This window comes from Mixophyes fleayi, chromosome 1, assembly GCF_038048845.1.
Source record: "Mixophyes fleayi isolate aMixFle1 chromosome 1, aMixFle1.hap1, whole genome shotgun sequence".
Lineage (NCBI taxonomy): Eukaryota > Metazoa > Chordata > Amphibia > Anura > Limnodynastidae > Mixophyes > Mixophyes fleayi.
This window is the reverse complement of record NC_134402.1, coordinates 133309798-133453976: the sequence shown is the minus strand read 5'-3', so window position 1 is coordinate 133453976 and position 144179 is coordinate 133309798. Positions and strand designations below refer to the sequence as shown.

The 144179-nt window shown below is 40.0% G+C and overlaps 1 protein-coding gene across 1 annotated transcript; it reads left to right on the top strand.

Annotated features, from left to right (window-relative positions):
- Positions 1–43210: 43210 nt before the first annotated feature.
- Positions 43211–114191, top strand: ELOVL6 (ELOVL fatty acid elongase 6). Its single transcript, XM_075200631.1, has 4 exons — positions 43211–43515; positions 100365–100496; positions 108572–108723; positions 111938–114191. Exons 1-4 carry the CDS (start codon positions 43427–43429, stop codon positions 112360–112362), a joined length of 798 nt encoding a protein of 265 aa, XP_075056732.1. The 5' UTR covers positions 43211–43426; the 3' UTR covers positions 112363–114191.
- The last annotated feature ends 29988 nt before the right edge of the window (positions 114192–144179 follow it).

The following is a 144179-nucleotide window of genomic DNA, read 5'->3' as shown; positions in this document are numbered from 1 at the left end:
ACAGTAATAAAACAATACTGGGTAATACATAAAGACAGAGAGGTAAGAGGGCCCTGCTCGCAAGCTTACAATCTATGGGACAATGGCTTGATACACAAGGGTAAGTGCTACATCATATTGAATATTTGTCCAGCTAGAATGCAAAGGTTACAAAGTATTTAGTGGGCTGTATGCTTAGTCACACAACTATGTCGGTCAGAGGGTTGTTGTCTTGTGTAAGCTGTGTAGAGGGTGGTAATTGGGTAACCTAGGGAGATTAAGAGGGTGGTAGAGGAATATTATAAGCTTGCCTGAAGAGGTGGGTTTTCAGAAAATGCTTGAAGATTTGAAGACTAGAGGAAAGTCTTGTGGTGCGAGGGAGTGAATTCCATAAAGTGGGTGCAGCCCAAAATAGTCCTGCACCCGAGAATAGGAGGAAGTTATGAGAGTGGAAGAAAGACGAAGATCTTGTGCAGAACGGAGGTGTCAAGTTGGGAGATATTTTGAGACAAGTGAGGAGATGTATGTCGGTGCAATTTTGTTGATGGCCTTGTAGGTCAGTAGAATTTTATATTGGAGTTTTGCAAGGAAAATCAATCTAGCCGCTGCGTACAAAATAGATTGTATTATTAGTATTATTATTATTATTATTATTATTATTAATTTTTATTAATAGGGTGCCACTAGGTGTCCGTAGCGCCGAACAGGGACAAGCGAAATTACAATACGAGGTGAGACAGCAGAGTACAGTAAAAAATAAGTACAGTAACTCAGTGAGCTCAAAGCACAGCTAGAGGGGTGGGGGAGGGGAGACTGGAAGGTCCGCATACAACGTAGCCCAAGAGGGTGGGCACGGATGACAGGGAGACCCCCAGAGAGAAGAGGAGGGAGCGAGAGGGGACGGAGGGAAGAGGGTCCTCGAGGAGGAGGGCTAAGTAGCTGGAGAGCAGAGTTAAAAGTGGTGAAGACAGGAGGAGAGATGACCCTGCTCAAAGGAGCATACAATCTAAGGGGTGGGGTAGACAGAGAGACACGGGGGAGAGAGAGAGAGAAGGAGGAACGGAGGATAAGGATAAGGGAAGGGGAATGAAGGAGAAGAGACAGAAGAAAAGGTAGGAAGTTAAGTGGGAGACTGGAAGGCTTTAAGAAAAAGGTGGGTTTTTAAAGCCCATTTGAAACTGGACAGATTAGGGGAAGTTTTGATGGAAGGAGGGAGCTTGTTCCAGTGGAGGGGGGCTGCACGGGCGAAGTCTTGGATACGCGCGCGGGAGGAGGTGATCAGGGGGGAAGAGAGGCGACGGTCATTGGCAGATCGGAGAGCGCGGGATGGAGCATGAATAGAGAGCAGGGTGGAGATGTAGGGTGCAGTGGAGTTGGCAAGTGCCTTGTATGTAAGAGTGAGGAGCTTGAACAGGATTCTGTAGGGGAAGGGGAGCCAGTAAAGGGATTGGTAGAGGGGGGAGACAGAAGAGGAGCGGTGAGAAAGGAAGATAAGCCTAGCGGCTGCTTTAAGTACAGATCGAAGGGGAGCGAGATGAGAGTGGGGAGGCCAGTAAGCAGGTGGTTGCAGTAGTCCAAGCGGGAGATGATCAGAGAGTGAATAAGACATTTGGTGGCATCTTGGGAGAGGAAAGGCCGGATGCGAGCGATGTTACGCAGCTGGAAGCGGCAGGATTTAGCAAGAGAGAGAATGTGGGAGCCAAAGGAGAGAGAGGAGTTGAGGATGACACGGAGGCAGCGAAGTTGGGGGACAGGGGAGATAGAGGTGTTGTCGACAGTGATAGAGAGGTCAGAAGGGGGCGAGGTGTGAGGGGGAGGAAAGACTATGAGTTCAGTTTTGGCGAGGTTAAGTTTGAGGAATCGAGAGGACATCCAGGAGGAGATGGCAGAGAGGCAGGCGGACACCCTAGAGAGGAGTGAGGGAGAAAGATCAGGAGAGGAGAGGTAAAGTTGAGTGTCGTCAGCGTAGAGGTGGTAGTTGAGGCCGTAGAAGCTGATGAATTCACCCAGTGAAGAGGTTTATAGAGAGAAGAGTAAGGGTCCCAAAACAGAGCCCTGAGGAACCCCGACTGGAAGGGTGGATGGGGGGAGAGAGACAGAGGTGGTCACGGAGAAGGATTGGTCAGCAAGGTAAGAGGTGAACCAGGACAGGACTGGGCCGGAGAGGCCAAAGGACTGAAGGTTGTGGAGGAGGATGGGGTGGTCGACGGTGTCGAAGGCTGCAGAGAGATCAAGGAGGATGAGAAGGGAGAAGTGGCCCCTGGCTTTAGCAGAGAGGAGATCGTTGGTGACTTAAGCCAGGGCAGTTTCAGTGGAGTGAAGGGGGCGGAAACCAGACTGGAGAGGATCAAGGAGGGAGTGTTCAGAAAGGTAGGAGGAGAAATGGCTGCAGTCGAGCCTCTCAAGAATTTTGGAGGCAAAGGGGAGAAGAGAAATGGGGCGATAGTTAGAGGGAGAAGTGGGGTCAAGAGATTTCTTAAGAATGGGGGCTCAAGTCAAAATTGTAGGGGCTCAAGTCAGATTTTGGGAAGACCATTAAGTAGGGAATTACAATAGTAAATGAGGTAGATGATGAGTGCATGAATTAAAGTGTGAGATATTCACGTATTCTGGAAATGTTTTTTAGATGTAAGCAGCATGATGTAAATATAGAGTTGATGTGGGGAACAAAGGATAGTTGCGAGTCAAGGATCACACCTAGGCAGCAAGCTTACGGGGTGGGATTTATGGTTATGTTGTCCACAGAAATGGAAATGTCAGACAGGAAGCTTTTATTGTTGGGTGGGAATATTATTAATTCTGATTTTGAAAGATTGAGTTTGAGTTGGCAAGAGGACATCCAAGATGAAATGGCAGAAAGACCGTCAGTAACGCAAGACAACACAGATAGTGAGAGATCAGGAGAGGATAGATAAATTTGTGTATCATCTGCATAGAGATGATACTGAAATCCAAAGGAGCTCATTAGTTTTCCAAGAGAAGTGGTGTAGATAGAGAATAGCAGAGGGCTTAAGACTGAGCCTTGTGGTACTCCATCTGATAAAGGAAGCAGAGTGGAGTTTGTTCCAGATAAATTAACACTGAAAAAGTGATTAGATAGTTAGGATAAGAACCAATATATGTCTTGAAGACTTAGGGATTGTAGCATCTGTATGAGGAAAGAGTGGTCAACAGTGTTGAATGCAGAGAGATCCTGAAGAATAAGAAGAGAGTAATCACCTTTAGTTTTAGCTGTGATTAAAACTTTGACAACCTTGGTCAGTGCAGTCTCTGTGGAGTGTTGAGAGCGAAAGCCTGATTGAAGAGGATCCAATAAGTTGTTTGCAGAAAGGAAATGTGTGAGGCAAGTGTAGGCAATTTTCCCAAGAAGTTTGAAGGGTCATGGGACCTGAGAGATGGGGCGGTAATTTTAGAGAGAGTTTGAGTCACAATTTTGTTTTTTTAGAATAGGAGTAATCACTAATATTATTAATTATTCTTAATTCCCCCTTTAAATTATTGTCCCTCGTGGTCCTTAAAAGTCCTTGAAAGTCCTTGAAATGTATATGTTGTGATTGTTGTATTATTGTTAAATCAATATTTATTTTGTTTAGTGTATATGTAATATTTGTTAGCTTCCTTGGAATGCAGGTTGCAAGCAAGCTTTATTACTGGATCCGGGCAGACTAATGCCCCCAGCATTACAGGGTAGGCGAGGTCACCAGGTGGGTGCTGAGGAGACCAGGGCCTCAGCAGATGGAGCAGGTGGTGATGCGGACAGCCACATCCCAGCTAGGAGGGGTGATCAGCACCGTGGCGCGAAAGCACCTAGTGCCCCTGATGGAGCAGGCACATGGAGACCAGAGTCTTTAAAAGACTCTGGTTTCTTGAATGAGGGGGGGGGGATGCACCATCTTACCAGGGACCTGGAACAAGAGAAGAGGCGGTCCCAACAATTCAAAAAGTAAGTGCATGGTAGGTAGCTACGAGGTGTAATTTATATTAAAGAACAGGAGGAAACCAACCCAGCAAGTGAACAGCTCCCATTAAGAGACAAGGGGCGTCCACATATCCTATGACCCCTATCTGAAAAAAGGTGTTGCTGCAGGACACAGCATGGAGCCGCTGTTATTTGCAATGGAAGATGAACTTATATGAGTAAGAAGCCTCCACCCTGAGATGGAATATCAGCAAGTGTAACTATACCCTGAATGAGGGAAATGTTTACAGACTATAGTATAGTAGTAGGAGCAGAAAGCAGGGAGAAGACACTCATAAAATAGCTTATAAAGTGCCCCCATACTGAGAGGTGGGGGATGTCACTGCAAGGGCAGCATGGCTACTTACGGGGGAAAAACAGCCGGATTTACTATGGAGGGGTTTGTCAAACCGCCGGAAAAGAGAGATGCTGTTTGAGACTGTAAGATTGTAGGAGGAGAATCCCTGGATCCTGGGATGGATACAGCAGAAGTAGTCTGGTAACCTTCTACAGTGGGGAGAGAGTGAACAGTTCCAGCATGGTCATTAAGAAAGGTCCCTGAAGTATGAGTTCCTGGATATTGGGACATTATGGGCCTGATTTATTGAGGATCATAAGTGCTCAGAAACGGACTATGAACGCAAGTGCATGCAATTTATCTTCAATGCAAATGACACTTCTGACTGCCTACGATTTGAAGGGCAGAATGGGGAGTGGGGGATGGGGTGCAAGCCCATAGGCAATGTACAGTAAGGGCATGCACACATTTGGCTGATTCAAACTCTGGGCATCTCCCAGGTACGTGATTTTTAGCCGTATGACTTTCACCTGACAGGATTAATCAAGCAGCAATTGATAGTGATGACGGACACATATGCATGCTAGAAAGTGTGTTTGCAATTAAGAGAAACTAAAAAGAAAATTTAACACTGCACTAGGTAATCACATCCCAGATATGAAAGATTTATTTTATGAAATAAGGTTATCTATGGTCGGGTGGTGCACCCAGAACATATCAGTTAGCTTATACCAGAAACAAAGAGAAAGAACATATCCTCAAAACGGGGCACTCTGTGACACAGCGTGCCCCTTTTTGAGGACATATTCTTTCTCTTTATTTCCAAATAAGAGAAACTGTAAAAATGCAGTTTATGTACAGTAGGCATTAATAATATCCTGATAAATGTATTTCATGTAAACAAAAGTGGAGATTTTTTTTAAATATATTTTTATTAATGATTATACTATTAACAGGTGTTACTGCATTTAATATTTTTGATTGGACTTGATATTGCACACATGCATTGTGCATATTCTGCAGTGTGTTGTATCTGTCTGCATACGGCCAGTACTGTATAGGCAGAGTGTGCTGAAAAAGTATTCAACTAGAAACGTTTCTTGAGATCTGCTTGTACTTAAATATGGGCATACTTGCGTGCAGTTTTCGTCAAATTAAAAAAACGCAATTTGTGTCCACTTTGCGTTTCTCGATTAGGCTTTATATATACATCTGCTTGGAAAAAGCCCTATAAAGAGGGAGTATGTGCATCCATAGGGGTATATTTACTGAACTGCGGGTTTGAAAAAGTGGAAATGTTGCCTATAGCGACCAATCAGATTCTAGCTGTCATTTTGTAGAATGTACTAAATAAATGATAGCTAGATTCTGTTTGGTTGCTATAGACAACATGTCCACTTTTTCATACCCGCAGTTTAGTAAATATATCCCATAGTTTGGAAATGAAGGTCCTTAGCGTAAAGGATGGTGTGGGGAAGAGAGTCACTGATGTGGGAGACAAGGTGCAAGAACTTGTGATTTTTAGTGTCTGCGTGTGATAGTAAATGTGTCTGGATATGATGTGGAACCGCTGTACCATGCAACAATGGGTATGTAAATGTAATCTACTGTGTTGCAACTTGTAAGCTATACAATTGGTGCAGGGAGAGTAATTTGGCAAAATATTTTCTTTTTAATTGCAACAAGCTTATATACAGGAGAAAAGGAGTGTAAATAACAATGTTCACTTTTTATTATGAACAAGAGAGAACCTTGTACCGCATCTCCACCACAGAGAGGCTAGGGTGCACTGGAATGCTCCAGCCCAATGCTGATCAGAGGTAGGCCTGCCAAACTCTCTATCCCAAGCACCAGCATAGCCAGACAGTGTGGAGTAGAGGTTAGCAATGAGCGATTGGTATATGGTGGAAATAGTGTGTTTTTTGTCCTACGGAGACACAGCACAGCTCCTCAAAGCCAGACAGGCTCCTACTCGACTCCTCGGCTCTATAACAGCCTTTGACTGTAAATAATTTCTGGTCTGCACTGAGTCAGAACTCCGATCTGTTTTCTGTATTTTTTCCCTTTATTTTCTGTTATTGTATTTATTTTGTATGCCATTATGCATATGTTTTTATGGAATGTCTCAATGTTTTTATGCATTATATGCAATGCCCTGTACCTTTTTATATTGAAACTAAAATATAAAAAGTTTGTCCTGGTTACTCTAATGGATTTAACAAGAGAAATATTGCTTGGATATGCTAACCCTTTGAATGCTATGGTATGCTGTGTTAACCCATTGATTGCTTGACTTTGGTAAGCCTTTGATTGCTTAAACGTGGTAACTGTTTGAATGCTAGAGCATGGGGTATTACCCCCTTTGGCTAACAAAGAACACAGAGTGTGTCAGCATGTACATTTGTGTAGCAGAGTTTTTGGGTCCTTTTGCCGTAATACAATAGGTGGTGGAAGTGATGAGGTGTGTATGGATACTTTGGGGTTTGTTTTATCTAGATCTGTAACCTATGTGAAAGATGAGGGTAAGAATGCTAAAATCCTATTTAACCCCTTGCAGAAACATCCAAGTCACAGACCCAGTGAGTGCATTCTTAGGAATGAAGCCCTTAAGCTGAATGTAAATAAACAGAGATGCTTGTCACGAAGCTGACATGGACATTAGGGGTTAATGTTTTAGGAAGTGCCTGCTCCCGGATGTTAGGGGGAGGAGTAAAAGGAGGTTTTCATATATATCTCTGGCTAGGCAGGGCAACTTCCTCTGACATCAGGATTTCATGCTGAATGGATCGCTGTCCGGCTAAGTGAAATTATTTGGTTTTTAAAGTTGCTTTTGTGATTTCAATAACTGTGTTTTCATTGTGCCTGATTTCTTTTTGTGTTAGCAGTGGGGATATTGTTGCTTGGCATTTGGGTGATTGTGGGTATACTGTATAGCGCTGTCAAGTGTTCTTATCCTTTGCTTTTAAACTGTTGGGAAAGATGTCTCGCCCCAGGCGCAGCGTGGGTCCCCCTGCTCGTTTTAGTGACCTGACCGAGCTTCCCGCAGAGAGTAATCCCTCGTTCAGTCCCCGCGTTATGGTGGCCGCCATTTTACCTGAAGGGTCTGGAGAGCGGAGTCCGGGTCCATAGGTAGTGCTAGCGGGGGCAGAGGAGGCGGAGGGGCAGCAAGGAGAGGTTAGCCAGGGACGCCCGGATGCAGTGGACGAGTCAGCTTCCCCGGCCGCGTGTACTGTGCGCATTCGCGGCCGGGCTCCCAGTAGGTCCTTTAAGCAGAGGCATGTGGTGAAGGGTACTAGGGGGAGAGGCAAGGCTAGGAGATCCAGGATGGAAACGTCGTCCCCGGCTGGGGGCTGGGCACTGGGAGAACGCCGGCGCACCGTTAGGTCCAGGTCTGTGTCTCCAGCGGGCAAGGACAGGGAGAGGGGGTTGGGGACTGTCAGTAGGAGTAGGAGGGGGGGTACAGGGGGCCCTTCAGTGCGGCAAGTGTCTGGTGGTAGTCGGGGGGAGCGAGCCTCGGACAGGGGAAGTTCTCATTCTCCGGCTGGCACTCATACAAGGGGATTGGAGTATCAAGGGAGCGGTAGACATCGGTATGACTGGGATTTTGGGCACTACGCAGATAGCCTGGACAGTGAGTATGGGGGCGGCGGGGGCCGCCATATGAGAGATGGGGGCAGCAATTCTGTGACTTTATGAATGCCCAAGCAGGGCACGGTCGGGCTGGAGACAGGTTCCACAGGTATGATGAGCAAGGGGCAGGTCCGGGTGGGCCTTTCTGGCAGCGGCGCCCTCTACCATCGTGGGGGCTGGGTACGGGGAGGGGAGGGCCAGCGTTCCATTCTCAACTAAGTCAGGAATCATACATGCATGGTCCTTATCTTATCCCTCCTGTTAGTTTTGAAGAGCAGTTTAGGGAGGCGGGTGCATGGAGAGGCCAACATCAGAGTTGGATGGGGGGCCGTGGCAGCGGGCAGCCATGTGGTCAGCAAGGTGTTGACAGGGACTACCCGCAGGTTAGAGGAGGGTCGTATTATCATGATAGACCCGTGGTTGCAGGGGGGGCCACCGCGTAGGCCTCCCCAAGCGAGCTATGGAAACCGTCAGCAAGGGCGCGCGGGCGCGGTAAGCTATGAAGAGGTAGAGGATGATAGGCGGACTCATAGGCCAGTGGTGTCAGAGCGCAGGCATGCGGCGAACAGGGCAAGAGGAACAGGTAATGATGTTCTTTGTTCCCCAGAAAGACAGGGTGGCAGTGGAATGGAGGTTCGTGGCTTATCGGAAGGTCCGGCAGCTTCAAGGAGACGCCGGCTGTCAGCCACAAGGAGTGCAACGCCAGCAGAAATGGCACCTCGGCGAGACGAAGCGACATGTTCGGGGGTCACATAGCATGGTGAGTGCAGTAAAGTTTTGTCTTGCACGGTTTCATGTAGTACGAGTGTGTCATCGATATACAGTGGGTCCTCATCGGATCAGGAAAGTAGTGCCAAGAAATTGTTGAGGATTCTGAATGAGCATTTTAGTGGGGCAAAGAGCCAGAAGAAGCCGGCGCATGCTGCGGTTAAAGAAAGCGGGGGTAAAGGGCCAGTAGTCCATTGCTCGTATACAGCGCTGACATCGGGAATTAGGAGGAGTTCCAGAGAGAGGATCAAGAAGGGAGCGTATGTAGATATTTTCATTATAACTAAAATGGGCAAGAAAGAGCTGGAAAAGGCCAAGGAGAAAGGGGGATTAGGAGAGGAAGCCTATAAGTCATTCCCCAATTGGGTGACGGCGTTTAGCGTATTTGCTTCGGTGTATTTGGAAACTAGGCCTGAGGCGGCGGTGGATATCTGGCGATATTTACACCTAATTACGGGGATCTATAGGAGAGATGGAGGCTCCATCTGGAGGAGATATGATGAGAGCTTCAGGGAGAAAGTGAAAGGAAAGCGCATCATTCCATTTGATTGTAAGGATGTAGATACGTGGATGGAGATGATGCGTCCAAAGGAAAGTGAGGGGCAGGATTTTAGGGCGCAGAGGTTTTGCATGCAGGGGAGACGTGGTTCTCCCCCAACGCAGAACAGAAACAGGTGCTTTGCCTTTAACAGCGGCACGTGCACTAGGGGAAATGCATGCAGGTACAGGCATGCTTGTGCCAAATGCAAAGGACCACATCCGGCCCGTGATTGCACTAAAGGCGGGCCAGGGGCAGGAAAGGGCAAGGGGGAGTCAGGGCCCTCTCAGTAAAGCGTGTTCGCCGGTCCAGACAGAGCAGCTGGACAGGTGGCTTCGCTTGTTTCCGGATAGGAAGCAGGCGGAATTTTTAGGTGCAGGTTTTAAAAGAGGTTTTCCCCTTCCCATAGTAAGTAACGTTACGGCTAAGGCAAAAAAGAATTTGCGGTCAGCTTATGTTTTCCCAGATATTTTGGAGGAGAAGGTACGGAAGGAAGTAGATTTAGGCCGTATGGCTGGCCCCTTTCCATCTCCCCCATAGCGGATTTGGTAATCTCCCCAGTGGGAGTGGTACCTAAGAAGGCGGTAGGGAAATTTAGGCTTATACAGCACCTTTCCCATCCTCACGGGCAATCGGTTAACGATGCCATAGACGTGGAGGATAGCTCAGTGAGTTATCAGTCGTTTGAAGAAGCCTTAGATCTAGTCAGATCCTTTGGGTCGGGGGCTTTGTTGGCGAAACTAGATATTGAAGCTGCATTTCGCCTGCTTCCCCTAAATCCAGAATCCTTTAGATTTATGGGTTTCCGTCTGCCAGATGGGTACTATGTGGACAAATGTCTTCCAATGGGTTGCGCAGTGTCCTGTGCATTCTTTGAAGCGTTCAGCTCCTTCTTGCACTGGTGTATACAGGCAGGGACGGGTCATGTGGGGATAGCTCACTACTTGGATGATTTTTTGTTTATTGGAAAGGCGGGCTCATCAGAGTGCGCAGACATGCTGTTTGCGGCTAAAGGCTTATTTTCTGTCTTGGGGGTGCCAGTGGCACACGACAAGACAGAAGGCCCCCTACCTCGTTTGTCATTCTTGGGAATCGAGATTGACACGCTGGAAGGTTGTTGTAGGTTACCCCAGGAGAAGGTGGAGAAGCTGGTAAGATCAATCGAGCTTACGTTGGCTTCAAGGTCTGTTTCCTTACGCCAGGCACAATCATTGTTAGGTTCCTTTAATTTTTCCTGCAGAATTATTCCTATGGGAAAAGTGTTCTGTAGAAAGATGCAGCTGGCTACAGTGGGAATGTCGCGCCCACATGCGAGGGTTACACTAACTAAGGAGATTAGAGAGGATTTACGTATGTGGTTAAGGTTCTTAGAGAACTTTAACGGGATTCGTATTTGGCCGGCTGCGCCAGTCTCTAATAAGCACCTGGAGTTAGTAACAGACGCCTCTGGGTCGGTTGGTTTTGGAGCTTACTTTAAAGGTAGATGGTGTGCGGATCGGTGGCCAGAGGCATGGCGTGACAAAGGGTTGCTAGGCAACCTGCTAGTACTGGAGCTGTTTCCCATTGTAGTAGCGGTGGAATTATGGGCGTCACTGTTAAGAGGGCAGGAGGTTATATTCTGGTGCGATAATCTGGGCGTAGTGCAGTGCATTAATAAACAGAGCGCATCATCCATTCCTGCAATCGAGTTGTTGAGGCACCTGGTGCTGCGATGCCTTGAGAATGACATTACATTCAGAGCAAGACATGTGCCTGGTGCGGAGAATGAGGTAGCGGACGCGTTATCCCGAGGACAGTGGGCACGTTTTAGGGAACTGGCTCCGCAGGCAGACTTTTCGGGTACGCCATGTCCCCCTTTTGTTTGGCAGGTAGTCGAGCGGGTATTGTAAAACTGGCGGAAGCTTCCTTGGCCCCCTCCACCAGGAGAGCATATCGTGCGGTATGGCGTCAATGGGGACAGTACCTACAGTCGCGCGGTCGGTGTGACTCAGGTCAGAGCGCTGACATGCTTGATTTTATTTGGTTTAAGTATCAGCAGGGCATTTCTAAAACCTTAATGGCGGCTATGCTGGCAGGAATTTCATTTATGGCCAAACTTTATGGGTGGACTGATTTTACTAAAGGGTTCTTAGTCACTAAGGCCTTGAAAGGCTGGTCGCGGATGCATCCAGGTAAGGAGGATATGAGAAGGCCGGTTGACAAGAATGTATTGAGGAAGCTTATGTCTGCGCTGGCGGTTATTACAGAAAGTGCTTATGAGTTGTTGCTCTTTCGCTCAGCTTTTTCGCTTGCCTTCTTTGGTGCGTTTAGAGTGAGTGAGTTGGTGGCGCAGTCTAAGCATAATTTGGGGAATGCCTTGTCAGCGAAACATATGTTGTTGGATGTTAACATGCTGTCTTGTCAAATCCTCAGATCCAAAACAGATCAAGCGGGTCGTGGTCAATGGATATCCATTTCTGCACAAGGGGATTGTGATATCTGTCCCGTGGCACTGTGCAATGAGTTCCAAAGAATTAGACCACATAATTCTGAGCCCTGGCTCATCCATGCTGACAAATTCTATTTGTCGAAATTTCAGTTCACGGCCATATTTAAGAGTGCACTGAGGCACGTGGGTCTAGACCCGTCATTATTTGGCACTCACTCCTTCAGGATTGGTGCGGCTACTGTTGCTGCTGAGAGTGGTTCTTCCGTTAGCGCCATTAAAGCTTTAGGGCGTTGGAAGTCAGATGCGTACAAAAGGTATATTAGACCTAATAGGTGATTGATACGCAATAGTATTCTCCCCGTCCAGTGTTAACCTTGGGCTTCTCTGCTCGCTGTTGTTTTTATACGGGGGCATGAAGGGCTTTTGACATTTTTTCCTCCGATAAAGGCCTGATTAGTGGTGTGCCTCCGGGGTTATGGTTTTCACCTTCATCATGGTTAACACTTTTTTCCCCTTACTTAATTAATTCATAAAGTCACGTTAAAGTCACTTAAAAGTCACATAATTTTCCTATGCTTCAAGGAGTGGTGCTATAAAGGGGATTGGTGGTGCTGAGTCTATCGGCGGTTATGGTTAATTGAGTACGACCTGGTGGTGACGGATCCTATTATCTGTGTTACAGGTTGCTCTACTCAGAGGATAACCATATGGATTGTTGGGCATTCGTTTGTTTTCTGGGCGTCCAGATATAAGTTTGCCAACAACAGAGATGCCTTTGTAAGGCCAGTTGATATTCGTTGGATCGAGAAAAGAGGTATGAGATGGCAAGGTTTGATGCCACATCTGCCTGCGGAGATTGATAAAGCGGGCCCTCCAGATGTGTTGGTAATACATTTGGGGGGTAATGATGTGGGCATAGGTAAGTCTTTGGACTTAATTATTGCTATCAGAGAGGACCTGAGAAGTATTAAGAGGCTTTGGCCTTCAGTTATTATTTGCTGGTCCAATATTATACCACGAATTAACTGGCGAGCGGAGATAGCTCTTCGCAAGATGAAAAAACATGGTAGCAGAATTGAATAGAACAACAAGGAAAATAATTCTGCAATTAGGAGGGATCGTGGTAGATCACCCTCTAATAAGATCTGATTTGAGTAACCTGTATAGGAATGATGGGGTTCACCTGTCGGAGGAAGGCAATTCGATTTTTATAGAGCAGCTCTTTTGGAGAGTAGGTCAGTTAGTGGGGTCTATGGGTGGCGGGCTGGTGGTTCGTTAAATGGACTCCAGCATGGCAGGAGAACTTTTTCAATCAGCGACTAATTCATACGGTGCTACCGCTGATTGGCCGCACGTCACCGCTCTTTTCGAAGCACCCTGGCTCTTGGTACCTCTGTGCGAGGACCCCTTGACCAGCACTGTGCGTGTACGTCTTGGGGAGCCCAGAAGGGAGTGGTCACGATAACGCCAGATTTAGCACCGGCCGATCGTAAAGGACTGTGGTGCCTGGGACCAGTGGTTAGTGCCAGTGGGCCATACACTGTTCGGTTTTTCGATATTAGTTGTTAGCTGATTGAATCGCTCTCGCCGCCACCCTTTATAGGTAAATAAATAGATAAATAAATAGATAAAAAGATTATTTTATTTGCCACTACAAAGTTGTCGTGTCTTTATTATAGTTAAGTTTACAGTGCTAAGATTAACAATATTAATGTATGGTGTTAAGCTGAGGGAATCAGCAGTCTACAGTTTATTGACAAAGGCTATCATTAATGAAGTACAGACCAATCAATGTTTAAATGACGATACTTTAGCTGAAACACCATCATGAATATGAGAGATGCCTACAATCTGGACTAGTGATCACTCAGGAGAGTCATTTATCATACTGATAGTTGCAAATGGACACAAGCTAGAAATTGAAAAAAATAAGTGCAAGAAAGCTGACAATAACCTACACTTCTTGGGTATTTCTTATAAACTCAGAGCACATCATACTGTTCTAGTAACACAAGATAATGTGAACGCTCAGGGCTGGGAGATGAACAGTGTAAAGCTTGGTAATTAAACAGCTGTGTCCTCTGTGCCTTTGCAGGGAAAGCAGCATCAGTAACCTGATTGGTGTGACAGTCCATGACGTAGCCTTGCAGCTGCAGAGGATCAGGAGTAACCTCAGCACACACGTGGGGCTGCTAGCTGGACGTCATTCCATTCAAGCAGCAATTACAGATCTGTTAGATGGTGGTGGCAGGGAACAGAGTAAGCAATATCCCTCTAAACATCTATTTTATTCATTACATTATTTAATATAAGAACTGATAGCATAACAAATTACAAGAAATATTTAAAAACACTACATATTGTGTTGTGGTCTGATAATCTCTGTGATCCCTCAAAGGGGCACAAGTGGTACAATCCACTATGGCATTAAACCATACTTACCAACTGTCCCTGACTTATAGGGGCTGTCGTGAGCTTTAACAATTTGTCTCTGGAAATGTCCCTGTCTTCCAATATTAGCCATCTGTATAGCGTAATTTCCTTTCACCTGGATATGAGCCAAGCCTCGCTGGCTGCTTTTATTTTCTGTACTTTTATAAGCTAAAGATTGGCATTTAAAATGCAAAAATTAGATTAAATCTATGTTCAGTGACCATGATATGATGCAGGTTCGTAGTTGCCAACATTATCAAATACTTTTTAGAGAGACTGCCAGGTGGAGCCAGTGCATCCACATAGGTTAGATGCGATATTGTCTCAGCAGATGTCAGATCACTACAATCCCCATCATGCCATGTGATCTGAATGTGATAAATGCACTGTAATTTTAAAGCAAGGAGAACAAAAGATGATAAGTATAATACCCCATTCATACTGCACCAAAATCCCGGGTTTTTGCCGGGGCAAGCTCAAACGACCCGGGTCTTGGTGCAGTATGAATGGTACAAGTCAAAAATCCTGGGTCTAAAAACCCGGGTCTTCAACCCAGGATTTATCGAGGGGTAATTCCCGGGTCGGACCCGGGTTGCCTGCACTATGAATGGTGCAGATTGGCTGTCTGCCTGTCTCTGGAGGATGATGTCATCGGTGGGAGCCCGTGGAAGATTCGAGAAGGAGTTTAGGAGAAATGGTGTATAAACAGCAAAATGGCATAAAACAGCAAAAACACACTAGTAAACATGAACTCTGGGCTACACAAAAGTGAGTCGTCGGCCATGATGAAAAGTAATGTGGTAAACAATCACCACCCACTTTTGTATCATCTATATGCGTCAAAAAAACAGTCACCTTTCAATGACATCACCATTTTTCAGCCAATGAAGACTGCTCTGGTGATGACTCCCACAAATTGCCAGGGCACAGACTTGTGCAGTATGAATGGGGTCAACCCGGGAAATTCTGTTTCTGAATGTCATTTTATGAAGGTAATCTTTATAATAGTCATAGTTTCATATTGAAGAACTGCCTCCCAGCTCAGAAAGTGATACAGTGGATGTAAAATAGCTACACATATTATTGACAATGCAGATGTTTGTGATGTAAAGCCTTAAATCAAGATAAATCCAGATGTTTGCTCCACTTTTAATTTGACATGGCAACCAACAAAATTCAAGTGAAAAACAAAGAGACAATTTTTAGGAAAAGTGAAAATGAAAAGTCCACAGTTCCCTAATTGCATAAGTGTTCAACCCTTGCATAATGGGAATGTAGTTGTATTCAGAACTAACCAATCCCCTTCAAAACATTAAAGGAGCTGCAGGAATTGCTGTCAGAAATTGGTCACTCCCTGCATGTGACAATACTCTCCTGTATTCTGCACATTTCTGGGCAGTGGAGTAGAGTGGCAAGTCGGAAGCTATTTCTCACAAAAAGAACATCCAAGCCTGTCTAAATTCTGAAAACTATTCCATCACCCCAAACATGTGGGAAGATGTCTCATGGTCTGATAAGACCAAGGCTGAACTTTTTGGACATAATTGTAAAATATATACTTTGCCAAAAACTACACACCTCGTCACCCAAAGAACACCATACCTGGTGTGAAGCATGGTGGTGGCATCATCATCCTCTGCGGCTGCTTTTCTTCAGCTATAATAGAGTCAGGATAGAGGACAAAATGAATAGCTCCAAATATCAAGATATTTTGGTATGAAACCTGCTGGCCTCTGTCAGAAAGCAGTAGATGAAGAGGAAACTCAACTTCCCACATGACAACGATCCAAGGCACACATCCAAGTCAACCAAGGAATGGTTTCAGAAAAGAAAGATCAAAGTCTAGGAATGCCCAGAAAGAACCATGGGCAAGTGTGCAGTATAAATGGTGTCCCCATCATGAAAGTGTTGCTCCCATCATAAATAATTATTGCGTAAGGGGTAATAGCTTTTTTTAAGGAGATAACAGCCAGAATTTGTAGTCATGGTGGCACAACAAACAATTTAGTCCAGGTTGTTTTAACAGCTCTACAGCGGGAGTGGTATGAAGGAGGTTATCACAAACCTACCCCGTCTCTTGAGATTACTCGGTGGAAGCTGTATTCCTATTCTAAAAAAACAGTGTGTATGTGTGTATGTGTTTGTGTTCCAACACATAGTGACAGTGTTAAATACATTCGCTTAAGTACTACACTATATTAGCTTTCTTTTTCTTTTCATTGTTTTCTATTTCTATACTGTAAGAAAAAGAGGGTTAATTCAAAGAAAGATGAGTTTTGTTAGAGACAGACACTTATTTAATGCAAATGCACTTGTGGTTTTGGGGATCTTATACTTTGTAGGGCCTTATTCATTAAGGAAAGAAAAAAAAAAAAAAGGAGTAACTTTGCACCTTGGCAAAACCATGTTGCATTGGAGGGGGAGGTCAATTTAAAATGTGATTGAATATTTATAGTCGGGGTTTGACACGTCCTAGATCAACTGTAAGAAGACTAAGTTGTCATTACTAGCGTTATGATGGCCATCCCCATATAAAATTTATATGGTTCTATGTAGCAAACAAATGCACCATGTGCAGAGTGTATAAAACAGTACATTATTCATTTATTTACTGTCTTAATTGTTTATTGATTGTTACCTTGGCATAAGTGTGTATTACAGCTCTGTAGTTATTTATTAAAAAAAAACAAAACTGTTTTGCTTTCTGTCACACAAAGCAAGCGACGTTCAGAGCAGGCTGCACAGTCCCAGAGAAGGATATGCCAGAGAAGGAGATGCTGGCGGAGCAAGTGGAGGCAGGCCTGTAGGTAGAGTGGCCATGGGTGTGGCTTACTCACTGAGGTTAAACACAGAGGAAAGTAAACAAATGTAACATTTTATCTATTCGAAAAACCATGTTTGTTAATGTAGGCTTAACACTATAGGCCTTAGATGAGTTAATGTTGGCCAAGTGAAATGATTGTGTAGGTGATTGCAGTAACTGAACTTTACTATCTTATGTTTTCAGCTTTTTGCCCAAAAATAAAACAACTTGTATTAGCTTTCAATAAAAAGTATGGGAGTGTACTCCAATTACTTGATAAAACTTAATAAAAATAATTAATGATAAAAAAAAAAGGTATGGGAGAAATGTCCATTTTTGCAAAGTGCACTATGGTGAAATTCTGTAGAGACATGTAGAACAAATGTGTGCAAGTAGTTTAATTCATAGAGATTTTGGACAGCACAGTGGCTCAGTAGTTAGCACTTCTGAGTCACAGTACTGTGGACCATGAGTTTGATTCCTGACCATGGGCCTGATTCATTAAGGAAAATTTAGTAGAAAAATTGAGTAAGTAGTCTCCTGGAAAAAAAAACTATGTTACAATGCAAGGGGTGCAAATTAGTTTTCTATTTTGCACATAAGTTAAATACTGTTTGTTTTTCATGTAGCACACAAATATCAAAACAGTATTTAACTTATGTGATCCCTTGCATTGTAACATGGTTTTGTCCAGGAGACTTCTTACTCATTTTTTTTTACTTAACTTTCCTTAATGAATCAGGCCCCATGACATTATCTATGTGGAGTTTGTATGTTCTCACCGTGTTTGCGTGGGTTTCCTCCGGGTGCTCCGGTTTCCTTCCAAACTAAAATAAAAAACATACTAGTAGGTTATATGGCTGCTATTAAATTGACCTTAGTCTCTCTCCATCTGTGTGTATGTTAGTGAATTTAGTTTGTAAGCTCCAATGAGGCAGAGACTGATGGTAGTGAATTTTCTGTACAGCACTGCGGAATTAGTGGCGCCATATAAATAGCGGATGATGATTATAATGATAGAGTTTTCTGCATATTCTTGGCACAGCAAACAGACTTGATGCCTTCTGATTTATAAAATGAAGCTATGCATATTTGTTGCTATAAAAAATATTTTAACAAAACATTAAAGACAACTCCAATTCACATAAATAATATATGTATCATTTAAGTAGGCAATGTTTAATTAGTAAAATAATTATAACTGCGACACTAGTATTTTCCGTTGTTCTCATCCACAGATGCTGTTGAAATCCCTCCTTTAATACACAACCTAGGTAACCAAATACAATCATGCAGAATTACCTGGACAATATGGGCAGCACGGTGGCTAAGTGGTTAGCACTTCTGCTTTACAGCACTGGGGTCATGAGTTCAATTCCCGACCATGGCCTTATCTGTGAGGAGTTTGTATGTTCTAACTGTGTGGGTTTCCTCCGGGTGCTCCAGTTTCCTCCCACACTGCAAATACATACTGGTGGGTTAATTGGTTGCTAACAAATTGACCCTAGTCTGTGTGTGTCTGTCTGTCTCTGTGTGTTAGGGAATTTAGACTGTAAGCCCCAATGGGGCAGGGACTGATGTGAGTGAGTTCTCTGTACAGCGCTGCAGAATTAGTGGCGCTATATAAATAAATGGTAATATAAATATTAATAATTATTATTATTAACAGTTAAAAAAAAAAAGAAAAAAAAAGTAATGTTTGATCCATCTGTCGGAGTCCAGTGCACTTTCCTTACCTTTTCTGACATCAGTTAGGTTTTCCTTGCTTCCCAGCACCACATTCGTTACATGAAGACGGCAGTCACCATCTTGGAACAACAGGCCTGGGCACACGCGCGTATGTCTGTTCTATATGAAACCTATCCTCCTTTCTCATTGGTTCCTGCTTCCACACCGCCTTATTGCCTCTCATTATTTAAACCTGCTCTGGCTGCAATATGGGGCCAGCTTATGAAGTCTCCTGTCCTGATAAGTTGGCTGTTAGCTCCTCCAAGCGTTTTCCTGGTTACTTCTATTTGTTTCTATTGTGTTCTCGGTTATTCCACCCACACCAGTGAGTTCCAGGCTTTTATCCTACATGCAGCGTTAGTGCCTGTTTTACATCTACCTGCTGGTCATGTCCAATACTTCTGTAGAGGGATGCGACCTGCGGAGGAATAGCAGCTAAGCACATATCTCCTTGCGGGGGTCCCTGATGCCCTGGTGAATACCCACCATTTGTTAGACTCCATGCCTCCAATTCTCATACGGTCAAATCAGTCTGACTGTTTGAATCCTAGTTCCTGTGTGATCCCTGCCAACATATTATATACACACAAAATAAAAAAATTATATATATATATATATATATATATATATATATATATATATATAATTGTCGGTATATGGGGACAGGAAATATCTTTAAACATCCCCATTGAGGCAAAGAATACAGAATTAATTTTATGCTATCCTGCCCCAATATATACATAGTGTACATTATCATGTGTCCATGTGGCCTTTACTACATGGGCAAAACATCTCGGCAATTCAAGGAAAGGATGGCTCTTCACAGATCAGCTATAAGAATGGCCATAGAAAAACATGACAGTGAACAATCAGTTGCTAGACATTTTTTGAATGCTAGACACATTATGGCTATGCTCCGGTATAAAATTATAGACCATGTTCCACCATTGCTTACAGGTGGAGATTGAGATAATAAATCAATGCAATTGGAATCTTCTTGGATACATCGCTTGAATACAGTGGCTCCATATGGGCTTAATGAGAATCTCCCATTGTTTCTTGTAGACAGGGCCTGATCAACCAATAGGCTGATCAGGCTGCAGCCTGGGGCGCTGGGTCCTGGGGGGCGCAGCGCACGGCACAATCAATGTTTTTAGCTTCATTTTTATTTATTTTTTTACCCTGTGATCGGATCTCCAATCAACATTTCCCCCGAGTCATTGGGGCCGCCCTTCGTCTCAAGGGGGCGGCAATATAAATTGCCCATTGATTAAAAGCTGAGAGGGTTAATTAATTGTCTGGGGTGGTGATTAACGATGAAATGGTTGCTGTGTGTGTGTGTGTGTGTTGGGGGGGGGAATAAATTGGCCATTGATTAAAAGCTGATGGGGTTAATGAATTGGCTGGGGGGGTGATAAATGATGAAATAGCTGGTGTGTGTGTGTTGATAAAATGGCCACTAATAGCTGAGGGGGTTAATTAATTGGTTGGTGGGGTGAAAAATGATGAAATGGCTGGTGTGGGGTGGGGGGTAATAGATTGGCCACTGATAAATAGTTGAGGGGGTTAATGAATTGGCTGGAGGGTGATGAATGATGAAACGGCTGTGTGTGTGAGTAGTAATAGATTGGACACTGATTGATAGTGGAAGGGGTTAATGAATTGGCTGGGGGGGGAATGGTATGGCATGGAGGCAATGGTTGTTAAAATGGCTAGGGGGAGTCATAAATTGGCTGCTGTGGGTTGAGAAAATGACTCAGGGGGGTGAGCAAATGGGTGCGTGATGAAATGGCTGCTGGGGGCATGATCTCTGTATTGTGTGGCATTCATGAGGATGCTCTCTAAAGAGCCTAATCATTCAGGGTTTGTAATTTTTGCACATTTTCAAAATAGCACCCCAACTTTTCAGAAAACAGCTAAACGATGACAAAGCTGCAAGAACTAACAAGAAAGAACAGCAAGAACAGGTAAGAGAATCTTTCTAAATTTGTTTCCTGAAAAAGTTTTCCTTAAATTATTTGAGGGTGGGGGGCGCTATGGGTGTATTAGCCTAGGGCGGCCAGAACCCTTAATCAGGCCCTGCTTGTAGATCTGGATGCCTGCTCCCTGTGAAACATTCCGGGCTTTTTTATCTGAGCCTCGGTATTCTGCCATGGGCATGCATTCATCAGAATATATTATGTATGGTTAGTGGTTTATAGCTGCTTTATTTAGATATGATTATGCAAATAATAGATCATGTATTTTTTACAGTATCATTTTATATAGAAATCCAGCTTGCATCTGTTTTTGGTAGCATTAATGGTTAATTCATGTATTAATAACAGTAAGAGTTCTCTTCACTATATATAGTTTATATATACATGCAGTTATTGGTAAGTCCCACTGATATATTGTATAATGTGTGGCTTTGCCATTTGTATATTAACATATATGCATTTTCCTTTTCTTTTTAAATGTTTTCATTTAGTGTAGTTTTTTATGGTTATGGCACTTTAAATGGTTATCCAGCAATCAGTGGGTTAATAAATGCTGGTTAAACACTTTTGCATTTGAATATTTGTGTTTTTTTGCATGTTTTTCTGCATGTTTACAATTTGGGTTGCCATGGTGATGCATGTTAGCCACGCCCCTTATGATGATGTTGCTCTGCATTGTTTATTCATTGGCAGTTTTGATCTAGTGGGAGTGCTATTCCCTTGCAAGGCATGCTGGGAGCAAACATAGGCAGCTCATTTAACATTGCAGCAGGTGAAAATTATGTTAATTATACTGTGCACTATATGTATTCAGTATGTTTGTCAGACTCACATGATGTCCCTGAGGAAAGTATTATACTGAAATGTTGGAATGGATTAAATACACCCTTTTGATACAAACCATAATTTGTCTTAACTCCTTGAGCACCGCCTCACCTGGAATATACCGTATTTCCCCATGTATAAGACGCACCTTTTTTCCCCAAATTTTGGGTCTAATAACTGGGTGCGTCTTATACAGGGGTAGTAGCACTTACCCTGTCAGATGATTCCTCTGTCCGGTAAAATCTTCTCTCTGTCTGATCCTGATGCTGGAAACCCGATTAAGGTCCTCTCTGCGATGTCCGGATGTCCTTTCAGGACCTTGACAAGGTCTTGAAAGGCACCCTTAAGGTCCTGAAAGGATTGTCAAGGTCCTGAAAGGACATCCGGACATCGCAGAGAGGACCTTAATCGGGTCTCCAGCATCAGGATCAGACAGAGAGAAGATTTTACCGGACAGAGGAATCATCTGACAGGGTAAGTCAGAATTCACTATAGCGTTGTCTCTCCTCTGTATAAGCTACACAAATACTCTGTGAAAAAATTGAGGATAATGTTTATCCTCAATTTTTTCATATGATTTATATATATAGGTGCGTCTTATACAGTGGAGCGTTCTATACATGGGGAAATATGGTTTGTGTGTATATTTATATATGTATATGTATATATTCTTCCGAATGTCCGGAAGACTCCCGGGAGAGCTGGCAAGTCTCCAGCATCCCGCAATTGCAGGGCTAAAATGACGCGATCCGCGGTGAATCGCGTCATTTAGGCCCCGTCCCCGCGACAAACCGGCATATTTGTCGCGGGGAATAGGGCCAAAATGATGCGATTGGTCGCGTCCCGCCCCCTCCCACCCTCTAGACACACTGCTCTCCCGGATACAACTTGCCAAAAGTAGGCAAGTAGGATAGCAACCAGTTCCTGCTCTGCAGATATGGTTTTCCTTAAATGGGTGTCCTCCTTCAGGAGGAGCACCTGGAATGTGGGATCATTCATCCGCAGGAAATTCCTGAAGTCATCAAGATTGTTGTCCCATATCAACTGTAGCAGGGGCTTATGTGAAAAGGAGTCTCTCCTCAGCAGCCACTCCTTGTTAGAGATGCTCACTGATTTTGGATCTGGATTACCTTCGGGTTTTGGTTTTGCCAAAACCGCCCGTGCGTGTTTTGGTTTTGGTTTTGTTTAGCCATTTTTTTAAAAAATCCATTATTTGTGCTCAAATCACATAATTTAGGTATTATTTTGTACCTACATTATTATTAACCTCACTAACACTAAATTCCAGTGATTTCCATTTAATTTTTACCATCTCACTGGTCACAATATGCTTTTCATACACTTTCAGACAAATACTGCAGCAATCTGGCTGGATGGTAAGCGACAGAGCAATGACTCAAACACACGGCAGTTCCTAGCACATCTAGGACACATTGGCACACAGCAGTGGCAGAAAAGAAAAGTGGTGCAAGATGGAATTGTCCTTGGATCATGAAACCAGTTATGGTTGATTTGATTTATCCACCTGTTTCTTGGATAAGTGAGGTAATTCTACAGCTAATACATGGCAACGATCGCTCCACCTGTTTCTTGGATAAGTGAGGTAATTCTACAGCTAATACATGGCAACGAGCGCTGTTCCCCCCGGGATGCGTGCTTTTATCAGACACACAGCAATCCAGGGTGCCAGACAATGCACTAAAAAGAGCAATTGTAATTCCTAGCAAAAAGCAAGTTCATCAGTGACCTTCGAATCAGCCCCAATTCCCACAAAATTATAATCTAGTTAGGTACCTTTCATGTAAAGTGCAGATTATAAACACAACAAAACACGTGTGGGAGAATGTGGCCTCTAAGAGGCTGACTACTAGACACAAAGACATTGCATGGATGGCTATCCAGGGATGTCTGCCTCTCAAGACATTCATGCACTCCCGAAACCTGTGCTGATATATGTCCACTGCCCCTTCTGCATCACCAGAAGGGAAACAGCACAGCGTATTTTTTGGGACTGCCCCACTGCACAGACACTGTTGGAAAGCCTTGGAATATAAACATAAGGACAGTGTTCCCAGAACTTGCCTTTCATACCATTCAGTATTTTATGGATTATTTCCTGAGATCCACATCATTGAGGCAAACCAGGAGGCATGGAGCCTAATGAACTGCTTTAAGAACGCTATTTGGTTTGCCAGGAATCGCCTCCTCTTGAAAAGGGAGAAGATGACCATCCAGGACTGTCGCAGGCTGATCCACAGCCTACTAAGACTATAACACCATTGACAGTCCGGAGGAAGAGGAAGATTATTAATTTTCTGTCTCCCTCTTCTCCTTCTCCCCCTATGTGTCTGTTTATTCAATCTAACACTGTTGATTTTGCCTGCAAATTCAGAAGACAAGCCTGCTCGTTTTTCTATTCATCAATGACTCTTTTCAATGGAGCACTCGTCTTTGGGTGTATATTAGACCCTACATTTTGTAGTGCTAATTTAGAAAAAAAAGCCTGCAAAGACTTGTAGATTAATAAAAATGACCAAATACTTCTTCTCTTTGGGTGTATATTAGACCCTACACTTATTAGTGCAAATTCAGAAAAATACAGTGCAATCACTGCTAGGCCCTCCCTAAACAAGCTAACAATGGGCTTGTTAGAGTAATGGCAGAAATACACATCAGTGCCAGGAAAGATTAATGGTGCAAGATGGAATTGTCCTTGGGCCCTTCCACCCACCCATATGTTGGATCTTACAAAGGACATGCACACTTTAACAAACCAAGCACTTCAGCGACATGGGCTGCCACTTTTGCGGCTGAGGTGCTTGGTTTATTTGGGCCCCCACTAAACTAGCTATCAATGCCCTAAAGGCATGTTAGACCAATAGTGGTGTGAAATGAATTGTACACTGTCAAGGTGATGTCGTCATCATCTTCAGCATCATCCTCACCCTCATCAGTGCGTACGTCATCATCACAGACTATTAATTCATCTCCACTGGAATCCGCCATTAGAGAAGTGTCAGTACTTGGATGTATTTGCCGGTAAAGGCCTTCCTCGTGGTAGATGTAGTTCATTTTGATGAGCATCATCTTTTCCACTTTTTTAGGAAGTAACCTCCTACGTTGATCACTGACAAGGCTCCCAGCTCTGCTGAATACTCTTTCTGTGCACACACTGGAGGGTGGGCAGCTTAGGTATTGCAAAGCAAGTTTGTACATGGGTTTTTAAATGGCTTGTTTTGACTCCCAGAATGGAAAGGGACTGTCTGACATTTCGATTTCAATTAACTCTTGAAAATAATCCCCCACCATCCTTTGCATGTTAATAGTAGGATCGTATGGAGTTATGGCTGAGGTCACACTTTTTTTGGTAAAATCTTTCAAACCAGACCCGATGTCAAACTGTTGTGGTCTGCCACCTGCGTCATCCATGCTTCTTTTTGGAAATACAGGGCAATGACTGCTATATTAGGATTTCAGCACTCAGAAAATTCAGCTCTTTTATAAGGGTGTATATGAAACCCCAAACACTTTGTAGTGCCAATTCAGAAAAATAGAGATAAATGACTGCTATATTAGGATTGCAGCACTTTTTTTCTACTCTATCACTTTGCCTGCTCTATACTGTGACCTAACCCTTCTCTGTCCTTCTATCAAATGGTGCTAAATCGCCATGGAGGCGGGTATTTATTGATTCCAAAACTCACGAGATCCGCCGACGTCACAATGACGTTTTGCCTCGTTTTGGAATCCGAATAGGCGGGAGAGTACCAAGCTGACTCGGCTCAGTACTTTCCTTGAAACCGAACCCACCCATCTCTACTCCTTGTTCCAACAAGTCCGATTCTTTCTTCTTCTTTCCCTCACTTTCAATGTTTGCAGCACTGATTCCATGGTGAGAAGCAAAAAGGGACAAGCTTTGCATTCATTTGAAGAGATCATTATATTACAATAAATCTCTACTCCTTGTTCCAACAAGTCCGATTCTTTCTTCTTCTTTCCCTCAGGTTCAATGTTTGCAGCACTGATTCCATGGTGAGAAGCAAAAAAGGACAAGCTTTGCATTCATTTGAAGAGATCAATATATTACAATAAATCAACAAGTGTACAGTTGCTATTTTCAGTTTCTGGAAGTATGTTTGTGAGAGTTGTGTGCGTTTAGGTTCAGCCCTTTATTTTAATTGCTTTAGCATATTGCTGTAGGGATGGCAGATATCTGTACAGTGTGTACAGAGTCACGATAGTTTGATCCGATGGTTATGACAGACGAGAATCACAAATCTGAAGTATATCCTGCAAGTGTGTTCGCATTAATTCACCTTCAGGATCTCATTTAGAGTCGGACGCAATTTACACTGAAATTGTAAGTGTAAATTGCATCCCATAATTTACACAATATTTAGAGTGCCACGAATCTTTAGATCTGTGCAACTTAGAATAGTGTGCAAATTGCACAAACACAACCCTTTTATCTGCCTTATGGGCTAGCGTGAAAGTATCTTATGTACAGCACCCTGTAAAGCAGAAAATAAAAAAAAATAAAAAAATAATTTGGTCTCCCCCCCTAATGCTAGGCTCGCCCACTTCCTTTCCCGTTCCACCTCTCTAAGTGCAGAGAGGTGCAACAGGGAGATACGTCTCAGTAGGAGTGCAAAATGAAATGGATCTTTGGCCAAAAGTGCTTTTTGCGCTGAACAGAAAGACTTGCTTCCGACTATGAATCAGGCCCTCAGTCGTTAGTAAATCATTCATCGCTTCAGGAGAAATTTTCAGTAGTGTGTACCTAGCTTTACTTTTACTTGCTGAGATAATACAGCCCCTTCTCTACAGTCATGGCAAAAAAAGTTTCTTTTTATTATGTAATACAGTCATGCCCAAAAATATTGGCACCCTTGCAGTTTTTTCTAATAATAAGTTTGAAAAGAGATAAAAGAATCATTCCCCTGTTTCTGTGTCACTGTGTGTACTGCCATGAGCATGGAGAACAGAAAGAAAGCCAGATAATTGTCTGGTAAGGTCAGATAGAAGAATGTAACCAAGCATGGACAATCTCAAGGATACACATCAATTTACGGAGAAATTGATGTTCCCATTTCCACCGTACGTAATGTTATCAGAAAGTTTAAGGCACATGGCGCTGTAGCCAACCTCCCTGGACGTGGCTGCAAGAGAGAACTCGATTGACGATTGAAATTCAGGATTGGTCAAATGGTGGAGAAAGCACCTCTATCAAATTCTGACCTTCAGACACAAGGTATAAAATTTACAACTTGCTCCATCCATCGCCATTTCAATGAAAGTGGGTTATATGGTAGGAGTCCCAGGAGGACCCCACTGCAGAGAGAGAAACATGTGAAAGCCAAATGGAAGATTGCCAAAACACCTGAAGAAGCTGGGAGAATGTCCTGTGTCCAGATTAAACTAAATTAGAGATTTTTGGTAAAGCACATCATCCCTATGTTTACAGCTTTCAAAGAGAACAACACTATCCCTACAGTCAAACATTGAAGAGGTTCAGTGATGTTTTGGGGCTGCTGTGCATCTGGCACTGGGTGCCTTGATCGTGTGCATGGCATTATGCAATGTGGAGATTATTAGGCCATTTTAAAGTGCAATGTCAGAAAGCTGGCTCTTCATAAGGTCATGGGTCTTCCAGCAGGAAAATGGCCTGTGAAGATACCGGATTTTCTGGCCCAATTATACATACTTCACGCTGGCTGGCCACCCAGGGGTGCCTTACTATGCCAGGGAAGTCTACCCAGTACCTTCTAGGATTCATATTAGTAACTCAGGCAAATGCAGTTACAAAGTACAAGAGTACATTTATTGTAATAAAAACAATCACTAGAATATTATGTACACACAGTAAATAATTGCCAGGCAGGTTCACCACATCATCTGTCCCTTACCCCACTAGCTTAAGGAATTACAGTCACCTGGCTGTCCAGACTTGATGACCCATGGATCTGCCGATGTATGTCACTGGTAGAGCCACCAGCCACCCTGCAGCTTCCCGCCATCAATACCCAAAATGAACATCCCCTCCCCCTTGGTGTGGCTCCTTATATCTAGGGTCACATTTTCACAGTGTTTTCCCCTACCTGGGCAAATCCCTGGGTCTCTTCTTGTTAAACATTGGTGAGTCCTGGACTAGGGGGTTGGAGAGGGGAGTGGAGATGAGCTGTACTTCCACAGAAACTCCCCTACTAGATTGTAGACCAAATGTCTGGAGTAGACTTCTGAGAACAATGGATACTAATTAGCCTTCCCCCTCACCAGTATCTTGCAACCTGATCCCTATCCATAACCCACCTGGCTTTACTTTAAGGACAATGACTAACAGCTCCCACACAATAACAACAAGATATAATATACATATTTACAATCAGCTACAATGTCCACTTATCCACATGTAATTAGATACTGCAGTTCTACTCTGTTGAGCTGGGGAGCAAAAGCAAGAGCTATAAAAAGTACATGCTATAATCCACATTTTGCGAGAAACGAGGGACAGATTAGGGTGTTAGGGTGTTATCAAACTCGTTTCGTCACATGGCTCCACAAACACTTAAAAAATGACCCAGGAATGGTTCAAGAGAAGATGTTGGACTGTTCTGAACTACATTCCATAGAAAACCCGTGGAGAGATCTGAGAACAGCAGTTGGGAGAAGGCAGTCTTGAGCAGTTTGCACATAGAGATTAGATCAAACTGACAGTAGAGATGTACAGGAAGCTCATCCATAGCTATAGGAAGGGGTTGGCGGCAGTTATTTTGACCGAAGGCTGTCCTACCAAATATTAAGTCTAGGGTGTCAATTGATTTGTCAATATCTTGGCTGGGTAGTACCATAGCAATCAAAATGAATATCTTTCCCAAATTATTATACCACTTACAGACCTTTACCAATAGCTTTCTCACCTGTCAGTGCCATTTCTTTTTATTTTCTGATTTAAAAAGAATATTCAGTATTAAAATTCAGAACAAAAAGCAAAGGTTCTGTAATATACACAGATAGAGAATTGTTGAAATAAACAGCATACTGTTGTTTATTTCAACTTATGTTTAGAAGAAATTACGAGCTATTAGGAAAAAGTAAAAGGGTGGCAATATTTTTGACCATAGCTGTATGTGGAATATATGTACATTTTTTAATTGTAACTAATAAAAAATATACTTGAACTAAAGTTTATAATGTCCAGCTTATAAAAGTATAGTGGAATATTGAGTCCTTGAGGGCTTATTGGAGAATAGCTCAATAGCAGTCTTTGCCTGAAATTGGTATCTGTGTACAGGGCCTGATTAAGGGTTCCAGCCGCCCTAGGCCAATACACCTGGTGTGTCGTCGTCGTCCCCCCTCACCAAGTTGTGTGTATGAATCATATATATATATATATATATATATATATATAAGTACAGTATATACTGCTCTCAAACAGCTGAAGGATGCCGACCCTGCAACCTCACTGCAGCTACTCCAGCAACTCCAAGAGCCTGCCGAACGCCGTACAGACAGGGAGTCTGCTGAACATCGCGCTACTGCAGACAGGGAGACTGCCGCTGCAGAGCATCACGCCGAGCGCGGCAACCTCTTGGAGCTGGAACTATCCAGGCTCAACAGCCAGTCAGCGTACCGAGGCCCGGGTAGGAAAAAAACAAAGCATGACTTATTTCCTCTGTTGGAAAAAGACGGCGATCTTGACATGTTCCTGAGGGGATTTGAAAGGACTTGTCGACAGTTTAAACTGGACCCCAGTGAGTGGGCCAGCTATTTAACCCCTGGACGGAGAGGGAAAGCTTTGGAAGAGTTTGCAGACCTTCCCCAGGAACTGGACGGTGATTAAGTCGCAATTAAGAAAGCCTTGTTGCTTAGTTTCAACATAACGCCTGAGGCTTCCCGGCGGAAACTGCGAGACTCAAGGCGCAGTCACTCTGATACTTAAACCAGTCTGTTGGCGCAATTATCATCCATGGTGCATCAATGGATTGAGGGACTGCAGGTACTGGACCATGATAAGCTAAAGGATCTTATTCTCCAGGAGCAGTTCCTCACACTGTGCCCAGCTGAGGTGAGGGAATGGGTTGTGGATCGTTACCCTAAGACATCGCAAGAAGCTGCCTGCCTGGCTGATAAGTACACAATTACCAGGGCTCGTGTAACAAAGAAGAGTTGGGGAGCGCCAATGCAAAATACGTGGAGAGGCAATTTGGAGGATCACCAATGAGTTCCCCGTCAACCAAACCAGCTGTCGCTGCATCTTTTGGTGGGGGGGGAGGTGGTAAAATCTGTTTTGGCAACTGGCCGCAGGTGCTTTACCTGTGATTTAGTGGGGCACATCAGTGTTAATTTCCCCAGAAAGAAGAAAACAACTCCTTCTCCTGTGGGGGACCCGGCAGGAAAGCCAGTACCGGCCGTCCTGTGTGCAGAACGACCTCAAGAACGCCACAGAGACAATCTGCAAGTGGTTAAGGTAGGACACCAAGTCGCACTTGGGTTGTTAGACTCTGGCGCAGACCTGACTCTTGTACATTCAGCTCTAGTGAGCCCAGATAACATTATTCCCGGGAAGACTATTGCTGTGCGAGGAGTGGGGGGGCCTACATTCTGCAGTACTCCTAGCCAGAGTGTATCTAGATTGGGAAACTGGCAGAGGAATACGAGACGTTGGAGTACTAGATAATCTGCCTGCCAGGGTATTGTTGGGGACTGATATGGGAAGGATGCACTCTGCTTATATAAATGAAAGTGATGTCATTTCTAATGCACGGATGCAAACTAACCTTAATCTTTCCCAGGTGAACTCTGCTGACCAGCATACAATAAGTGCAAAAATATGGCAGAAGAACAAATGGTGGCAGAGATCACCTGAAAGAAGTTGGTTTTCAAGGTACTCCAGTCCAAAGTGTACAAACAAAATTTTATTACTACTTATATTAAAATCTAGTAACCAGATTTCAAAGGTCGGAAAAAATATTAAAAATAAAGAAAGCGATGAAGGTGTGAATAATAAGTGTTAGAGATATAACAATAGACCCTTTAGGGAAGCCGGTCACAATGGTATGTGTTATTAATATTCTTTATATATAGAAGTAAATATATGTCATATATATATATCGGTATAAGTTCTATGATGCAAATGTTAAGTATTAGGTCTGAACAAGACTCATTCCCAAACATTAGTTATGTCTCCTAATATCTTATATCCAATGTGTCCACTCCAGCCTATAAGAAGTATATTCAATAATAGCAATATGTTAGAACATATAGAACTATAGCTGCTGTGGATATTGATTTGATATTATTGCATTCATTTACGTAGCAACAAGTATACAGTATATATATATATATATATATATATATATATATATTATATATATTATACACAAATAAAGGATATATCTGGCGCTGATCACCACAGCGTAGCTAACTTACAATAGTAAGATAGAAAATGTATAAATATACAATATATGACACTTGAGTCCCGTATCCACAGTATATAAACAATCACTTGACTCTAGTGAGAGTGGCAGCCTCGATAGCCTGAAGCCAGATGGTTAGTCCGGACGGAATGGATTACTGTAACAGAAAAACAAGCAGGGCGCCTCTCAGTGATATATCAAGTATACAACGTGGAATAAAGCAATACCATGCGTACCGTGAAGTAAACAATGATGTGTCTTTGTAGGAGATAGTGGAGTAGTCTTTGCTGCACTTGTAGTCCTCCAGTTCTCCACCAATCAGTACCAAAATGTAGAGAAAACAACCATAGTATAACTCTGTATTATTATAGTGAGGGCAATATCCCCAAAATCCTATGGGGTGTGTGGGATTGGTATCCCAAGATTATATATTAGATGACACCCATATAAGTGCAACAAAAATCTCTAAATCAGCGTACCAGATGTCATGGAGTATCCCACTTCTGGAAAATGTTAAAACATGTGCAACACCAATGACTTCACAGTCACAACCTCATCCAGATGGCGAAAATGCATAAGATTGAAAAAAAGGAAGATATTTTGGTATGCATATAAAATTTTTTATCTTATGCTCCTGATGAAGTCTTGAGTTGTGCAAGACGAAACGCGTTGAGCTGTATCCAGTGTGTTTTCCAGTACCTCATGTGAGTGCTTTTATTAAATTTTATTAAAATTTTTATATGCATACCAAAATATCTTCCTTTTTTTCAATCTTATGCATTTTCGCCATCTGGATGAGGTTGTGACTGTGAAGTCATTGGTGTTGCACATGTTTTAACATTTTCCAGAAGTGGGATACTCCATGACATCTGGTACGCTGATTTAGAGATTTTTGTTGCACTTATATGGGTGTCATCTAATATATAATCTTGGGATACCAATCCCACACACCCCATAGGATTTTGGGGATATTGCCCTCACTATAATAATACAGAGTTATACTATGGTTGTTTTCTCTACATTTTGGTACTGATCGGTGGAGATCTGGAGGACTACAAGTGCAGCAAAGACTACTCCACTATCTCCTACAAAGACACATCATTGTTTACCTCACGGTACGCATGGTATTGCTTTATTCCACGTTGTATACTTGATATATCACTGAGAGGCGCCCTGCTTGTTTTTCTGTTACAATATATATATATATATATATATATATATATATATATATATATATATATACACAAAATTGAAAAAATATTAATTACTACATAAAACACTTCATTCTGCAAACATATTATAATGTCATTACAGTAATATTCTGCATTCAGAGACAAATTGTGTTGCTCTCTCTTACCTGATCTTGCAGCGTAGACTACCTGATGTTCTCTCTTGCTTGTTCTTGGCGCGTTGTTGTCAGTTGGCTGGCTCATGGAACCTTGAGGTCCTGAATTGAAAATGTGCAAAGATTGCATTAAAATGCAAATTGTTAAAAAACCTTGAATAATTCAAACACAAACACAACATTATGACCAAATAAAACAACCCCATAGTACAGACATATATAGACAATAAAATATATAAATATTATTTATAATCATATACTACCATCTACCAGCCCAGTCTGTCTAGTATTTAACATTCCAGTGACCGCTGAGACCACAGAAACCATCCATGTCACCGCTACACAATAGAGATCATGTGCCCCACAAGTTATTTCATCACCTCCCGCAGCCAGCCAATTTATTAACACCCCCCTAGGCATTTCATTAACCCCACCATTGCCATTTCATTACCACCCAGCCAATTCATTAACAGCCCCTAGCCAATTCATTAATCCCCCAGTCACCTCCTCCCCCTAGCCAATTCATTAACCCCGCCCCCAGTTACCTCCTCCCCCTTAGCCAATTCATTAATCCCCCCAGTCATCCCCCCTAGCAAATTCATTAACTCCCTCCCCCAGACATCCTCCCCCGAATATTTACCAAACTGCACTTACCTTGCTCTGCTTCTTTTCTCTTCAGGCTCTGGGCCTTCTGTGTTCTTGACAGGCAGCTACCAGCACATCCCACGCTGTTAGCTGCCTTATCAGTGCAGCACAGGCACAGTGATTAGTGTGGTCATGTGATCATCACACGTGACCACACACAGCTTAGCACCACAGCTCCACTGACATGTCAGCTAACAGCATCGGATGTGCTGTTAGCTGCCTGCATTCACCAGTGTATACAGGGACAGTCGGGTCTCAAGGGGGCGGCCCCAATCAATGAGGAGGCAAGCGCTGACATTTTAGGGGCGGGGTGAATTGACATTTAAATAAAAAAAAAAAAGCTTGTAAAAGATAGCCGCAGCACCCCCTAGGACCCAGCGCTCCAGGCTGCAGCCTGATCATCCTAATGGTTGATCAGGCCCTGTCTGTGTATATATCATTATTTAGACTTTCCAGCCATAATGCTGGTAGAGAATTTGACCTTCCTCCATAATATGTAAAAATACTATTCCTTCCCTGGCCTAGGTACTACTTAGTACACTCACCCCTTTTTTTTCACTATGCTGTAAAAATTTCTGATAGACACAACGGCCTGATTTATTAAGGAAAGTAAAGCAAAATAAATGAGTAAATTTGAACTTTGGCAAAACCATGTTGCATTGGAGGGGGAGGTAAATTTAAAATGTGAGGACAGATTTATAATTGGAGTAGAGCATGTCCTAGATCAACTTTTTGATGTCAGTGTTTAAATAAATCTATCAGGTATTTGCGTCCTGCATGAAAAACAGCCAGTAATTTCCTTATGTTCAAAATAATAAACTCATTTGCCAAGGTTCAAAGTTACTAATTTTTTTGCTTTACTTTCCTTAATGATTCAGGCCCAACGTGTTTTTCTGGGCCTTAAGACCATATCACACGGTTTTACACTTCTCCTTTATACATGTTTCATTGCTGTGGCGGCTCAAGTGATTATCTGGGTGGCTGGAAGCCTGGTTCGGTCCAGTTCTATATAGACAACCTCCTCTATCTTGTCTGCCTGGTCCCACCCTAACATTGCCATTGGTCCCTACATCAGACACGCTAGCTTTTTTAAAGTTTCATGTTCATGGCAGATATATTTATGTTTACCTTGTGGATGTACATTACTAAGTTTTGTTTTTCTGTTTTGAACTCTTATGCATTACAGGTCCAGCCACATCCTTTTCTTGTAGTTCAGATTGTCCCTCTAGTTCTATTGTTCCTCAAGACATGGGTGGGGGGTGCGTCTATCCCAGGCTCCACGCCCCACATGGTACCCATTGGGTTATTTCAGTCTCTTTACCTTTTATCTTCCCTTTCGTGTCATTTTTTGTCACCCCCATTCCCCTTCCTCATCAGCAGACATTCCCTGACTAATCAAAACCATCTGCCTGCCATTGTCTCATCATCATTCCAAGTCTTGTCGATGTTTCTATCAGTGGACCTTTATGTTCAAGTACCCTCGTTCCTATGATTAAACTATTTTCCTCTGTGTTCGACCTAACCTCTGTGTTCGACCTAACCCCCCATTGACGGTCCAACTTCACAAGCTGTCTACTTCCTGGATAACGTACGAGATTACATGGCTGGGGCTGGGTGGCGGCTTTTAGAATGATGCTCCTACCTAAGCTGATGTACCTGTTCAGGACTATCCCCTATATCCTCTCAAAGAAGTTCATGTCAGCTCTCCAATCGTTGATACTCCGTTACATCTGGAGGGGTCGTCCATCTAGGCTGTCCTGTGCTCGTTCCTAAACACACATCACAATGTTAATGGGAAACAGATTTTAACGTTTCCTTCTTCCCGGACCAATGGGTACTCATTAATAGTAAATTATCTACAGTTTATAAATGTGCCAATCATGAAAAAATGTTGCATTATTTGTTATATATCGAACTTATTTGATTCTGGCCCATCTCCAGAAGATTTGGCCTAACCATTCCAAATTCTGTTGGCGCAATTGTGGAGCCATGGGAGACATTTTACAAATATTCTGGACATGCCCCATTATCCAACCACTTTGGCAAGAAATTTTTGATCTTGGCCGAAAGGTCACATCTATATCTGTGACTCCAAACCCTCTCATTGCCCTCCTCCACTTCTACTCCGATCAATTACCTAAACACTATAGATATGCCTGGGGCCAAATTTTAGTTGCCGCTAGGGTGGCGATAGCGCAATTATGGAAGCCATCATCTCCACCTACCCTCCATAAAGTAATTGCAAAAATCCACTTTAACTTTCGTATGGAGATACTGGATGCCCCATATTCTATGGCTCCGTCATTGCCAATAGTCAAATGGATGTCTTGATACGTGTTCACGACTGATGGAAAGGGATCCTGGCTTATATGTCCCCTAGAGGAACCTGGCTCTCCCACCACTGGGCCGATTGATTTACCCCTGGTTTATTAGTTGCACACTTGCCGCTGTACCATTTTCAGACCCCATTCCTATTCTTACCCTTTTTGCTGTAGCCTTTTCCCCATTTTTATAAACCTCTAAAAAAAAACCTTTGATGTAAAAAAAAAATAATACTATTCATGCGCAGACTGCACTCTATAGTCACAATGCTACAGTACATACTAAGACCAAGCGATCGACTGCAAGAGCATTTCTCTTCAGAGGTAAAATAGTTCTACCTGCAGAGGTTCCTCTGATGGAACAACCAAAAACTTCTGAAGGTTTGGCGCCAAATGAGAAAAATGCTGCTTTCAGGTGGGTCTCTTTTCAGGTGACCACTTCCTGAAATTAATATTAATTTCATTGCAAAGTCTGAAGAGGTCATCAATGGATATATTTGCCTGATAGACCTTACCAAAACCTGGCTTTGAACATTATTCCAGGCAAGCTTTAACCTCAAAAACAGTTGTGTACTGACCAATAGTCATTATGTCCTGTCATAAGTGTAACAGATACCCAACCAGGCTTGTCATAGACTTTTAGAAAGTCTGCTACAAAAGTTGAGTTTTATAAAGAGGATCATTACATTTCCATAGAGTTGAGGCACAGTAGATAGTTTTGCCAGAAAGGAGAAATATGTCATTTGTTACTTTGGCACACTCTGAGAAAATTTCACAGACTGTGACTGTGAATGTGGACCACTAGCTCACCGATGGCAAAAGTCTATTGGGAGTCTGGTCTTTTGTGTCTGAAGGCAAGGCACAATCATGAAAGAAAGGGACAGGACAGGCAACATCAGTGCAAGGTATGGTCAAAAACAGACCATGTCGATAATTGAAAAGCAGATCGACTAGTGCGGAGGGTGCAGCTGGACCTATAGGTGAGCGGAGTCCCATAGTCGCCAAGCACCCTGCAATGGTGGTAGTTTCTCTCACTGTCTATTATCTATTAAAATCACATCATAAGCACAGTGAACCCGAAAAAGGTGCATGTGCAGGACCAAATTTATGCTATGAAGCCTAGCGATGGCGCCCCTGAGATGAACAATCAGTAAGCAAGCACAGGGATAGCCAGGAACAAGCCAGGTTCAGTAATGGGTAGACAATCTTATATATATAAATCATTGGTTTGTTTGTCTGTCCAGTTATGCATTCGGGCACCACTTCACCGATTGGGATGAAACCAACGTGAGGTGGTCCAGTTGGATCCTGGGGGGTTTAGGGTCCCAGTAGGACCTCTCATTGGTGTACTCCGGGCAGAACTTTGATCCTGGGAGCCTGTTCTGAGCCTTCCGCTGGATGGATTTGGACGAAAACTTCACAGACTGTTAATATTGGAACCCAGAAGACATTTCAGGGGGTAAAGGCCCCTGTCGGACCTCCAGTTGGTGTACGCTGGGCAGAACTTTGACCAGGGAGCCTGTACTGGGCCTTACACTGGATGGATTTGGATGACAATTAATATAAAAACAAAAAAACATTACTGGGCAGCCACCTCATGGGTGTGTTAGAAAAGCTGCTAATTATTTTTAAAATGTTGTTAGTGACATCCAACTCATTGATAACTTAATAACTTGAAGATTTAAACCCGGGCAATGCCGGGTACTTCAGCTAGTATACAAATATACAGCAGGACACTGATGGGCAGAACACCATTTGCTCAGACACCCCAGTGTGCACTGAGCTGTCTTTGTATTTCTATGTCTTTTTATATCTCAATGTAGTTGTAACTGATGTTATCTATATCCTGTACTGCTAAGAATATGCATATCTTACTTTTGTATAACATGTAGAAACCCAGGTGGTTAATGATGGTAAAGTGATAAAACAGCCAACTAGTGTTTCTAGTAAAAAAAAAATGCAGCATTCACCTTCACCTTCTTACCTGTGTCCTCTGTTTCCTCCGCTTCTTCTTGCAGCCTAAAGCTAGGTACACACTACAGAATTTTCCAACCAATGTGTTATCTGCAACGACTGAAAAATAAATGATCCCGATCAGCATGCCAATTCATGCGTACACACTATACATGTGTTAAAGATTTACCCTTAGATCTGTGCTCTTCAATTGTCATAACCGTCGGCTGAGAAGATCATGACTCTGTAAACTCTATGGAGATCTATGTGAGTGCATAGACACTGCAGGATTAGAAGGATGTCGTTCCATAGCTGAACAAGAATTATAGTTCTGCTGAATAATCAAAACAAATGGTGGTCGGTGCTTTGGAAGGACTACCGTTCATCGTCTAAGTGTACACACTAATGCAATATTGGGCTGAATGGTCGTTTATTGGGTGATTGGCCAGATAATTGGCTGAAAACCCTGTAGTGTGTACCCAGCGTAATAAGCAATATAAAAGGTTTTTTTTAGCCATGCTGCAAGTGGGATTGCCAGTGGCACTTGTTTTAACAAAATAAACAGTACAAGGCTTCCTTGCCATTAGTGCCCATTAAATAGTATCTAGGGAAGGAAGGAGTTGTGGAAATCTGAAACCAAGTCATCAGTTCATGCAACATGATTTGTTAAATTTTTTCGATACCGGCAGTGTCGGACTGGGGCATGAAGGGCCAACCGGGGGACTGCAACGCTAGGGGCCCACCAGAGGGGGTGTGGTCAGCCATCATAGAGCCGGGACCAGACACTAGAGGGGGAGTGGTCAGTCCACAAAGGACAGCTAGCACCTTAGTGTAGTATATAAAGAATGCAGTGTGTATACAGAATACACAGTCTTGTCCGGCCCCTTAGATTGGGCAGAACAGTCACCAAAAATCAGGATTGTCCCACTAGACCAGGCTTGGCTAACTTGTGGCACTCCAAGTGTTGTGAAACTACAAGCCCCAGCATGCTTTGCCAATATATAGCAGCTTATTGCTGGAAGGGTATGCTGGGACTTGTAGTTTCACAACACCTTGAGTACCACAGGTTAGCCAAGCCTGCACTAGACTGAGATCATTTGACAGACTGTCCTACCTGTTGTTGTCACTTTTACCACCTGGGGCTGCTGGTTTCTTAAGTTGCGGCTTGTCTGGATCCTGGAATGTTGAGGGCCCTATTTGGAAAAAATAATGGGTACATTTAGAAACGCCAACCATCCCCGCCATTAAAGCAACAGCACCCACATTTAATAATTAGGCCTTTCTCCAGCCTCAACATTAAAGTAATAGTGCTCACATTTGATAAATAAACCTATTTCCCTCCCTCCAAACAGCCCCAGCAATACATTAATAGCATTTACGTTTAATACATCCATTTCCCACGACCATTCCTAGCATTAAATAATTAATACTCACATTTAATAGATAGCCCTCCTCCCCACACTCAGCCCCACATTCAATTATAGACCCAAACCACCTCAGCATTAAAGGTCCCATCACCCCCTCCCTATAGTGTTCTCTGTGCAGCCCCCTCTCACTATAGTTTAGCATAGGCAGTCCCCCCTCACTATAGTTTAGTATAGTCAGCCCCCCTATAGTTTAGTATAGATAGGCAGCCCCCCTTGGCCGCATAGTAGTGCCCCCAAAACATTGTTATGCCACACAGTAGTGCCCCAATGTTATGCCATGCAATAGTGTCCCCAATTCATATTATGCCTGCAATAGTGCCCCCCAATTCACATATGCCATGCAATAGTGCTCTGAATTCACACATACACACACACATGTATATATATATATATATGTGTGTGTATATGTATATGTATGTATGTATATATATATATGTATATGTATATATATATATATATAACAATACCAACAATCGGTGCGCACAAGTCCAATGATATGGATAATAGATCTCAACGTGCTTTTTTGTGAACAGTCTTAGTTTCACTGTATTTCAAAACACCAGCAGAATGAAATCTGCGCGTCCTTCCCTTCTATCTCCCGATCTCCACGGGGGAATAACCAACACTCCTAAAACATCAAAAAAGAAGGGGCGCTTCCATGGTGTGTTATCCAAGTTAAAAGTTTTTATTCCAAACAATAAAATTGCACGTACCAGATGGTAAATATATTCAGGCATAGATAATACAACAGCTCAATTCTGATATCCACATACGAACGGCTCTATCTGAAGCAGCTCAAAATCAGAGAGTCTCCACAGTCACCTCTACGCATTTCATCACTCAGGACTTCATCAGGAGGCGTGGATTATTACATCACAACTCACCTATTTATAGGGAGTTGTCAATTATTTCACAGGTGAATCACGTTCCACCAATTCACTACAGCTCTCAGTACTTGCACAAATAAAAATTCAAATTCTTAAAAGCTCTTATGTACATGGTTTATATAACCCAATACATACACAATCTATAATAAAATTAATAAAAAACAGTAAATATAAAACACGGAAATGAAAAGCATATTATATTCCAACCTTTTATAAAAAGGGTGTCAATTCCCATCCTTCATTAAGTCCCCAGTGTACAAAGGTGTTAAGCGTGTAAATCCAAAAGGTTTCCCTTTGAGATAATTTTAACAATAAATCTCCTCCTCTAGCATTTATTTGAACATGTTCAATTGCTTTAAAGCGTAATGATATATATGTATATGGCGCTATATAAATAAATGGTGATGATGATAGATATATATATATATATATATATATATATATATATAGTGATAGCGCAAACAGTATAAACAAGTAGTTAAAGTCTACTTACCCATATGTTGATTGCTGCAGCCTCTCTGCTCCTTCTCCCTTCAGCGGCGGCAGGAACATTAGCTGACAGGGGGAGGGAACAGGTCACATGATCGCAGCTGCGATCGCATGTGAAAGATGACTGGCTGTCACTGACAGCCAGTCATCTGCAGCAGTGGGGACGCCGGAGAGGACTGCGGGCACCCTGGTGAGGACAACGGGCCTCCAGGCAAGCTCCGCTACGTCTAAAAGGGGGTGTTGCCGTAAGACAGCCGGGCCTAGCAGTGATTTTACCGGTAGCCCGCTGGGCCAGTCCGACTCTGGATACTGGCTTGATCAGATGGTTATGCAGGGATGAATTGAAAATTTACTTCATGGTCAAAAACCCTTTTAATGCCTGTGTGCAGTTTGATTATTGCCCATAGTGAGGATACACAAAGAAGAATGCATCACACGTGGACCACACAAAAGACACAAACACCCTCAAGCATGGAGAAAACATACACACAAACAAAATGCAGAACACAGGAGTGGATATAAACAGTAGAATAGTAACAAATAATTGATGAACAGAAGCTTGACACAAAATACATGTAAGGGAAGCTGGCAATAACATTCACACAGCTTTCTCTGTCACTGAAAACACGGTTTCCTCATAGACAGCACTTTGTGGTATTGCTCATAACTTGAGCACCTACACGACATAGTGGTGCGGCTCTCTCGGTATAGCAGTCTATGAGAAACCTAGAAGATTTTCTCATGTTAAAGTTTCCTAGCAACGATATATTAGAGATGTAGTTTGCTGCAGTAAATTAAAGTTATGAAGGAGGTGATACTGTGTGCCCCTCATCAGGACAGGGTACTTTAAGGGGTACAAGAAATAGCACCTATCTGTCTAACCATGGTGGAAACTGCTAGCGGGTGTGCAATGGGGTTTGGGTTTAACTTGGTTAAGCATATCAGGATGATGTATAGTAAGCAGGGTGGTGGAATTGGAGTTTATGGTGATGTTGAACACAGGGAGACTACTTTAGAGAGCATGGGCTGATGTCTACATTTGTGTGGTGCATCTGGTAGATAGGATTGGGGTTGTCTATGTATCAGGCTGAAATCGGTGATGTCATGTGTCAGATTGTGATGGTGAGAACAGTATGGATGGTATAGGTTTATGTGTGTGTGATTGGAGGTGTGTGAACTGGAGGAGTGTGAATTGTGATTGCTCTGATTGGGTGTAGGTGGTCTTAGGGGAAGGGGCATGACCTCTACAAAACCAACTCCTATCACTGCTTCTTTAGTATTAATCATGGTTAGCAGAAGGCATGCACTAGCCTAAACAAGAAACCTTGTTTTTAGCAGCCTGGTAATATTATAGCACTATAAATGATTTGCAACAAAGTGTAAAAGGATTTGTGCTCAGATTTTGTAGTAAAACTACATACACACTAGAGCTTGTAATTTTTTGTTTTTATTGTATGTTAAAATGCAAGTGAAAATGCATCTAAACCACATTATGTGTATTTGTGTTTCAAAGCATAGGCAAACCGAGGGGGTGGGGGGTTCCCTAGTGCCTGGAAACCCCCCTCCAAGCCTAGGGAACTGTATAATGGAGGCGGCTGGAACCTGCCCCCGCTGCACACGGCTCTGCTTGAAAAGGGAGAGCACGCAGCATTGCCCATGTATATTACGGGGATAGGAAGAGTTGGAGAGCAGCCATGCACTGTCTAAAATTATAGCCACGCCCCCATGCATGCTTGCCATGCCCACAAATCCTGTGTTTGCCCCTGCCAAGTACGTTCTAGGTGCGTTTTTTTAAACGTATGTCTGTCACAAAACTGGTTGTTACCTTATTCAAGCCAAACGCATAAATAGACAGTGCCTTGAGGCATTTAATTGTGTTTACAATGTGAGATGTATGTATGCTTAAACTGGGTTGATGCACATCAGAAAATGCACTATAAGTTAAACGCACATAAAATGCAAATATGTACAATCACATTTTCAAGTTATTTTCACATACATTTACGTATGTTTAACTGGCATTAGATACGAATCTTAAATGCAGGCTGTGTATTTAGCCTAAAACACTTGACAATTTACGTCGACCTACAGAGAAAGATAAATAACAATAAACCTTAATAAATAAAAATAGTAATTTATTTTAATATTCACTTATATTTTGTTTTGGGGAGAACTGAGATAAAAATACCAAATGGTACTTACCTTATCTTTCAACTAGCAGCTCCCCCAATGCATTTAATGGTTACACATATTAGATCCCTTTTTTCTGTTTGGGAAGGCTTAGTTTGGTTTGAGGGTGCTCCATTCAACTGTGGTCCATTGTTCATCTCACAACTCTGTGTGAGTCTGCAGGGGAGAGGGTTCAGGCAGGAAGTACAGCCACATGGACCATTACAAGACTGAACATGTGGAGATTGCAGCTTTTATCCCACTTCTTACGGGACTTACTAAAAGTAATGACAGCTTCAGTCTGCTAAAAGGAATGCCAATAGAATTCTAGGATAGCAAATTGAAATTTGATGTATATTTTTAAAAATCTTATACTTCTTAAGTATATCTTCTACACAGTTATTTCTAAGGTACTTGGTCATGTTTTACATGTGGAATGACATGGAATGACGGACGATTACTGTGGAATGACAGCTGTTTTATACACCATGTCAATGCAGAAATATCAGTAAAAAAACTTGCATTTCTCCCCAAAAAACACCCCTATTTCTCCCACATCCTCTAATCCCAAACGCTAAATCCTTTGCATATATGCTCCCCCACACCTGTACCCCACTACATTACTACATCAGTCATATACGCTCCCCCCACACCTGTAACCCATTACATTATTACTACATCAGTCATATACGCTCCCCCCACACCTGTACCCCAATACATTACTACACCAGTCATATACGCTCCCTCCACACCTGTACCCCACTACATTACTAGATCAGTACATAAGTCACAACTTCATTGTGCAGCTCCCCAGACTTCACTAAAAGAAAGGAGCAGGTCAGTGAATATTCCCCAGACTTCACTAAAAGAAAGGAGCAGGTCAGTGAATATTTTGCTATTAACTGTCAAGGCTGGTTTAAGAAAATAGAGTTTTCATTATGAAAAAAGAATATACAATAATTTTGTAATGGGGTTACTTTGAGTGAAACCAGTGTCTATATTTTTTTCAACAAAAGGTCCCAGTCTACAAGTTATATGTTGTCCTATTTTGATAAAATTACCTAATCTTAACTGAAATCAATCACTTATTGCCTAACTAACATGTGATGTTTTATGGTGAGAATTGCACATATAGATGTATGAGTGTCAGGTGATCTTGTACAGATATGAGGAGGCTTTAGGACCGCAGCGCTGCAGTGCTGTCAGGGTGGATGCAGAAGAAAGGAGGAGGAGAGCCTGTGACCCGAGAGGAGGATAGGGCAATGCTAAATCAAGGGTACAGTTAGAGGCACACAGACACCCAAGCAAGGGGATTAATAAGGAGCTGTGTGTGAGAGACACACAGATAAGGGACAGGAGGGATCGAGTCCATTCTCCTCACCAGGTATCACACAGCAGGTCGCCCCAATGAACATGTCAGTGTTGACTTTGCAAGAATATGAATTCGAGAAGCAATTTAACGAAAATGAAGCGATTCAGTGGATGCAAGAGAACTGGTAGGTGCAGGCTGATTGCCATGTATTAGTATGTTTCTTGTTTCTGGGTGCTCGGGATCGGCAGTATGTGAGCGATCTCCTGCACACATTCATTCAAATGCCTCATGTAGGAGTGAGATGCAATGATGTCCCTTCCCATGAAATGCAAATTTCACACTGTAGACCACATGTATATTCTATCTGTATTGCGTATGCTGTGGGGACAATAAAGCCTGAATTAATTCATTTGTGAATGTTAACTCTATCCATAGCAGGCCTTTCTGGCAGCTGAAGGGTGCCAGTTGCACATTGGTGTACCAGGGGCCCTGCTGTTTATACAATGAATGGAAGCACTATGTTTCTGCACTGTATGCTGTGAACATGCATCTTCTGATAGCCTTACTGCTATGTGGCCACTTGCAGCCAGCAGCCCAGTACCTAGTTTACCCGCAGGCTAGGGGACTGCTAGCAGGAGGTTCATACAGAATGAGAGGGCCTAAGCTGTAATAAGCTCATGCCATTAACCACTAAACTGCCATAACAGAAGCAAAAAAACAACAACAATTACTTAATGAACTTAGTCTTTTGTGACATATATGCACCTTCACAAACATTTGTATTATGTATGATAATGATGAATGTATAAAATTTCAGTATTTTGTGGCAACGTTTATGTCAGGTGCTGCAAATCACTATGTCCAGCGTGGCCCCCAAGTGCTGACCATGGCCGAGACCGATTCTATTAATTAGGGCTAACAAGTGTGTGGTGTGGGGGTGTGGCCTGCGTTTAATGAATAGCAGTTTTAACCTTCATGGCTAAATTATTGTAGAAATGCTCCTGTATTTTGTTGGTCCGTTGTGTGTATATTATTTTGCTGTACTCTATAGACAGCTTGTTTTTCCAGGTATGCAGAAAAAGTCATAGGGCCAGATTTACTAAGCTGCGGGTTTGAAAAAGTGGGGATGTTGCCTATAGCAACCAATCAGATTCTAGCTGTCATTTTGTAGAATGTACTAAATAAATGAAAGCTAGAATCTGATTGGTTGCTATAGGCAACATCCCCACTTTTTCAAACCCGCAGCTTAGTAAATCTAGCCCATAGAGTGTCGGTGACTGTAAGTGTAGGCAGTGATGCTTCGTATAGTCTTTGATTTGTCCTTCCTCCTGCTATTCCCAAGTCCTGTGCTGCGAGGGCTGTGCATGCAGACATGCAGCACGTGTTCATGTTCATCTAATGGTCTGTGACAAAAGAATAAGATGCTCAGCTTTCTCCAGTAGTTGCTGGCTTTTCATATTCTCACTAGGTTGAGTAATGTCATCGTAGTTCACTCATTAATTGAGCCGGTTCCACTCTGTGCCTATTCAATTGAAAGTTTTTATTTCGGGAATATTTGCATGCAGGGAACTTTTGGCAGAAACCAGCAGGCTAGAATTTACTTATCACAACAGTTTATTCATCTGCAATGCCAAAAATGATGCTGCTTAACAAGAGAATAGATTGTAGATAGGACAACCATGTTTGCATAGTATGCTGCATGGGCAGGATGTGGGTTTAAGGGACAGCAGTGGTCTGCTGATAGATTCTGTAATAATTACTGTAAAATTAATATATATGTATACAGTATACATATATATATATATATATATATATATATATATATATACACACACACACACCATCATCCTTCATTGGCATCTTCGAAAATGTGTGTGGGTGTATATATGTGTATATATATATATATGTATATATATATATATATATATATATATATATATATATATATATATATATAATATATATGTGTGTGTGTGTGTATTACAGTGGTCAAAGTTGGTTGGTGTACTGTAGTATACCATACAGACAATTCTACTGCTCTTTTAAGTAAAACTACCACATTCACTTCAATGTTCTATACCGCCACTTCTAAAATTACACTTTGACCACAGTATATCTATACCCATTTCCACATTTGTAGTTTTACTGTAGTCATTAGCATTCCTGGCGGCTTTCAGTGTTTGATATGGTGACCGAAGGCTTCTAGAAACATCTTTGTGCTAATAAACAAAATATCAGAAACTTTCAAATATATGAAGGGTTTTTACAAGGTACAGAAGGGAAACATTCTTCAAAGGAAGAGGAATATTAGAACACAAGGACCTGCGCTAAAACTGGAGGGAAGTCGGTTCAGAAGAAATTTGAGAGAAAAACTACTTCACAGAAAGGGTAGTGGATAAGTGGAATAGCCTCCCATCAGAGGTGGTAGAGGCTAATACAGTAGAGCAATTTAAACATGCTTGGGATAGACAAGGATATCCTTATAAAGAATAAAGCATCAAATAGGGTTTGAGGTTACCATAAGTTAAAAAATGGGCAGACTAGATGGGCCAAGCGGTTCTTATCTGCCATCAAATTCTATGTTTCTATGATTATTTCACTTTAGGGTACTTACTGGTTGGTAGTTTGACAGCATGTGAAGCATTATACTATGTTCAACAGCAGGTGGATGCAGCGTTGGTGCTTTAACACATGATAACAATGCCAAGTACTTTAACTATATTCATGACATTTCAAACGACTGTCCGAATGTAGCTGCAGCAAGCTGCATCCATGGTTCACCAGTATTTGATCACTATTGTGACAAGTTCTGATGTGGTCCTCTGCTTCCATTGAACACAGTGGAAGGTAACACACAGTAAGTACGTACCATACACTTATTTTTTCTAAGTTTCTCAACATGTGTCACTTATACTGACAAATGTTTTCCAAGTACTATATATTGTTTGAAAACGTATCCTTTAATGTATATACATTTCTACCAAGAAATCCCTTATGTCTTGAATGTTTAAAATATATTCATGTATTTTAGTGTTGTATTAATTACTAAAAAATGAAACTTAGAATTTCAGTTTAATGCAACAGGTGGACGCTTGAATCTGTGTGTGGTTTGTGGTTCCTATATGTAATATTGTCCCGTGGAAAACTTTAAAGCCTTTCTCTCATGATCTCTAGTTTTATTTTGGTTTTATCTCCCTTATTCAATTAGTAGAAATAACACGCAAGCCATCAAATAGTCCAACCGCCCATGTGCAAGAAATGTACAGGTAAATGTCACAATTCACCAGGGGGAAAGACTTCAAATCCATCAAGTTTATCTGCTAATTCAGTTGTTGATATACAGATTTAATTTAGTTTATTCACCTTACAGTCTGATGTTTTTATGAAATTTTAAGTTTGCAATTTTAACTGCAAACTGATGTTAGGTGGAAGAATGAAAGCCTTTTGCTTTGGGTAATGTCAGCTGAATGATTTAGAACACCACAATTTTCTGAGCAGGAAACTGCAGTGTTGTAAAGTAATGATACACTCAATCAGGAATAAACAAAAGTGAATCGGGAATACTCTACTCTGTTACACCCAAGCAATTCTTATATCAGAGTGCTGAATATAGGGGTATGACTTCAGAATTACTTTGGTGTGACGGAGGAAAAGCGATAAAGTATGGAAATAACTGTTATCAATTTCTTCATTTCTCTTGGCCTTAATTATATGATATATGGGAATATATTCATCATCATCATCCCCATTTATTTATATAGCACCACTAATTCTGCAGCGCTGTACAGAGAACTCGCTCACATCAGTCCCTGCCCCATTGGGGCTTACAGTCTAAATTCCCTAACATACACACAAACAGACAAGGGTCAATTTGTTAGAAACCAATTAACCTACTAGTATGTTTTTGGAGTGTGGGAGAAAACCAGAGCACCCGGAGGAAACCCACGCAAACACAGGGAGAACATACAAACTCCTCACAGATAAGGACATGGTCGGGAATTAAACTCATGACCCCAGTGCTGTAAGGTAGAAGTGCTAACCATTTAGCCATATATTGTATGATTCAAACATTTCCCCATATGGTCACCACAGTTTGATTCAGAGTAAACATTTATCCTGATTATAGAATACATTAGGCAAAAAATTATATTTTTGCAGATAGCTAGCTCTGATCATGAATGCAGCTCGTTCTATTCTTGCAACAACAAAAATCAGTTTGGGCACCCCAGTTAAAATTTGGATAAAAAAATCTATAGTTTTATTTTTTGTTAAAGCTGGGTTAATCATCCAGTGAATGCCACACAAAGCCCTATAATTTGGCACCATGGCATAGCCCTATAGACATTAACTGTGGAACACATATGTTCCTGCCTCAGATCTGGCAAAGAATTTCTAGAATTGGTGTCCAACAGTGAATTTGTTCAACCTTGGACTTGACTGTACTCTATGTTGACTTCCTGAGTTAGTCATCTAGTGAATGAATTTCTCTGTAGCCATTTCACTGTATATAATTCCTTTGGGTAATTACCATGTACCGTGTCTTTTGGTAAACCGTTTTTTTCAATTAAAAGGAACTAATATCCCCTGAGTGCATAGCCTGCTATACAGATTATTTATATGTAGAGATAATGAATATCTGCAGCTTTTAATCCAAGTCTCTGCAGAAGCATGTTATATGTGGACGTGCAAATAATCAAGTTTTCTCCAAATCTCTTGGATTAGGCTTCGATGCCAACATTAGGAATGATTTCCAGGGACATTATTGCAGGTAGTGAGACTGTGCAAACTAATTGGTGTGGCTTAGTAGAGAGAGAGATAGAGTGCATGGTTACCATGCTACATAGCTCTCCATGTTATTCTCAAATATTGTAAATATCAGTGCCCATCATTAATACAATATGCAATGCCCATCATTCCCCATTATAACCTATGCTTAGTTCCAGTAAATAAAACATCTGAGCCAAATAAGTCCCTTAAAACTCTGTTATGGGGTAATCCCAAATACCATCACTTAATGTGGCTTCATGATTTTATGTTCTGAGTGAAGTACGTTGAGCACTTATTTTTTGATCATTTTGTTACTTTTGCTATGTTAAGTGTTAATTGACATTGCTTGTTTTAGGTACTGCATTTACCCCTGAGCCATGCTTTTAGGGCAATTTTCTTCCTACCCATCTTGGCTGAATTGATGCCCGTGAAAGATGTTCTGCAGGTGCCTAGCTTGTTTAAGAGATATATAGAGAGACATTTATGTAAAGATTAATATATACAGGATGGCGAATGGTAGGAGGTTAGAAGACTCATTTATTTCAGGTTCAGTAAATTCAAGGATCGTTTCATGCAATCTGTTTATTTATAAGATATACTTTACACGTTTTCATATCGCAGGAATTTGATCTACGTTTCAAATGTTCTGCAGAACCTGTATCATTTATATAGCGCCACTAATTCCGCACCGTTGTACAGAGAACTCGCTCACATCAGTCCCTGCCCCATTGAAGATTACAGTCTAAATTCCCTAACACACACACACACACACACACACAGACTGAGAGAGACTAAGGGCACTTTAATAGCAGCCAATTAACCTACCAGTATGTTTTTGGAGTGTGGGAGGAAACCGGAGCACCCGGAGGAAACCCACGCAAACACGGGGAGAACATACAAACTCCTCACAGATAAGGCCATGGTTGGGAATTGAACACATGACCCCAGTGCTGTGAGGCAGAAGTGCTTAGGACCTGCCTCAAAATTGTGGCATTTGTACAGAGTGTATTAGTTTTATGAGTGACCACCTTTATAAACACCCTTTGTTTGATTACTAGCAGTAGCCACAAAAAATATATTGGTGGGACATAAGGGGGCAATTTATTTCTGAAGTTCTGTCACAGCCACATAATATGTTCGGGTACTAAAACATTTTGCGGGCAAATATCAGCTCTGTTTTAAATACCACAATACAAGAATTTGCACTCATAATTTAATTCTCCTCTATAAATTATGTGCATGCCCCTGAGTGTATATCAAACTATAGTAGCCTAAAGCAAACAAAACAAGAAACACTCACTACAGAACCTCAGCACAAAATAGGAGTAGAAAATAGAATTTTTTTGAGGCACAAACAATGAGGACAAATAGATACTATAAAACTTAGATTAAAAACAGAAAACTATGTTAACAATATATGCTGCCTCATTGTGCAAAAATGAAAAGAAATAAGGAGGAAAGTGCTGACTTACAAATAGCACAACCCAAAATATGTGAATAGAATGGATTAAAGAATGAATGAGTGATTGAATGTAGTGACAATAAGTCAAGCTATAAAGAAACAAAACAGGGTGTAGTACTATAGTGGAAGTACTCAGACGCGCCATCAGTGGATAGAAAGTATTAATGATGCCATTACAAATTCTAAATGAGCAAACGTGAATGCAGGTTGCACCAACAGGTTCTACAAAATATTAATTTTACAGAGCCTATTCAATTAGCTGTGAGGTGCCATAGTAGCACCGTGCATTGTGTTTCCCTGTGATGTTTAGCGAGCAAAGTTTTTAGTACCATAATTTACAGGTTTGTGCAGATAAACACACCGTGCAAGGCTACTACGGAACATTGTGGCTAATTGAATCAACAAATGAACACTAGTGCTAAAACTTGGCTATGCCTGAATTAGTGTACACTGTACCATTACTATGCAATACATGTGAAACTGTTGAATGTGTATTTTGTTAGGCAATTGATTGGCTCTGATGGTGGCTCTGATGGGTGTATAAATTGGCTAAAGTGTGAGTAATCCATTATTGTTTTGGTTTTATTATTTGTAAAAATTCAAAACAAGCTCCTTTAAAAAAAAAAAACAACAACCCAAAAACCCCCAGTGCAGTATCCATTGTTTTCAGCCTACTGGGTAAAACTGTTAATCCAGCAGGGACCCATCATTATAACCTAAATTGAAAGACATTTGACCATCGGTGGCGCCTATTATGACCTGTGGCGATAACTGTAATACTTGAATTCACCATCATTATCCTTAATCTGTTGTGCACATGTTTATATCAACAGTTATAACGGCAGTACCCACTATACCTGCTTTGCCAACATTAATACCAACATTAATACCAACAATGTCCTTCACTCAATTTGGCTTCAGCTCCTAGACTAGGCATTGGCTAACCTGTGGCACTCCAGGTGTTGTGAAACTACAAGTCCCAGCATACCCTTCCAGCAAGAAGCTACTGTATATTGGCAAAGCATGCTGGGGCTTGTAGTTTCACAACACCTGGAGTGTTACAGTTTAGCCAAGCCTGCCCTAGACTCTGCCACTCTCACTTTGCTGCACCATCCTGCAGAAGATGACCAGAGGTTGTTGGAAGTGTGAAAGGCTGTCACACTTCCATGCTTCAATAAGCCATTAGTTGTAGCAGCTGTGAGCTGGGGTTGACAATGGAAATAAATACTGTATAGAGGATTATAACACAAACCTGTGCATGAGAAATGCATATATAAACTCCAGAATCTGAGTTCTCAGAGTACAGTTACATGTATGCAAGAAATCCTGTGACTAATGGCAGGTATGCATTATACAAAGTACCTTAACATCCGTTCTTGTTAAAGTGAGACAGCAATCCCAAAATGTCATACAATCTAAAAGAAACGCAGAGGGTTATTAATTAAAATTGCCTTTAATACAAATTAGCACCAAACCAAACCATCAATCGGTAATTAGCTTTTATCTATCAAAAGTTAGACAATGAAAGCATCTGATTGGTTGCTATGGCTTAGTGCAAAATGTACCCCTAAATGCAATGTTTACCCACCTTTGAGCAATGTTGGTAAATAACCCTCAAGCGTTTTCCATTTGCAGTAAGAGTACTTTCTAAATAAAGATAGATAATTGGCATATTTTAAGAGAAGTGGAATGACCTATATAGGCTGCAGAAATTACATAAAAAATCATGTCCTTGTTTCCCCATTTCATAAACTAGCTATTTGAAATGTTAGTCTGAGCTGAATTAGATAACTTGTAAATTCAAACACATTGATTCAGCACACAGGTCATTCATTGCTGGTAGTCTGCATGAGGATCTATGCTTAGTGTTGTGGTAGAACCCTGCATACATGGCTTCTACATGTACAGTTACGTATGACTTGTAGTGGGTCTTTTTTTGCTATGTAGTTAGTGATTGAAGTGATATTTATACTTTTAGTTAGTGAACCACCATTTTTGGTGGTGGATTTCTCAAGGTGTCTCGGTCTGTTAAATTACAGTGGTGCTTCATTGTGCATCACTGCGATTTGTCACTGCACTGTTTTAATAAATAGACCCACTTGTGTTGATACTTATATAGTCTTATGGCCATGTAATGACTTTCTGCTTCCTCTCACGGTGTGTACAACTCGCCACTGCTGTACAACATGTATTTTTGCTCCTATACTACTAGTTCTGAATCCGCTGTAGCTCTCCATCCACATCTGCACTAAAACGACGAGTAAAGTGAGCAATATTAACATTATTCAGTTTATGATATTATCCAGATCTTCTTGGGTAACTGGCAGGAGTTCCAGATTCCGTGGACAATTTATGTTCTGAATTACTGAAGGGATATGTGTTGGTCTGGAAGGAATGGTATTTCCATTATTTAGCCCTGTAAACCTTAAAAACAAAAAGCATTAATTAAGGCATGATAAGTTCAAATTATAACCACACACTGCTGAAAGTCTAGGACATTGGGCATTGGAACCAAAACATTTAAGCAAACTGCATTTGTCTTGTTCCTACTCCCTCCCATTCACTCCGGAATGGCTGAAAAAATGTCAGCATGGATGTATCCCTAAGGTTCATATAAAACATCCAAACCTGATATCCCTATTTTTTTCCGGGTAGACCGAAAAGAGACATGAGGAAATGTGACATACAGTATAAGGGATTATATTTCCCTATAAGAAGAAGCACAACAGTGCACACTAATACCTTCACTTAACTGCAAAAGGACCGCCCAAAATGTTGTAATACAGTACTATTTCTAGTAACCGAAAGGTAAATGCCTTACTGTAAATGACTATGATTTAGCCTAACCTTTCCAGATTTTCTAAAGTAATGTTCTAAAGTGTGCATAATGCTAGACAGATTTGCATGTGTTTTTCTATATTTTTCATTTCCATTTCCATTTTGAGTTCTGGAAAGCCATGGTGCACATACAGTACTTTTTCCCTTATAGACCAATGACTCCAAATATGCAAGCATCTGTTCTGCACTTACTTGGAATAAAACTGGTTGTAATAGACATTTATATTTAGGTGTGTTAGAGCCCACCTAATCTTATAAACCTGAATGCATGAATTTGTGAAGATGGAAGATCTTTAAAGAAATGTGGTATCGGCTAAAACTTTTGTCCACAACTATCGTTCTTACCTAGAGTGCATGTGAGTTCAGTAGGGCTAACATTGCATTTTGGAGAAAATTTGCACCAAACAATAGCACCCAATCAGACACTTCCTCTAGACATATAGGACCACATTTAGAGTCGGATTAAAAGTCAGTTTAAGATGTGGAGGAGTGGGAGTGTGCCACAGCTTGGTAGGGTATTACGAGTAGCAAGCAACCCCATTTGCGTCCCACTCGTAATACCCCACCAAGCTGCGAGCAGTTTGTGCAGCTAGCTAACCGCTTGCGACACCTAATTCCTGCCGCACAGCTTTAGCCCTGTTTTGACGTGTGTTGCGTCTGCGCCTCACTGTGTCTAGGATTTACTTACATGGTCATGCCTTCACAATTCTGTGTTCTGCTCTTTCTCTCTTAGTGATCCGCAAGCTGTCGCAAGTGTTAATTGCATCCAAGATGCAGGCGGATATGGTGCTTGCTGCACATGCCTGATTTTTTTTTTGGGTCTTTGCGCCTAAAACGGACTTTGCGTCCGACTTTAAATGAGGCCCATAAAAGATAAATGCTGATTGGTTTGCTGTGTTTCACAAAGTGGGAAGAGATCTGTGTTACTTAAAAGTATGAGCTAAAAAGCTTTTAGCTGAAGAGGTTTCACAATAAAATTGACTTTATTTGCCCCAATTTTGCACCAAAATGCAATGTTTAAAAAGAGATTAATATGAGCCTGTCAGCAGCCCATAAAACTGTGCTGGTTCTTTTAAAGAGGACCATATTACAACATCAACTTTATTTTTTATAATTCTTTTATATCTTCATCCCAAAGCACAGTGACGAGGTCATCCTAATTTTTATTGTACTGACAAGCATGCTTCCTTTTCATTTGCAAACAGGTGTTAGTGGTATCAAGAAGGAAAGGGAGATGACTGATATATACATAAAATAAAATACCTGAACAGTACATGTGTTAATTCATGGTGACAGGTGCAATTTTATAGGTGTGTACAAAGGTGTGTTTTAACAGAAAAACTCCAATGGATGTGGAATAGTATACTGGAACTGTTCATTATAGTCCATATATTTGTTGGTCTGGAAAGCCCCAGATAACACTTGCAATGCACTGCAATGTATATCTATATATTGCACCATTCAAAACTTGTACATATTGTACATACAATAGGTTAATGTACTCTTTAAATACACTATTTTATATGTTTGAACTTGGTAAATGTATAACTTAAATGGCTGAACTCAGCATTAAATTTGTGTTGTGCAAAATGAATATTTTTTTAAACATGTCTGCTTGCATCTCCCAATTCAAATGAAAAACTTGTTCACATGGTTAAAGAAGTATTTGTGATTTATACCTTTTTCTTGCAAAATCTACTTTCAGATATCTACTAATACAAAGGTGGTGGTGCAGTATAGAGGGATTATATGGCAGACCTTTCTCTGATGCCAGTGTGAATATATGTTACCATACTGGTTGTTTACAAGGGGTGTGTAGTTAAAGTTTTCTTGACTAGTTAAGTCTGTGTTGGAATTTATTAGAATGGTAATAGGAATGTGAGTGGACGTTCTATTCTTCGCCTGCCTCGCCTGTCTGCATAGTGCGGGCTTGCAGCTGTAGCCGTTGTAATTGTATAACCAATGACTGTTATCTTCTGATGTCTGCTGACACACAGAACACCAATAGGATTGCAGGAAGTCTATGCTGACTGCTGGAAAATAATCCATGCAGGCAGACGTCACAGAGGACGGAGTCTGCCTGAAATCACACACTCTAGAAACTATTGAGTCATCCACCCAGAAGCCTGCTGAATGAACACATCGTTTATACAACACACTTCAATGAATATTAAAACTGAACACAAGCACCTGGCTTGTCATTTCTGTTACAGCTTTTACCCTAGTTCTGATTTTCTACAGAAATTGTCAGTATTATTTGCTTGCTAAACATAACAGATTATCAATGCTCTCAATAAACTCGCATAGGATTAGTTTTCTTAACACTAGCTATGTGGACTGACAGTCTGCTCATTAAATTGCAGACAGAACACAGGAGGGGGGGCTCACCTATTGTATAGGTTTGTGAGGTTTAGTAAAAATTATTGTAAGTTACAATTAGGAGTTTTTTAAATAACTGATCGTTGTACCTCATAGACACTCATTAACAAATACATTAAAAATCCAAATTAAGAGTGCCCCCTCACCAAGACATCCATAGTTCATTAAAATTCTGAGAAATTGCTTGTGACTCACATTATGGGGTCTAATTATTAAAATGGAGACAACAGCAGGATTCTCCGTAAAATTACAGAATTTATTTAACGGTTTATGACAGGATAAACCTGAAAACAGTCCCCATAGACCAATATGGGGACCGTGAAGTTCTGCAAATTGTTAAGCTTTGAAAAGTTCTGCTTTTCGCAGCAAGGTAATCTGTCATTTTCAATGGGATCCAGCTGAAGTCTCTCCGACATCGCAGGATCCTTCAAGTGTGGAAGTGCTATGCACATAGCAATTCATTCACCGGCTGCCTAGTAAAAACAGTTCATGCTGCAGGGGGAACTTCGCCAGGGCCCCCAGACAGCCCCGGCATGGTAAATTATAATGGTGATTCATTATGCATGGCAGAGATGTGCAGCAATGCATAATGATTGTCACTGCACTGTTTTGATAAATAGACCCCAATATACCTTGATGTAGTAGAACATGCTTAAATGCTTTACTCAGTTTCTAAGAGAGAGATCACTATTTTCATAGTTCTATTTCCTTGAGGTAGGTTCAAAGTATCAGAATTTATAGTGTGTTGCCTGAACAAGGTGTATTTTTGTCGCTTTATGCATGTAATGCTACATTGTCCTGGAAAATAATTCCTCACCTTTTTTTAATCTGCTTCCTTACTGTCGCCACATAATTTAATGTGAAATAACACCCTTCTATATTTCCAAATACAAATATTTATTTGCAGAAGAATGCCGTTTGTCTAATTAAACAGTTTGCTGCATTGGTTTGTATACTGTGTTTGCTATATTTCATGATACCATTTGCTAGACTTGAACTATTTTGACAAGTGTTCAGTATTGAATCTCTTGTCATCGTACATAACTTAGTGAAATACTTTGAAATCTTCTAGAATTCTGTGAAGCAGCCCTACCCACTTTTCACTATGTGCCTTAACCTGAATCTTGTTTGTAAGTCTGTTCCTTTATGGGGTAAATGTCACATTAATGCAACACTGATTTGGTGCTCAGGAAAGTTGCAAATTAAAGTTGCCACATTTTTTTTTAGGTTTTCTTTTTGTTTTGTTTTTTCTTACCATAAATCACTGGCGTCATAGGACCTCATTTAGAGTGGGATGCAAAGTCCGTTTTAAGCGCATCCAACAAAAAAACACTATCACGCATGTGCAGAAAGCACCATATCCGCCTACATCTTGGACGCAGTTAACGCTTGCTTGCTTGCGGCTCACTATGAGAGAATGGAAGGAACGCGGAATTGTGAAGGCGTGACCATGTATATACATCCTAGTCACAGTGAGGCGCAGACGCAACACACGTCAAAAAAGGGCTTAAGCTGTGCGGCAGGAATTAGGTGGCGCAATCGGTTAGCTAGGAACTGCTCGCAGCTCGGTAGGGTATTACGAGTGGGACGCGACTGGGGTTGCTTGCCACTCCTAATACCCTACTAAGCTGCGGCACACTCCCACTCCTACACTTCTTAGACGGACTTTGTGTCCGACTCTAAATGAAATCCATAGTGTTTAGTATTGCTGCCTCACAGCACTGATGCCATGGGATCAATTCCATTCAGGGCAATAATTATATGGAATTTGTATGTTCTCCCCATGTTTTCCTTGTCTTCCTCCAGGTGCTCCAATATAAGACAATAGCTGTGCGTTTGTGGCTTCATCACAATCTCCTCTTTTGGGCTGGGTTGTACTGTTAACACAGCATGTTAACCTTCACCTCCTCCCTCCACAAGTGTGTGCACAACTTCACCATTACTTCCTTCTTTTCAGGTGGTTCAGTGTAGTTACTCAGAAACCAAGAGGATCTAAGGTAGTCGATATTTGCATAACAAACCATAATACATATTCAGAAAGAGATATACCGACGCACCAGATAATCATATGCCCAGTCTATTATTGTAATATTTGTTATCATATGACTGGGTTGGTGCACCCTACACACGTTAGGCTAATATTCGCAAAGATAAGTAGAGGGTAGAAAACGTGTATATTAGGGGCACTCTATGATTGTTTATTTATATAAAACATACATTTTAATGATTCATTTAAAATGATAGTAGAGTCCCAAAATAGTACCTTAGTACCACTAGTAGCAAAATAAAACCAAAATAATAATCAAAATAAATTTATTAAAAAGGCAGAAACAACTGCCTGGCCTCGCTGTGTAATGTGTTTTGCAATTCCCTTAATTATATTATATCTGGGTAATATCGATCATCATGCTGTCCAGGTGTCTGGCATAATAAGCAGATTAACCAAATCAATATAGACACTATTAAAAGTGCAAGAGAGATGAGCTATATCGTTACAAACAGTTCCTATTTGCATGCATATGATGTCATAAATCTAATGCAAATGGATAATATCCTTTCAATACTTTATTGATGGGGAGAGAGACAATTTAATAAAGTTGAATACATAACGTTTGGGACAGAATCAAAACCATCATATTTTCTTTTATAAGATAATTAGGTCTAGATACTCTAATATGATAGGAGTTGGTAGCGTGATTATATTGTATCCCGTTAAACAAGACTGTAATCTCCTTTCTCGCAGAGAATACCAAAGTAGCTACTATCAAATACCACTCCCTAATGAAATTGGTCTAGTGTCCCTCTCAAGGACTACAAACAAATCCCTAACGTGCTGACTATAACCACGCTCCCCTCTAGACGAGGCTGTGGGGTTATGTGATCATGTAGTATCAGACCCCCTCTATTCTATTATGGCCCCTTGATATATTATAGCATATCTCCCTAGTTTATACACATAGCGGCAGCATGAGTCACACATGTAAGCAACACAGCGAGGCGAACGCCGACGCGCATTTCGCTTACTCGCTTTAACAAGGCAAGCCAAAGAGAGGATTTGACATTTCTTTTATAGGGCAAAAGTGTCACATGATGAATACGTCACTATAGACAGACCAATCAGGGCTCATATATATCGGAGGCCCGATTTTTCGACAGGCAGTTTCAATAACCAATTAATATTAGGCATAGAGGAACCACCCCTTGAATCTGTGTTGTCTATGGCTTATACTCGTTGTTTACACATACATAATACACAGAGCAATCAGGAATATAACTTGGGTAAAGATATCTCGGCTGTTATTATATCATCTATAGGGGAAAAGATTTTTTCTGAGATCATGATCCAGTAATAGCACATGCCAATGCTTTTGAAAGATATTCAATATATTCTTCCATTCTGGACAGAAAGTACCTATCGTTCTTGTTTTCTCTTTCAAAATAGGTTTGGATGTTGGAAAAATTAAGGAATCTCTGTCTTTATGGTTTGCTTCCTGAGAGGCCCTTTGTATACTTTTCTTACTATAGCCCCTTTGTACCAGTCTTTCTCTTAGTTCTTTAGATCTTTTTTATTCTATTAATCTGTAATATAATAGATTCATACCTAATTTCAACACTCTATATTGACATATTAGGTATGGTGACCTAATGGAATCAACTTTACTTCACTTTTATCATACATCCATTTTATGATGTATGTCTTCTTTTATTTAAATGATGCTGCTAAATGCAACATCTCTTAACACAGTTATTCACTAGCTAAATCTAAAAACTTTTTTGAGTATTCACATTTTTTCTTTATAATGTGTCACAGCTTTTTATATTATAATAGACAGATGTCAGTAATAACGAGGCATGAGATGTTATCACAGAATATATTTATTTGCAGGCAATCCTGTTATTCACTTATTGGTTTACACTTACCTTATTGGAAATGCAACATCATTACAGTTAATCTGTGTTCACTTATAATAATGAAAGTCTTATCATAGCGATAGCATTGTATATTTTTTTTCAATATAGGTATGAATCAAATAAGCCTGTAGTCTACTGTGGTTCTCCCTTCTTCCTTCTCCCGCTTTTCCCCTATAGATGATATAATAACAGCCGAGATATCTTTACCCAAGTTATATTCCTGATTGCTCTGTGTATTATGTATGTGTAAACAACGAGTATAAGCCACAGACAACACAGATTCAAGGGGTGGTTCCTCTATGCCTAATATTAATTGGTTATTGAAACTGCCTGTCGAAAAATCGGGCCTCCGATATATATGAGCCCTGATTGGTCTGTCTATAGTGACGTATTCATCATGTGACACTTTTGCCCTATAAAAGAAATGTCAAATCCTCTCTTTGGCTTGCCTTGTTAAAGCGAGTAAGCGAAACGCGCGTCGGCGTTCGCCTCGCTGTGTTGCTTACATGTGTGACTCATGCTGCCGCTATGTGTATAAACTAGGGAGATATGCTATAATATATCAAGGGGCCATAATAGAATAGAGGGGGTCTGATACTACATGATCACATAACCCCACAGCCTCGTCTAGAGGGGAGCGTGGTTATAGTCAGCACGTTAGGGATTTGTTTGTAGTCCTTGAGAGGGACACTAGACCAATTTCATTAGGGAGTGGTATTTGATAGTAGCTACTTTGGTATTCTCTGCGAGAAAGGAGATTACAGTCTTGTTTAACGGGATACAATATAATCACGCTACCAACTCCTATCATATTAGAGTATCTAGACCTAATTATCTTATAAAAGAAAATATGATGGTTTTGATTCTGTCCCAAACGTTATGTATTCCACTTTATTAAATTGTCTCTCTCCCCATCAATAAAGTATTGAAAGGATATTATCCATTTGCATTAGATTTATGACATCATATGCATGCAAATAGGAACTGTTTGTAACGATATAGCTCATCTCTCTTGCACTTTTAATAGTGTCTATATTGATTTGGTTAATCTGCTTATTATGCCAGACACCTGGACAGCATGATGATCGATATTACCCAGATATAATATAATTAAGGGAATTGCAAAACACATTACACAGCGAGGCCAGGCAGTTGTTTCTGCCTTTTTAATAAATTTATTTTGATTATTATTTTGCTTTTATTTTGCTACTAGTGGTACTAAGGTACTATTTTGGGACTCTACTATCGTTTTAAATGAATCATTAAAATGTATGTTTTATATAAATAAACAATCATAGAGTGCCCCTAATATACACGTTTTCTACCCTCTACTTATCTTTGCAAACCATAATACATAACTGACATTAGGAATAAAGATTCCTTTCCTTTGTTTGAAGTGAAAGTGGAGAAGCAGAAACTCACTATGGTGTTATACTGCAGGAGAGAGCCTGAAGCTGGCTCAGCCAGCATCCCTCTCTCTGCTCTGGGCTAGGCAGCGGTGACAGGCTCCTGAGTAATTAAGTGTATTTCTTTGCATTTAGGACACTGAGAGATCCTTTGGAAATGATTGCCCTTTATGTAAGTGATATTTATTATCCCTGTTTTAAAGTATAACTACAGAGGCTTGGTAAGTAAAAACAATTTAAAGTTGGAGAAAACGCAGGGAAGACGGCATGTGCTGGACAGTGTGGAGAATGGAAAAAGCAGAAGAGATTGTAATGCATGTAGCAGGCAGAACAGAGGATGCTGCATTAAGAAGAGATGATTTATGTGTAGTTTATGTGAGGAATACAACCATTATATTCCCTCACTAATATGTATTGGTGAATGAGAGCACCTCACCTAAATCTAATATCCCCAGTATATACTTGTCAAGGGTTTACTAAAACATTAGAGTACAATCCCCTAATGCAGAAAAACATAAATACTAACCAAATGCCATTTTAAACTAAATCTGTATCTGAAATAAAGTTGGGGGTTAGGGGCATATATAGGGCTATGGGTAGGCAATATGTGGGCTACATAGTAGTGCTATGGAAATAAAAAGGCAAGACAGTATAATTATTACAGTAATATTGGTGGATTTTGTTGCATTTTTTTAATCAGACAAACTGGTCTCTTAGCTGCACTGCAAACGCCAACCTTTCTGACTAGTCCAGACACTGTTAACTGCAGGCTTGAGCGGCCACAGGCTTTTTAATGCCAATAATGTTTTAGTGGCAGGAGCCCCAGAAGTTACATGCCATGAGGCTCCCAGAAATTTGTATGGGACCTGGGGCTGCACTCGCACACCCTTGTGAGACCAGATGTGACCAGATCAATTTTCCTTCAGTAGTTCAATAATAAGAGCAATATTACAAAAAATGATTTGGCTTCAAGCCTAGGTTTTCCTGGAGTCAAACAGCCTTAGTCCAGTATATTTATATTTTAATGATGTTATCCTGGATACAAAATAACACACAAAAATGGAATAGGTTTAAATAAAGCATACAGTACGACATACACACATATAATGGGAATCACTTGCTTATATTAAGATACATATAATCATTTTATTTCTGGTTTTCATTGCATAATGGTGGATTAGATGTGCAGAACTCTAGTTTGCCTGCGGGTCTTGCCTTTTTATTTCCATAGCACTACTATGTAGCCCACATATTGCCCACCAATAGCCCTATATATGCCCCTAACCCCCATCTTTATTTCAGATACAGATTTAGTTTAAAATGGCATTTGGTTAGTATTTATGTTTTTCTGCATTAGGGGATTGTTAATTTAAACTGAACCCTAAAGCTTTTCAATCGTTAGGACAGCTTGGATCATGCACCATTTCCCATTCGATACACAAACAGTATAGCTCTGCATTTCTATAGTAAAGTCTGCTTTCTGCCATCCGTACAGCCCAAAGTAACTAGAAAATGGTGGTTAAAAGGGTTTTTGAAGTGGGCGGTGATAAATGGAAGAAGTGGATCAAATCTGGAAGATAAGTGCCTGTTATTACTACTACTGTATAAATGAGGTTTTCTTGCTTTTGTCATGAGTCATCCATAGTAAAGATCAAAAATAAGGATTATCCTTCAGTTGTAAATTTCTTAGAACAATCTGTTTATTGATGAAGAGAATGGCTGGTGAATTGTGCTTTTAAGTGTGAACTATCTAGTATGCTGCTTTGCATGGTACAGCTTCTACTGTTTGTAAATATGACTCATTCACACAGGGTTCCTCAGCGTTTAGAACCCCCCTTTACACTTAAACACTGTGGGTCTGATTTATAGTCGGACCCAAGTCCTTCTGTTCAGCGCAAAAGCACTTTTGGCCAAAGATCTGTCTCAGTTTGTACTTCGACGGAGACAGATCTCCCCGTTGCACCTCTCTGCACTTAGAGAGGTGGAACGGGGGGGAGGTAGTGGGCGAGTCTTGCAATGTAAGGGCCTGTTCACACTTTTTACATGCTATTTTGAGTTAAAAGCAATCGCAGTTAGGTTTCAGCTGGTGCAAGAGACCTTGATGTAGTAAAAAATAATTAAATAAAAAAAAAAAAAAAAGGTATGCACCACCTCTCAAACAGCATAACCAACCCTTGTGCTGTTTGGGGGGAAGGGGGACACAATTTTTTTGTTTTGTTTTCTTTACATTTTTTTTTATTTAGTTATCTGCTTTACAGGACGCTCTGCATGAGACACTTGCACGTCGACCCTTAAGGCAGAAAAAGAGGTGTGTTTGTTCAATTTGCAAAGTATTCTAAGTCCCTAAATACTGTGTTATGGGGTGCAAATTGCACTTACGGTTTCAGTGTAAATTGCGTCCAATCCCAAATGAGGTCCTTTGTCCGTATATATGTTTCGCTCAAAACCACATTGATAAAAATGAAGTAAATCCAGTAAAGGAATTCCTAACCTCGCACAACAATACTGTTCCTGAATACCGTGCAATAGAATCCTGTAAACCCCACATGAAGGAGCAATCACTTTACTGCCTATTGTGTTCACATGGTGTTAATGCATGAATTATGGAGATGACCAAGGTGATTTTGTAGGACCAGACAATAAATTCCTGTTAAATGTACATAGAGACAAGTGATCCCTATGAAAACCTTCACTTTCCTCTTTATGCAACGTAAGCAAATGGTTTGAAAACATGAGTAAAATGAACCCTTACATTTGGATACTTGCATACAATTACTGTTTATCTTTTAATTTTTGAAGATAGGTATAGCCACTTAAAAATATATTTGCCCGATTAAAATAATTGAGTTGGGTACTACAATTTATAGAAATAACTCATGATACCTGAAATAGGACTTCTGCCTAAAATTACCCATTGAGAGCTCACAAAAACGATATTGCTGCTATTTAACACTGAAACTGGTTTTCCTTAGCAATATCTATAACATACTTGCCTACTTTGGAGATCACCCGACCGGGAAGGGAGATCTCCATGCTGCTACCTGGGGGCGTGGCAATGTGAAATGCATCATTAGGCCCCACCCCTCTGCTAAACCATACAAAATGTGTCCAATTACAGCAGGAGGCGGGGCCAGGATTATGCAATTACCCCCGTCCCACCCATTTCCCCAACGAACAGGACAGGCATGCGGGAGGCAGCTATGATCTATAGCCTTGAATGCAAACTGTGGATTGCAATTATTGTTTTCATAGCTACAGATATTGCTAAATAAGGCCAGCTATTTACAGCCTTTTATCAAATACCTGCAGCAGCAATATTGTCTATAGTTTTCAAGACATTATTTCAGACAGAAATCTAATTTCAGGTAGCATGTTTTATACCTTAGAAATGAATTAAAATGTTATGTACAAACTTGTTCCTCTAGCGCTGAGAACTGTACACATCCCCTTTTTATAGTCATGATAAAATTATATTGCAATAAAGAAAAAAAATAGACTTTATCACAGAAGTTATATGTAGTAAAACATTACTTGTAAAGCTCTGGCCAAATGAGACAAACAATTGATTTAATGCACTCTAGAAATAGACACAAGATTCCTTCTTCTGTGTTAACTTTAGTTGCTGAGAAGGTGACCGTATATTATCCCATATAGGGTTCTTAGAGAAATTCTGTTCAGGTGTCATGGTGCTAAATAGTTTCCAGTCTGCTTCAGTGCTGGAAAATAGCGTTACCTGTAATCCATTTAACATTAGTAATGGCACGAGGCAGGGTTGTCGTCTCTTCCCCTCTAATCTTTGCTTTAGATATTGAGCCCCTGACACAAAGCATCCTGTCAAATAATTATATTTTGGGTATTAAATCTGAACATAAAATGGCATTATACACAGATTATATTTTACTCACAATCACCCAGCCACAAATCTCGGACAGAAATTGAGATTTATGGTTCCCCCGGTGGGTACAAAATTAACACCCAAATGACAAAGGTTTGACTTTTATTTAACTCGCCAATCAAAACCGCTATGGATTCTCACTTTCACACAGATGACACCTTCAAAAACTGAGATATCTAGGCATATATTTAACCAAAAATTATCACTAGCTCTATCAGGCAAAGTATATTCAACTCTTATGCAATATTAAAAATGTCCTGTTATTCTGTAACCCACAATACCATTTCAAATTTGTACAACATATTACATTCACCTTTATTTGGGCCAAAAATCACCCTAGTTTACCAAAAAATTCTTCAAAGGCCCTCCAAGGGTAGCAGACTGGATGTAGCAAACTTCAATAGATACTACCAAGCGGTGTAGCTTGCCTAGGAATACAGCCTTCCCAACGAATACATGGGTCATGAATGAATCAGATACCATTAAATGCCATTACCACATTGTACTCCCTTTTCTGGCAACCCCCCCCCTGGAAAATTCTCACCCAGTAGTGCTCTCCACATCCATTTGGGACAGTGCCAACAAGGTCTACATGTTTGCTTCAGATCCCTCTCTGCTTAGTCCCAACTTCGGCAACTCTGTTTTTAATCCAGGCCTTCATTCCTCATTTTCTGCCCTATGGCTGGCAGGTGATGTCAGATTCCTTAGCCATATAACCTGTATATCCACATTTCCCCAGTTTTCAGATCTGAAATCGTCGATCAATTTATCCCATAAAAAAAATGTTTTCAATTTCTGTAGATTGGATACTTTCAAACATCTCAAGGTTCACTCCTAACAATGAGACCTTTCACCACTTTTGAAACACTCTGTGGTAGACAGGCCTCTACAAACGTTTTACTCTCTACACTTTATGCCGTGCTTTCTTTAGCTGCTCTCTGCCTGCGGCAGAACTGAAATCCCTAGCTCCTCTTGCTGCAATTGCTAAAAGGATATGTTATTTCTACCATATAGTGTATATCACTGCTATTGTACACAACTCTGCAAAATCATTCTGTAAGATCCACTCTGCCACTAAGCCAAAAAAAACACACAAAAACATTTCTGAGACATATTCTGACAGGCTCTCTTTAATGACTACTATGGCGAGTCCATTTTAACATTTAGGGCCTCATTTAGAGTCGGACGCAAAGTCCGTTTTAGGCGCATTGGCCAAAAAACCACTATCACGCATGTGCAGCAAGCACCCTATTCGCCTGCATCTTAGACGCAATTTACACTTGCGACAGCTTGTGGCTTACTACAAGGGAAAGGGCGGGACGCAAAATTGTGAAGTTGTGACCCCCGTAAATAAATCCTAGTCGCAGTAAGGCGCAGACGCAACACACGTTAAAGAAGGGATAAAAATGTGCGGCAGGAATTAGGTGGCGCAAGTAGTTGGCTAGCTGCACGAACTGCTCACAGCTCAGTAGGGCATTACGAGTGGGATGCAACTGGGGTTGCATGCTACTCGTAATACTCTACCAAGCTGCGGCACACTCCCACTCCTACACTTCTTACACGGACTTTGCGTCAGACTCTAAATGAGGTCCTTATTGTTCAATGCTGCAATTGTTATTCTGTAAAGTCTCTAGTTTTTCCATGTTTACCAGTAAACGTGAGCTATTAATCAAACCACGTAGATGCACTACATATTTTTACTAACTGGCTTGCAGTAGAATTTTGCCAGCAATAGACAGCTTTATCTACATCAGCAAAATTCAAACATGGTGTTAATCACCAGCTATCACCATCTGTTGTAAAATGAGAACACCTTTTCATTAGTTGCACAAATGCACCTTTTCAGATTGCAGTCACTGCTTTGTTCATGGGAAACGCTACTGTAAGAATGGCAGATTACGCTTAGAAATCTCAGTTATTCATTTGAGCAGTGAAAAAGTCAGTATAAACATTTCTCTGCTAAGAACATACATGCTACAATTTTATTTATTTGATACTATACATGGAATCCCTTCTTATATTCTCTTTATAGCGCTCAATGCCATTTAAAGAGCAACAAAGTATGGGGAACTGAGACTTCTCCTGCTGGCTTTTGTGTGTAGGTCAGGTTTCTGCAGACAGTGAACATAGTACATTTATTCATCATCTACATGCTCGTTTACATTATTGATTGTAACATTTTCTTTTCCAGACAAGCAGAAACAAACTACAACAACATGAATAAGACTTGGCAGGGTTTAGCTTGTCTCCCGTTACACTGCGCTGTTCTTTTTAAATGGACTGCTATCTTATAAGATTTTCAGGAAATAAATTGCCAGTGTGAATGTTCAGAAGCACATTACCTTGCAAGGAACACCTGAAATAGTTATTTACATGATGCAAAATGTATACACTCTCAATGGACGCCTACTGTGGATGAAGACTAGCTGGTAGAGAATATGCTGGAGTGGTGTATTACTGAAACCACTCGGGGTCATGATGAGTGGTACGCAAACTGCATTTTTAGCATATAATATACTTTTTTTTTTACATGTACACATGCAAGTAAACCACTAGTTTCGGAACTAATGTTTTGTGCGTTAACGCAGAAGTACAAAAGCGTATTATATGCAATTTGCGCTCAACTCAACATGAGCCCCTCAGTGTTCATCACCAGACACTTTAAAGCGAAAAAGCACAACTTGTATTCATTATAGGCATTTTCATAATTTATTATATTTTTTTATATGAAGCATGCGTAGTAGGGGTAAAAAAAAGAATAACTTTCTCTACTGATGAAGTTTTCAGCAGCATTTGCCTTGTATATGTTGTATACGTAGTGATGTCCTGGAATTATCCCTTGCTGCGGGTTTGTGTTGAACAGTGCATGCAAAATGGCAATATATATGTAACGTGTCAAATTGTCTTCTAGCACTGGGTGACTTTGTTAGTTTTGCACATTGTGCCGCTTCAAGTAAATCCATACAGTAGGTCAAATGTGTTACCCAAAGCATTTTACAGCGCCAGTAATTGCCCATTTCCCAGAGCCAGAAACGGCTGCCCTACCTGTCTGGAACTAGGAAATTATACAGTGAATTTATCCATGAATTATATCCCCATCAACTGCTCAATTGTTATTCTGCTACCTTATGTTTAAAGTGTTTCCCACACCTCTTAGATTGTAAGCTCTTCTGGGCAGGGCCATTTTTATATTTCATTACATGTCATTGTATGTCATTTGTATGTATCATTATCCCCTCAATGTATAGCAGTGTATTATGCTGGTGCTTTAAAAATAAAAGATAATAATATTGTTGAAATTCCCTACATAATACATTTTTCACTTTGAGAACATTGAACTATGCATGTCAGGTGACTAAAATGTCACGTTCTGAATAGTGGACAATTGCAAGTGATTGTCGGTTACCTCTACAGCAGACAGCAGATGTGACAAAATAAAATACATTTCAAACATGGACAGTATGATTTTTCCCCTGAATCAGCCCCAGTGCTCGACAGCCTGGGCAGGTTTCCACTATAACAGAGAAATCACAAGTACTGGGTCCACTGCTAGTGAAAAAACAGAACCAGGCTGGTCAGCACTAGGCTTTGCCACCCCAGTGTTCCCATTATAATGGACATGTTTCCCTATGACCCCTGCCCATTGTACCAAAAGAGTAAAAAATAATAACACATACGCAATTTTCAAAAAGTTTAATTGAATTAAAGACTCCCCTTGTTCGCAACTTTATTAAGTAACAAAAAATTGTCTTGTTTCTTGGATACTAGTAGTCCAAATTGGGGAAAACAAACCTCTGTGAAAAAGGACCCACGCACTCAATAAGTACAGTGGTTGCTAAATAATCAAAGTAAGTATTAACTGTGACTCCTGTCAGTATAAACAGGGTCTACCCGGGAATATCTCTCTCCGTGGGAGCTTCTGTCCCCCAGCAATATCCTGGGTTCAATCTGTATACCTGGGATATTTCCGGGGCGACAGTATGAAAGTGGTATAACAAGATTGATCCAGTGAGATACACTAGGTGGTTCAGTCGCCATCCATCCCCTAGCTATAATAACCTTAGCTAGGGAGACTAAGGTAAATATATATATATATTTGAAGAGTGTGTTACTTAAATTTTCTTTTAGTGTAGTGTCCAACAGACAGATCTTAGGGCATAACAAAGGGGTCATAGGTAGTGTGAAGGAAATGCAGTCCCATATTGGCTCCAGAAGGACTGGGCAACTGAGTATGACATTAATACTGTCTTTAATGAGTGCAGAGGATAAATGTATTTTTGTTTACACTATGTGGTCACACCCTTCTAGCATCCCACTTTTTATTTAATTCCTTTACATTCAATAAATACTTGTGTAAGGGGACACTACTTTCTAATCTTAGTCAAGTAACAGATTATGAAATGTCAGGGATAACCCTAAAATGTATACATAGTGGCATTCTGGTATGACATTTGAAAATTGTGTCAGGTTGCTATGTACACCCCTGCACAGCTAACTCAAGAGAGTTATGGAAGTTGGATGAATGGAAGAAGCAGCACAATTGCTTCCAAGAAGGTAATTTGTACTTAGGTTTTATTCACTTACATTAATACATTTGGGACAGACTGTTTCGGGTATCGTCTATTGTTCAGCTGACAGAGGATAGGGGTATTATGTATCACTATTTAAAACCTTCTTCTGTAAATGATGGTAACTTTCACAAAACAATAATTAACATAGCAGAACAAAAACATTTTGCTGTGTTTGCAGGAATTGGAATGTAGGAGCATTGTATTCTCAAATGGGCTTGTTTAAGCATTTTTCAGTACAGATTGCAGCGGTAGCTTAATTAAATGTACATCCACGAGAATTGGGTCTTATTACTCTGCAAATATTTTCATTCCCACCAGTAGGTGACCCAGAGGCTCACTATGATATTGGCGATTGATGTACATTTAAAAAGATGGAAGAAGTCAACATTTATTCAGTCATTTTTAAAGCAACAATCCAATGAAATAACGAGGTGTGTTTTTTTTTTAACATAAATGACTGGCGGGCTTTAAGAAGCAGCTTGGTAATAACCTCTTCTGATTTGTTTGTTACATCAGGCTGTTATTAAGGATTGATAATTCTTAAGAGTTTCCACAGTGTTATGGGACTACCATGGCAACCACAGTCACATGGCACATGATATATGTGTGCAGAGAGGCTTTTTTAAATGCCTCTGAGCTCTAGTTTGCATTGTGACATCCACCCCCTCTACCTTCACATGCTGAGAGCATTGAGCTTGTGACAGCTGTATTTGTTTGCTCTCCAGAGAGGTAATGAAAAGGAAATAATGATTTGTAGGCGGATAGCTAAGAAAATGCATACTTAAAAACTACTTACATTGATATTTAAAGAAAAAGAAACTATGTGGCTTTAACACAGAAGGGAATGTTTTGTTACTTGTTAAAAGTAATACAAATTGTAGCATCCTGCAAGAGCTCATTTCTTTTTAAAGGTCATACATTTGGGCTATTTATTAAAATTGATTTTATATGACATTTAGCGACTACAAAGCTATAATGTGTATATGACATGGTGAGGAAAATATTGAAGAATGCAGAAGTGAGTCAACCATATCTAGGGGTTATCAGGATGTTCTATGGATCCAGGGAAGATATGCATCTATTGGTGTTGCAAAAAATGTCGCCCAATTGTTAGGTATCGATAGTAACTTCCTATAGTCGCATTGGCTACTTGGCTCCAAGGATTTGTCCTATGTTGACACTGATTTTATCTGGAGAGACAATGCTTTGTTTTATTGTTGTATAAACCTGCCAATACAGGCTGTGATATAGCCTTACAATGTGACTTTGTCCAATTAACTTGTTCGATTATGGGCTATGTGCGTGGTGCTCAGGTGGTGAGAATGTCGACAATGTTGACGAAAACGGATTTGGGTGAAATTGTGTATGTGTGTTACAGTCCACAAAGATTTCCAAGCAAGTAGCCAACACTGCTAGATACACTTATGTCAGTGGCTCTCCTGCCTACATGTGTACTAGTTAGATACTAATAATGGCTTCATAAACTACATTTGCTTGTTTTTGAGACATCTGTTCCATTAAATTATATAGGAAGCTGGATTAAAGCTTTACGTTTTTGGATTCTTTCAGATTCTTTGCAGATATTCAGAAGTATAGAGGTCTTTATAATTGTGCCATTCATCACCCATTGCAATTTTTCCCTGACCTATTAACTTTTTTTGCTTTACATTCTGTGAAATTCTCACTCTCATCTTGAGAGATTTAAAGATATTCATTGAAGACTAACACTCCATGGCTGTTACAATTAGTATTCTTCATCTTCTATTTCTATTCTCCCCAAAAATGTCTAGTTACTCATCCAACCTCATCTTTACCTGCTTTTGGTTTTTATGTTTTTTTCTTTACCAACTCTTATTTCAGTTCTCTATCCTTAATATTCTAACTTGCAATCTCCCAATTCCCTATTCTCCAACTTTCAAAAGTGATAACTTACATGCATCATAGCATACAATCCCAGCGAGTGTGTATGTATATATATATATATATATATATATATATATATATATATACGTGCATATATATATATATATATATATATATATATGTGTGTATATATATATATATATATATATATATATATATATATATATATGGATCTTATTTATTTTTACTTTCTATCATTGTAATTTTATTTTTTTTACACTCGCCTCACGACCCAATATATTGTGTGTTGCTTTTTTTTTTTACAATATCCTGTAGCAAAGATTCTGTCCTTTTATATTCCTAAAACTTGCCCTTGGCATCTCATTCCCCCACAGCATGTTGCCTTGCTATCTCCACAGCTCATTTCTTATGTAACTTATTAACCTCTCATTTGTACCTCTGCCTTTCCTATCAAAGAAGTATCAATTACCCCATTTGAAAAAATCTCTTAGTATCTAACCTCCTCTTTCTCTCTCTGTTAGACCCCTTTCGGTCAGGTTCTCTCTTTGCACTCTACGTGAAATAGCTTTCACTAAAGTTTACAATAATTTCTTGGCAATTAAATCATTACTCCTTAATAATTGTTCTGGACCTGTCTGCCTTCAGCATAGTTGATTGTCGCCTTCTCATCCAAGCTCTGAGTTTTTGTTTTTGGTTTTTTTTTTAAGATCATAGTTCTCTCAGGGTTCTCCGTAAACCAGTCTCTCTTTTAGAGTTTGATTGGTAGTCTTTTTGGCCTGTTTTGTCCATGTAGTTTGTAAACGTATTAATATTAAGAATGAGCGGGCTAAATACAAACAGCCCCGAACAGTGCGGATCCGAGCCCGATCCGAGCACTGTTCGGGTATTCCTGGAGGACTCCAAACTCAAAACGAGGTGTTTCATCATAATCCCACCGTCGGATCTCACGAGATTCGGATTCTTTATATTCCCCGCTTGCCGCCGCCATCTTCACTCGGGCATTGATCAGGGAAGAGGGAGGGTGTGTTAGGTTAGGTGTCCTCTGTCCTGGTCATTCCAGTGGTTCTGTCCTGGTCAGTCCAGTGGTGGTGTCCTGGTCAGTCCAGTGGTGGTGTCCTGTGCTCTGTCCTGCTCAGTCCAGTGGTGCTGTCCTGTACTCTGTCCTGCTAAGTCCAGTGGTGGTGTCCTGTGTTCTGTCCTGCTCAGTCCAGTGGTGCTGTTCTGTACTCTGTCCTGCTCAGTCCAGTGGTGGTGTCCTGTGCTCTGTACTGCTCAGTCCAGTGGTGGTGTCCTGTGCTTTGTCCTGCTCAGTCCAGTGGTGCTGTCCTGTGCTCTGTCCTGCTCAGTCCAGTGGTGGTGCTGCCATTATTCCAGTGGTGCTGTCCTGTGTCCAGTACAGTGGTACTGCTATAGAAGTTCACTGATCCTGCAGTATAAATCCATTGGTACTGCAATATAATAACTACGTTCACTGATCCTGCCCAAGGACAATTCCATCTTGCACCTCTTTTTTTTTCTTTGCCAGCTCGTTTTCTGGAGGTCCAAACGAACCAATCATTTCAGCCACAGTTTTGTAGGCCCTGTCGCTGAAATGATTGGTTTGTTAAAGTGCGCATGTCCTATTTCACCAACATAAGGGTGGGTGGGAGGGCCCAAGGACAATTCCATCTTGCACCTCTTTTTTTGCCATTATGTGCTCTTTGGGGCCTAGCTTTTGAAACTGCCATCCTGTCTGCCACTGCAGTGCCACTCCTAGATGGGCCACGTGTTTGTGCCGCCCACTTGTTTAGCTTAGCTTAGTCACCCAGCTACCTCGGTGCAACCTTTTGGCCTAAAAACAATATTGTGAGGTGTTCAGAATAGACTCGAAATGAGTGAAAATGAATGTAATTGAGGTTAATAATAGCGTAGGAGTGAAAAAAAAACAAAAATCATGATTTTAGCAGTTTTTATGCTTTTTAAAAAAAAATCAGAACCCAAAACCTTGAGGAGGGTGTTTTGGCAAAACACATTAGAACCCAAAACGCGAAAAGTGGCCGGTGCACATCCCTAATTAATATCAGGGCACTAATATATATTTTTGGTTCAAACTTTGCTATATTTGTGTCAGATGTCTTCCATAACTTTTCACATTTAAGCTGCATTTCCATCCATGACAAATTTCCATGTTGCATAATTCTCTGAGCCTGTCAGTTTTGCGAAGCTTATACTGGCTCCTGTACTCTGCATTTTTATTGTGTAATAAAATAAAGGACTTTTTCGGAAAAACGGCTTCATTTTATTTTTGCTTATTTGTGTTGCTGTTTTTTTTATCTAAGCGCTTTCTTTAACGGAGGGTCCTGGGCCTATAACCTATTGGCAGAACCTATTATCAGAGCACGTGTGCTGTTATATGTAATAGGTGTCAGCGGCGTTGGTGGTAGATGTTAAACCACAATGAGCTTTTAGACTTATTGCAGAACTTGTGAATATATGTGATATATACATATATACAGTTGCTCACAGTTGATACTGATAGGCAACAGGACTGGGCAAAGGACTGGATGTGGTTGGGGAACAGGCAATGTGCATGGGGAACAGAGAGAGGTTAACACCATCAACCTTAAGGCAGATCAGAGGAGGGGTTATGATGCTAGGTGGTGGAAAGTTAATAAGCTAAGTTTTGGATATGTTGAGCTTGAAGTAGCATCTAGCCATCCAGGAGGAGATGGTAGAGAGGCAGTCGGAGACACACAGGAGAGGGTGGATGGAGATAGATCAGGGGAGGAAATGTAGGTCATCTGGATACAGGTGATATTGGAGTTCAAAGGAGCTGATGAGTTGACCAAGGTAGAAAAAAAGAGAAAAAAGTAATGGGCCAAGGACAGAGCCTTGGGGAACCCCAACAAATAGAGCGACATGAGTTGGTCACAGAGAAAGGAGGTAAACCAGGAAAGTACAGTGCAGTGAAGGCCAAGAAAGTGAAAGGAGTCAAGGAGCAAGAGCAGGGAGAAGTAGCCCTTTGACTTAGCCAAGAATAGATCATTAGTCACCTTGGTGAGGGCAGTCTCGGTGGAGTGAACAGTGATAAAGTGTGTTAAAGGGCTGTAGACTAGCTGTTCAAGAAGTTTGGAAAGTAATGAAAGTAGGGATATGGGGCAGTAGCTGTAGAGAGAGGCAGGGTGGATAGAAGGTTTATTTAACATAATTTAGTTATATAGATTTCTTGGGGAGATATATAATCCCTCTATACCTATATGTACTTTAATCTATTATTTGTCCCGCAAAGTGGTGGGGTTCTACTAAGGAACTCTTATCTTCTGGGATCCTTGGAAATCTTAACTGTTCAATAAAAGGTTATGATTGCTCTTTTTAATAACAGGACAACTCTGCATCAATAATCATGTTAAAGTGGCAAAAAGCAGGCATTCTAATGTCTGTTTTCCCTCATCAACATACATTAACACCTTGTTAACACATAAAACACAGTGATTTGGTGAAAGCCATCTTGATTAAAGTACATTCAGTTGACACTTCCCCTTCCACTCATTTTTCTTTTGCCTCTCCGTTCCTCGCCCTCTGTACTTCTCTGACTCTTGTTTCCCGGATAACCATTCTGAGCGTTCTACATTTGTATCATTGGCCCATCCATTGGAATCCACCTAAGTCCGATTTGGATTTCCACCTCCCTCAACTAATGTACAAGGCCAGTTTAAAATATATTTCTATGTCAAAAATCTTGTTTCCCTATTATCCTCATTAAAGGGTGAAGGCTAACCTGGTCACATGCATTTATTGTAGGATATTCGGGTTCCAATGTGACACCAAAGACCATTGACATCTGTGTAGAACAGTGAACTTACAATTTATTGTTCATCAATCCAGCTTCTCATAACAAATACTGTGTATATGCTCTATAAATTGTGTAGTGAAATTATTGTAGTTACCATACTTTTTTTTTCCTTTAAAGTCAATGAAATGTCTTAATAATTAACATTGATTCTAAACTGGTACAAATGCCTGAAAGCCAATCGTGAACTCCCTCCTACTGTCATGAGCCGCGGCGGTGCCCTCACCCGCTGCGACTCTCTTCTCCAGTGGCGTCCCTACCGTCACCATGACGACCGGGACGTCATTTCCTCTTCTGGTCCAACCGTTGCCAGGACAACGGTCAGGGCACTCTTTGTTGACAGCGCCGCGCCCCGGCATGATCCAAAGCTGGGGGGTGTGTGCAAGCAAATGGATTAATTTATTTATTGCCACGTTAGGAGAGATAGTAGGGGGCATTCATTATTATGCATACTTGCCTATGACCAATTGCAGCCTATAGTTTTTATTAGCAGCCTCCTGGGGCTGATTGTCAGTCCTGTCTTTCTTTTTTCCTCACTGGCCCATCTAAGTATTTAAGACAGGGAGGGCTTAGCATCCCTGCCGGTTATAGCGTTCAGTTTCAGTTAGCTTGTCTGCTCCTTTCTGTTTACTGAACCTTGGATTGATTCTCTGTGCATGACCCTTTGCTTATTTCCTAGACCTTGATTACCTGCTTTTTGCCCTGACCTCTGTCTTGTTATCTGGACTCCCTGTTGATTGCCGCCAGCTCGGAGCGTTTGTCTGTACCTGATCACGTTTATTGTTTCTGACCATCAACCCTGGCCTGTCCTGGATATCGGCCTCCAGTATTCCGATTACCTCCATCATGTACCGCGGTTATTCTGATAGAATCTAGGGTAGTAAAGACTTCTGAGGGCATCTGAGTACCTCTGAACAACATCCGTTCTACGGGAAAAGTGGCTGCTAAATGTGAAGACCTCTAATAGTTTGGTTCTAAAGGCTTATCTAATAGCCGTGGTCATAACACTTAGTAGACCTTGAGTACAGAGCTGAAATAGTCAATACAAATTGTTTGTTATGTGGCGCATCATTCTATTTCTCATGGGTATATTATTACCTGAACTGATGATTGGCATCCTTATTATTTTCAAATAGACCTCCTTTGCTTTTAAAAATGTCTTATATCTCAAACAAAATATAAATATGCTTTTAGTTCCATTTAGTCTGATAGGATGATTGTGAACTTATATTAGCTTAAGGAACACATTTCCTGATTTATATCTACACTTTTTTATTAGCAGTATTATAGCATGCTCTGCAATAACGTAAAAATCTCAGTTAATTAGAACTTTTTTCTTTTTTTTTAACCTCTGATTGGATTACCCTATTGGCTCAGTAATTAATCCCTGTGGACACTGCAGTTATTGAAATGAAACCCAGGTATGATGAATAGGTGTTCCTGTTATACTGTAGGCTGCTGTGCTGGAGAGGTGAGGAACTGTTTAAGAATGGGCATGCTGTTAATGGATGTTGGGCTTTTCCAATTTAAAAGTGCAATGAAGCTGAAAAATAGAACTTGTAAATTACTAGTCCACACTGAGTTGCTGATTTGTTCGTTTTGGGGTGTTTTCTACCTTGGTTATTTTGATGACCTATTTAAAACTTTCTCATAATTTGTACATCTTAGTGCATGTGAGAATAGTTTGCTGTTAACTTGTAGAAAAATAGTTTTATTTCATAGTAAAAAAAACCATCTGGGACACACTGAGCTTAGTATTTTCTACAAAATGCACAACTCATCCGCAACACTTGCTTTTAAAACCTCGAATAAACATTTGTCCTGATGACTGATGTCCTGATGACTGCTTTCACCCCCACCCTGTCCTCAAGTTGCAGGGGACATAATAACATATCTAAACATCTACTATGCTGCAGAATCTTTCTTTTCTTTTGACACAATGATAGGTTAAATATAATAAAATAAAGAACAAATAGAAAATATGATATGTTGGTATGTTTAGGCATTTTTTTTAATGACAACATGCTTATTCATTATGGCAGGTGCACTTTAAGTAAAACAGAACGTCTCTCCCTTTTATCTATTTGTATGTAAATATTTCCAAGCACCCCATTATGTGTGTAAATGTATATCAAGTATCTCCTTATACCTGCATAAGGTTAAATAGTAACTGCATACGTTACTTTGTATTTCTTTTATTATTCAAAAGTCGATTTCAGTTGGATTCTATGGGTCATCATGGAAAATGTATCTTTTGGTATCCTATAAGGTGCATATAGCACAGGTTAAGAAACTATGTGTCAACTAAAACTCCTATGTACTAACATAAGATAGATAGATAAGATAGCAAGCCTTTCTACATATAGTTTCAAATGCTTTTTCAACAATCCCCCCCACACACACACCTGTGGTTTGCGCATATTCATGTAGATTGTATACCATATTTTTTCGTTTTGTTAAAAAGGGCACTTCACCATAAACCTGTGTTTGAACATTTATGTTAATACATTTGTATACATGGTTGTACATATAACAGGTCAGTGGGGAGCATTCCTCTATTCATGGTTGCACTTTCAAGCACTCTTAAAAAATCTGCTTTGTTGTTCATTATACCAGTGTGCATTTAATCTTTTACCTTTTTATTAGCTTGCTTTTTTTCGTAGAGGGAAATAACTGAGTGGGTAAAATAAAGGATTTATAAATATTTTAAATTTTACCACCTTGCTTGGATTAGAAATACAGAACAAAACTGTAGGGTCTATATCTTATTGGGGGGGGGGGGGGGGGGGGGCTTGATTGGGTGTTACAGTCTGTAACCCAATTCTAGCAAAGCTAATGCAAATCACTGAATCAATTCTAGGACCAATTGTGCTTAATTAATCCCGAATTTAGAAATTAATCATTTGGGATCCGGAAATTGTGTCCTGTCTAGTACACAATAGAATCTGGCTCTATTAAAAATGAAAACTTAAGAAATCATTTTTCTGCGATACAATCCATTTAAAATTAAGTTAAGTATTTGATCAACCATGTGCTGCATGGTAGAGATGGTTGAAGTTGTGGAGGAATTTCGCGACTGGACAGTCTATTTCACAGAGCTGCAAAGTTTTCACTTTTCTTTCGCCATTCCACACTGTATCTGTAAATTCTACATTCTGTGTAATGTATAGTTTCTAAGTAGTAATGGAATGATTACTGTGGGCCTGATTTAGAGTTGGACGCAAGTCCTTCTGTTAAGAGCAAAAAGCATTTTTGGCCAAAGATCCGTCTCAGTTTGCACTCCGACTGAGACGAATCTCCTGGTTGCACGTCTATGCAGTTAGAGAGGTGTAACGGGGAAGGTTGTGAGCGAGCCTATCAAGGTAAAGGCACTTTACATGCTATTTTGAGTTGAAAGCAAGTGCAAATAGGTCTCTCGGAGATGTATCTTTTGCGGGTGCTTTCAGCTGGTGCAAGAGACCTTGATGTATTAAAAAACAAAGTAAAAAATAATTACATTTACAAAAAAAGGTGTGCACCCTAACCAAACAGCAAAATCAACCCTTGTGCTGTTTGGCGGAGAAAATAACAATTTGTTTTTTTGGGGTTTTTTTTTACTTTTTTTTTTAAATTTAATTATCTGCTTTACAGGGCGCTGTGCATGATACACCTGCACGTCCACCCATAAGGCAGATAAAGAGGCGTGTTTGTGCAATTTGCACAGTATTCTAAGTTGCACGGATCTAAAGATCCATGTCACTCTAAATACTGTGTAAATTACGTGATGCAATTTACACTTACGATTTCAGTGTGAGTGTAGTGCTGTTGGGGTATAACACGTCTTGGTGGAACAAAATTGATAGGAGAAATTCCATGCTTAATATTTAATTCCACTGGAGAAACTCCTGTGCCCAAATGTTGAATGAGGTGAGTATTCAGTGGATAAGTTTTGATACTTTCTCTGCTCTCTACTGCATGGTATGTTTCTTATTTTGCACAATATATGCATAATAACACTCGGTGCAGAATCCTATTACTTCTGCAGCATCTTGACATTTAAACTGACAAGGCTAATTTGCTGTGCATGTCCGTGGAAGCGAGATATTCTTTTAGTGTTTACAAGCAAGACAGACCATAAAATCATGAATTCCTAATAATGTAGCTTGTATTCACACAGTTGTTTATGTTTTCTCTAACAGTTTGTGTTTATTTGTTTTTTGTTGTCCTCTTGTGCAGATGCTGGATATAATGCTTACACAATGACTTTATTGCTTAGAATATAATGTTACTATGGTGCAGATGTAAAAGCAAGGAATAATGCTTAGCATAAAATGTGACTATGTCCGGTTTAATGTCCAAAATAAGTGATCTGGATTTCCTAATGAGATGAACAAAATGACCAGACTTCCACTTGTCATTGAATTGATGATCATTGGGCTTTCAATTTAACGTAACAGATTAAAAAAAAAAGGAAGCAAAGCAAACCTCCAAATGATATACTGTGTGGATTAGCTGTAAAGCCCAAGGACTTTGCAGAACCTGTATAATAATGTATTGTTTGCCTTGGCAGCACTTTAGTTGTACCCAACATCTTTGACTTTTTTAATTCTATCTTGGGAGTAGCACATGCAATACTGCCCAATATTTTGCAAAGTGTAAGAGCTACAGTTAGGCTAGAATTTACAATTCTGTCCTTGTAGCTCATTTAATGTATCACACTCTACTGTTGCATCTGTCCTACATATATAACTATATTCTATAAATCATTTCTATATACATGGAAATAGCACTGGAATGGTGTTTTTGGTCAGGTATGTTTGTCACGGGTTTTTTAAGGGTTGTTTTGTGTGGGAAGGAGCTTCCCAATGAGTGTGTTCAGCTTTAGGAAAAGCTGGTAAGGGTCCCTGTGGTATAAATGGAGAGAGTAGGGTGAGCTCTATTTATAAAGCCCAGTCTGGGTCTTCTGATCTTCCAGTCTTACAGCAGACTGATTAATGCTTGTACCTGTAAGGTGTGTTTAAAAGGATGTCTGTGCGATCAATCTCTGCTCTGCTGTGCCTGCGGGAAAAGACTGCAGTCTTTATAAGAGAAAGTCTGATATTGGTTGTTAATAAACTATACGTGCTGATACGTGCAGAACCGACTTGTGTTTGGTTAGTACACATATATAATATATTGTCACACGATCGTATCGGGGTTGCTTTCCTCTGGGGTGGACAGTTGCACTTCAGCCAGATACATCACACAAATCCAGTGTTTCAGGTTCAGAAGCCTCAGCTAGTTTTATTCAACAGCTTGCAAACAACTAAATATAAACAAAATTCTAGCTGTCTGGCTACTATCTAATACAGAGGCCTAGTGTCCCTCCCTTTCTCTCAGGAGCCATCTGACCTCCTCCCCAGGCAATGAGAGATTGAGTGAACTACCGAACAGCCTTTTACAGGCACCACACCTGTGCAACTCCTGACCAGTCTGCTGAGAGACTGGAAGACCCGGACTGGGCCTTATGTATGGAGCCCACCCTTCTCTCTCCATACATAACACCAGAGACTCACCATATTTTCCTACAACTGGGAAAACACTTTGAGAAGCTTTTCCTCAGACACAAACAATCTCCCTGGTGTTTTAAAATACAAATTACAGGAATCTAGGACTTATGTACATGCCATTAACTTCTTTCCCAGACACAAACAAACACACACACGCAAAGGGAGAGGGAAAGACTAGGGTCAATTTGATAGCAGCCAATTAACCTACCAGTATGTTGTTTTTTTTGGAGTGTCCGAGGAAAGTGGAGCACCCAGAGGAAACCCACGCAAGTGTTCTGAGGCAGAAGTGCTAACCACTAAGCCACTGTGCTGCAAATACATATACTTTAATTTGGAGTTGGTCCCCCTTTTGCAGAGATAACAGCTTCCACTCTTCTTGGAAGATTTTCCACAAGATGTTGGAAATGTTTCTGTGGGAACTCTGTAGAGCATTTAAAAGGTCAGGCACTGATGTTGGACGTGAAGGCCTGGCTCGCAATATCCATTCCAGTTCATCCCAAAGGTGTTCAGTGGGTTTGAGGTCAGGGCATTGTGCAAGCCAGTCAAGTTCTTCCACACCCAACTCATTAAAACCATGTCTTTGCAGTCCTTGCTTTTTGCACTGGGGCACAGTCATGTTGGTATAGAATAGGGCCTTTCCCAAACTGATGCCACAAAGATGGAAGCATAGCATTGCCCAAAATGACTTGGTATGCTGAAGAATTAAGATTGTCCTTCACTGGAGATAAGGGGCTTAGCCCAAACCCTGAAAAACAGCCCCATACCATTATCCCTACCTCCACCAAACTTCATGGCATAAAGCAGTTAGACAGGTAACGTTCTTCCGGCATCAGCCAGACCCAGATTTGGCCATCTGACTGCCAAACAGAGAAGTGTGATTCGTCACTTCACAGAACATGTTTCCATTTCTCCACAGTCCAGTGTCGGAGTGCTTTACACCACTCCATCCGAAGTTTGGCATTAGTCTTGGTGATGTGAGGCTTGCATGCAGCTGCTTGGCCATGGAAACCCATTCCATTAAGCTTCCGGCGTGCAGATTTTGTGCTTACATTAATGCCAGTGGAAGTTTGGAACTCTTCAGCTATGGAATCTGCAGAGCGTTGGCGACTTTTACCCACCATGCTCCATAGCAGTCGTTGATTCCACTCTATGATTTTACGTGGTTTTTTGCTTCATGGCTAAGTTGATGTTATCCCTAAATGCCTCCACTCTCTAATAATATCACTTGCAGTTGACCGTAGGATATCCAGCAGGGATGAAATTTCACGTACCACACTTGAGGTCACTGAGCTCTTCAGAACAACCTATTTTGTATCACAAATGTTTGCAAATGGAGACTGCATAGATTTTATGCACCTCTGGCAACGGGTCTGAGTGAAACACCTCAATTCAATAATTGACAGGTGTGGCCAAATACTTTTGTCCATATAGTGTGTGTGTGTGTGTGTGTGTATATGTGTATATATGTATATATATATATATATATATATATATGTATGTATGTATATATATATATATATATAATATATATATATATATATATATATATATATGTATGTGTATATATATATATATATATATATGTATGTGTATATATATATATATATATATATGTATGTGTATATATATATATATATATATATGTATGTGTATATATATATATATGTATGTGTATATATATATATATATATATGTATGTGTGTATATATATATATATATATATATATATATGTGTATATATGTATATATATATATATATATATATATATATATATGTATATATATATAGAAGAGGGAGGAGTTAAGGATGACTCAGAGTCAGCATACTTGTGGAAAAGAGGAGAGAGTATTTTTGTCAACTGATAGGAAGATGAGGTGACCTGGAGAGTGGGGGGGGGAATATAATTAGTTCAGTTTTGAATTTAAGTTCGAGAGTGGTGGGACATTTAAGAGGAGATAGCAGATAGATAACTGGAGACATGAGATAGGAGGGAGGGGAAGAGGTCAGAGGCAGTTAGGTAAATTTGGGTATCATCTGCATAAAGTTGGTGTTGAAATCCAAAGAAGCTGATAAAACTACAAAAGGAGGAAGTGTACAGGGAGATAAAGAATAGGGCAGAGAGCAGACTCTTGGTTGACACCGAGAGAGGATGAGGAGATGAGGTATAGTTGGGAGTGGAGACTGAGAAGGAGCAGTTGGAAAGGTAGGAGGCAAATCAGGAGGGGGCGGTATCATGGAGATCAATAGGGTGGACGATTTGTCGCAGGACAGAGTGGTCCATCATTTTGGAGGCCACAGAAGGATGATTAGGGATAAATTACCCTTAGATTTAGCAATGAGAAGATGGTTTGTGGGCAGTTTCAGTGGAGGGATCAAAAGCCAGATAGTAGATTGTCAAGGAGGGAGTGAGAAGAGATGAAGGTGGTAAGGCAGCTGTAGACAAGTTACTCGATTTTGGAGTTGACGTGTGTGATGATGTCAAGGGCAGAGAGGGGAGGAAGAGGCAGTTGAAGATGGCATCCACTGCTGGCTGATCTCTTCTTATTAGCTACGGCTATAACTTTTGTGGAATTTCATATCATAGCTGTCACATAATTTACCTAAACCACTCTCCTGTGCTGCTGATTTCCTCTGCCTCTGTGTAGAGGTCTGCACTTCATGGTTTGGGCAGTCACATGATTGTGACTGGGAGGCGGCATATTAAGTATATAAAGCTCAGTCTGACACTGCAGCAGTGTCAGATCAATAGCTTTCCCCACCAGCCTGACTCCCTATTATGATGCAGAAGCTGATCTTTCCTGTGCTTCTCCCTTGGATTGCTTCTCTACCTATTAATTCCTCGTCTACCAGACCTTACTTGTTTTTGACCACTCTCTCCCAGAGCCTGACTTTGCACTGCACTACTGCTTCTGTACCAGTTATTGGCTTGTTATTTTACTTCTCTTCTGAATACTGAGTTTGTATCTCGCAACCGCCACTGTACCAGTCCTTGGCCACTTGACCTGCTTTCAGGTTTCCCTTCCTCCTTTCTGCTGTGTGTCTGATCAAAGGGCCTCGACCTGCATGTTCCCAGTCTGCAAAGCCCATCCCGTCTTGCTGCGGTTCTTAGTAAAGACCAGGGATACATGTTAGCCTGGTTTAATGCTGGTCAAACAGAGGCACGGAGTCTAAAGCGTCTATCCATCACCCCAGGACTCTCATCCTGATGCAGTTGTTACAATAGCATGATGGCCGAGCCAGATGCTAACAATTCAGGAAATGAAAAATTTGTTTCCCTCAAGTTACAAGGACCAGGGGGTCACTATTGCTTTTATAACATCAACATCATATTTTTAGGTTTTCTAAAAAAATAAATAAAATGAAATGTTAAAACTAATGACCATTGAAAAAAAATATTTATGCAAATAATGATGGCGATAACAGAACAAGTATTGCGACATGGGCCAAGCAGTGCTTGTTAAAAAAGAAAGCAGAATTTATCACCATCAACACCTACAGAATCTTACCTGTGTCTGGGGTTGTATTATTATTATTATTATTGTCGATTTGTAAGGTGCCACAGTGCTCCGCAATGCCATACAGTAAGGAAAACAGGACATACATAAAACAAGGACATACAAGGCAGACAAAATAAATGCAGACATGAAAACAATGGGAAGAGGCTTACATTAAGTGGAAGAGGGCACAGCTGAAGCAAGAGGAGTGAGTGGGGCTTAGAGTGGAGATTGGGACAGCTGTGAGAGTATTTTAGTGTAAATAGTATCATCAGGAATAAGGTAAGTTTTAAAACAGATGGGTTTTTAGAGAACATATAAAGATTTGAAGGCTGTGGGAAAGCTTGAATAGGCTTGGTAGGGAATTCCATAAGTGGGGAGCAGCACGGGAGAAGTCTTTAGGCATGAGAGGTGGTTACCAGAGACAAGGCACATGTCAGAAGTAGATCTAAGAGGGCGAGAGGGAGAGTATTTTGATATGAGATTTGAGATGAAGGGGTGGTGTAATTGAGGGCTTTGTAGGTAAGGGTGATGAGTAATTTTGAATCAGGAGTACACAGGGAGCCGGTGTAGGGATTTGCAAAGTGGTGCAGCAGATGTGGAGTGGTGAGAGAGGAAGATCAGTCTTGGAGCAGCATTTAGGATAGAATGAAGTGTGGATATATGAGTGTATGGAATGCCAGATAACAGGAGGTTGCAGGAGTCAAGATGGGGAATGATTGCAGAATGGATAAGAGTTTTTGTAGCATGTTGAGTAAGAAAAGCGTGTATACTGGCAATTTTGTTTGTTAAGGGGGAATTGACAGGACTGGGAGAGAGTCTGGATGTAAGGAATATAACAGAGGGTGGAATCAAGTGTAACACCAAGACAGGAGGCTTTGGAGAATGAGGACATTGTGGTGTTATTGACAAAGAGGGAGATTTGAGGGCAGGTGGTGACTCTGGCAGGAGGGAAGATAAAAAGCTCTGTTTTGGATATGTTGAGCTTTAGACAGTATTGAGACATCCATGTGGAGATAGACGAAAGACAGTTGGTTGCACAAGATAGTACAGAAGGGATGAGGCCAGGAGAAGAGATATAGGTTTGGGTGTCATTATCGTAGAGGTGGTACCGGAGGCCGAATGAGCAAATTAGTGCCCCAAGAGAAGAGGTATACAATGAAAAAAGTAAAGGGCCAAGAACAGAGCCTTGTGGGATCTCAGCAGATAGTGGGAGTGGAGGGTAGGCTGTGCCAGAGTTAGAAACAGTAAAGAAGCAGTTTGATAGGTAGGAAGTGAAACAGGAAAGAAATGTGTCCCGAAGGCCCATGGAGTTAAGGGTGTGTAGGAGGAGAGGGTGATCAACAGTGGAATATTGGGGATGGATGCATGATTGCAGAAAGTCAAGAATGGAGTGAGAGGAACAAAAGTAAGTCCGGCATTTGTACACTTATCGCGCAAGTAGTTTGGAAGCAAAGGGAAAGAAAAGGGATAGAAATAAGGCAGTCGTTGGAAAGAGAGGTTGGATCAAGAGATGGGTTTTTTAGAATTAGGTGAGATGAGTGTTTGTTTAAAGGAGAATGAAAACATGTCAGTGGAGAGAGACAGGTTGAAGAGGTGAGTTAGAGGTGGGCATGCAGTGGAGGAGAGGGAGTGGAGAAGCTGGGAGGGAATAGGTTTGAGGGGACAGGATGTAGGGTGAGATGAGTGTAGAGACTTTGTCTTCAGTTACTGAAGAGAATAAATTAAGGTTGGATTGGGGAGTGGAGGTGAAGGTGGGGAGAGTGGGTGGAGTGTTTGGTATTTGACATCAGGAAATATATTTTTGGATGATGTTGATTTTTTTTCTTTGGAGTAGGTGGCAAACTCATGGGCTGTGAGGGAGGAAGGGGGAGGAGGTGCAGGTGGGCAGAGAAGTGAGTTGAAGGTGGTAAATGGGTGACGTGGGTTAGCAGACTAGGTGGATATTAGAGATTTAAAGAATGTTTGGCAGGGCAGTGCCGTAAGATGAAAGAATGATTTTATAATGAAGGAAATGAGGATAGGAAAGAGATTTACTTCAATGGCGTTCTGCGGTGCAGGAGCAATTTTGCAGGCAACGGATCTGTTTGGTGTTCCTTGGTTGGGGGTTTGGATCGTCGGAGACTGTATGCGGTAGCTGGATCTGCATTGTCTAGGGCTGAAGCGAGAGCTTTGTTGTAGAAAGAGGCGGCCTGATTAGGGCAATTGTAACCCCTTGATGACGAAAAGACAAAAATACCCCTAAGTTGTGTACCAAGATTTTTTTCATACTTTTGAGTAGTATCATTGGGGATATAGAGTAGTATCATTGCGAATAAGGTAAGCTGTAAAAAAAATAAAGATGGATTTTTAATGAGCATCTAAAGTTCTGAAGGCTTTGGGAAAGCCTGATTGGGTGTGGTAGGGAATTCCATAAGTGGGGCTGGAGAAGTTTTGCAGGTAGGAGCTAGAGGTGGTTACCAGGCGCAAGTCAGAGGTAGAACTAAGAGAACTGGAGGGAGAGTATATTGATATGAGATTTGAGATGTATCTAGTAGGTCAAATTATTACTCCTCCATTATATTACATTATATTCCTCACATCCTGCTTCCACCTACAGACATAGTAATTCTAGTAATAAGTCAGGTAATATCCCCATTTTGGTCTCAAGCTTAAAAAAGGATATTATTACCATTGGAAGATTTGTAAATCAGGTTTGTATTGTGTCTCTGAAAACACTCAGTGAGGTACCAGTTGTACCACTTGGAAATTTTTTCAGGATGTCATGTGACTTTGGTAGTAAGGTTTGACTAACTTTTCTACGATTAGATAGCCTTCTACTATTGTGATCATCATTCTCCTTCCTAATTTGTACAGTGCGTATATAAACTGCCATTTACTATAATTTTTATCTACTGTACTTTTTTTTACACAAGTTGATTGTACTAGCTCTTTATAATTCCATTTTACATAAAATATGCACAGCAGGCATGGTTGAGCAAAATTGCTTACATAGCACCAGTGTACTGAGCATGGCCCAAGACTGTCATTGAGAGCCCGGAACATTAGAGACACAGCTAGCAGATGTTGTTAATGGTCCCTGACTCCGCTGTCACTGCTGCACACCATTCTGTAGAATGCTGTGCTGTCTCATCTTTTGATTCTAGGCAAACTCTGTGTTTGAACTTGATACTTTTAGACTAAACAAGCTATCAGAATAAAAAAAGAAAATAACTGTGAAATCTATTTTGCTTTATTGGATAATGCACTAATAACAATATTTCAAAACCTATAATGATAAAAGAAACAAAACTGTAAAAATTAATTTAAATGTTGAAAACACTACCTTACCTACCCCAAACATCTTATTATTATAATATTATTTTAGTCCTAAAAAGTAAGTTATGCAGGTTTGGTTTTTATTATCCAGAATACTTGGACCTTGGGGTTTTTTTTTGTTGTTTTGTAGCACCATGCCTAAAATCTACTATAACATATTTAAAATGTTCCCTATCTTTCATCACACTGCCCCTGTTCATTCCCTGCTTCATAGTAATTGAAGGAATAAACACTTGTTAATTATGACTGAGTATGACAAAATCGACAAACAGCAGCAAAAATTTACTTTTTTTCCCTTCCTTGTGTTCAGACCTCTGTTATTGTTGTTTAACACACACTCTTCCCTTCACTGAACCTGAAGTTCTGCATACATGCTACTTGTAATGGGTAGCATGATGACTCAGTGGTTAGTTCTGCCTCAAGGTGTCAGTGTCATGAGTTCAGTTTCCAACCAGGACCTTATCTGTGTGGAGTTTGGATGTTCTCCCTGTATTTGCGTGGGTGTGCTCAGGGAAAAGTGAAGGTGTTGCCATAGCAACCAGATTGCTCTAGATAAATGATGGTTAGAATCTGGTTGCTATGGGCAACACCTTAAATTTCCCTTTTTAAATGTTTTAATAAATCTACCCTGAAGGGGCTATTTATCAATAGAGCCTTGATTGTGGTGATAAGGCTGCTTTTGTAATGCTTGTTATTGCAGCCATAAAAAAACAGTTATCATTGCAATTTAACAAACAGCATTTGCATTTTTCCTACGGGGCTATTATACTTTATATTATATATAGCACATGCAGCATACACACTGAGCTGCTGGTTATCCACCCAGCTCAAAAACAGTAGTGTTTGCGCCACACATACATTAGGCATACATGTGTGTATACACTCCAACAATATCATTGAGATGTGGTTTGAGAGTGTTGGTAGCAAATGCTAAAGTCACATTACCCTTTTTGTACACAATATAATCATGTAATGACTGTCATATGCACTAGAGAATATTGTCTTGACAGTTACTAATAATTGCTACACACAGAGAGTAATACTGAAATACCTTCTCAGTCCAGCTGCAAGACCCTGAGAGTTCAACTCTCATTGCTGTTGATATCTCTGTTCCTCTTCTGGTGAGCATGATGCAAGACAAACATGCCAGGCAAAAATCTACACCAAGCTGGCAGACTGTCATGGTATCGCCATGCAGAGCAAAGGCGAAGACCTTCTCCAGAATCAAGGGAGGAAGGAGGTTCAGTTAGTATAGACTGTAAAGAACAGTCTTAACTACCAGTAGGTAAAGCAGTCCATAGATGAGACAGTTAAGTAAACTATTATCACTCAAAGGGCACCTTGTTTTCATCAGAACCAAGTGCTGTTTGTTCAGTGTTGGCACTGGAGAAAACAAGGTGTCCTGTGACAGTGCTCTAAGCGTTATATATAACATGACATAAAAGAGTAAACACTTGCTTGGGATTTTTGGATAAGTGGAAAAAAATATGCTTCAATGTTCATCATTTACTACGTCACTTTCATCAACTTTAAATAATTTAAACTGAAAAAATAAGAAAGGGTAGATGGGAAAAGTGAGATTATAGTATAGCTACAGGGTGAACAAATCTGCTTGATAACCATGGATTCCAAGTGCAGGTGAGATGTTGACTTTTCCCTGTATCCAGAGCAACTAAGTATTCTATGAGGAGTTGATTATTTATGCATTGTAAATGGGTTTTGATTTAATGAGTGAGATTGTCACTTAAATGCTATTTAAAGTAGAGTATCCATAAAATACAGTTGTTCCATAGTGCTGACCCTTTAGAACTGTGAGTAATGTATATTTTGATAGAACAGTGATGCAAATACATCCAAGTGTTGCATAAAGTGTGTTTTATTTAGTGCAGTGTGTAGAGACATGGGTTTAGTTGATAATGCTCTTACTTGGAGGTAAAACCAGAGAAAAAATAAGCCTGCACTCGGTATATCCCATGTTATATATTGTACTAGCCGCGTGGCAATATAAATGTCCATATATGTATACAAAACAAAAATACAGTTGTCAGCACTTATCCTTAACATTGCGTATCTGTCTGTATCTAACAAAATGAAAACATGAGGTATCAGTTCATATTTTGATCAAAACTTTTAAGCCTGCATCCTAGTGTCAAGGGCATATAACTGTATACAGGTCGTACACTGATCTGTATGCTTTAAACACAATTAAAATGCAATTACAATCAGATGCACTCACCTTCCAGGTATAGAGGCTTACTTCTAGCAAGGTCTGGCTTGTGAGTCACACCAAAATGATCTTTACATAGGCTCTATGCGCAGCTGCTAAGCAAACATGGGATGCAGGCTTAAATGATTTGATCAAAATATGAGCTAATACCTCATGTTTTCATTTTGCTAGATACACACAGATATGCAGTGTTAAGGATAAGCGCTGACAATAACTGTCTTACTTGGAGATAATTTAAATACAGTCTGGTAAAGCCTGGTAAAAACTGTTCCGACTGCACATCACAAATAATTAAATCGGCTGCTAGGTTGGCTGTACGAAACATTTGTGATTTCTTTCAAGAGAAGGATTAAGTTCTGACCGACATGGTGCCCAAAATATTGTACATACCACATTAATGGTTTTATTTTTTCAATCTCTTAAATCAGTGAAACAAACAGTAATCGTTCAGAAATATGGCAGTTGGACATTCTGTAAACCATGCAATTTGAACAGGGGTGCAAAGCTTTTGCATACAATTATTTATATATATATATATATATATATATATATTCTCCTTTTTTAAGCAGCTCAAAAATTGAGCTGCTTTGATTTGTTCATCTTTAATTCATCTAGATTTAAAGATGATTTATTAAGTGAAGTCCTGTGAAAGCATTAATTGATAATGTTCAGGATCAGCTTTTCTTCTTGGTATATCCATCAATAGCCAGCGTATTATAATGACAATGACCATATACATATAGTGAGTTGTATCTATGAATTATTTGCCTGTGCTGTATAGTTTGCTGTGTACTTAAATTAGTGTTGCTATCATCATCAACATCAGCTTATTTATATAGCGGCACTAATTCCGCAGCGCTGTACAGAGAACTCGCATCAGTCCCTGCCCCATTGGAGCTTACAGTCTAAGTTCCTTAACACACACATACACACACACACACACACACACACACACACAAAGACCGCAAGAGACTAAGGTTAATTTAATCGCAGCCAGTTAACCTACTAGTATGATTTTGGAGTGTGGGAGGAAGCCGGAGGAAACCCACGCAAACACGGAGAGAACATACAAACTCTACACAGATAAGGCCATGGTCATAACAGTCCATTGTATTTTACAGAGCAATAACTCTTTTGAACACTGCAGGCAATGTTGTAGCTGATGCAAACGCTTGTAAGTGAGTGGACACTATGACATTATTTTTTTGATAGTCAGCATCAAAGCGTGTTCAATTGGCTTTGAGAATGCACGTTAAACACTTTAAAATAATGCCTATGCGTACTAGGCCTTTATCATATTTTCAGGAGATTTGTGTTTTAGGATATGTTCAGTTCTGAAATGTATAATTGGTCACCTAAAAGAATATCTGTTTTCTGAAGATAATTTGTCTGTTTTTAAAATGCATCTAAATCTCAACATTTCTTTAGTTTTTGGTATACTTTTTTGAATTGATTTTTTTTTTCCTGTAGTGTGTCATTGGCTTATCTGTTGCAATATTTTATTTGTTTCTTGGTAATTGGATGATAAGATCCTGGTGTGATGCTGCTGAGTACAGTAATTTCATTGTATCATGAAATGTAATGTGGAATGAGCTATCTCGGAGCCCAGTGGGGAAAGCAGACCTGCTTGTACTGTATAGGTTACCATTTCTATATATGCAGTGCCCTGATCCTAGAGAATACAAGCAAGTGAATAACAGAGCAAACCTGTTGTGGTTATGCTTTCATATAAATCCATAAAAATGGAATATTTCTTATCAAAAGTCTCTGCTGGTAGCTATAAAATTGCATTTGGAGATACAGGGTCATATTGTTTATTTTTGCTAGAAGAAGTGAGACCTGAACAAGGAGCTAAATCAGTATTTTATTGATGGTGATAGAAAAAAAATCTAAATTGAAATATATTGGATGTTACACTGTGTATTCCTTCTAGACGTCTTTTCAATGTGATTTCAATAAAATCATAACATTAAAAATATTCCAAGTTGTAACTTAAAAACCATAGGCAACATACAGTGTTTATTATCTTACAGCATCATTCAAAATTGAATTGGTTAATTGAATTCCCCCTTTGAATTATCTAGCATGTTTAGTTTAATCAAATATGCACTTGGATTACTTTGCTTCTGTGGGCACAATTTTGCATAAATGTTTGTGATCTGCCTAGTTATACATGTTGTAGGTACATTACATATACATGTCCCACAGGCTTTATTGCGTTGAACAGCACACATCGGTAAAGCATACTTGCCAACTCTCCCGGAATGTCCGGGAGACTCCCGAAATTCGGTTCAGGCTCCCGGGCTCGTTGGCATTTCTCCCGCATCCTGGATTTCACAGCGATATGACGCGATTCTCGGTGATTGACGCCATTTTGGAGGGTGGGACGAGGCCAATCGCGTCATTTTGGCCCCGCCCCCCACGACGTAAACTACGTTTTCGCGGGGGGCGGGGCCAAAATGACATGTTTGGCCTCGTCCCGCCCCCTCCCGCCCTCCAGTCATGCCCGCTCTCCCGGAAACTTGTTTCCGAGAGTTGGCAAGTATGCGGTAAAGGATTAAATTAAGGATTCTCATCACAGTGCACCTTCCAGTCAGAGTAGCACAATAACATTGCTTTAGGTTTAACATACTGTATTTTGCCATTAAAGTTATTTCCTTCTATTTATCTCATACTTGCCGACTTTTGAAACCTGCCCTCCAGGAAATCCAGAAGCCAGGTCATGTGATATGTGTATTAGGGGGCGTGGTAATGCAATTGTGTCACTGTGACTCCACCCTCCGCTAGGAAATGGGCAAATTAATGGCACTGACTAGCAGTGGGCGGACCTGATTCATCAAGGAATGCATACGGAGCACAACCTGCATTTCTTTTACATAAATCTGCACTGCGCACTCCCAAATTTATCAAGGAAAGAATCTCAAGATATGTGCGCTGACGAATTCAGGTGTAGGTCTGCTGTGCTTTACTGCACTGCAGGATATGCCCAAAGCCTATGTTTATTATACATTTGCAAAAGAACACACAGAAAAAAGAATATTAGAATTAATGTCACCAGTTAATATTAATTGCATTAATGATAAGACAGTAAAAAAAAATGTTAAAAAAATTATTAAGTTGTTCTTAATGTTTACTGAACATAAAATACAATTTTATAGCTGCTCCTGATTGCAATCACGTTAGAGCATGCATAGGAGGCTGCAGCAAGAGATAAGACAGAAAAACAAATAACTTTGCGATGCCCAGAGCTAGATTCGGACATGGCTGTGTGCCCCTTTCCTGCGCCATTCACTCCCCGAAATTGTAAGTTGTAGTAAATGTCCTTCGTGCTTGGATATGGCTGCGTTTGCTGGCATACGGTCCGGTTCTGGGCATGTGCATAGTGATTTCGCAGACGATACCCTCAAAATCGGCAGATGCCTGCCTTGATAGATCAATGTGTTTAGAAGACGGGATGATGATCAAGTAACTTCATAGTCATTTTTGAACATTGTATGAAATGTTTAAGGAAGATTTTGTCTTTTGATGAGAACATATGAAAAAGATTTCAGAAAAAAATACAGAGCCCTAATTCCGGCAAAAATACCCATTTTCACCAGAGAAGGGGCTTATCTCTTAATGATAAATAGACCCCTGTAATGTTAGCTTCTTATTTAATTTATGAAAGTCTTACAGCTTTTGAAATTAACTTTGCATTATTTAAATTTAACATCGATTTAGAAGCAAGTAAATTACTTTTTTTGTCTTGCCAACTTGTTTCAGATTAATATGTAGGCTGGTAAATGTTGTGGAGAGCATACAGTAAGGCTCACATACATACATACATACATACATACATACATACATACATACATACATACATGAGAACTTAAAGAGTCTTGGCAGCTTCCCCAGTGTGACTTACAATATGTTTTGTAGTGCTTTCTTTTTCTTTCTTTTTTTAAAAATTGATGTATATAACGCTAATTTAACAGTAAAGGTGCCGGGTCATGGGAGTGGCAGCTTTTAAATGATTTACCTATTATTGACCAATTCTGTCCATTGACCTAGAGCCCTAAATATAAAATCTATACTTTTTTGTAACGAGTTGGTACATTACCCATGTACTATCAAAGAGCACAAGAAGAATAAAAAACAAGTAAAGTATTTGAAAAGACATTTAGTACCCACTCATTGATAGACATTATATGTCACACACCCATGCTTCCAAGTTTGTTTTCCTGCAAATTTTCAGGTCTGATGGGCATGTGAGGGACACATGGGAAGGTCTGAGTGTCATGGGAGAGTTTTGGAGTACATGTGGGATATGAGGGTTGATGGGGTCTGCGTGTATGTGGGGCTATTTTACAGTAAGTAAGAGGCATGATGTCACCATACCACGGTTGTTCGTGGGCTGAGTAATGTGTGGCCCTTTTTGAAGGGTGGAGGGCTGCACATGTAGCCATTGAAGCATATCAGGTTGCCCTTCACTGAGTAGTTAATCAAATATTTAGCATTCAAGTGGATGTTTATAGTTGACATATAGTTTTTGGTTTTTGTTTTCTTTCATCCACACCTTATGTACTCACATATATTCACAGCAATTGCACTTTGGCAAGTAAATACTTTACAATGTGTTATTCCTACAGATATGCATTGGTTACATTTACTTGTAGTATTGTAGTGCCAAAGTCTTTAAATTATCTAAAATATTACTAAATGTTAATCTCTTATTTTTACAAGATTAAAGGCCTTCAACAGAACGAGACTCTAGCTTTTTAGCTATTTAGATCAGAGGTTATCTTTGTTTACGCTAATTCCAGGTCTGTGGTTCTTGAATTTTTTTCTGTTGCCAGATCAGCATGTGAATGGGAGAGATTGATTATCCGGCAGTGGTTTTGTTTGTTGGCAGTTGGCCTTCCTGCTTCTGAAAAATAGTTTTGATCAAATGCTTTCTAAGAATGCCCATGTATCAACACAGCTGTTTAAATATGACTGAGCCAGGCCATTATCACAATACTAAATGCATTACCCCTAAAAAGTTTTGCTGGTAACATATTCAGACGTATGGACAACTTAGTATAGGTAGAAGGTACAAGATAGTTTTGCTTCATGTTGTGAAGCTATGTAATTAAGTTGACAAAATACCTTCCAAAAGTGTATAATGTGTTTATTTTCTCTGCTGCAAGGACAACTGTCATTAAATAATCAATTGTCAAATTTTAATTTTAGGCTAAGTGTGGTGGATTGGAGCCATTTGATTTTTCATTTCTTTGTGCAACTATGTGTTTGTAGGATACCCAACAGCCATTTTCAGTCACGCCAATTTATGTGTAGTCCACAGGTGTTTTCTGGTGATTTCATTTATTCACTTCATTTAGTAGTACTGTGGGTAGGGCCAGGCTTCACTCTTAATCTATCTGAATATCATGCGTGGTTTGTCAGATTTTCATAGTGTCATGAAACATTAATTAGTATTATGTTCCTATTAAGTTCTTAAACTTAAAAAAAAAATGTATGCAGCTTCAGCTTGAGACTTGAGCATTGATCCCTTCCCTATTTTTTCAGGCATGTCCTGCCCCCCCCCCTCAAAAAAAAAAAAGAAGAAATTAAAAAAAAAATCCCCTCTTATCTATTCCTAGACAGTGATGTGACAATGTCTCTTAGATCCCAGATAAGTTGGCACAGCAGAAGTAGTGTAAGAAAGGATTCTACAGGTCCGGTGGTATGGTAGAAAGGAAAAGTGTCCCCTCAGTAGTGTTGGAATAAAGTAAGGAAAAAAGGGCTAAAATGGCATAAACTCGTGGGTTTATTCTCTCTGCTTGTTGTATAAGGTTTTACCACAACAGCAGGTGAGAAGTGGTAGAGTAGGGAAGTAATGCCACGATACCATCAATATGCAATGTTATTCAACATGTTACAAAATAATTAACATTTTAGGATCTTGTTGCAACAATATCAGCAATATGCAAACATAAACCACCTCAACACATAGGTCACTGAATAAATATATCTCACTTTGAATTTAGGCACTGTGCTTCTGTGAAATGAGTTTCACTGGATAAATACTTTTAGAGATAATCGGTTGCTAACATGTTAATAAGACCATTATACTAAATGCTGCTATAGCAGATTATCTAGACAAATCAAACACGATAGACTTTTAGTGCAATTTTATACCTCTTATCACACAAAATCAGTAGAGATGCAACATGGATTAATCCAGTTTGTTCAGGTTAGATGCTTTAGCAGAAATTACTGTAGATTAGGGTCACTTTACAATAGACAGAACCCACAGGGGTAAATTGTAAGTCACAGTTTAAAGCGAAATGTTAGCTGTATACATGAAGATTATTTCAATCAGCAGAAAACAAAAGAGTTGTTTTAAAGCAATGGTGAGTCAAATGCCCATTTATCAATAAGCATTTTATTAATTTATCTGGAATTTAAGTCGCATGTAATCTGTTCCAAGATATATAATATAAGATGTTTCTTGTACAAAATGCAATCAGTAATCGATCTCTCCCAGCAACTGGAAAGTTAAACAACTTGCAATTCTCTCCTCAGCAACCATTTTAGGCAGTTTTACAATAGAATTAAACTTCTGATGCAATGTAGACAAACTCTTGTGACAAATGATTGCTCTTTATGTCCCTTGCACACTGTGTCAGCTTGCAGATAACTTTAAAAACAGCAGATTTGGCTGTAATAAACTCTTCTTGCAGACAGCAGCATAACCTCTCAATAGCAATATTACAGTCCCGGTCAGAGGTTTCAATAACACAGTTTGATGTCTCACATTTCACTTTAATGACTTGAACATAGCAAACCAAAATAAGCCATAAACGTATCTGTCTTTTGAGGCCTGCTGATATCTGTTAGACAGTGGCAAGTTGTTTTTTTTTTTCCTGTTTCTCCAAAGATGTTTCCTTATGGGCTGGCTTTTAAGTCTAGAACTTTAGCTAAAAAATCCCTCTGGGCAATAGTTCAGCATAGGCACTCAATGACTCCTTTATCCCAGGCAGCAGTCACATAGCACAACACACAGCCAGCAGCAACACAACCAACTAATGTCCACCAGTCTGTTTTCGGCTGCTCTTTTCCCCAAGAATCTCCTGGAGCCTTCTTGTTCATTCTGAAGCCAAAATGAACATTTTCACACGCCTTTTGCAACTTGTTACAGTGTCTAACTGTCTCTGCATGGTGAGCAGCCTGAGGCTGTAGTTGGAAGTTTGTCCACACCAAAATGGCCAAGACAGTTTCCATTGAACTTCCCAGAGGCACTCTTGGGAACTGTAGTTTTATGAATGAGTGCATTCAGTAATATATCTGGGATTTGCATGGTTTTACACCTGTTTCAAGGGTGAAGTGGAGAAGGTCAAACACTACATACTAGACCCTTTTCCCTGAACTGGTAAGCATTTAAGACAGTGATGGGCAACAGGGGGCTCTCTGAGCCTTCACCGGCACCCCCCAGCTCCTTCCTACTTTATTGTCATATTTGTTTAGAAAACTTGCTTGAAATGCCTGCTGAAATGTAATTACAGGTAGCTGTGTTTCTCTACTATTTAATGTATTATATTGTTTTAACATATTACTGAGATTAAGAGTAATGTGCTGCCCCTTTGAACGTTATAGGACCTCTGATGCACCCCCTGAAGTATAGTAGATTGTCAGTTACTGATGTAAGGTAAGGATATGGAGGCAAGCAGAAGTGTTAAAGCATAGGTGTCAATCTACTATATCCATGGTCACAAGTCTCAAAGTGGCTGTAAATGTGGTCTTCGCCCATTCACTACTGTTGCTACACCATTGTCTTTAGGAAAAGGCGGGGGTTCCCTAGTCATGCAATTAAATGTCAAAGCTTCTAAAGGAACTGGGAAGCCACAGAAATTACCTGGATCAGATGAGCAGAAGGACAGTTCTGGTTTTAAGAAAAGTCTTTTCTGTAAAAGTGGAATTTCTCTTGTTTTGTATCACTTATTCATATAACTTTGTTTGTCTTTAGACTTTTGACCCGCTGTGAGTTTTTAGCCATATGTGCTCTGCGTTGTCCGTCTTGATATCTCCAGTTGCACTTTTATTAATGAACCAAGCGTACAGCTGTTATCTTGACAAACAGCACTGTTGGCAACTCACTTAGCTCAGCATTATTGCCAAGTGCCTAATTGGCTGCATATGGTGGACTGCCAAGAAACTGACACTGCGCATATTTAGTAAAGAGGCTTAAACTTTACATCTTGACATGTGGGTCATGTTTACTTGCAACTGCACATATCCCTTCTGAGAATCCTCCTTGTCCATGTTATCCCTCCAAAATCTATATACAATACTAGTTTTTGTTTTAAATGACTGTCCGAGTCTGATCTCATTCTTATCCTACATCCCTACACTTTATTTATTTTTTCTTATCTTATGCTGATCATGTTTCCACTGCTTTGTCACAAGCAATATGATCACGAAATGAATCCTGTAAATTATAGTTTTAAGATTTTCTACTCTCTTCTATATACAATACTTATACAGGACAACAACCTTTACATGCGCCATCAAATAAAATATTCTATTATTTACAGAGTGGCAAACACACATGAAAATAAGCCTTCCCTATCTGCTTGACATTTTCTAATATTTTTAACAATTATATGTGTGGTTTTCAGAAAGAAGCAAAACACCTTTATTATGAGGTTGGTTACATATTCACATAAAGCAGAATGCTGGCCCATCATAGCCTAAGATTACCATTTGCTTATAATAATTATTTAGCACCTAAGTCTTTTGGTTTACTTGTTAGTTTTAGCATCCTGGAATGGTTCTTATTATTTGGTTTGCAGGTATGGACACTGTGTGCATTGTCTGCCCTCTCCAGCACCAGGGTAAGCAAAACTTGGTTACAGTGACTTATTGTGGTGTCTTTGTGTTGTGTCACAGGAAACCTCACTTGATACTTTATTCTATATCTTCCTTATGTGGCTGGTGTCTATGATTGCCTCATGTCATGTGACTGATACCACTAGTTACAAATAGGTAGAGAGACCTTCTCAAATATGGATTATGAAAAGTATTGATTTGATGAATCTTCCCTCTAGGAGGAAACATAATGCCCTTGGAGGAACCACAACTATTGTAGGCACAGCAACTGTGTTGTCCATAAAACATTGGTTATAGGCTGATCTTATCTTGGGATAAATAGTCCAGCTGCGGGTCAAGGCACTGACTTTTAGATTCAGAATTTATAAACCAATGTTATACTCGCACACAGGGACTTTACATATATAAAACAATTCATATCTTTGGGAGAAATTAGACCCACGTTAATATATTATTTTCAGAATATCTGATTAGGCCATAGTCATGATGATTTGTCTTGTTTTGTTTTCGTTTTGCTAAGCAGCATAAGCCTACATATGTTTCACTTTGTGCAGGTTTTGTTAAGGACCTAGATTTTTTTATATATGCAATGTTTCACACTATTACTTGGGTTCCTATGTAAAACTACTGTCTTTACTATATGCTTCTTGCTTATAACGAGCAAAACACTATTAGTAAAGATAAGTGAAATATAGTGCAAGTAGAGTAGAACAGGAGCTTCACAGAGATACGAACTGCCAGTTCAAGTACTCTTCCACCATTCTGCAGTTTGTTAATAGAGCTGGAATAATGATGGTCAGAGCAATATGTGTGGTGTGGTTGGGGTAGGACTGGGAACATTTAAAGCCATTCCACTGGCGAAACATGGGAAATTTCACAGTCAAATTTGGAGTAAGCTGAATATTTTGTTCTTCTATAATTTAAAATAATCACTGAGTCTCAGAGGGCTTAGCAGTGGTTTAAAATGTATTGTCTGCTTTTTTGTTTGTGAAAAACCCTCATGATCATGGGCTTGTGGTTTTTCCATGTAAAGGTGGGGTGGTCCAGTCATTCCTGTTTCTCCACTTTTATTTACTGGTGGATTCTGTATGAAGTATTATTAACTTGCATGTCTTCAAAGGTGCTTGTTCTTATTTTATGTCAAGGGTGTCCTGTTTATTTCACAAGTGTATCTATCTAGTGTATCCTCCATCAAAACACTTTTTTTGCACTGAGGTTTTTTCCCTTGCTGTTTGTTTTTTTTTCTTTTGGCAAAAAGCATATTATTGTACCACATTTAAGGCACAAAATAATGACAAGAAAATGCAATAAAAAGGTCCATAATATTTTTAGGCAAGTAAATATAAAAAAGCTTTGCAGAAACTTGGCAACATTTCTGTAAATGTCGCCCAGTTCTGACTGCTTTATTCCAGTCCTCCTTCAGTTTAGTTTGTTTGTTTGACAACTGACACGGTATACAAATAATACATTCTCAGAGACAAATATATCAAATACTTCTGAAGATATTTATAGAAACTGTCCTTGCTGGTAAGCTCTGTCCATTTTACATCATCAGCTTCTCAACTTTTATAGTTTTTACAGTAGATTTTTCTATTTTTCAACATATGGATATTGCTTTGTAGGCTGAAAACTGTCAGTATGTAAATAAAAATAAATTGATAAGTTTATCAAAGCTTACTGTACATTATAATTGACAGATCTCCATAGTTTTCAGGTGAAAAATAATTCTATATAGAACTCTGTCTCTGGGAAAGCTTTTCAAAACTTCCGTAAACTGAGTTCATAGTGACATTTAGGGGCATATTCAATTGTTGGCGGTTTCTGCCGTGGAAAAACTTACCGTTATTACGGTGATACTAGCCGGACTTCAGCTCGCAGCTACCTGAGCCGCGAGCTGTGATCCAGCGTGAAAAGTACCGTAATAATGGTATTTACGCACACTATTACCGTAATGGCGGTAATAGTGCGCGGGGCGCGTTACTTTTGGCTGTAGCACCAACAATTGAATATGCCCCTTAATAAAGACACTTTGTTTTTAGCAGCCTCTTTTAGGCAGATTTTCTGTTGGTTTCAAAATCACTAGATTCACTAAAAGACAAACCGCTAGACAACTTAAAGTGCCACATAACAAATCATCATCCCAATTTTTAACACGATAATGCAAACCATCAGATTTATTAAGCTTCAGTTTGGAAAACCAAAATTAATTTATAATTAAGTTTTGGAGATAAATTTAAGATTTCATTATATTATATTTTTGCCTTTTAATATAATGAAGCATTACATTTGTTCTCATTATAAATTTATTTTTTACCTTTAATAAATAATGATTCCCCCCATAATTCATAGTCTCTTGTTATGTTCTGAATGGCAAGGTAACTATAAGAGCATGTAGTCTGAGATACCTAGCCTATCAGAATAAGGTTGTACGACACACATTGCCAGTTGTTTGTCAATTGATCCTCAAATTTCCGTATAGTAAATGTGGCGGTTTGGTGCACTAAATCACTGGCAATGTGCAGCGGTTTTAAACCTACTAATAAAACCATTTTTAGCAAATCTAGCCCATAACCTGGAAACGAAGAGCAATGTGCAAGGATATTTATCTGATTACAGTAGTTTGTTTAGTTCTTGTAGCTATAGTAATACAGTATATTTATTTTCTCTTCCAGGAAGAAATCCTTTCTATTTTCAGCATTGTATGCTGCCTTTATATTTGGTGGTCGGCACCTAATGAAACAACGAGAAAAGTTTGAGCTAAGGAAGCCCCTTGTCCTGTGGTCTCTCAGCCTTGCCGTTTTCAGGTAGGACAGTGACATAAAATATATACGGTACTGCTCCAGTTTTCTGGTACTTGTGAATAATAACATTTCTGATTGTGAGAAGTCCAACTAATAATACGGACACTACATGGTCATATAGGACAAGCTATGAATCCATGGGAGGAACCTTTTGTTTGTTTATGGTACATTTTGCTAACCGGTGGTAATCGATTTCACGATTAACACAATTCCGACAGCAAGGACACCTATCAATAAAAACTGAATTGATGAAAAACCGATTTGAATATAAATACACTTACCTGGAAACCGGCGCTGCAGATCTCCGATGGGACCACCATGGTGACAGCAAGTTATTCCGAATGGACAGGTCTTCGGCAGTAGAGTTTGACATCATTGCGACTTCTATGAATGTTAATTTAAAGCGGCAATGTCGAGACCCCGTCGGTTAAGTGTTTAAACACTAAACCCAACATTGCCGCTTTAAATTAACATTCATAAAAGTTGCGATGATGTCAAACTCTACTGCCGAAGACCTGTCCATTCGGAATAACTTGCTGTCACCATGGTGGTCCCATCAGAGATCTGCTTCGCCGGGTCTCAGGTAAGTGTATATATTTTTTATTTGTAGGTGTCCTCGCTGTCGGATTTTTCAGAAGCATTAAACCGTACTCAACCCTTGCTAACACAACACCTTTTTACATATCATATGAGCTGTTGGTCTACCCATACATAAATAAAGAAACGGGTCCCTTTCAGAGCAGGACATGACTTGGTTTGAAGGTGTTTCACAATGGAATGTAAGTATATAACAAGTTGGTTTTACATGAGCTTGTGGTATGCATTGCACCTCTATATAAAACAATATTTTGTCAGGAGCCTCACATCTTCCTTGTGCTGCTGTGGTCAATGCTCCATCCTCTATCAAACTTTCAAGCTGTAGACAGGTCACTGTCTCCCACAAGATCAGATCATATATCATGAAAAACTTTGTGTTGCTGTGAACATTCTGATGATCTGATTGGCTTAGATTCCTGTCAACGTCAAAACTGGGGACAAACAGAGAAGAGTGAGAGAGCTGAGAGTGATAATAAAGAGATGTTCTAACCCTAGCTAAATGCCTCTTAAAAATAAACTGTTAGTGTGGACTGGTTTATACAATTAAATGAGGTTTTCTAAAATTTGGCAATACTTCATACTAGTCATTTATTCTGATAATTGTAATTTTGGATAGAGAAGTGAAAGATGAATTTCATGGAAATTAACCCTGCATCATCATGTGTCTTAGTTCATTCTGTGTCCCCTCTCTAAATTGTGGTACATTGGATCACCACTTTTTGTCGGTGTCGATCATTATTCGGACAGTGTAAATGTCGGCACTGTGATTGACGATATTCACAATGTCGCCAATCACACTGACGACATTGTCCACCTGTCTACACAATGCAAGTGTCAGCATTTAGCCTGCCTATTTCATGTAGGCAGATTAAGTGCCAACAATTGCAATGTCAGAATTATGTACTTTACCCTTTTGTGTCACCTTTTTCTGTCCACTTATATAAATGGCACCTAAGGTGTGTCCATGCTGGTTTGTGTTTAATGGTTTCTTCTCCACTGATAAAATTAGTAGTATTCACTTGTCATCCTGACCTGCATTCAGCATCAGGCTGAACTTGGCTTATAGGGGTCGGTGAAGTATAACTTAACAATACTTAGATAAGCCAGAATCATTATGGAACAAAGTATTGTGGCTGATGAGACATTACTGTAATTTTTTGGCCACATCTACAAGAGATAACTAAAAACAAGTGGCGCGTATGGAGAAAGCCTTGCCAACCGGTATGCATGGGAGTTGATCTACTATGCTTTGGGTTTGTGTGGCAACCAGTGGCCAGTGGCTCTAAGCTACAATGTATAAGAATTGTATATAAAAACTAATAATATCCGAAATCTCAGGAGTATAGCATATTACATAATTATCATATAGCCAGGGTCCTCCCTGCATAATAACTACAATACAACTGCATATGATTTGAAATCACAAATAGCAGAAATACAGCTAATTTAAACCAATATAGAATATATGGTGAATTCACACATTTTTTTTAATGAGATTTCTGTGAGAAATAACCACATACAATTGATTTTCATAATAAGAAGAGTTGCTAAGAGTTGTGAATAATCCAGTATAAATATAAATCTATTATATTAATATCCAATATTAGTGCATACTCATTAATTATCTGAGTAGTATGTGGCCCTATTTGTGGTATTATAACTTTATTCCCAAAAAACAAAACAATTGGTGATATGAATAAGTGATATTGTGAATGAAACACTAAGGGGCATATTCAATTGTTAGCGAGACGGGTGAAAATCCCGCGCTCGAAAAAAAACCAAAAACCTGCGCTCATTTTTTCCTGTTCGAGCGCTCGTTTTAAAAACAAAACAAAACGCTCAATTCAATTGTTATATTGCATCCACCCCCTCGCGCTCTATTATTGGTCCTAGCGAGTTTGAAATGAGGAGTGGTTAAGGCAGTCATTTTAGTATAAAAAAATGAATGCAAATTAATTCAATCAAGAATGGCCCCAGCACTGCACAAGAGAATGGGCCCCCACACTGCAATCAAGAAGGACCCCAGCACTGCACAAGAGAATGGGCCCCCACACTGCAATCAAGAAGGGCCCCCACACTGCAATCAAGAAGGGCCCCAGCACTGCAAGCAACAATGGCCCCCCCTGGACAGCAGATTAAAAGATTTTACAAGGAGGTAAATTTTTTGCCATTTACAAACATTTCTTGAACACTGGCCAAGCATGGACATTTGTAAGGTACAAATATTTGTGGCACAGTGGGCAAGCCGGACATTTCTTCGAAGGTACAAATAATTTTTGGGACTTTGCGTAAATGAGTGCGTGTAGGTAAAGCATCATAAAACTGATGATTTCGTCAATGGTGAGTATTTTGTTTTGGGTTTTTTTCAATAAAAATCTATGGTGTACATGAGGGTGTTTACTGTATTTCTTGGGGTTTTATTATTTTTAATAAAGATTTGTGGTTGGAATGAGGGTGTTGTGCTTTTATTTAACATTTTACTTTGTGGAACTACAGATCACAGCCAGCCATGGGTGTAAGAGCATGTTGGCACTTGTGGTTCTACAAGTGCAAACATGCCCTGGGTGCCATGGGTACGCTGGTGCTTGTAGTTAGACAAGTAGCAGCATGCCCACACTATTTAGGCCAACATGGCTGGCTGGGACATGTAGTTCCACAAATCAAAATTTGTTTTTTTGTTTTTTTTCATACAAAATCCCCATTTATTACCCTACTACTCACAGCCCAGGGGTAGTAGGAAGAGCCCTAGTGCTATCGGCACTGGGCTGGGTGTCCCTAGGGGGGTGGCCCGCTTACATTTTTCAGCGGACCACACTCCCTAGGGAATCCAGCCCAGCGCTGAACAGTCTGGGTGTTTAGTCATTATGGCCGTGGGACCCAAACTGCGTTTCCCCCCCCCCCACCGCTATAGTGCCTATCACCCCGGCTGGTTTGCCTAGTGCTGGTTCAATTAAAATAGGGGGAGCCAAATTTTTCAAAGATTTTAACTCGCACATCAATAGCCTGCCAGCACTAGGGCTCAGACTAAATAGAGTGGGGAGCAAACGATTTTGGTTTTAAAAAAAAAACATGCTACTTTTCACCGAGAGCTGACTGAGGTCAGGCACAACCACCCCTTCCCCCCCCCCCTCTAAAAAAATGATATAAAAAAGTTTAAATACGTGCACCACTAATGGTCTTTTCTAAAGGGGGAACTTTCCAAAAATTATTATTACACTTTTTTAAGTACTTCTCAGTTTTTAGGTTATTTTTATGAACTTTTACACCTATTTTTTCAGTTTACTGTATATTTTTCTTAACTTAATAAAAAAAAAATTTCTTTGAGCAGACCAAGGAGGTGCGAGATGAAACAGCAGATTTGCCTGTTTCACACTCAGCGTTAAAAAACAATTGAATAGCTTTTTCCGCTGAGGGTTCGCATCCAGCCTATACTTTAACATTGACAAACGGTTGGAGCGCGATAACACCGTTTTGGTAAAAATAAAAAAAAGATTAGAATTGCGGGAGAAGTTTCCGCGCTCGAAAATAAGGAAAAATAGCCAAAAAATTACTTAACGTGCTCGAACTTCGAAACTCGCTAACAATTGAATATGCCCCTAAGATGTACATAAATAATGAGAGCATTGGGTATTTATTAGAGGAACCTCTTTTCATGTTGATTTTATAACTTTAACACACCTTTTTTACAAATAGAATTGTTTTAATAATTCACTTGGGTCATAACATATCAATTACAACAATTTTAATATTGACTAATAAAGTTTGTTTTTAACCTTAATCAATTTAAGATGAGTTCATTGCAAATTCTTGTGTTCCAATACTAGCAATAAATAGTCTGCCTCCAAAATTGTCCCGCTTTCTCTCTTTTTTGTTTTGATTACTGTATTCGTTCTGGAGAGCACCCCCTAAAAATTTGCATTAAATTTAGGCTCTTTTGCCAGTAGAAAGTTAAACAAAAATCTTAGTAGATAATTCTGGTGTGGATAGTATTTTTCTATATGTATATGGCAGAGGAAATATTGTCTGGGTGGAAAGAATAATAGATTCCTAGAAGCCAATGTACCATACACAATGAGGAAATAGAAGCTGAAGAGAGGTTGAAAATGATCCAAATCATACCTCAGAATCAACCATGAAGTACTTATAAGAACAAAAGTTTAAGGTTATGAAACGGCATTCCCAGTCCCCACAATTTAATATTTTTTTAAATCTGTTGGGGCATCTCAAACTTGTAGTGCATGCAAGAAGGCGAGAATATTTCTGAGCTAGATAAGGTCTGCAGGGAAGAAAAGGAAATGGTTTGTAAAGCAAAAGTAGAAAAACTTTGATGGCTACAAGAAATGTTTCTACCAAAGGAGAGATGAATAACTACAAACAGGGTGCCCAAGCCTTTGCACATACCACAATACCATTCTATTAACTGGATTTGTTTTTTTGTTTCGTTTTTTTCAATCTGTTACATTTTGTAGTAGTTGTGCTGAAATGTGTTTTGTTTAAATTTATACACTTGGGCAAATGTTTGGTCAGATTCTATGTTTCACTGAATATCTATAACTGTACATGTTGTGAACATAAAGAAATTAGAGTTATTTATAAGGGTTAACCCATAACACAATGGTGGGGAATAAGGCCTAAATAATAACTACAGTGTAAATATGATATATCAAATGAATCCATTGATAAGTTGAGCTACTAAAGTGTAAAATGTGAAGCCAGAGAGTCTGTGTGTGTGTGTGTGTGTAGCAGCTTCAAAGGCCCCTGCAGTGAGATATATCCTTGCCTGGGATGAAGTTTTAACACCTGAATAGACTGTTAGGAACCGCTCAGCGTGGTTTCTGGCTCAAAGAGACCATTGGCCTCATTTATAGTCAGAAGCAAAGTCCGTTTTAGGCGCATCCACCACAAAACCCCTATCACGCATGTGCAGCAGGCACCATATCCACCTGCATCTCAGACGCAATTTACACTTGCGACAGCTTGCGGGTTAATACGAGGGAATGGGCAGAACACATAATTGTGAAGGCATGACCCAGTAAGGCGCAGACACAACACATGTCAAAAAAGGGCTAAAACTGTGCGGCAGGGATTAGGTGGCGCAAGTAGTTAGCTAGCTGCAGTTCGGTAGGCTATTACGAGTGGGATGCAACTGGGGTTGCATCCCACTCGTAATACCCTACCAAGCTGCGGCACACTCCCACTCCTGCATGTCTTAGACGCACATTGCGTCCGACTCTAAATGAGTCCCCATGTGCTGACTTGGCTATAGTATATAGACAAGAATAATTCAGTTTTAAAATATGTCACTTAAAATCAATAAAAGTAGTGATCAATCACAAATTCCTCAATAGCATGATGAAGGGCAGCTCATATGTCAAATTAAGAATTCTGCCACACAGAGAAGTTGAGGAAATGAGTATAAGGTCTACTAATACACTGTATCTATTCCTGTTTGGTATAAAAATGGACAAATTCATAGGGGATTTATTAATAATAAAATTGGGTTTGGGTGAAGCTTCACAGAAAAGTTAGGTCACGTAGTAAATTGGGTAGTAAATCAGACAACATGCAAATGGTGATTGAAAAAAGTGTCCCAGACCGCAACCCCCGGGAGGTGGGGATAGGTTTGGAAGTGTCTTTTAAAAGCTGAGACCAGTTACCACAAATTGTCAGTCGTTTGGGAAAATCAATCGATATTGATTAGCTGTCCATCTTCCTTGCCAATTCCCCATGGCACAGATTATACAATTTATGTAAGTTAAACTCTGAATGTAACCCCTTTTATTTTAAACTGCTTTGCTTGTGTATGTTTTGTCAATTGTTTATTTTTTATATATATATATATATATATATATATATATATATATATTTAAATGCCCTGTACCTTTGTAAATTAAATCTATAAATTTAGTAAGTTGCGTCTTTTATACGCTTACGAATCCATTAGCCTGTTAAGAAGAATATAGCTCGACCAAGTTAACCCTTTGCATGGTGGTGTGTGATTTGTTGATACATTTGACTAACAAGCCTAGTGTGTACTTGCATTTACATCTGTGTGACAGTCTGGAGGTGTGAAGAGTTAACTCTTTGTTTACTGATGTAGGCCTTGCTAGCCTGTGGGTAGCCAGAAGCCTTGTGTGTCAGTGTGGGACAGTATATTGGGGTCCTATTGCCCGTATTCAATAGGTGGTGGCAAACTTGAAGTGTGGGGGAGGGTTAGAGCACGGTGTGGGGGTGCTTCAGCAGGTCTATAACCTGTGTGATAGGTAGAGACTGCGGGCTGGAAACGTGTGTAACCTCAGACAGAAAACACCCCAAAGTCACGGAAGCTGGGAGCGTATTCGTGACAGTACATAACCAATAGGTTTTACAAGATGCTCCTTAAAATGAGATTGTATTTACATCCGTAAATGGCTACACTATTCACATTCCTATTATGTTATGTCAATGTTTTTGTATTCTAATTGCAACCAATAAATTGATATTTTACACACTATTGCTATTATCATGTCTCTGCGCAGAAAGGTCTTTTAACATTTTACATTGTTTTAAGTTCCCCTCTGTGTAGGATTTTTAGCAAATATGTTAGGATTCCCTACACAGATTGCAGTGGCTGTGAGCACTGAAGCCAATTTGAAGTGTATAGAACAGAGTTTTGCAACCTCCTTTGGGCATCCAGGTCTTGTGGGTTTAAAAATCCTAGCATATCATTACCGCAAAAATTACTTGTAATCCCATCACATCTGGAGAGCCAAGGAATACCTACTTCTAGTACATGATCAGTGAACCTGGATCCATTATAAACTAATTCCACACAAAGCAGAAAATACAGTTCATGTGTGGAAATTACAGTATGCAAAAATGTTACTGACCTGTGTTATTGTGAGCCACTCGATCTGGCTGTTCTCCATGCATTTATTGGTAGTGTGTCTGTATGAGGTAAGGCTTCCTTGGCTGGAGCTAGGTGAGAATCCCTAGATTATGGCAAGCATTGATTCGGGGGATTATTGGAACACAGGTAAGTATTTTTTTTGCATTAATGTTTTGCCACTTAAAACTGAATTTTACGTTTTGTGTGGTGTTATCCTTTAAGCCACAGAAACGGATGGGGCCATAGAGATGGTTATACACAACGAGGGGTCATTCTGTGCCATAAGCACCTATTAATGAAAAACACCTATTGATGAAAACAGCCTGTAATGTGTTCATTGTGCCTGTTACAGCTGCTTTCTGGATAGTCAAACCCCACAAAATTATATGTGATTGAGCAGAAGGAAAGGTATTTAAACAGAAGATACTGCATTGTTAAATATTAAATTTGCAATTTTTTCAAAGGTATGTAATCCCAATGTATACAGTATATTTGTGAGTGCTATAAGATACTTTTACATATTAACTGGAGGATACAAAAGTCATGTGCAAAAAAGAAACACTAAATACATGTTTAAACCATAGTAAGAACATCATTTTTTTCCGCCCTCCAGTATATTTGGTGCTGTCCGGACTGGTGCTTACATGCTGTACATTTTGATGACCAAAGGACTAAAGCAGTCAGTTTGTGACCAGAGTTTCTATTACGGACCAGTCAGCAAATTCTGGGCCTACGCATTTGTGCTAAGCAAAGCACCAGAGTTGGGTAAGTAACTTTCACCCTCTTCTACTTCCAATGAAATAAAAAGAATCAGCACTTGCTCAAGAGTGCTTTGAATTGCTGAAAACAAGTTTTTGATTTAATTTCTCTTGGCTAGTTCCCCAGGCACAACTCTGTGGAATATTTTTAGCTCTCCTTTGCTTTGAATTGCTTACATGCAAGCTGCTGTCTGAGAAAAATAAGATGCTTTGCAAAACCATGTACATTACAAACGATAATTGCTTGGCAGGTACCATCAATAACGTGTGATCAGAAGGCTGAGGAACAACTGCATAGTACCATTTCCTCACATCATGCCTTAAATTATATCTGAGAATAAAGGATAGAAACTGTGGATAGTACTTATGGATAACATTTTGAGCAATATTATGACTGACAGAACAGCAAGACTTGTACTATTCTTGTGTATGTCAATGCCACCACTGAGCAGAGGGCATCATAACTAGGTCATGGTGTTTTAACCATATAATGAGTGAGTCAGTAGTATGTGTTATATACAAGAAATACACTGAAGTGCTTTACTAATGAAATGCTAATGAGCGGCTCTGTCCATAATGCACTGTATATGCTCTCTTAAAGACCTTCACTAGCTCAGTGGCATCTGACATTCTGCTCCTGCTCCTTTCACAAAATCCATATTAAATGATGTCCAGCCTTCTAATTGTCAGTAATTGTAAATATGTTCCAGTAACCATGATCTATTTGTAGCTAAGTCAGCATTCTTGCTCATATAGACGATTTATGAAGTCATGCAATGGTTTTGCCTAATGTATATTTGATAGATTTCTTTGGGAGGGGGTTACAGGCTTGCCTTTAATAAATAAATAAAACAAAGTGAACATTGTAAAAAAATAGTTTTATGCCTGTTGGATTCTATAATGTACAAGAAATGGTCATATCTGTAACCAAGAACATTTAGAGGTTGCATTATTTCTGTCATAATGCTGACAAGTCATAGTCTGTTCTTTAATAAGCTGTAATCTCTGCTTAAACCTGTAATGACTTGCATGTACACATGACCAGTTTACACAGAACAGTGTCACAGTGGAAGACAACAATGCAGTACATAGTACATCAATACCACTTGACTATCTGCCTGCAACACACATTCATTTATCTTAAAATATGGAAGGTGTGAAGGCAAATCTAGAGAAAAAACGGGTGGATGTTCATTCAACTTTCTTTAATAACATATTGTTGTTGTATATTTTACACACTGAAATACTTCTCTGCAAATGTACAAGAAAAATGCTCAAACCATATAATAAGTGTATTAAAATGATCACTTTAGTGTAAAAAAAAAAACCACTAAGGAGAAACCGCATGCTACAGGCAGTCAAAATATAATAGGATACTATAATAATATAAGTATGCTACTGTAATTATTCAAAGAATAATAATATAGCCAGTTAATAAACTTCCACTTAGTGCTATCTTTTTTTCCTGGTGTAAAATTAAAGACTATGAAAATAGTTTAAACCTGCCTGTGTACTAGAGAATTCATCCAGCATGTATCAATTGTAGGTGAGAATATCAGACCTCTCACAGCACCCTCCCTTCCCTATTTAGGACAAAAAACTTGTCTGCCATATCGGCTGTTATTGTCGTTATTGTCTGCAAACCACTAAACCCGTAGGGCTGCAGCGTAGCCGACAGGTTACATGTTTATTTCATACCTGCCTGTTCTTCAAGAATGTCTGGGAGACCCCTGAATTTCAGGTAGTTGAAAAATAATTGTTTTAAAATCATTACATTGGAGGGGGACATTATGAATTAGTAAAAAACAATGCGTGGACATCTTTAAAATGTTAGAATGGACCACAGAAACACAAGATTCTAATGATTCAGAAAGACCAGTGAAGTACAGTGTACAATCTGAGCTTATCCTTCCTCACTTGCCACAATCCACCAGCACATTCCTTAATAACAACCATGTCATTGTCAGCAGCTACTTATATGGCACCATTATCCATATCATACAGCCAAAATTACAAATATTTATGCAGCTAAATTGACCATCATGTTACACAGCCCAAATGTCCAATATAATGTTTGCAGTGTTCAGGACCATAGCGCCAGTGTAAAGTATAATCCTCAATATGTAGAACAAATGTCCCATGCTACACAGGAGTAGCAGTCCATAACGGCAGTCCTTTGCCACTGATTTCCTTCCCACCTCCATGTGTGTGCTGATGTGCACAGATTATTTGGTGCGTCTCAGGACAACTGCCCTATCCTAGCAGGAGTGGATAACAGCATTTGTGGTGGTAGTAGTGGCATGACAGGGACTTATTCTGAGCGGGGCCTGCTTTTGAGAGAGTCCTGTCTCACTAATAGACACCACGCTAGTGCACCAAGGTGAAGGGGGAGAACGTAGGCACTAGTGGGTGACAGAGGTATAATCAGTTGATGGAGATTATTGCCCTGAACTGATCATATAGCAGAGTCAGGTGTAACATCACAATATTATTATAAACTATTTATGGTAAATTGCAATCTGTGATATAATAAAGCATTGATCCTAAGTGGGAGGTTCAATTGCTGGCGATGTGCTGCATGGACATCACCGCGATGTCCGGCTGGACACATTGCCAGCCACTACAGAAGGAATTTCTGCTCATTTTTCTGCACGTTTCTATGGGGAGCGAGGAGAAATGAGCGGAGATTCCTGTTATAACATTGGCGTGATGTGTCTCCGTGGACGCTCCAGAGACACATCACGCTGAATTGAAAATCCCCCTAATTATCAACAAAATACATGTATACTTTGTTATTATAATTATTATACTTTCCAAAAGATGTGCACATTAAAAAAAAATCTCAATTACATTTTAGGTCCTCAAAGGTAAACTAATTTTCATTTTTGCACTAATAATAAAACCTGTGCTAATTGTACACGATATATGGAATATGTTAGCAATGTTGCACAAAACAGAGGCTTTCCCACTTTCTAGTGGCACATTGGTGAAAGTCCTGTTGCTTGATCCTTACTGCGAGAGACTGGTCTGTGTTAATCAATGTCATACATTTAGTCACACCTATCCTCCGCCCCGATTATTCGTACAGTACATGAGGAAACCACAAATGTTTCAGACACATTATGAGATGGACAGTGACTGCTCCTTTAGTTGAGCTTGTTTAAGAACAATGATAAATCCTATATGCTAACTCACTATTTCTTGTATTTCTGTGTTTCCAGGAGATACAATTTTCATTATCCTTAGAAAACAGAAGCTCATCTTCCTGCACTGGTATCATCATATAACAGTATTGCTCTATTCGTGGTACTCCTATAAAGACATGGTGGCTGGTGGAGGTTGGTTTATGACCATGAACTACGGAGTGCACGCAGTTATGTATTCTTACTATGCCTTGCGTGCAGCTGGCTTTAGGGTGTCCCGAAAGTTTGCCATGCTGATCACATTATCCCAGATCACTCAAATGCTCATTGGCTGCGTGGTGAATTACCTGGTCTTCTCATGGATGCAGCAGGGACAGTGTCCATCCCACGTACAAAACATTGTGTGGTCCTCCATAATGTACCTCAGCTACTTTGTGCTCTTCTGTCATTTCTTCTTTGAAGCCTATCTCACCAAAACCAGGAAAGCTGCCAAGGCTGACTAATGGTGGAACCTAATGCCAAGTCATAGCTCAGGGTCATCAAATTTTAAAAGAAAAACACAAACAAAACAGAATTGGGAGTAAGCAAATATTTTAAAGGCACAAAGAAAACCATATCTCAAGCACTTAGATCCTAGAGACAAAAAAGTGAAGTTGTTATAATATATTTAATTATTGTCTTAAAAATGATGCTGATTAATGCATTCGGCACTACAGATATGTCAAGGAAACAGACGTGGATAAAAACTGGTCTGTACCGTTCAGCCCAAATTACGTGTCATGTGGGAGATTGACTATTGCTATGTTTTCCAATACAAACTCTGATAACTTGTTTTGGGCAATAGGTAAAAACCAACCTAAAGTGTTGTTTATTTCAAGGATACATGAGGGTGAACAAGACATTGTGTAAACTAGAATGCAAACTAATTCTTTTTGTTAAGGATTAAATATATCAGTTGTTATAAGGTGAAGGATTAAAAGAAAAAAATATATATGTAAAAAATGAAATTTGACATTTAGGATGCTTGCCCCAATATTGTGTATCGTGTGCAGGTGCGGTTCCTATTAATATGCAAATTAAACCACTTGTTCAAGATTGTTACAACAGTATTAATACTAGACTTGTTCTACATATCTGCTAGATCTTGCGTCTAGTGTGATTGACAGCGGACTTGTACAGCTGCTTCGATTTAACAGCTGACATGGACAATACACGTATCAAAGCCTCATTAGTCTCTGTGGAACTAACTGTGGACTAAACAAAATGCCTGCCAGAAGGGACGGAGAGAAAATATACTTAAAAAGGCTGCTTGAATGTTTCATTCCAAGTGACATGATAAAAGCCTAGTTTATACACATATATAATACCTAGAAGTTCATGTTTTCTATTTTTGTGAACTTATCAGATACTACTGCAGGGCTGTGTGCGTGAGTTCGGTAACACTGTGCTTTTGTATTTGCTTATGAAGCAGTACAGAGATGATTAAAGGGCCCTCTTCTGGTACACATAAGAAATACAACACTACACATCTTTGCTAGAACTGAATTTTTATTATTAAACTCCAGAGGGGAATAACAATTCCTGCAACAGTCTCAAGCCGTAATCCAAGGGGCTCGTCTTACCTTCAGTCTCCTGTATTTTTTCTATGTCCACGTGCATTGCAAGCAGGTAACAATGCAAGTGGTACTATAACCAGGTTTGAAATTGAGAGCTCACGTTGTTGCAAGCCATATTCTTCAGAAGATCATAAAGTGTTTTGTCTGTTCTAACCAAGTCCAGAGAAGCCAAATACGTGTACAATTTCCTAGTATTTCAAGGAAGCACTTAATGTAACTTGATGTTAAATGTTTTAATGTAGTCTTCTTAATTGTATTAGTTAGATAGTTTAATATATTAGCAAATTAGAGGAGAAGGGTTAGAGGCTGCTGTCATGCATCAGAGTACAGTAAGACATACTGTAATTGCAAGCCTGTAGGAAACATGCAGTCATCATTGTACAACCCTGTGGTATATAGCACATTTCCTAGCTTCTTCAAAAATGTCTTTAATTTCTGGAAGAAGTACAAAACAAGGGATTTTTAAAACACAAAAAAAAACACATTTTTTTTTTAGCTTTAATGGTGCTGCCATCCATGCTGCTTTTTTTTCCTTTTTTTAAATTAGTTTCCTGGTAGAAATGGCAGAGGCCACTTAAGGTCTCGATTATGGGAAATAAATTAAAAAACACATGTAATGTTATAATGCATTTTGTCTGAATGGTTATTCTGAATGAAATGAGAAGAACTTGCAGTTCACTATTGTAACAAACAATAAAGTTTACATTTATGTTAAAGTTTTGGAAGTGTTTTCCTAATGACTTTTAAATCATATTGGTAAAAGGGTATATATTTGCCCTCATTTTTAATAGACCACTAAACCCCCGAATTGAATTATGTGAAACAAGGTAAAATACCCTGTTCAGTTTTGCTTTGACTTTCCAGTGCAGCTCTGTTAAAAGTAAACTTGGAATGAACAATTGCTCCTCCGTCCATTACAAATCATTGAACGCTCATCCCGCAACTCTAAGTTGTTGTGCTAAGGAGATCTGATACAGAACATACGTTATATATTGCAGAGTATTGCATTGCGGTTATGTTTGCAGTGACATATTGTCCCTGCCACCATGTCTGAATCCACTAATATGCCAGCTTACTTATACAAGCTCTGGCATTCTCCTCCTTTACAGGCTTTTTAATTATAGTTGCCTACTCTGTCCAGGAGACTTTTGGATTAGGGTGCGACCTCCCAGTTTCTCCTGGAAGAGCAACTACCGGCCTGTAAGGTAGGCTGGGACGTGCAGTGATGATATATTACATCCTTTAGAATGTAAACTTTCACAGAGGGAGCCCTCTTTCCTTGTGTTCTCCCTCTACTATTCCATCACCCTCTGCTTCCCTAGCCATATTTCTTGAGCTCAGGCCTACTTCACGCTGATAATTACCATTACTGTCCTGTAAGTAACTTTATCTGCATTACCATGATCTCTGTATATTATTTGTTTATGCAGTATGTCTGTTCTTTGTATTTTGTTTATCATGTAATGTGTTATGGATCATTGCGTTCTGTAGATGTCATGTACAGTGCTGTATTTTTTTAATGGTGCCTTATAAATAAACAATAATAATAATCTAGCGATGCCAACCTTAGTGAACACTGATGGTCGGATTCATCAAAGCACGTATCTGCCGATTTTGAGCGTATCGTACGCAAAATCACTCTCCGCATGCCCAGATCCTGTAGATATGGCCATGAACGCAGTCCTGTTCCATGCGCTGGAAAGCACAAAAGACACTTACTACAGCCTACGGGGAGTGGGGAAGAAGTTTTGCCGTAGTGAAAATACAGTAGGGGCATTTTTTTTCTGTGCATTCTCTTGCACATTTATAATCCACATAAGTATTGGATTTATCCTGCTGCTCTACAGGTGTAGTAGAGCACAACAGTCCTGTTTCCGATTTCAAGAATGCGTGCCTTGATGAATGAGTGAGCAGGGGCTCAATAATGAAATTATTTATTAATCCATAAACCATATGGAAACCATATGGAGATGTCTTTATCCGCATGGTTTAGGCATTTTTAAGTTACATATATATGTAATAAAAGCCTAATGCAGGAGATATCATAGATATCTCTTGCATTAGGCTAAGTTTTGCAGTCCCCATAATTTTGAAGGGGGACTGCGGTCTGGGGCAATTTAACAAGGATCAAAAACATCTACACTTTTTCAAACCCGCAGCTTGATAAATTTACCCCTAAGAGTTGAAAAGTAAGTAAAGTCATCACCGAGACAGCCTCCTATCAGACACATTGTCCCGGATGATATTTTTAATAAATGGCTGCTAAATATCAGCCCTTATCATTGCAATAAGGGATGCTATTTATTGGGGCCATTAATAAATAGGCCTCTTAGACTTAGAAATGAGCAGGCAGAAAAAAAGGTCAAGGGGTATTATTAGAGAGAGGCAATCTGTCAGTGTGTGAATTGGGTACCTGAGTGTGTGAAAGAGCTGTGACTTGGGGGTAGGTTTACTAAACATTCTAAAAAGAAAATTGGCGGTGTTACCCATAACAACTAATCAGACTCTAGCTATCATTTATGAGGTACATTGTTGGCTATGGGCAATAGCTCCACTTTTTAGAAGGTTTAGTAAATCTACCCCTTAGTCTGATAGTAATGTGTGTGTGTTGGGAATGCTTTGTGAGTATGGATAATTTTGGAAGGCTCCTGCAGTCCTGGCCATTTGATGCAATTTGCAAAATTGCACGTCTAAAACCATTTACCTGTTAAACAGAATGTTCTGAATTTGATTAGCACCTTTCCATTATACCTACACACATGTATGAAAGGAGAGTTAGTGTATAGGATGCAAAATGTGTTGAGTTTTACTGATCTGCCATTTTTTAGGTTCTTTGTAAATGAGGGCAGATGGACACACTTGAGGGAGACAAACTTTTAATCTTGGTGGGACTTAACTATGAGACGAGACAGTACATTACTACTTCACAGCTCTGGGGTTATGAGTTTGATCCTGACAAGGGCACTATCTGTGTGGAGTTTGTATGTTCTCCCAAAAGAAAAACAATTATATACTGTATATGCTGTCTTCTGTTTACACAGGATAAACAAAGTAGCACCCTCAACATAACCCCCTTCACAGTTCATTCGCTATTAATGGATGAACTGTTGTTGGCTCTGCTCCAGTGAACTCTAAAAGCCAGACAGACTTTGTTTAACTTCAATGAACTCCTGTTTTAAAGTTCACTAAAGGCAAATGGTTACTTCACTTTAATACAGTCAGTGAACTGTGGCAGTACCAGGCACGTGTGAGTATATGAGCATAGAGCGGTACTGTGTATGCTGCTGGCATGAGTGTAATTGGTTACCTGCATAGCGCTATACTGTACATTCTACAGAGGCTACATGGTTGCATTGCAGTTAGTTCAGATGCATATTGCAGGACTACAGTAGATACTATGCAAGGATGCAACATGTATCTGAGCTTACTGATATGGAACAATGTAGCCTGTGTACTTAATGGACCTCATTTAGAGTCGGACGCAAAGTCCGTTTAAGAAGTGTAGGAGTAGTAGGAGTGTGCCGCAGCTTGGTAGGGTATTACGAGTGGCAAGCAACCCCAGTTGCATCCCACTCGTAATACCCTACCAAACTGCGAGCAGTTCCTGCATCTAGCTAATGCTTGCGCCACCTAATTTCTGCCGCACAGCTTTAGCCCTGTTTTGACGTGTGTTGTGTCTGCGCCTCACTGCGACTAGGATGTATTTACATGGTCACGTGTTCACAATTCCGCGTTCCTCCCATTCTCTCGTAGGGAGTCGCAAGTGTTAATTGCCTCCAAGATGCAGGCGGAGATGGTGCTTTCTGCACATGCGTGGTAGTGTTTTTTTTTTAGATGAGCCTAAAATGGACTTTGCGTCCGACTAAATGAGGTCCACTGTGTCTTGCTTTAGATAAATGAGCTGTGTATGGGACTGAGTAAATTGAGTATGGGTTTGTTTTTCATTTTGGTGGCTGTTTTATTATTTTCATGGGAGGGGAATAGTTCAGTAGATTTCTTTTAATCTGGGGTACCAATTTACTATGTAAGAGGGGTATGGGATATATTCTGTAAACCACTTCAGCATCTCCTATTGGACTTTCTTTGAATCACAAATCTTCTTGCCAGTGAGGTTAGGATGAGTAACAGAAAACAGTCATTACTCTTGTAAAATGGCAACAATTGCCCTAATCCCAACAAATCTCCTATATACATTTGGTTACAGAAACCAGCACATTTCTACAGCTAGCAGGCATTTGGCAAAGAAAGAACCTTTAAACTTCACTATTTCTGTGCAAAGTGTTGCTAATCCATACAAATAACCTGTACCAAAGGACACATATGTGTGTAAATAAGAGCATGCCCTTCAAACCAAACAAACCTGCACTCATACTCTACATCAGTGCCTTATTAGTGTTTGTAAATTACCCATAGCATCACCATTAAATATAAACCAATCCATCCCAAGCAGAGAAAACCATACGGATATTTGTTGAAAAAAACCAAATGTATTTTACTTTAAAGTCGCTGTATAAACTTTTCTATAATTGCTGGAGTTATTAGGACCAATAAACAAAGCAATATGGCTTTGGAATTTGTACTTAGTACAATTTTTACAATGTCATATCCATGCGGCACTTATGGAATAAAACAATAACTCTCAGTACTTTATTCCCCCTTTTACAAGAATTTGATATATAGATATGTATATTCACTATCCTGAAAGTGTGTGCAATAGCACTTGCATTAACTTCCATGTGCTCTGAATGCCAGCTTCCACACTTGTAGAGCATAGCAGAGTAGTCAGTCCGCTAAATAAATGCAGTTTTAAGGAAAAGGTGATGAATAGCTTTCAGCACTTCACAATAAGAGAAGGTGGAAGCAACATTTTAACGGTAGTACACTAGGGCTAAGTTTACTTCCTACTGCTACAGAAAATAGAATTTCGCTTCTCTTGCCTTTTCGTCTGTCTGTCTCCTCTGTTCTTTCACTCTGTTCCTTGAACAATGGTGCTGCTCACTTACTGCTTTCTCCATGTCTCTGCTTACTAACCTTCATCCATCTGTCTCCTGCTGCTTGATCTTTTCCCTGACTACTATTACTACTACTACTTTCTGACTACTGCTACATATAGCTTTTCTTACTTGTCCCTTATATTTATAGCTAGACTTCAGACCAGTCTAGAAAATTCTTTACTTTACTTTTCCTGTTTACTTTGCTTTTCCTGTAAAATGTTAAATTTTTTGATAAGATTAATAAGATGATCTGTAAACATTTTCCTTACTTATTTTGACAAGTATAGGCCTGGTACAGTAAGGGCACGAATAGCACTAGCTTTATTTTTTTTTTATTTTTTTTTAGTTTTATTAAAGGTATTTTAGAAGTTTTTACAGCACATAGAAACCAGAAAATGAAACTACTACCTTGTGCAAACACCAGAGTAAGGTAATCTATTTATGTTGCAGGCTTGTTGACGTTTGTGGACATCAACAACATACTTGTCCTCTGGGAGATCCGGGGGGGAGGTGGGGATGGGGCTCGATGAATTGTGCAATTTGGCTCTGCCACTAAACTGTCATCACAATTGCTAGCCTATTACAGCAGGGGTCATAGCCACAATGCCGCGTGAATCAAGTTCTAAGCCCTTTCCCTGCCACTTAGCTAATGAAGTGGCCTTCAACCAGGAGGTAGCTCTGCTCTCCCGGGAGTCCGAGAGGACACCCAGAAATCCCAGAGAGTAGGCAACTATGATCAACAAGCCCCCCCACTGTCCCCAACCCTCCCTTTATAGTACAGTTCACAGCATCAAGTAACAGGGAGGGGGATCAGATCTGATACTGGGCATTTGTCCAAAAGTTTACTTTATCTTTAACTGCTACTATCAGAACTAAATATTTATTAAAGTTTACTAGTATCTGTGGTGTTGAGCTATTGTCTTTTTAGTTCTCTATAGAAGATAAAACATTACCACTGGTGTGCTGGTGTCCATTTATTAACAAACTCATAAATGGCTGAGTGTTGCAGTTTCCGAAATGGTTGACTCCTAGGGCTAGATTTACTAAACTGCGGGTTTGAAAGAGTGGAGATGTTGCCTATAGCAACCAATCAGATTCTAGCTGTCATTTTGTAGAATGTACTAAATAGATGAGAGCTAGAATTTGATTGGTTGGTCCACAGAAATTCTGCTGCAAGAAAGTCCCGTAACTCGTTGTCCACACTGATCAGTTGAATCTAACTCCATCTACTTTACTGTTACTTTGTTATATATCCATTTTAATTCTCAGCTTGTTATAAAAGATATATATATATATATATATATATATATATATATATATATATATATATATTTGCAATTATTACTTTATTTACAATGAGACTTCCTAACCCCAAATTAACTAGAAGACCCTCGATAGTGGCACTATCAATTATGGCGCTGCACATTGCATAAAAAACATCTAGTAAAATCACAATATATTTACAGGTAAGCAAGGACATTATAGAAATGAAACAGAAGTTTTATACAAACAAATTTGTTCTAGGGAATTAAGGTTGCCACCTAGCAGCAGTAGGTATTTGCCAAGCTTCCCAAAGTAGCACAGAGAAAAGGAAGGCTCTCTTACTCAATCTGAACCTGGCTGCTACAGGCACATAGCTGACTTAGACTCCTGCATACAGAAGTGCATATACTCAGATGACCAGGCCCTACCACAGGGGCGAAGGGGGCTAGGGGAAAACTTTCCCTGGGTCCTCCGACTTGCAGTGGGCCTAAAAGTTTTCTGACGTATTTTTTATTTTTGTGTTTTAATCTATCCATTTGATGATTTGTCAATTTTCAAGTAATAAAAGTTCAAACCTAGCGCCTAAACATGGTGGCACATGCACTTCCTGCTCTCTCTGTGCATGATGCAGGTATCCACACAGACACATGAGAACGTCACTTGTCCTTGAGATTTGCCGGGATGAGTGGTTCGAAAACTTTGCACAGGAATAGGTTCTTTATAATTAGGAAACTGGACTGGACTCATACTGTATTTTCTCCAGCTTTGGAAACCACACACTAAATCTTGTGGGTGTTGACTGCGCTGAATCCTGTAAGGAGGCAATTACTTACTTTGAAACTGTGCAACAAATGTACAATATCTTCAGTTGTTCCCCACAAAGGTGGAAAATTCTGAAAGAGCATTTCCCTGCTTCACATCATTATATATCCACAACTAGATGGTCTGCATGCATTGATTCTGGTAAACTAGTTGCACATCATTTGCATTCTATGTGAACGGCTTTATCAAATATTAAAATTCTCAATCTCACTGCACAAACTCAATCAGAAATTCAGTCCATTAAGAAGTACTTGTCAAAATTTTAATTTGTTATAATGTCATCTTTGTGGATAAAGCTACTTACAGTAATCAACATAACTACCCTCCTTATTGAAGCACGCAATGCTACATTGGACGTTGAGCTGGACAACATCAAATGTCTTATCAAAGATATTGAACAGATGTGCGATAAATGGGATGAGATCGTCATAGAGTGCAAAATTATAGCAATAAACATTGAGATTCCAAGTCCACCAGTTACCACTTACCTACTGAACCCGATGCCGACAAGCACTATAGGGTCAACGTTTTCTATGTAGTCATAGACTCCATTCTGTCTTGTCTTTACCAGCGATTTACTTCATTGGAAGTCATTTGTGACTTGTTTAAATTTCCTCAAAATGAATAATGAGGATATGTGCTCTGCAGCTGAAAACTTTTAGCAACAATACAAGAAAGATATTATGAGCACCGCCGCCTCTCACTGTGTCCTGGCCGTCTCCATGTCAAGACAACAGTCACAACACTTGGGGCCTGAAATGCTGTGTCCCGGCATGAGAGACAGCCGGCTGTGTGCGCAACTGTCTTTAAGTAATTAAATAGCCCCTGAGGCTGATTGTTGTATCTGTGATCTCTGCATCATGATTGGATCCCTTATGTATAAAAGGCAGGGAGGGCTTAGCCTCTTTACCGGTGATGGCTCTGTTTGTGTTGTTGATCTGATTTCTTCTTGTCTCCTGACTTCGGACTGTTTCACTGTTACTGATCCTTGACTTTCCTGGTCCCTGATTGTTTGCTTGTTGCCCTGACCTTTAGCCTGTTACTTGGATACTCTTGCTCGATGCCAGCCATCACCGTTATCTGTTCCTGACCAGGCACCCTACTTTGGACCCATGACCATGGCTACTTCTGAGCACTCGCTATCATGCTGTGTACTGCCTCCTATTTCCAGCTGCACTACGACTGCCAAGGATAAACTTTTACTACACCAGAGCTTAATACCTGCAGGGCATCTAAGTACCTGCGAGCGCATAAAGCTCTACGGGAAAGGTTCTAAACGTTTATCCTGGTAACTGTGAGTTCTAACAGATATTGCCCATGATTTCAGTGACACACTTATTTTCCTGAAGTGAATTTATAGTACAAACTTTATGGTGGAAAGAGAGCCAAAGGAACTATTTACAAAACTTCTAGAGCTAGGACTTTCTTGGGTGTTTCTAACCAATATCACAATTGCTTTGCACATTTTCCTGAACGTTGAGTGTGCTGAAGAACGTAAAAAACTATCATCGCTCAACTATGGGGCAAGAGCAAATGAGCTGGCCATGCTCAATATTAACTGTGACGTGGCACGAAAGTTGGATTCTTCCAAATTGGTTGCTGCATTTGCAGAAAAAAAAGCTAGAAAAGTACTTCTAATTTAAAATTTCCAATAATCTAGTACATCGGTATATGTATACAGTATTTGTTTGTAAATTTTAATAAAGTTAAGCATTAAAATCAATTTTAAATACATTTTTAATGTTTTTTTTATTTTTAAGAAAAGAGAATGGGGAGGCCTCTTAATTTGGGTTTCCCCGGGCTTCTATGAACCTCTGAAAGGGTTTACAGATGACTAGATTTAACCAGAAGCCTGCACATGCCAATTCTGCGCTAGAAAGGGGGAATTTGAGGAAAGCAACCAAAAATTAGAGTGCATGGAGAAATTTTTTTTAAAAAAATGACTGTTAGGGCTCTTTTTACTGGCTCTAACCGCCGATAATTACAATTGCTTAGTTGCCACAACAGATACTTTTATCTTCATGAGGAGTGCTAAGAAAAATTGTAGCCAGCCAGGAGCCTGCATCAGCTAACTAGGTGCTGGTCACACGCACACTCTGAATTTTTTTCCCTTACTCGGCTCTACAGGGCTATTTCCAAAACCTTGCCAACTAGCTACCCCTCACTGGAGACAGGTGGAAAACTTCCTCATGAACAAATTATGTACATGTACAGACTTCTAATGAGATTTGTAAATGTAGAAATCAGCAGGGTCCCTATTTGATATGGGTTATCTCAAGTAAATCACGAAACGCTACAATAGAAAATTATATTATAAATAATTGACACCTCTAAGATAAAAACAAATCAGATTTCTCATATTGAGCAATATGGTATACTGATTTTATATATATATATATATATATATATATATATATATATATATACAAGTTAACCCGTGCATGATACTCATGCATTCTAGTCAAATCAAGCTACTTAAGGTGTTAAAAAGGTTCTTGTCATGCATTTGGGGCTAGGCCAGGCCTCCTCAGGGGAAGAGCGTTACTTCTCGACGTAAGCGCCCTTTTTTAACGTGGTTTTGTCCACATGTCACCACCTCATCATTCTTCTCCATCACCTCATCCTTCATCTTCATCGCCACATCCTTAATCTCCATCGTCTTACTGTTCTAAAACCTCTCGATACACAACGTTTCTGCTAAACACCTTATCGCTGTGCTCAATCAGTCTTCCTTGAAGGCCAGTATTCATAACCTGCACTTTCACATCACTGCTTCTCCGTACTCGTGAAAATGTGACATACAATTGTCCATGACCAAACACAGGCTCTGGTAAATAAATACCCACACGGTCAAGAGTTTGAGCCCTCAACTGGTAAATTTAGCCTTTACTACCCCTCTCACGGGGGGAAGGGGGGATGATGGAAGTTAACTGACTTCACTATTATAATTTTTTTGTCAAATAATGTCAGTATACCAAATATCAGGTCAATTGGATGAGCCCTTTCTGAGAAAATAGTTTTTTCCACACACACTAACACACTCCGCTAGGCTTTTATATATTAGATTAGATAATGCGAAGAATTTAGTAGGTCAGTGTAGTATATAACTCCACCCAGCAGGTGGCGCTGCAGCTTGAGCACTCTGTCACCCGGTAGTTTTTTACACACACACACACACTAACACACGCCGCTAGGCTTTTATGTATTAGATATATAAAAAAAAACAGCCCCTGCGGGTGGGGGGGGGGTGCCTGAGTGCCGTGAGTCGGGGGTCGGGTCCCGCGAGACGGGGGAGGGGCTAGTGTGGTGGCTGGTCTCCTCCCTCCCTCATGTGTGTGGCCTGCTCTGTGTCACATGGGACGTGCACCACATGACGTGCCGTCCTATGTGTGAAGGGGATGAAGACTGCACAGCTCCTAGATGAAAAAAGGTAAGCTGGGGGAGGGATAGGATAGTATATTAATAGTGTATGTGTGTGTATTATGTGTATGTGAGGGGCCACTGTGTGTGTGTATTATGTGTGTGTGAGGGGCCACTGTCTGTGTGTATTATGTGTGTGTGATGGGCCACTGTCTGTGTGTATTATGTGTGTGTGAGGGGCCACTCTGTGTGTATTATGTGTGTGTGAGTGGCCACTGTCTGTGGGTATTATGTGTGTGTGAGGGGCTGTTTGTGGGAGGGAAATAGGTTTATTTTTTAAATGGTAGCACTATTAGATTAATGTTTTGGTTGGAGGGAGGCCTACTTATAAAATGTGGGTGCTATATTGATTTAACACTGGGGCTGGTTGGAGTTCACTAGATTTCATGTACCCATTTTTTTTTCCAAATAGTGCCTCCAACATTCCAGGATCCAGACAAGCAGTAACTGATCTAAAGACACAGCAGCCACAAGTGATGAAAGTGACGAGAACAGGTAGGAGAGAGCAGCACAGTCTGCCAGCTGTCCTGAATCTGGTGGGATTTGTATTATGAGGAGGTCTGACTTGTATAAATGTTACACTATGGGATTCATGCAGAAGACTGACATATTAACATAATTATTACATTCCAGCACCTTTTCATGTTTCTGTAGGTAGAGGGCTGCAGACAGTAACTTTAGTGGCGGACGGTCTGTGACGTGGTAGTGATAGGAGACTGCTGTTTTTTTTATTACTGGGCTTACTAACTCTGAACTGCAGTTTCTTGACATGTTAATTATGATTAATACCTAAGTTTAGTTAAAGATAAAGTACAATTTGTGTGAATTGAAAGGTAAGCAGTGGTGGAAGTGGGGTGTATATGGTAGTAGGCCATATCGCTACTTCTCATACTGCCTTCATTGTAAAATAATAAAATTCCATTTACTTGTTTACATTCCCATTACATTTTTCATACTGTAACTTCTAAATTTCCACTTCGACCACTGAGCTTAATATTCATCTTATGGAGTATATGATTAGTATAATTCAAAATTCTGCTAGATCCTTTGACAAAATATGGGGTCCATGGACATTATTCTTTAACTGCTGGGACCACAGTGTGATGCAGTGTAATGATAAAGGAGGGCACAGTGTGATGAGAGGGACAGTAATGAGGGGCCACATGGTGATGCAGTGTAAGGATAAAGGAGGGCACAGTGTGATGAGAGGGACAGTAATGAGGGGTCGCAGTGTGATGCAGTGTAATGATAAAGGAGAGCACAGTGTGATGAGAGGGACACTAGTGAGGGGCCACAGTGTGATGCAGTGTAATGATAAAGGAGGGCACAGTGTGATGAAAGGGACAGTAATGAGGGGCCACAGTGTGATGCAGTGTAATGATAAAGGAGGGTACAGTGTGATGAGAGGGACAGTAATGAGGGGCTGCAGTGTAATGATAAAGGAGAGCACAGTGTGATGAGAGGGACAGTAATGAGGGGCCGCAGTGTGATGCAGTGTAATGATAAAGGAGGGCACAGTGTGATGAGAGGGACAGTAATGAGGGGCCGCAGTGTGATGCAGTGTAATGATAAAGGAGGGCACAGTGTGATGAGAGGGACAGTAATGAGGGGCCACATGGTGATGCAGTGTAAGGATAAAGGAGGGCACAGTGTGATGAGAGGGACAGTAATGAGGGGCCGCAGTGTAATAATAAAGGAGAGCACCATGTGATTAGAGGGACAGTAATGAGGGGCTGCAGTGTGATGCAGTGTAATGATAAAGGAGAGCACAGTGTGATGAGAGGGACAGTAGTGAGGGGCCACAGTGTGATGCAGTGTAATGATAAAGGAGGGCACCGTGTGATGAGAGGGACAGTAATGAGGGGCTGCAGTGTGATGCAGTGTAATGATAAAGGAGAGCACAGTGTGATGAGAGGGACAGTAATGAGGGGCCGCAGTGTGATGCAGTGTAATGATAAAGGAGGGCACAGTGTGATGAGAGGGACAGTAGTGAGGGGCCACAGTGTGATGCAGTGTAATGATAAAGGAGAGCACAGTGTGATGAGAGGGACAGTAATGAGGGGCCGCAGTGTGATGCAGTGTAATGATAAAGGAGGGCACAGTGTGATGAGAGGGACAGTAATGAGGGGCCGCAGTGTGATGCAGTGTAATGATAAAGGAGGGCACAGTGTGATGAAAGGGACAGTAATGAGGGGCCACAGTGTGATGCAGTGTAATGATAAAGGAGGGTACAGTGTGATGAGAGGGACAGTAATGAGGGGCTGCAGTGTAATGATAAAGGAGAGCACAGTGTGATGAGAGGGACAGTAATGAGGGGCCGCAGTGTGATGCAGTGTAATGATAAAGGAGGGCAAAGTGTGATGAGAGGGAAAGTAATGAGGGGCCGCAGTGTGATGCAGTGTAATGATAAAGGAGGGCACAGTGTGATGAGAGGGACAGTAATGAGGGGCCACATGGTGATGCAGTGTAAGGATAAAGGAGGGCACAGTGTGATGAGAGGGACAGTAATGAGGGGCCGCAGTGTAATGATAAAGGAGAGCACCATGTGATTAGAGGGACAGTAATGAGGGGCTGCAGTGTGATGCAGTGTAATGATAAAGGAGAGCACAGTGTGATGAGAGGGACAGTAGTGAGGGGCCACAGTGTGATGCAGTGTAATGATAAAGGAGGGCACCGTGTGATGAGAGGGACAGTAATGAGGGGCTGCAGTGTGATGCAGTGTAATGATAAAGGAGAGCACAGTGTGATGAGAGGGACAGTAATGAGGGGCCGCAGTGTGATGCAGTGTAATGATAAAGGAGGGCACAGTGTGATGAGAGGGACAGTAATGAGGGGCCACATGGTGATGCAGTGTAAGGATAAAGGAGGGCACAGTGTGATGAGAGGGACGGTAATGAGGGGTCACAGTGTGATGCAGTGTATTGATAAAGGAGGGCACAGTGTGATGAGAGGGACAGTAGTGAGGGGCTGCAGTGTGATGCAGTGTAATGATAAAGGAGAGCACAGTGTGATGAGAGGGACAGTAATGAGGGGCCGCAGTGTAATGATAAAGGAGAGCACAGTGTGATTAGAGGGACAGTAATGAGGGGCTGCAGTGTGATGCAGTGTAATGATAAAGGAGAGCACAGTGTGATGAGAGGGACAGTAGTGAGGGGCCACAGTGTGATGCAGTGTAATGATAAAGGAGGGCACCGTGTGATGAGAGGGACAGTAATGAGGGGCCGCAGTGTGATGCAGTGTAATGATAAAGGAGGGCACAGTGTGATGAGAGGGACAGTAATGAGGGGCCGCAGTGTAATGATAAAGGAGGGCACAGTGTGATGAGAGGGACAGTAATGAGGGGCCGCATGGTGATGCAGGAGGAGCAGCGTGATGTGCAGCGGCACATAGTTTACCCTTCTACTTAACTATAGGGGTATATGCTATGCTAAAAAAATATAGTGCTATGGATTGTTTCAGGGAAGGGGGGCCCAAACCAATATCTTGCCTAGGGCCCTATGAGGTCTAAATCCGGCTCTGGCTGGCAGCATGTAGATCCACTCCAGTCTTGTATGCTCATATAAAGGGAGAGAGAACCAAATAGTGTAGTACCGACAAACAGATATAACCAGTATGAACCCAGCCACCTGGAATTGTGCGTACCAGAATTATATTCGAAAACGCTTATCTGTATAGTTTGCTTTCTGCAGCTGGATTCACTCCATCAATCAGGTTCAGGACAGACTGGTAAAAATAAAATAGTCCCATATAGTGTAGTATATTTAAACACAGTATAAATTTATTAACAAAGTAAAAAATGCACACTCACAATAAAATATATAAAACAGAGCGTATCTGTATTCCAAGTCCAATCCTTATCTCCACTTCAGTGGGCTCAGATGTTATAGGATTCTGATGGTTATAAACAGGGTTGAATTAAGGGGCCGGGCCCCCCTCTCTCTGAGGGCCCCCCACCGCCGGCCGCACGCTGATTAGATCACCTGTCAATTGGTGATACGATTCTTCTGCTTGTGCAGCTGTGGGGCCCCCCTGATGCAGGCGCACCCCCCCTCACAAAATTTGACAGCTGGCCTGATATACAGCAGCACCGCGGCTGCTGTACATTCTAACATGTACGAATTGGAACTGCTGCGGCTGCACATGCGCAGCAGCTCCATTTCGGACATCTTAGAATGTACAGCAGCCGCCCCAGGCGTGGACCATACCAAAAGAGACTGGGGGTGCTGTGCTGAACGTGGCATCCAAGGTGAGTCACACTTGGAGATTATATATACATGTATTGACTTGAGTAATTACTTTATATATTGGCTTCAGTGAGATAGATAGATAGATAGGTAGATAGATAGACAGGTATATGTGTGTAGTCTAATTAAACCTTAATAGAAGAGGCAGGCTTCAATAATTACTTTAATAATTATTAATAAAATAGAGGATCCCATAACACATATGTTGTGTGTGTATAGCAATGACACTGCACATAAAAAAAAGAAACATTGATATATATATATATATATATATATATATATATATATATATATATATAAATTTGACAACACTGCCCTCTGCTGGCTAACCTAGACTGTTCTAGCTCCATTTAACCAAGTAAGATAGCGTGCTACACACGTTGTTGCACTTTAGTACTGTTTAGTTAAACCATGTACTTTGTTGCGCAAGAACTTTAGATAAATAAGCTTATCGCTATGTGGCAACTTCATTGTTATTCTTTTAACAAGCTATTTGAAAGCTTTACACATTAGATAAGTTTTTTTTTGTGTGGTTAGTAGAATAGAGTTTTTGTTTTGCTTCTCTAATACTAACTAGTGTCTCAGTGCCAGAGTCTGTGTGTTGAGTTTAGACTAACCAGTGAAATACACTTTTTAGTAGTTAAGACAAAAAAGAAAAAAAATTCCAAAGCAGACAGTTAACAAAATTGCTCCAGTTTGTTTTTAGCTCCTGGATATCTATTTTCAGGTATGGATCCAGTAAACACAAATATTGTCAATGTTGCCACTTCAGATATACTAACAATACCATTAAATGTGGCTTTAGGCATTAAAGTTTTTTGTAATTAATTCTCAACAATTTGTCTGCCACCCTTAAAAAGAAAACTGTTGCTTGGCGCAAGTGCAACATGGCTCATATCACACGTGTGTGTGCACATGTAAACACGCACAGTCTGCAAAGGTCCAGCTCCAACCATGGCCAGGGACACCACAGGTTGCTACGGTAACACATACTTTGCCGTATTGCTCAGTGATATCTTAAGCAGCTAATTACATGATAATTAGATGGCTTCCAAGACTAGCAAAGGTCATTGGCCCCAGAGAGCAGCTTAGGCAGCTTATGACAGGTGTTTAGCATTAGGTTGAAATTATATTTATAATACATTATTATTATTATATTTAAGGAATGTTTTTTTCCCCGTAGTCTTCAATGAAAGCATTTGCTATAATATATCCTGTTTCAAATAACATATTTAGGTTTTTTTGGGGATGTTTAAACCCTTGTTTGTGTCAGGTTCTGTAGGGATCTCTTTCATGTCCTAGACACTGGTAGAGCAGGCATGACATGGATGCAGGGAATGTTGTACATCAATATTTGCCTCTGTTATTTTTACTGTGACTCATTTATCAGGTCTGAGAGGAGGGAAATCTAAACCTGCTTTAGAGCTATGAGTCTAAGGTATGATCAACAGATTACCTACATCTGAGGCAGGGAAAGAGAATGGAAATAATTTACATTGCACGATCTTGGTCACTGGCCAAACTTTGCTCTTGTCAGATATAAACTTTAATCGGCTCATGAGTAAACATTGTTATAGTAAGCTCAGCGGTAAATCACTCAAGTGCTGTCTCTTATAGAACACAAGTGAAATCCTAAAACCTTGGGGTAGATATCGACATAGATTGTACTTCACACTGGAGAATGAATGGCACGGGGAGGAAATGCAGTATAATGTTTAGGGACATACTGTTCATCCTTTGTACCTATTAGGTGTTACATCTCTTGGGGAGTTTATCAGGATGTGAGTTTCCGGTAGGCTTGAAAAGTGGAGACGTTGCCTATGGCAACCAATCAGATTCTAGCTATATTTTTGTAGAATGTACTAAATAAATGATAGCTAAAATCTGATTGGTTGCTATAGGTAACATCATCGCTTTTCAAATCTGCTGGAAACCCGCAGCTTGATACATTTACCCCCAGGAATGGTGCTGTAGACACAGAACAATTGTGTCTTAAAGTGGCCACACATTTTATAATCCAATAATTTAATCTGATTTTTTGGGGGGTTTCAGCGATCAGTGTATGCCACTTTCTGCCCCTCTACACTGGCATTGAGCTGTCACTGACAATCCAGTATTCAATGCATGTGCTGAGAACTGATCATCTCCACAGTACTCCTAGTGACAGAGCATATGATTCCATGCTCTAACACATACTTGCCGACTCCTGAAATCCGGTAGGTCTCCTGGACTCCCAGGAGAGCAGGCAATTCTCCCACATCCTACCCACTTCCTTGTGAATAACGCAATTTGCGGCGAATTGCGTCATTTTGACTCACCCCCGCGACAAAATGACGTTTGTGTCATGGGGCGGGCCAAAATGACGCAATTGACAGCATCCTGCTCCCTCCTGCCCTCCCACCAAGCCCCCCCTGACTAGGATCTCCCGGACTTTAATAATTAAAATTTGGCAAGTATGCTCTAACATGAGCTTATAGTTCAATGACTTCTATGTTTTTATTTTTGCATAGAAACATATGAAAGTAGACCGGTCATCTACACATAATATTAATTATTTATAATATGGGTGATAATATATATTTGAATTGAGCATTTTAACTGCAAAACTAATAGATTATAGACAAGTTCAGCAAAGGTTCTAGTGGACAAAGACCACATAAGCAGTACCATATTTTATGTTATTGAAGTATAAGCGTCCATGGGAATAGTTTTTAGTTTGCAACTAGGAGTCTGCATGTCTGTAAACTAATATGTTAAATATAGTTTTATAGGTACTTGTACTCTTTTAGTATTACAAGCGGTGCAGTTAGAAATGGATCATTATAAAAGTGACATCCCATTGTGTTGCTATGCCCTCTAGCAGTATAGGTTTTGAACAGCAAGATCAACGCTGAATAAAACCAAACGGAAAAGTAGAACTTTAAAAGTATTTGACAACATTAACTCCCAGTGGAAGAGATAAATCATCACTTGGTTATGTTTCCACGTAAGTTTTGTAAATGTTTCCATTATTAGTTAATATTGCTATTTCCATCCCAAGATGTACAGCTAAAGTCTGATGTTTAAATCCTTTACATTGTTCAAGTTGACATCTCTATATGCTTGTGTGAATGGTGGCAACTAGTCAGCTGCTCCCATGGTATTATTATATGATTGCTGCTTAGTAATGCTGCAGAGTGGTGGTGTCATAATTCGGTGTGTTCTGATAGCCTAAAATCCATTTATCAAGTCCTGGAAAACAAGGCACTCTGTCCTGCTGCCGGTGGTTACTGACTGAAGATACCTGCTGCTATTTTTAAGCATGAGAAAACGCATATTGGGGCTTGCACTTGCTCCCAAAAGCTTAGTTGATCCTCAAGCAGCTTCTGCTGTCTACCCCTTATCCCAACTCTGTCCGAGACTTCACTGAGTCAAATTCTGTCTGTAAAGGGATGTAGTAAAAATGGCAACAATGAAAATGTCGCCATTCACAATGGAGACACCATGCTGTCGAACCGCAAGTGCCAGCAAGCCCTGGCAAACAGGGCCCGCTGGGATCTGTAGATAAAATGTAAATAAAACACGCACATGGTTTTACAAATACCTTTATTTGAAATAACTAAAAAAAAAAAAACCTCTGTAGTACTCACCAACATCCAGGATCTTCGTCTGTAATAATTCCAATTATTCTTGCTTGTCCACAAAATAACATAAAATATATCCAAGATCTTCTAGCTTTGAAAAAAAAAAATCATGTACACAAAATGAAAAAAAAAATGCATCCTTGTTTTGCATGAGGAGACTTTCTATGTGCAAAAAGATGGAGCCAGACTATGCACAGAGAGCAGCCCATAATAAGGCTGCCTGGAGCAGAGGCCACTACAGCCTCCATTACATATAGAATAAAAAAGGGAAAACAAGGTGTTTATGCTGCTTTATGTAAATAAACATCAATTATATTAAAAACATGGGGTATTAGTACTATATTTAGCTGGCTGTAGCATGCTAGTTCACCTACCTCACAAGGGGTAATTCTGGTGAGTCCCTATTTTAATACTAGTAAAGTCATGAGATGCAGATAAAATCATACAAGGGGTGCAAATTAGTATTCTGTTTTGCACATAAGTTAAATACTGACTGTTTTTTCATGTAGCACACAAATACTTGATAGCTTATTTGTACACTGAAATTTAAAGTTGATATTTGTGTGCTACATGAAAAAACAGTCAGTATTTAATTTATGTGCAAAACAGAATACTAATTTGCACCCCTTGCATTGTAACATGGTTTTGTCCGGGAGACTTAAATAAGAAGTTTCTTAAGTTAAGATCCTTAATGAATCAGGCCCATCATGTATCCCTATAGTTAAATGTATGAGTGGGTTTATAAGCCACCACCAGTAACCCTTACCAGGATAGGTCATTATAGATTATGACATTATACATTAAGCATTACCGTGCAGAAACATAACCGTTCACTATTATCTGCCTGTGTGCAAAATTACCCTTCAAAAACACAGAGGAACCTATGATAATCCTGCTTGTGTGCAGAGGCCATTACAGTCTCAACATTTATTTATATAGTGCCAGTAATGCTGTAGTGCTTTACAATTGGGAACCAACAGTAATAAAACAATACTAGTTAATACAGACAGAAAGGTAAGAGGGCCCTGCTCACAAGCTTACAATCTATAGGACAATGAGAGTCTGATACATGAGGTCAAGTTCCACATATTGCAAATTGGTCCAGCCAGAAAGAGTGCCTAGTGGGCCATATGATCCAGTCACACAGCAATGGTCAGGGGTTCAGGGGGTGTATTCTTGTGTGAACTGTGTAAAAGGGAGGCAATAAGGTAACCTAGTGAGGTGAAGAGGGTGATTGAGGAATATTATAAGCTTGCATGAAGAGTAGGATTTTCAGAGAATGCTTGAAGGTTTGAAGACTAGAGGAAAGTCTTGTTGCTCGAGGGAAGGAATTTCATAAAGTGGATGCAGCCCAAAAAGAAGTCCTGTAACCGGGAATGGGAGGATGTAATGAGAGTGAATGAGAAATGCAGATCTTGTGCAGAATGGAGGTGTCGAGTTGGGAGATATTTTGAGACAAGTGAATAGATTTATGTAGGTGCAGCTTTTTTGATAGTCTTGTATGTTAATTAGAAGTATTTTATATTGGATTCGGTAAAAAACAGGCAACCAATGTAGAGACTGACAGAGTGGCTCAGCAGAGGAAGAGCGGATTGCAAGGAAAATCAATCTAGCTGCTGCGTGCAAAATAGATTGCAGGAGTAAGAGTCTATTTTAGGGAAGACCAGTAAGGAGGGAATTGCAATAGTCAATGTGGGAGATTAATTAGAGTTTTTGCAGTGTCTTGTGTGAGATATGTGTGTATTCTGGAAATATTTTTTTACATGTGCGCAGCATGATTTAAATATAGGGTTGATGTGGGGATCAAAAGATAGTTCTCAGTCAAGGATCACACCTAGGCAGCAAGCTTGCAGGGTATGATGTATGGTCATGTTATCAACAAAAATAGAAATGTCAGGTATGTAACTTCTGTTGTTGGGTGGAAATATTATTAGCTCTGTTTTTAAAAAGATTGACTTTGGGTTGGCGAGAGGCCATCCATGATGAAATGACAAAAAGACAATCAGTATCGTGGCGAGAGATCCGAAGAGGATAGTTATATTTGTGTATCATCTGCATAGAGATGATACTAAAATCTAAAGGAGCTTATTAGTTTTCCAAGAGAAGTGATATAGATCGATAACTGTAGAGGACCTAGTACTGAGCCTTGTGGTACTTCAACTGATAAGGGAAGTGGAGCAGAAGTGGATCCAGAAAAATTAACACTGAAAGGGATTAGATAGGTAGGATGAGAACCAGGGTAGGACAGTGTCTTGAAGAGCTAGTGATTGTAGCATTTGTATAAGAAGAGAGTGGTCAACAGTGTCAAATGCAGCCGAGAGATCCAGGAGAATTAGAAGAGAGTAACGGCCTTTAGATTTAGCAGTGATCAGATCACTGACAGCCTTAGTCAATGCAGTCTCTGTGGAGTGTTGTGAATCAAAGCCTGACTGAAGAGAACCCAGTAGGTTGTTTGCAAAAGGAAAGCGTTTGAGGTGAGTGTAGAAATTTCTCTCTCGAAGTTTGGAGAGGCATAGGAGATGGAACGGTAATTTGAGAGGGAGTTTGGGTCAGAATTTTGTTTTTTTCAGAATAAGAGTAATTACTGCAGGCTTGAATAATAAAGGAAAGTTACTAGTAGAGAAAGAGAGATCACAGATTTTAGTTACAGATGGAATAAGCACAGGAGACAGGGATCTACCGTTTTGTAAGGAAATAGGATCAAGAGAACAGGAGGTAGAGTAGGAAGATAAGAAGAGAGTAGATATTTAATCTTTTCTGGGATCAAACGAAGTGAGGGTGTCAGAGGGTACTGGGAAGGAATTGAGCTGATTGCTAGTTGAGGAAGAGATACCATTTCTAGTCTGATTTTATCAATCTTGAAGTAGGAAGCAAGATCCTGGTAGTACTGATAGTAGTTGGAGAGTTTGGGGTGGGAGGGTTGAGAAGAGATTTAAATGTGTTAAACAGGCGAAAGTTTGAGATGAGAGATTGGAAATACATTTGTTTAGCAGTGTCCAGAGCATTTCAATAGGAGTGATAAATAGCAGTATATGTGAGGAAATCAGTGATTTACGAGATTTAGGCCAGTGATAGTCTGCCTTATGAGAATGTTTTTGAAGATTTTGTGTTACTTTAGTGGGCCATGCAGAGAAATGTTCAATAAATTGTTGGTGTGGTCCACCAGTATACACATGGAGATTCAAATGTTTGAAAGAAAATTTGTTAAGCAACTGTTTATTGAAACCTCTTGTTTGTGAGTCTTCAGCAGTGGTACTCACTGGCAATGAAAAAGATTTGAGTTGGCAATAGGAGAGATGTGAAGGGGCAATGAGAAATTATATACATGGTTAGCGATGAGAGAGATATGAGGGGTCAATGGAAGAGATACAAAGCGGGTAATGGGAGATATACAAGGGTGGCAATGGAATAGATATGATGGGCAATGGGAGAGATACAAGGAGTGCAAAGAGAGACATACAAGGATAACATTGAGAAAGATATGAGGGGGCAATGGGAGAGATACAAAGCGGGTAATGGGAGATATACAAGGGTGGCAATGGAATAGATATGATGGGCAACTGTTTATTGAAACCTCTTGTTTGTGAGTCTTCAGCAGTGGTACTCACTGGCAATGAAAAAGATTTGAGGTGGCAATACGAGATATACGAGACAATACGAGAGATACGAGGGTAACAATGAGAGCGATATGAGGGGGCAATGGGAAAAGAATGAGGAGGGCAATGTTTGTATAAGCAGGTGTATAGTACAGTATAGTATATATTAGTGAACTTATAATTCAATTGGGTTTCAGCCCATTTGCACTTGTTAATACCTATTTATGAGTCTTGAAATAATGTTATTGAGCACCACAGTTCTACGCTCACAAATATTTCCATCCTGCAAAGACTTTGTACATGTGCAGTGCCAGATCTCATTGGTGAATCTCCTGATTGTGGATATAAACACACAGATAGGACAATTGACAGATATTGTTAGGGCAGAACAAACAATTTTTAGCAATATGTTTTGGATTTTCTCCACTACACAACAATAAATGACCAATTGAAAGGAAAATGATTGTGCAGACTTATCATATCTATGGGCACAGGTGTCATCCTGCACTGAATAAGCCCCTTGCATACCAGTATTTGTGTTGAGAGTTATAGTGTTATTTGCTTACTTTATTGCACTGTTATACCATGTACTGTCTTGTTGTTTGCCCTCTGTACGGCACTGCGGACCTCCCGTATAAATAAATGTTAATAATAATAATATTATTAATAATAATATGTGTCTATGGTTAGCTTTACTATACACAGAAGGTGTTTATATTGACCTATAAAAAAATACATCTAGTAGATATAAAATAGGAGTATTGGTATTGTACTAAAGCTGGCAAATTCATTACTCCATACAGAAAAAATCCCCCAGCATACTGCTATAGCCAGTAAATGAGCTGCTCTTTCTACTTGTACATACAAGTGCAAAATTCTCATTACATACATTTGCAAACGCATGATAAGCTACCTGCCCCGTCAAGGCACTTCTGCTAATAGGGTGCTCATAACTCTAAACAATGAGAGTCCTTATTTTTAGATCATACATATATGTGTTTTTAAATTGAGAGCTAACTTACCAAGAGGTACCCCAAAAAACCTCCAAATGGCAATATAGCTACTGATACAAAACATGCCTCTCGAGCAACCAATTCAGAAGTGTAAGCTGAATGCAGAATTCTCAGTTACATTTGCAAATGCCATTTTTTCCCTCCCTACATTAAGCATAAAGCATAAAAAAAGAAACTTTGCACCTTGGCAAAAACATTTTGCATTGGAAGGGGGGGGGGATTTAAAATGTGGGGACAGATTTATGGTTGGGGTAGGGCATGTCCTAGATCAAATTTAAATTTCAGTGTAAAAATAAAGCTATTAAATATTTGTGTGCTAGATGAGAAAATAGTCAGTATTTTCCTTATGTGCAAAACAATAAACTCATTTGCACCCCTTGCATTGTAACGTGGTTTATCTCTGAGTTTTTTTGCCTTACTTTCCTTAATAACTCAGGCCTATTGTTTGAAGTGTATAAAAGTTCATACATGCTTACTTTACAATATGTTCTGTTTAGGTGTCAGCCCAAGAAAGCGATTTAGGTGCTCACTCAAAGCCCCCTACATGCTTCTGCAGGGTGTTTTCCTGCCATGACAAAAAATGCAGTAGCAAAAAGAATGTAATTAACACAAGGGGCGGGTTACGTATTTACATACACTAAAATCCTGACAATAGTTACACCAACTTAAAAAGGGTGATTAGTATAAATGCGACATTGATTAAATATAGACATACCATAATTTAGATAGACAGTATGTCCGACACTTCTTATAGCCGTCAGGTATAAATTGTGAATGGAGAAAAGCGGGACGAATGGCAAAGTCGTCATTTTCAATGGTCAGACTGAGTTAGTCAGTTTTAAGGCAGCAATGCCAGCCACTTCTATAATGTATACAGGCGGCGGGCCCGCCCATTGCCGCCTTAATACCGACAATCTCACTCTGGCCATTGTAAATGACGAGATTATAAGAAAGCCCTGGTTTAAATCTTCAAATTATTGAGTTATCAATGAGTTGGATGTAACTGTCAACCTATTAAAAGTAATTAGCAGCTTAGCAGCTCATCCAAAACACCCATGAGGTGGCTGCCTAGTGTTGTTTTTGTTTTTATATTAAATGTCATTCAAATCCATCCAGTGTAAGGCTCAGAACAGGGTCAAAGTTCTGCCCAGCATAAACCAACGGGAGGTCCGACCTGGACCTCAACTCTCTAGTATGTCTTCTGGGATCCAATGTTACCAATCTGTGAAGATTTTGTCCTAATCCATCCAGTAGAAGGTTCAGAACAGGCTCCCTAGGTCACACTTCGGCCCAGCGTACACCAACGGGAGGTCCGACCGGAACCCTAACCCCCTGGCCAGGATCCAACTGGACCACCTCGCATTTGTTTCATCCTAATCAATAAAGGGGTGTCTGAATAAAGGCTCAGAACAGGCTCTCAAGGGTGAAAGTAGTCAAGCAGGTCACCCGGCATTGCATGGGTTCATTTTATAATGTGTAGCAGTTTTCATGTCTTTGCAAATTATTTGGTAAACAGACCAAAAATGCTATTTACAATATAAGATTGCTTACTTTGTCACGTTGTTGTTATGTTGTGTTGTCGCAAGGTTTCCTTCCAGCAGTCAAACAATTGTCTACAATCAAAAAAGATGTTTTCAATATTTGTCGCTCTGTCATTTTGACGTGCTGTCGCTATGTGGTCCAATAGCTTATTTTTATATACTAAATAACTATGTCAGATTTAGCAGCTGCACCATGATAGCTGTGGCAGATATTTATGAACAAACAAACAAAGAAACAAATATCTCTATATATATATATATATATATATATATATATATATATATATATATATATATATATATATACATGATGTATTGTTTTCAGTATCACACAGAACCTGGAACCAGTGGTCAGCTCATGGAATGGAGATGCTTATAATTCTACAGTCGCTCTTACTGTACATTTGGGAACTGTACTATTTATACATATACCAATTTAACACCAATTGCAGAAATGAAGCTTTGCAGATATACTTTGGGTAATGTAAGATTGATCAGCCTTAATGTACTTGTGTGAGTCTGGTCTGACCTGATATTTCCATGTAGAAGGGATTATGTTTGCCATATGTGTTAATACTTATTGTCTTTTAGTACATCTTTAGCTGCCTGGACATACATAATGTCCTCTTGGGTCAAAAGGCAGAGAGATTGTGGTATGACCTTATGGATAATCTCAAAGCCTTTGAGTGGGCAGTTAATACCTTCTTTAGGCCCTCATCTGTGGTTTGTGCAGAGGGAACTCTTACTTAAGAGCAAATGCTGGTGTCTGAAAGAAATGAGGGGAAGACAGTGCAATCCTGACCAATCCCAATGCTCTGCTTCTCTCTTTTTATGGATTAACCTTTATCCCTATATCTTTATTTTAATTCCCAGCACCTGAACCAGAATGAGACCATATTCCAGTTGCTTCTAATAGTGTTAATGAGGAACATTTGGCTGGGGGAAACCTCTGCAATCTCTAGATCTGGACCATACAGATGGAGGAACTTTAACCTTTTCTAATCACCTAAATGAAGTCTCTAGTGAGCTGTGCCTCAATCATTGCTACATTGCTTCCATTTTGCCTTAACCCCTTAGCAGCCAGGAGCAGGAAAATCTGTACTGACTGGTGTCAGGGTTAAGCAATAACCAACGGATGTTAAATAGATAGAGCACAGATCAGATGATCTCTTTATCACTCATGTACGTTATGGAAATGATGACCATTATTTTGCATGTGGTCATGATATTCTGGGCTGCTAATACCTGATGAGATGCTGCCTTAGTTTAAGCTTCTTTAACTTAATTAAGGATTAAGTATAGCTTTTCCCTAAGACATATAGAATTGGATGGATTTTCTTCATTATGTTCACAGTTTGACCAATACCTATTATAATAATTCATATTTTGACATTCTGGCTAATAAATTAATTGTTATGATTGTATTTACGTGTGTTTTGTTTTAATGTTTACCAGACCTTACAACGTGATTATTTAATTGATCTGATTGTTCTGCTTGATTGCCTAATGCAATAGCTGAATGAAATGCAATGATCCATGCTAACAAGCATGTGATATGCATACAAGCATGTGATACGCATACCATATGTGCATTCTGATCTCAAGGTAAGTTTGTGGGTAGAAGGGCATTCAATAAGGCATAGGCTGGGGCAAAGGAATCCGTTTTTTCATGAAATGGTATAATGTAAGTTATAATAAAAACACCATAGAGAGGTATGATATGTTGTATTATAATGTTCACGTCATCCTAACAAATACTGAAATCTATATCCCTTAACCATGTAACCTCATTACTTATTGTATATAATATAAGACTTTACCCAACTGCTGATTTGGCAACTTTTGGATTGACTTTATGGATTGCACTCAGACTGTTACTAAGGTTTAGTAGTGTATCAGAACATATACTTATATAGTTCATGGCTACCTATTTTTAAAATGAGTATATTTGCACTGCATAAAGGACATATGTTATTTTACAAGGTCAACCAAATTTCTCAGCAAATTTATCATTGATATCATTATCTTTTATTTATAAGACACAGCAAGGCTTCCACAAGTCTAAACATAGAGGGTTAGAACATACAACAAAGTTACGTAATTACCTACAGATGGTATCCATAAGCAAAGCAATAAATGTATGGATGCAATTAAGAGAACAAATCACATGGCATACAATAACAATGCAGCATAAAACAAAAGAGGGACAGGGAGGAAGATACATACATGAGACATAGGGTACAGACTTGAGACATTTTACTTGTTCAGCCAAAATAAAAATATCGAACTTGGGTTCCAAACGAGCATTGGCGGAGGTATCATTGTAGGGGTGGGGATAGCCATACTTATTTACTATAAGATAATACACTTGTAATTAATCTTGTAATAATCAGCCATCAGGTATATTATTTAGCTCAGGATAATTAATAGGTTTGATAAATGGTAATAGAAATGAGAGAGCTTAGTAACTATATATATTGTATCCATTGAAAATCCAACCCACAAGCTCAGTCACACTTTCTCTAAGGGAGCATCAAATGCTTAAAAGCAACAGTAATTCTTCTACAAATGTAGGGAATTGACCTAGAGATCAGGAAGGTCACAGAGCACATGGCTGAGGGGAGAGGCAGCCTGGCGGAAGGGAAAAGCCTCTGGTCGTGTGCACGTGTCCTAGGTCATGGGAGATTTGTTCATTCTAAGCCAAAATGAAAAAAGTGACAGAAACATTGCCACAAAACTGTAGGTATTTCAGATAACCTTAAAGCAGAGCTCTGTATACTATTATGTCTATAACAGGCAACAACGCATAGCTGAGTGGATTATCTATGTAGCTAAAAGAAAGTTGATATAAATAAAAATAATGCATTTAGTAAAATAGCAAGGGGTTACATGTGAGGCAACAAGTTAGCATAACCTGAGAGATGAAACCCATGTAAGACTATTCAGAGGTTTGGTTTCCCAGTCATGTTTTCTTCATGTATTATTCACCTATTTTGCATCTATGCTGTGTAACTACTTGTATGGTAGGCTTGCAATCTCTACACATCTTTGGGATACTTAACACAATATTTCCAAAACTTTGTGTCAGGAACCATTTACCTGTCAGGAAATCAGGCTGGATGTGTCCCAAAATGATTAGGGTAACAGGAGAAAATTCTTAAAATGAGAAGATATGCCATGAGATAATAGGTGATATATATTTTAATTATACGCTGATCAATTAATGATTATATTGTTATTTTTGTATCTATTTTCTTAATACGTTAACACTGAAAAGTAAATCGGGCTATTTTTGTTGAGCTGTGTTTCACAAAAAACAAAAAAACAAAAAGTCTGATAACCACTTACTTAACACATCTGTCTGTTGACAACCAGAAAATCCTAATTAAAGTGTTTTTATACAGATGGTAAACAATATCCAATGCAAAATGTTACTATTATTTTCTTTTTTATATATTCTTTATTTAATGCACTGAATAACAATACACAACAGCAAATAACAACAGATCAAACATATTAATTTCTAGCATAATAGATTTTTTAGTTTCTGTGGAAACAAAACAAGTAACTGGGGAAAGGACAAACCGATAGGGAGACAGAAAGGGGAAATGTGAATTGATTATGGAGGGGAGGGAGTGTAAGTCTGATGCAATAATCATCAGATTCTTTAAATTCCAGCCAACTCAACCAGGTAACCGTGGATTCAGAGGTCTGGTCAGATGCAGAAAGGGTAATGCCGTCCATAGACATATAAAAATCAATGCGTCTTCACCATTCAATCATGGTAGGGGGAGTTAGATCTCCATCGAACCGAGATCAATGATTTAACTGCGTTAATAAGATGTTTAGGAAGAAATTTTTTGAAGATCGATATGGGAATATTCGACAAGGACAAAAGCCACAAACCAGGATCAGTCGGCACATTCGTCCCAGTAATGATTTTGGAAAGTTGAATTATCTTGTTCTAAAAAGGGGAGATCTTGGGGTAAGTCCACTATATTTGTAGCTGGGAACTAACAGCGGAGTTACACCTCCAACCAAGGGGAGATACCTATGTAAAAAACTTATTTAGCAACTCAGGACTCCTATATCACCGCGTTGACAACCTGTACTGGGTTTCAAAGATAGAGGTGTTTTGAGAACATGCATGAGTAGTCATGTATACTTTTGACCACTGGATAGGGCCAACAGTGTTTTGTAGGTCTCTCTCCAAAGTCACAGGGAAACAGGGATTGTAAGAAAATCTATCCTCTATGATCATAGAGGATAGCATATTTATGTTTGTGAGAGTGCAAAGAGTTTCAATGGGTGTGAGTTGTCTATAGATCTTAACATTTTTACTATTTGAGACAATATATGTTGTCTATATGATCACATGTTTGTGCAGTACCAATATATGGACATTACAAAGAGAACAAAAAACAGACGCTTATGAGAATCATCATATGGCCATCACATTGGGGAGACACTATCATCTTATATTAGGGATGTGCACCAGCGACTTTTGGTGTCTCGTGTTTTGTGTTTTGGATTCGGATTTTCGTGATGTTTTGGGTTCGGATTTGTTTCGCAAAACACCTGCCGAAAGGTTTTCGTTCGGATTTAAGGTTTTGGATTCGGATTTTTTTTGAAAAAAGCATAAAAAGTTCAAAAATCATGTTTTTGGCTTATTTTCACTCCTACGCTATTATTAACCTCAATAACATTCATTAACAAGCATTTCCACTAATTTACAGTGTATTCTGAATACCTCACAATATAGTTATTAGTCCAAAACGTTGCAACGAGGTATCTTTCTGGACTGCGTAGTGGACTGGTCCCCACAATATAATAAGAAAACCATCAACTGGTCTTAATCGCACCAAAAAATGTACCTGGACTGCGTAGAGGAGTGGGTCACCACAATATAATAAGAAAACCATCAACTGGTCTTAGTCGCACCAAAAAATGTATCTGGACTGCGTAGAGGAGTGGTCACCACAATATAATAAGAAAACCCTGAACTTGTATGATTCGCACCAATAAATGTATCTGGACTGCGTAGAGGAGTGGGTCACCACAATATAATTTAAAAACCCTGAACTTGTATGATTCGCACCAATATATGTATCTGGACTGCGTAGAGGAGTGGGTCACCACAATTTAATAAGAAAACCATCAACTAGTCTTAATCGCACCAAAAAATGTACCTGGACTGCGTAGAGGAGTGGGTCACCACAATATAATTTAAAAACCCTGAACTTGTATGATTCGCACCAATATATGTACCTGGACTGCGTAGAGGAGTGGGTCACCACAATATAATAAGAAAACCATCAACTGGTCTTAATCGCACCAAAAAATGTACCTGGACTGCGTAGAGGAGTGGGTCACCACAATATAATTTAAAAACCCTGAACTTGTATGATTCGCACCAATAAATGTATCTGGACTGCGTAGAGGAGTGGGTCACCACAATATAATTTAAAAACCCTGAACTTGTATGATTCGCACCAATATATGTATCTGGACTGCGTAGAGGAGTGGGTCACCACAATATAATAAGAAAACCATCAACTGGTCTTAATCGCACCAAAAAATGTACCTGGACTGCGTAGAGGAGTGGGTCACCACAATATAATTTAAAAACCCTGAACTTGTATGATTCGCACCAATATATGTATCTGGACTGCGTAGAGGAGTGGGTCACCACAATATAATTTAAAAACTCTGAACTTGTATGATTCGCACCAATAAATGTATCTGGACTGCGTAGAGGAGTGGTCACCACAATATAATAAGAAAACCCTGAACTTGTATGATTCGCACCAATAAATGTACCTGGACTGCGTAGAGGAGTGGGTCACCACAATATAATTTAAAAACCCTGAACTTGTATGATTCGCACCAATATATGTATCTGGACTGCGTAGAGGAGTGGGTCACCACAATTTAATAAGAAAACCATCAACTAGTCTTAATCGCACCAAAAAATGTACCTGGACTGCGTAGAGGAGTGGGTCACCACAATATAATTTAAAAACCCTGAACTTGTATGATTCGCACCAATATATGTATCTGGACTGCGTAGAGGAGTGGGTCACCACAATATAATAAGAAAACCATCAACTGGTCTTAATCGCACCAAAAAATGTACCTGGACTGCGTAGAGGAGTGGGTCACCACAATATAATTTAAAAACCCTGAAC

Bases quoted from the DNA above. Each gene is read 5' to 3' on its own strand.
- ELOVL6 (XM_075200631.1), top strand. From the start codon at position 43,427: ATGAACATGTCAGTGTTGACTTTGCAAGAATATGAATTCGAGAAGCAA. The intron at 43,516-100,364 runs GTAGGTGCAGGC...TTTCTCTTCCAG, and splicing joins CAGTGGATGCAAGAGAACTG to GAAGAAATCCTTTCTATTTT. The intron at 100,497-108,571 runs GTAGGACAGTGA...TCCGCCCTCCAG, and splicing joins CTCAGCCTTGCCGTTTTCAG to TATATTTGGTGCTGTCCGGA.